General features: G+C 33.6%; 3 protein-coding genes and 1 pseudogene across 3 annotated transcripts; 2 read left to right on the plus strand and 2 right to left on the minus strand.

Moving 5' to 3' along the window:
* Positions 1-18865: 18865 nt before the first annotated feature.
* On the minus strand, positions 18866-63170 carry LOC120067035 (DNA-directed RNA polymerase V subunit 1). The gene is made up of 19 exons (XM_039018409.1): positions 62885-63170; positions 61882-61975; positions 61580-61689; positions 59511-59637; positions 59307-59422; positions 56789-56842; positions 54789-54956; positions 50076-50234; positions 48052-49947; positions 47512-47687; positions 44765-44831; positions 44549-44667; positions 41413-41567; positions 24872-25146; positions 23303-23476; positions 23037-23177; positions 21085-22937; positions 20577-20691; positions 18866-19725 (listed from the first exon to the last, which is right to left on the minus strand). The coding sequence occupies exons 3-19, from the start codon at positions 61661-61663 to the stop codon at positions 19453-19455; spliced, it is 5952 nt and encodes a 1983-aa protein (XP_038874337.1). The 5' UTR covers positions 61664-61689; positions 61882-61975; positions 62885-63170; the 3' UTR covers positions 18866-19452.
* Positions 43222-43405, plus strand: LOC120068691 (annotated as a pseudogene).
* An 11995-nt stretch (positions 63171-75165) lies between the features above and the next one.
* Positions 75166-76437, minus strand: LOC120067804 (two-component response regulator ORR4-like). Its single transcript, XM_039019395.1, has 4 exons — positions 76019-76437; positions 75812-75927; positions 75641-75718; positions 75166-75551 (listed from the first exon to the last, which is right to left on the minus strand). Exons 1-4 carry the CDS (start codon positions 76122-76124, stop codon positions 75375-75377), a joined length of 477 nt encoding a protein of 158 aa, XP_038875323.1. The 5' UTR covers positions 76125-76437; the 3' UTR covers positions 75166-75374.
* Positions 76438-119001: 42564 nt separating this feature from the next.
* On the plus strand, positions 119002-134203 carry LOC120067490. The gene is made up of 7 exons (XM_039019042.1): positions 119002-119006; positions 130995-131065; positions 131181-131322; positions 131407-131576; positions 132644-132926; positions 133047-133213; positions 134019-134203. The coding sequence occupies exons 1-7, from the start codon at positions 119002-119004 to the stop codon at positions 134201-134203; spliced, it is 1023 nt and encodes a 340-aa protein (XP_038874970.1).
* The last annotated feature ends 9976 nt before the right edge of the window (positions 134204-144179 follow it).

Consider the following 144179-nt stretch of genomic DNA (forward strand, 5'->3'; position numbering starts at 1 on the left):
ATTATTAATACTAACCTCCAAACTTATCAAAACCTTGCCAAGATCAGTCTCAAACCTATTTGACGACAACTCAACTCTTTCCAACACTTCAAAAACAATCATTACAGAAGATGTTACAATTCTTCATGGCTACACAACTTTGCTTCCAACAATCCTTTTTCATATGGTTATTTAAATCAAATATTTAATTAAAATATTTTTGATAAGTAGGAGAGGAATCCTACTTTAAAGGAGCCTTAGAATGATATTTGATAAAGAAAATTTAGAGTATACCTAAGCACAAATGGAAAGTTATTTAAGTAAAATATTCCAACACTTCCAACATATGTATTGATACTCAAACAAAATATTGTTTATCAATTAAAATCTATATAATCAATCATATAAAGAAAATCACACATATAAAACATATATAACATAAACATTATCAATCAATTCGCCTGGTTCGAGGGCATTCTGATAGTAAAGCTACTTACATCAAAATTTAGCCCAAATAATTTAATCTCCTTCCTGTCTCAAATGAAATCTTAAACCAATCTCCTAATACAAACCATAATCAAATTCAAATTAAACCTCTAGAACATAATTCCAAACATAATCTCATTCCAAAAAGTCTTTAAAATACTTACCCAACTCTCCCTTGCTTCAAGATTACCTTCGATCTTCCAATAAAGGCTCGAATCTAAGCCTACCACAAAATTAAGAATCAGAATTCCAAATTCTAGCAACCACTAATATTACCAAAGAGACTTCCAAGGTCTTGATACTCACCAAAATCTTTTTCAAACAACCTATAATCTGCTGGACAGTGAGTTAATGATCTCCAAAACCCAAATCTAACATCAATACATTGACAATATATCAAACTTAGTCCAAAATTCAATGGCCATTCAACATCTTTAAAAAAAAACTCAAAAAAGGCCAAAACCACTTACTAGTGCACAAAATGAAAGTCGACAGTACTGGCCGAAAATGCGGAGGTGAGTTGCGAGCAGCAACATACTGAGAATGGCAGGCGGTAGGGTGTGGGTACCTTAAACTACAACGTGAATGAGGGAGATATAGAGAGAGAAAGAGGGAGATTCGGTGGGCTAAGGGAGAGGGAGAGTCGACAGAGGTTGGCTTACGGCTGTCGGCGGCGGGCAGAGGGAGAGGAAAAGTCGTTGCTGCAAAGAGAGGGTTTTGGAGGGGAGAGGGGTTTGCAAGAGAAAAAATGAGGAAGGGGGAAAGTTTTTTTTACTTGTTTAAAATAATAAGTTAATTTTTTTTTAATATTTTATTTGATAATTTTGGTAGGAGTGAAACTAAATTTGAGAGGAAAAAGAAAATGGAGAGGGAGGGAAACAAAAAGTAAAGATTAAAAAAAATATTATTTTTTATATTTTACTTGACACGAAAAAGATGTCAAGTAAGAGCTTTTTATATTTGACATAAAAAATGTGTCAAGCAATGGTTCGCGTGAAAATATCCAAAAAATTCTGTCAATCTCCGCTTTTTTAACCCTTTTACTTGACATTTTCTTTTCTAAAAGGTCATTACTTGATCTTTTTTTCCAAAGAAACATCAAGTAATTAAAAACTACAAGTGTCAAGTAATGTAGATTTTGTAGTAGTATCGGATAACGAGGGACTATATGCTCGTGTATGGAGATAAGGACCTGATCCTTACAGAATTCACGGACTCTGACTTTCAGACTGATAGAGATTCTTGCAAATCAACATCAGGGTCAGTTTTCACTCTGAATGGAGGGAATATAGTCTAGCGAAACATCAAGCAAGAATGTATCACGGACTCCACTATGGAAGCCGAATACATAGCCGCTTGTGAAGCAGCTAAGAAGATTGTTTGACTTAGGAAATTCCTTTCAAATTTGGAAGTTGTTCCAAATATGGATTTGCATATCACTCTGTATTGTGATAACAGCAGGGCTGCGATAAATTCGAAGGAACCTCGGAGTCATCATTGGGGTAAGCACATAGAATAAAAATACCACCTGATCAAGGAGATTGTAAATCGTGGTGATGTGATAGTCACAAAGATCGCGTCGGAGCACAACGTTGTTGATCCCTTTACAAAGGTCCTCACGGCTAAAGTGTTCGAGGGTCACTTGGAGAGCTTGGGTCTGTGGGACATGTGACATCTTGTCTAGGGCAAATGGGAGATGATACTGGGGTATGTTCTGGTTTATTGTATATTCTACATGTTTTATATTGTATTGTACATTTGTCTCCCGAGTCATTAGGACAAGTGGGAGATTGTTGGGATTGGTGTCCTAATTCTTCTGAAGTCTCGCTGTTTGTAATGATACACATTGTTTGATGAATAAAATAATTGTTATTTCATTCTGGCATTTACTCATATCCAATAAACAAAGCTTCATAGTTATCTTATGTAAACTTAAGTATGTATATGTGATATACAAGTGGATCATGCCTTGATAACCTAAATAGATCTGTAGTCTAGAGATTAAGGTGGGATATGTCAAATCCCACCCCAGAGTACCCTCTAAACCTGGATAGAACGGTGACTGCAGTAGTTACCAACCCTTTTGCTGGCACTTACCGCCTAACTATTATGTTATCCTTTACTCAAACCCTGAATACATACATATCAACAATATACCAACATATAATCTCAGAACTTAACACATTTACATTACAGGGTTTCGCAACATTGTTCATACATGAATATTACAACTTAGTGAGCCCCATCTAGTATACTAGTCACTAGACAGACACATGTGTACTAACTAACATAGATCTTTAATTACACTTCCTTCAACCTGTTTCTTTGAGTGGCAGAGCAGCAGCAGAATAGTCTTTTGGGAACTGACTGCTACCTGAAAGAAAACGTTTGAAAACGTGAGCTAGAAGCCTAGTGAGTGACTTAATAAAAATATAAATCTCATGCTCAAAATCGAAAGCTTGAAACCATAATATTGAAACTAAAGTATACCAAGCAAACGTGTACATAAAATCTTTAAACCACCATTAAACATCATTATTCCTTAGTTGAGAACGAGCATACATCGCTCTAGCTCCCAACTCTGTTACCAGCCAAGAGACCCATACTTCAACCTCCCTTTGCTGGTATATAGCCTAGGAGACCCATACTTCGACCTCTCATTCAGAACTACCTACAACACATGGAGTTTTCTATGTACCATCAACACCTTAGATACATTTATTCAAATACCTTCCTTACCTTCAATATCCGACTCACTTAAACTATCAAGTTCTCGAATATAGCATAGAAAACTCTTTAGGATACCTTCCCTACCTTCAGTCTCCCTTTTAGTATATTTAGGAATACTAACGCATGTACTTTGACAATCTTAGGTATTTAAAACATAGTACATCAAGCTTCATTCAACCTTAGCTTTAACCCTAATACATGCTTCATACTTTGTAAAATAAGTTGACTTAAATCATGTTGAACTAGCTTGCAAAAACTATTAACATGCGTTAGATATGGAAAACATACTTGGAAAACGCATACATTAGTAACATCATGCGTTGATAAACATTTATAAGCATTCGCAATTCCACACTATCCTTCTAGCCTAGGAGAAGATATGACTGCCCTTATCCTTAGTTGAGAGTGAACTATTAGATCTAACCCTCAATGTCAACCTTGGTCGGGGAGAACCCTTTTACTCAATCCCTCGACGTCGTATTACCTACGTACACATGGTTATAACTGAGTACCGTCATACCTTAGGTACTTGACTAGGATACCTTCTCATTGCCCTTCAGTATCCTTAGAATACCTTCTCATTGTCCTTCAGTATCCTTAAGATACCTTCTCATTGTCCTTCAGTATCCATCATATAACTAGTCATAACCATTTAGTTGAAAGGATACCTTCTCATTGTCCTTCAGTATCCGTCATATAACTAGTCATAAATATTTAGTTGAAAGGATACCTTCTCATTGTCCTTCAGTATACGTCATAAATATTTAGTTGAACACTAAAGCTTAGTGCTCAAATCATCATACTAGTTCATCCATCATACTGGTTCATCATAAAAATGGAGTTACTTAAACATACTGATAGTATTTGGACAAGATAACATATCTAAATCATGTCAATTCCATGGAAAACATGCTTTACTTAACATGAGAAACAGTTTCACAAATATGTTGCTTGGCAATCCATTTAAACACTTAGCCTGGGAAATATCTTAAAGAAATCCTAGTTTCTAAATCATTAAAACAGTAAGTCATCACATAGTCACTCACAGTTCATTGGCCTCCTAATGGGTTGTACGCCTCTTCTAGCTCTTTTTGGCCTGAAAGGACATAATTTCCGGTTAAACTACTCAGAATTCTTAGCAAAATACCTCAAATAGTTCATTTACTAAAGGAACTAAATCAACAAAGATAGCTTTACTAGCGAGATCCTCCTCATGAGCGAGATCCTCATGAGTGAGATCCTCCTTATAAGCGAGATCAATGAGACCCTCATGAGCGAGATCAAACTTTTCGTAGCAAATTGTCGTCCTAGCGATACTAACCTTACCAGCGAGATTTAGCCCAATTTCTAGCGAGATTCCCTTCTAAAGCGAGATCCTCATCACAAAATTAGCGAGATTTCCTTCATTAGCGAGATCCTCTTTCTCCATATGAGTTGTTTGCTTGTTCTTCCCAAGCAACTGTCTGCTTATGCACAGCTTCTCTATTACAATTTTAAAAATTCATAACTCAAAATCCATCCCTCTTTTGAAAAAACTTCCTTCTACAAACATATTTAGAATTGAGTTAGCAACATTATCTTAAAATTTCAGCTCAAAATTTCTCATCGTTTAATCTGGAGATTCAAAACTTTATCATTGGCCCCAATTCAAGCAGCTGTCTGCTCGTTCAACAATTTCCAGTTCAAACTTCAAAATTATATAACTCGATTTTCAGGCCTCATCTTAAAAAGTTTCATTCTACAAGGTTGTTTACAACTAAATTAAAATATTTTCTCAAATTTTTAGCTCAAAACGCTTCGTAATTCATCCTTGAGCTTCAATTCTTCAATGATGGCCTAGATTCACCCGAGAAACGAACCCTTCGTCTTTATTTTGCCCCTCCGGCCTTATTCCGATGAGTTTTCCTTCCAACAGCCCAGCCACAGAAAATAGACACACAATGCCACTGGAATTACACAAATAACCTAAGTAGTTTGTCCAAACCGACCCAATGAACTCAACCCTCTTACTTATATTACCGCCAAAAATCCAGCATGAACTCTCCTTGTGCCACCTGGCCCACTATTGTTGATGAAGGGCTAGGATTTAGCAAATTTCCTTTTGCTAACTTTACTCACAATATTACTTCAGCACCATACCTCATTAGGTGGCATGGTCTCATTCATATGCTTATTATGCATTCCATCATCAAACATGACCTTCCTTAGCCTAGCCGAGTTTTGTCCTACTTTTACACTTAGCTACCCAAGAGCCTATTTCTTCTTGCTTACATCTTCTACCCTTCCTAAGACATGACTTTATTTAGCTCATTAGAAGACATCACATTACTTACTCTTACTTGAAATATCAGGTTTTACAGGATACCTAATCCTGATGACACTACGAATATGACCCGCTTTGTAGAGGTTTGCAAGTGTTGTAAACTACTACAAATGGTAAATCCTAACCATGTGAGTGGGGGTGTCCTATACAAAGAATTTGTATAAGATCGGACTACGAGATGACGAGTCTATAACGTCATTGATACTAGAGACTTACATCTCACCTAAATTACCATTTCTGATTTTATTTGATAAACCCACAGGAAATTGAGTGAAGAAGAAAACTTAGGGCTGCCAGACGAAGATTTGATCGGGAGATTTGATTTTTGGAAGGAAATTCGAATGCAGTGCAGAAATTCGTTGAAACAGGGGAACCACATGTTGTTGAGTTGATTTGGAATTATTTATGAAATTTAAAAGCTTAAAATCCCTAGGTTAGTTAGTTAAGAGGTTGTTTATGAGTTTTATGCAAGAAATTTGGAAGGGTTTGGTTGGAAATGGATGAATTTGGAGCTGAAATATATGTGTAAAATCTGTGAAAACACAGAGTATCAGCGGAGGGACTTCTCACGCCCAGCTAGATGCCCAAGCACTTGCTGCCCTGCTGCCTTGTGTGGGTTGTGTAGAGTCCATCAGCCATGTTGGTGTTGTTTGTGTGCTGCCAGCTTTGTGCCTATGGGTGTTTTAGGTGCTCAATGGTACTCGTTTGAGTCATTTCAAGTCTATGAATTATCTTTAGGGTCCAATTGATATATTTTTTTATATATATTTTAGTTCTAAAATGCATGAATTTGAGATTTTAAGCTAATTTTATGATATTTTCAAATAGTTTAAGGAACAATGAGTTTAAACTCTAATTAACAAATGTGAATAAATGAAGCCCAAATTGTTCATAATTATGTTTAAGGATTTTGTAAGGGTTAATTTGGGTCTTAGCTAATTCTAAGGCATAATTGAGTAATTTAGGTATAAAAGTGCACTCACCTAAGCTAAAAGAATTTTGGGGTTAATTAAAGTCCGAGAGGATTACGGTTGAAGCCAAGGATTGTTATAAGTTATTTGGGTTGTATAGTTATCTGGGAAGTAATCATGGGTTATTAATCTTATTTTCATGTCAAACAGAAATAGGTGAAGCATATAAGCCTGGAGGAATAAGCCAGCATGTTTTTCTATGATGCGAGCTCATTATCCAAAGACGTGTAAGGTATGATTTCTATATCATGAGTTTTGTGAGTTCGCTTTACCAATGCTTAAGGTAAAGTATGATTTATCCACGAAAGCATGTTTTATTTGCCTTAAACATGTTTCCTTGTCAAGCTTTGATAAGCCATTGCCAAAATGTTATGTTTACAAGGAAGGAAAATATGCTTTATGGTTCATGTTTATAGCAACATAAGGTTTAAGAAGAATAGTTTTAATATCTTTATGTTGTGTACCCCATTTTTAAGACTCCCGATGCTCAAGAAGATGAAGTTGTCTGAAAAGTCTAATATATGAGTATGTTATAAGTCTTTGGGACCACCTTGGTACACATATAGACTTTGGACCATGTGCAAAGGTGCTAGCATTATAGGGAATTTCTACGTGCATGTAAGAGAGTTATCGACACTGATTGTATCGAGCTTACTCTACGTTAATTAAGGATATCGACATTGAGTGTATTGAGCTTGTTCTACCTCAACTAAGGTTGTGGGTACAAAACAGTATGGGAATGATTGATTTGATGGCATTCATTTGTTTTATTATGATATCATGTTTTGCCAAGTTTGATGATTCCTAAGCATGTTTGCAAACTCTTAGTTTAAAAGAAATATATTTCTAGTTCCAAGTTATTATTTGTCGATATTTACAAGCATGACTAATGTTTTAAAACTTTTCACTCACTGCGCATCCCAGCTTACTCTTTTCAAATGTTTTTTCCTCGATAGTAAAAGAGTTCTCAAGGCCTAGTCTATACAAGACTTGTCTGCCACTGCTCCAAGTTATCGGCAAACCCCATCATATAGATTTTGTATGTTTATAGGTTTTGGTCTAGTATGTACATATATAGCATGGTTGTATTTATGAGTTTGTCTTGTAGAGTTTGGAAGTTGGTTTGTAAATATTGTGTTTGGGTTGTAAGTAGTCTTTGAATGTCATTAAAGCAATGTGAATGTGATAAGGATATGAGAATACATTATTGTCTATCAAGTTAAACAGGTTAAGTAGGGAACAGGTGAATGGCGAGTATCATAAGATGGTTGACATTGACCATCTTCACATCTCCTTCTAGGTTAAGAGGGTATTTAGGAAAGGGTGTGACACAGTGTGTTTAAGCCACAATACTCTATCTCTAGGATGCATGCTTGAGTTAATTTAAGACCAAGGATTAACTTTATTTCGAAAGCTACTTCTTTCCTTGTTTAATGAGATCTATAATCACTTACTTTCTCAAGCATATTATTATTTCTTATTTAAATAAATCTCTCAATCTCTCAATCAGATTCAAGTAATATAATGGACATACATTAAACAAGATGAACTTTAACTTATGCAAAATTTAAAGAACATGCCAGTTTGACTGATCAATCCATTAAAGATTTAGTTGCTTATGATAAACGAAAACAAAAACATGAATGGATGGAATATTGTAGAAATCATATCTATATTAAGAAAATGAGTCGTTCATCCCAAATGATTTAATACAATAGCAAATTTTCAAATTTTCAAAATTTGACTTAATTTTTTTAAAATATTAGTAAAAAGTTGATAACAAATATATAAATTTAGAGATAAAAAAAAATGTCTATGGACTTAATTTTCAAAAACAAAAAATAGAAAGTTAAATAGTTATGCAAGAGGAGTCTTTGGAATAATTTTGATTTTTGACTTTTGAAAACTGAGTTTAATAAACAAGTTCCACCATACCCTATGATGAGTCTCTTTGTTTCTTTATTTACTTTTCTTTTTTCAAATATTTTCATAATTCAAGCCAATGCCATAAGGATTAGGGACAAATTGAGAAGAAAGTTCATTATTAAGGATCATACGAAATACGTGCTCTTTCTTAAATTAACTTTTCTTTGTTTTTTCCCCCAACTAATAGCATATTAAAAGAGAATTAAAAAGTTTAAGGTAAATAATTAAATTGAATTATGAATTTTATATAAAACGTTGATGTTCTTTATTTTTGTTATTATAATCTCAGATATCAGTGTCATCAAAGGAGGTCGGGGTGGTGCCAGATTCAACAACAACAACCATGAGCGACATATCAATCTCCAACATGAGGCCACAAAAAGGGACAATCGATCTCTTTTCCGACACGGCAGCGGCGGTGATTCAAATTCCGGCAACTCAACTGAGTCCAATGGACAGAGAAGTCCGTTCGAGAAGACTATTCGATACGAGTAATACTTGAGTGCATCCTAAGATGTACTCATCTCTATTTTTCCCTCTCATCACTCACAACTAAAAAAGTATTTCAAAAAAGAAATAAAAAGAATTCGTCACATAGCAAATTATGATTGGACAACTTAATGGGATGTATAAAGATAAATAATATCCGGGATGCACCAAACTTAGACCTATGCTGAGACCTGGCTCGGAATCAAGGGCCGGTTCGTTAAGGAACCGATGTTGAGGTCCAACTGGACCGGAAATACTCCAACCCCTTGATATCGGATGCTGGCTATGGGATTGTGCCTTCCTTTTGAAGATGGAACAAAAAGTATGAATTTTTCTACTTCTTCTTCTAATTAATAAGTACCAACTATAGTAGATTTTATAAAAGTTGCATTATTGTCCCAATTTATTTCACTTTTGAATGATAACCTTAAGACAAGAGCCCCACTTATGACAATATTTATCAAAAGTCCAAAGAGACCACACTAATTCCGACTCCGAGGCCAAGAAATGAAGGCCCAAAAAATTGCACAAATGATGTCGTTATACAAAATGTGTTTTCAATTGAACTAAGTCAAATTTAAAAGGACTAACAAGAGAAATAACAAATTTTAATATTTCATTCGAAAAAATAGCAACCTAATTTTTCTTCCGTAAAAATTACAATAATAATAAATTCAAAATTATAAAAGTCCAAAATACCTTAATCATACAAATGAGATATTACAAACCTTCATTTAGAAGAATTATTAATTACACTTTAATTAGAACTTAAGAAGCAAACACGGATACAAATATATGATACAAATGCGATAGGATACGGCGAAACGTCAATTTCTAAAAAACTAAGATATAGATATATTGAAGATACATTGTTTTTTTTTTTAATGATAATGCTTAATTAATTGTTATAATACTCATTTAAGTTAGATTAAAGTAGATTCATGAAAAGAGTAAGAAAAAAAATCCAGTAACGTAGAGTAGTGGTTGAGCGACTAGAGCAGGCGATAGAGAAGAAGTAGGAGATGAAGATTGAAGAATGAAGTTAAGGATGAAGGGGAAGGGGGTGTGAAAAAACATGATTTAGATAGTGAAAGAGAAGAGAAGAACGAGGATAATTTAATTACCATTAAGGTTTTTTTATGTTACCTTTTTCTGTATTTATTATTTAATTTTTAATCTACTTTGTTTTGGATTGCTCAATTTAAGTGGAATTTTAAATAAAATAGGTTGTGGGTTTGATTTTTTTAAGTAGTTGAGCTTAAATTTGGAGAAAAAAAAAGACTCACCATATCCCTGGAACGAGGTACGCATATAAAAAAAAATAAAAATAATAAGATACTTCAAATCACATAATGGACACATATCTGTCATGTATGAAGGATGGACACTTTTAGACTAAAATAACAATTTTTTTCTCTTTTTTTTCAACTTACATAAACATAACACGCGCACACACATCAACTCTTAAGTGAGCTTATCTCAATAGTATTGGCATGCACATCGATCCAAGAGGTCGGAGGTTCAATCACTCTTAAGTGAGCTTATCTCATTTAGTACAATTGTTGTACTAAAAAAAAACCTAAACTTGAAGAACTGAGATTTATGCCTACACATTTGCATCGATCAAAACAGGAAGTTAATTCATGTTGAATATTTGAATGAAAATTGATGATGGTTAGAATTGAATATTTGTCCTCTACGATCCTAATAACGTTAGAATTGTTGCAACCATCACGATACATGGTTAAATTGAAAAAATCTGCAGCGACAAGAATTTCAATAGTTCGGAAGTCATGATAGTTGTTCTTTTCATCCCCAGATACCATTGAATAAAATCCTCAATCGTTGATTAGTCATAGCAATAGGAGAGATTAAGAACAATGAAATAGTTCATTGACACTTAATTGAGAGTTGACTATCATTTTGTAATCAAATTTTAATGAAATATGTGGCTGATCTCATTGATAAATACAACAAATTATGAACTAAATATTATATTTCATGTTTAAAACTAAATTATAATAAATATAATGATAAAGCCAAATTTAAAAATAAGAAAAATTGGTTAGAAACAAATAGATCTATCATTCTTCAAAATGATAAAAACAATTTATAAATTGTTTAAAAGAAAATTATAGTAAAGATATTGATATAAAAAAAAAAATCTGATGATTTAGTTAGCATTAACAGAAGAAAGATTTATGAAGAGTAATATAATATGAGATTTCAAAATTTGAATATAGAAAATTCTTTAGATATGAATTTAGAGGGTTTGAAAACTAAAATCAAAATTAATGCCAAAATATTTGTATGGAAAGAGAAAATGCATCAAAAGCAAACTGAAAGAATCAAAATTGTGTAATTAAAAAAATTATTGGATTAATTACAGTGCAATTAAATGAGTTGTAAAGGTATTTTCGGATTAAGTAAATATGGATACACGTGCGTCTCATACATTTAACTATAATTCAAAATAATTTCGTGTTTTGCTACTTTTCCAAATGAAAGTGTAATTAGTGCTAAAGGTCTGAATTCCAAATTAAACAATATTGGGCATGCTTTAGATGGTGGCTCAGGCTTGCTCTTGGTGGAGAGAGGGGAGAGAATTTTATTGTGTAAATTGATAAGTTATTCGTGTTTGAGGTTTAAATTGATGAAATTAAAAGTTGATAGTTAAAATTGATACAATCTCCCAAGTTTGAGATTTACATTGATGAAATTAAAAATTTTAGATTAAAATTGATACAATTTGTAAGTTTAGGATAGAATATGAATGGCTTCCTAAAAGTAAGGTCTAAATTGTAGGTGCTCAATAACTCAATTACCAACATACAATAATCATCCATATCTTAAAACTAAACATTTTCCTCGATGTATACAAGAAAATAAAAGCAAAAATAATTAGCAAGAAAAATGGAGAAAACTACGATCGTTGAAATTGGACGCACATGAAATGGTGCTACAGGCTTCACTGCTACAAAAATAGATTTCCATGACTACAAAAAACAATCATAAGTGTTGATGCCAAATTTTGGAAAAGGAAAAGCGCATCTAACCTTCACGTGACATCAATGGTAAATTTGTAATTTGGGGAAGAAAAGACTTGCAAAACAAAGAAAAATGGTTCTGATGCCTAAGTCAATAAGAGAATTATGAAATTGAGAAGAACTTGGAAGTTTCAGTAACCTCATATCGAGTTATAATGATGTATTTATAGGCTTCGATCCTTCTTCTATTCCTTATCTAATTAGGGTTTCTAGGACGACTGTTCCTGAATTCTCTTTGGGTCGAGGTCGACCAGTCCAACATTCTTACCTAGCGCTTTTACGGTTCCATCCCTTTTTGGCTAAGGTTATGTTAGACTGATCAACCCTAGGCCCTTATTGATGGGCTAACCAAGGCCGACACGGCCCATCTTTCTTTTGGGCTTGCTCTTTTCTTCATTTACTGTTCATTGGTCATTTTACCCTTGATTCCATAAACCACCCACAATATTAGCCCCCACTCCCAAGTTAGGATTCGTGGTTTATCAGGCTTTTTGTTGCAGATTTTAATTCTCCAAACCTATTTGGGTGTAAAATCTCCCCTTCAAACCCCACACCAATTATTGTGAAACTTAATTTGGACTTGTTAGTGGTTGTTGGGCCTATCAAGTCAAATCCTTTTGAGGTCGAACCGATTTTCCAACGTGCTTCTCCATCTCATGAAAAAGTTATGCGCCAAATCGTGTCAAGCCCACCTACAGAATAGGCCCCGACAACAGGTTATTGCTCAATTGATCCTGAGTTGTTCCTGGATCAGGAGTTGGCCTAGAATATTACCCATTTAAATCTTGGCTTCCTAGCAATCTTTTCTTTCTAGTTGTAGCTTGCTAACTGTCATTTCTTTCCTGTCGCTTTTTCCGTCATGTTGTCGCTTCTTGTCTCGATCCGTTATGTGAATTAGCTGCTTTGAAGCGCCCTTTTTTAATATTGATTCCTAGGCCTTCTTTGGTCAGCCATGGGTTGAGGTCAACCATACATCACTATTTTCTTAGACTTTTTTTATTTATTAAAGACAAACTTTTCTCATACATTTTGTTTTTCTTCTTTTCTTTTTCCTTTTTTTAAGCAATTCCCCCTCTTTCTTTTTTCATTCTCTGTATCGATATTCCTTGTTGCTTTACCATTCTGGCTACAACTATTTTGCCGTTGTCGACTAAGTTGCTTCCACTTCTATTACTATTCACAAAATTCATTTTTAATTCTTGTAGCGCCATATGTCACCCTCTCCCTGATCATCTATGAATCGAGGCCGACCAAACTTGGTTGTCTCCAAATTTGCATCTTTAGAATTGAACTATCCTCTCTTTACCTATTGCATTGTCCCACATGATGTTCTTGAACTGTTTGTCATGTCTTCTCTTACCTTCCATGCTCGAGCATTGTCGTATCACATCACTTTAGAAATTAGACTCTTGTGTTATCTTGCTTGGCTCTAGGGAGCATATCATAGACTTTCTCTCCCATTTTTTGTTGGGTTTTATGTCCTAAAACTCGTAGATAGTATATGTTATTAATTGACCATCATCAATAAAGAGTTATAGATGTTAATTCAATAAATGTGATTGTTTGTATTATTGTCTATTTTGTCTTAATAACCCTAAATCTAATAAACTAACATCCAAGACTGTCTTATGAGTCTTGAACTGTATATGGAGACATATAGGCATTAATGTTCAAGATACAGCCTAAAAGGTTTATAATATAGGGAAAGGCTGGGTACCTTATATCGGTAACACTATGGATAAGGTCCACTTTGTATTTGATACAAATGTAATGATCCAACGTGTTCGTATATGTGACACAAGTGGAGGTATCCTATGCAATGAGTTTGCATAAGATTGGACCGCAAAATAGTAACCACTAGATGTAACACCGTTGACTAGTTTGGTTCCTATTTCAATAGGATGACCTAGGCGATTTAGTCTCAATCTTGAATATATTATGAACTCCTGTTCATGAGGAATCATCTTTTGATTTGCATGGGTGAGGGTGGCCAGATTGCCGACCCAATATGCCTACCATTTTGGGGACAAGACTGAGTGGGGAGCTGGAAACATAATAATACAATATGGAATTTACTTCTTCCTTCCTTGAGGGTAAGTAAATGAGTGTTCCCTTAGGTGGTGTCTCCGAGACTTCAACAAAGGGTTCTACCCTCTCATTGGCCCGAGAGGGATTTCTGTTTATTGATTAGACCATTAACAGGTTGTTCATTAGATGAGCACTGATACTTGAGGAGCCATAAGTAACTCAAGGGTAAAACGATAATTTGACCCAATTGGAGTTACGAACACTCGTGAAGGACTAACTTGCTGGTATTGGTCTATATCTATGGACATAGAAATATATCTGTAATGAGAAGAGTGCAGCTGCGAGTCTTTAGTGAAGTTTACCCACAGTTAACAAATATTGATTAATTTGGTTAATGAGTTTAACCAATTAATCTCATATCATTGGAGCTTCTTATATATAGGTCCCCTCGTTAGCTCACTAAAGGATACTTAAAAGGGATAATTTGAATTGTTCAAATTAATTTGAGGAAACTATTTATTAATGTGATTAACATATAATTAGTTATGGATATGATCTATAATCAAATTGGAAAGTAATATTTAAATAAAATTTAAATTAATTAATTCAAGTGAATTAAATTTACAAAGAATTAATTAATAGAGAGGTTTTACACACACATGGGATGTATATGATATTAAATATATATATTAAATTGCATTTAATGTATAAGTAGTTATTTAATTATTGTGCAAATCAAAATTAAATCAGTGTTATTTAATTGTGCAAATTAAATAAGTGTTATTTAATTGGGCTAATTAATTGAATAAGTGTTATTTAATTAAATAAGTTAATTAGTTAAGTAAATGTTATTTAATAAATTATAGAAAAAGAATATATATTGGGAAATATGTTTCGTCCTACCTCCCCATGGCCCTTTAGGACACTGAATACACAATTTCCATTGTAGAGAAACTCTGACAATACATAACTCCTTAGTGTTATTGTGCAGAATTTTTTCTAAGCCATAAATTCGCTCCACTCTCCAAAACTTTATTCTCTTCTTCCTCTCCCAATAGTTGGATACCATATATCCTTCTATTGGAATCCAAAAGAATAACGAGGTAACTCTCGTGGTAGTATTCGAGATCGCTCAAGAAATTGTTCGTGATCAAGACCGTTTGGAACCTTAGAGAGGATTGTTTGTGGCACTTGGGGAATCTATAAAGGTAAGAACTCTTCTAACACTTTCCCTAGTAGCATGTTAGTTTATGTGTTTATTCATTCCATTTAGTATAATGATTTTTTTTTATTGAAAAAATCGAATTATGGAATGCAAGGCGGTCTCACACAAAAGACGTTTCCACTGCGGGATTCGATCCCTTCACTTTTCACGGCTTTAATCTTTCCTTTCTCACATTTTCTTCTTATTTCCTTTTCTTGAGACAAAGTCGTCTTCACTCTCATCCTTGGCGTCGGTCCTAAGGTTGACCCCTCACTTCTTCAACTGTCTATATTACCACCCAAGCCCCCATTCATACATTTCTTATCTCTTCATTTCTCTCGAGTTCTGCTTTCTTAAGGTGGGTCTTCTTTCCTTTGCACTTTCTTCTTTTATGTATCTTGCTATCTGAAATTCTTTTTCCATGGCTAGTGATGATGACTATTGTTTAAGTACCTTTGACGATTTTGATGATTATTATGATGGAAATCAATCAGACTTTTCCTCCAGGGTTTCCTGGCATTGGTTTAACTTACTCCCAACACAAATCATTTCGAGTTGTTGTAAATGGTATCTCCTCTATGAAGAACTAGAGAAAAAAATAGTTTTAGGTCCATGGGAACTGGCTCTCTTTTGGCCCAGAAGGCTCCCATTATGCAGCTCTAACAGGGTTTAGGGAATACAGTAAGTTGTTATCATTCCCTTTGGCAACCTAACTTGATTTCTCATTCTCTAATCTTACTATTTTTTGTGCAGTACCTCGTACCTATAGAAGATCTTCCAACGTAGTTTCTTTTCTGGACTCTGTTTTTCGCCTTGACAAATCTCGTTGCTTCGGTCCTACTCTAGCTCAACAACACATACTAGTTTCTCTTGGACTCGCTTTCCCTCATAATTTCGTCATCTTCTATCTTTTAAGTTCTTCCCTCGGCCTCAATCTCAACCCCCTTTATTTATTTTTTTTTATTTTTTTCGATCGTCCTCGACTTTTGCTAAGGCATGGTCAACCATTTTAGTTTGTTAACTTTGAACGGTCTACTTTGTCTTTCCTTCCTCCATCCTTTTTCCATCTTCAACCATGAGCATGGCTAACCATATCAACTATTTGATGGAATCCCACGTACCTCATGAAGAATTAACCTCGACTCAATCTAATATTTACTCGCCTCGACCATCTTCATTCGGACTCTCAAGTAGATTTTCAATCTTCCAAAGCCCAACATACCAACTCTTCAAGCTAAACTTAAGAGAGTTGAATCTCTTCTTTCTAACACTGACTTTGAATTTTGGATTCTTATGCTTTTCACTCTCCTAATGATGATGTTGTTGCTTGAGTTTCTTCTTGACTGTTATGTTGCTTTGGAGTTGGGATGTGTCTAAGGGGTCATTTGACGCACGATAAAAGCAGAATTGAGTTGAGTTGATAATTATTATCTGGACAGTTAAATTATCTTAAGAGTTACATTGTCTGTGTTTGGTGTGCAAAGTTGAGTTGTTTTGGTAATTATTGTCTCTGTTTGGATATATAGTTGAGTTGAGTTGGAGTATCTGATGCTGTTTTTGTAAATGAAATTGATTTTGTCTTTTTTTTTTTTTAGCTATTTTTTATTTTAATTTTCAACTATACACATATTTTTCTAACTTTTATAAGATAAAAACAAAAAAACTTCCAATTATTCTCCATTATCAAAACATAACAAATTCTCTGCAAAGTATTCATATACAAAATACAAAATTTTGAATTCAATTTTTTAAACACTCAAATGGAATCGATTATTCTATTCAAAAACCCAACTTAATCATTAATTACTGTAAAAATTTAAAAATATAAAATATAAAATTGAAATGATTAATGTCATCAAATGAAACTATTCACGTTGTTTTAGATAGAAGGGATAACACTTAAATGTTAATATTAAAAAAAAAACCAAAATCTTACGATTTAAATCATAAAATCAACTATTAGATAGTCTTTTTTGACCAATTTGTTATGGATTTAACTTTTTCTAAAATCGGTGAAATGATTTTAGAAATAATGATGTCTATTTTTCTTATTATTATTTTGCATCAATATACAAACTATTTTTTTTAAATTAAAAAAAATTAAAAAATTAAAAGAAAAAAGAAAACTTGAGCCATAATTTTAAATTCCACTATTCCACTGTTTCATTAGAATTATGTAATATTTGAAAATATCAAGGGAAAGGTTGTTTAAAACATATTGTTGAACTTTTGTTTAGTGAAACAATAATAAGACATCGTATGTAATATTTTTTAGATCTACGAAAAAAATGAAATAGAAGAAGAATAATTAGATCTGAAAGAATAACTATAGAAAGAAAATTTTTTTTAAAAAAAAGAAGGAATTGAGAAAGAAAAGGAAAAATAAAACTCATACGAGCCAGATAGAAAAAGGAGAGAAAATGAGAAAGACAAACCAAGCGGCAAAAGATAAGAGAAGGAAGTAAATGTGAAGAGAGGCAAAGTAATTGAGGAAGTTGAAAGAGGGATGAAAACGCATTGGAAAACGGGTGAAAATGAGAGTGATAAAATGATGGGTAATTAAACCCACCGTTTTATTTTTATCAACGGTCGTCAAAGTTGGGCACATAAAGGTGGTAGGCAGAATATATTGCCGAAGTTGCTTGTGCAAAGGTAGTCATTGGAGTTAGTCGCTAGAGTTATCGTCAAAGGTGGTTGGTGGGATCCGGAGTTCTTCATCGAAGTTGGTCGTGCGAATGTGGAAGTCGGAGTTTTTTTTATACCAAGGTGGTTGTCAAAATTAGTTGTCGGAGCTCAATGTTAGTCATTGGAGTTGGTCATCCGAAAGTAGTCATCAGAGTATGTCGCCGAAGTGTGGTAGCGGTAATCACCAAAGGAGACCGATGGGTGGAACCATTAAAAACATTGGAGGGAGAGAGAAATGGAGAGAGTTGGTGTGAGTTGGTAAAATAACCAACTCAACCCACCAACATTTAAAGTTGGTCGTCAAACATATACCATCTCAACCCAACTCTCCTTGGTTGTCAAACATCCCCTAAAAGAGTCAATATTCTCTACTTAAGCTTGATACGTGATGTTATATCTTGATATTTCTCGCTTCCAAAGTAGGACTTTTCAAAGTACCAAAATTAAAATAGAATAAATATGAAAGTATATAGACCCAAATAATACTTTAAAAAAGAAAAAGAAAAAAAGAAAAAAAAGGTTCAGAATCTCAATCACTTTCGTTCTCATTCTGATCTTCCTCTAGGATTTATAGTTTCGGTTATGATTTGTCCAAAATCTCCCCAAATGTCATTTCCTATAGCTAAATCTTCTAATTTTCTTCTGCTAACAATTTTCTTGAACAGTGAACACCAACTCCTCTATAACATCCAAGAACTCTTAGCTACTACGAAAAACTATTTTACATCTTATTTTAGTAAGAGCGTGGGATGAGGGATCAAATCACCAACCTCTACGGTAACACGTCATGACAATTACCACTAAGCCAAACTCACTTTAAGATGTATAACTATTTTACATTTAGCCCAGAAAGTTTAACGAAATTGTAGATCAGACTGAAAATTTTAGAATTATAAAGTTCATATCAAAACTAAGCACGGATGGTGATTTAACCTTCTTTTGGCATTCAGCCATTAAAACGACAATAACAAATGAAACCAAACAATATAGATATTTATCGGTGCGCTCAATTCAAAATTAGTCTACTATTGAAATTGATCAGAAAAATCTTGTTTTCAGGCTATGTACAAATCTTGTGGGACTTCCACTATCAATACAGATGGCAACTGTTTTGCAGAGTCAGAATCATTGAATCTTCAACATACACAAACAAGCTTTTCCATAGGAGGCAAGGATTGCAACAAGACAGCAGTATAGCAAGTACAACAGTTGAGCCATTTTCAATTGCTAGTCAAATTCTTAAGGCTTTAGGAGAAGTTGGGATTGAGGGAGCCTAAGAAAATTAGTAATGAACTGATTTTTGGAAGAGCAAGTTAATAAAAAGAAGACAGCCTAACCAACTTCTAATGCAACAGGACAAGTTAAACACCAATGAACTGAGAACTGCTTTTTATATATATGGGGAAAAGGAGCTGAGGCTTGCTACAAAGCTGGAAATTTCTTCCTCTTGTTGACCCCACAAAATACAAAATCATATGCCTCCTATGTACAAGGCAAAATACCAGACAATGTGATCATTTTTTACCTCTATTATAGAAGAGGGGCTGGTTCCTGAGCTATTCAAATGCCAAGACACCATCACTATTATTGACTGCCATTTTGAGATTCTTCTGGAATTGGAGTCAGCTCTCCACCAATGTTTTTATTCTCATTTTCCTCAGATGCAGAGTTCCGGTCTCGGTTTCTATTTGGACGAGGTTTCCTAAAGTACTTGGCCACAAACATTTCGGCCAGGTCAGGATACTTGCCTTTGATGAAATTATCAAGGCATTTACGATATGAAAAGTCCTCTTTATGGCCGTCGGTTGTCACAACGTAAAAACACCTGCTTTCCTGAAAACTGCTGTGCCGACTAACCTGCCAAGTTCAAGCACTAAACAACGTAAGATATCCTCAAATGTCCATTACGTTGCAGAAAATGGTAGGAAGGTCCATAACGAATGAAGATTAAGGTGCAATCAACTTCCAAATAAATCCACCACAGTGCCAGCATCCAGTTGCCAAATTAAAAATACAGAAGTACTGCTTGACTCTTCACATGGCAAGGTCGAAAGGGTTTAAGCATCATCTAAAAGTTACATGATGATGATGATTGCATACAAACTTAGCTTTTAAGAGAAAGTGAATGAATACAAAAAGGGCCCAGAACAAAACCTAATGTGCTAACAATATAAAAAAAGAGCTCCGACTCAAAATTATAAGACCAAGAGAATAGTTACACAAATCATTCGAGTTGAGGCAAACTTCAGTAAGAGACCACACCAACCTCCCAAGACCTCTCAATCCCTCTAAAAATTTTATAAATCATTTCCGATCAAATGCTTCAAAGAATAGGAAAGAAACATTTTTGCCAAAAGGTTCGTCCATTATCTCAAAAAGGCGAATGTGAGTGGAATAGAACCAAACATCATAGAAATATCTTCTATAATGACTACGATGGTGAAATCCAAATAAAAAACTCTGCATAAACGAAGTTGGCCTAAAAGATGCTTAGAAATGTTAAGTACCAAGAATATCCTTTCACCTTGCATTCAAAAAGCTTCAAACAATTGACAAAATAGAGAGATACGACAAAGATTGAATAAACAAAAGGAACAGCATAAAGGTAACAACTGTCAATAGTATTACAGCTCAGATTTTTTTTTTCACATGAGGACAAATATATATATAATAAACTTCAAAAAATAATAACAGTTTGAGAAATATACCATGAAGTGGTCAATTCCAGCGCCCATTTTTGCAGCTTTGTCAGGATGGAAGTTGAATACACTTTGAAGTACGAAGGACTGATCTTCAGCAGACAATGGATCCCCATCATTGTACCTTCGCACAAAATATTCATGAATGAAAATTTAAATAGAATGAAAATGTTCAAGAAATAGTGTCAATTACATATTGGTGGACCACAGTGTCAATGTTAAGGAAAAAAACATAAGAAACACCAAAGTTGTTTTATTCACGAGACAAAAACATTGGTAGACTTTATGAGCAAGTGGACAAACAAAAACTGTTCATCAGAAAATCCCCTTATCTTATTTCCAATTAAATACTAAGGTTTTGCCTCAGCCCTATCATTTTCTCTGGCCACTACAACCAAACTAAGAATGTGTTCATTCATAAGCAGATCCATCCTTTACATCTACTATTTATAATAAAACAAAATTACTAAATGCAACCAATGTGCCTTAGTGAAAAGCATTCAGAGAGAATATGTACCCAGATTGATGCATAACTTTTCTGATAGATTGCATTATGGGTTCAATATCTGCAAGAATATCTTGTTCTTCAGTTGTAAACATATCCAACCGTTGTCCTGATGCAGTAAATATTGCGCGTAAATTAGAATCATCGTTCAAAACTCCAGGAGATTTCGGAGGACGGTTCTTCCTATTTTTCCACTCCCCAGCATTTCCACCCCAACCTTTTGACCCTTGATTCTTCTTATCCCATCCATGTGAACTTGTCTGTTCACTAGACTCTTTATGAGAACCCCAACCATGAGAAACTTCCGGTGATTTTTGTTCCCAACCTAATGAAGTTTCTGGAGGTTTCAGTTGACTAAATTGTGTATTTGAATCATCCTGAGATCCCCGACTAAATTCTTCAGCTGCCCTCTGGGGTTGTCCCCACGAACCCAGTGAGTCATTTTGGGATCCCCAACTTTGTGAAGCCTCCGTAGATTTCTGTGTGTCCCATGGCTTATCCATCTTCTCCTGAGATCCCCAACTTTGTGAAGCCTCTGTAGATTTCTGTTTGTCCCATGGCTTATCCATCTTCTCCTGAGAGTCCCAACCTCCTGTGTCAGAAGATTTATGCTCACTGGTAACTTGATCAAACCCATGACCTGATCCTTCGTTTGACTCAATTTGGGAGCCCCAGCCACGTTGATTTGATTCATTGTTAACATGTGAAGGTTTTATAACTTCCCGTGATTTCTGTTGCCCCCAGACATCATTGCCAAATCCCTGGGAAGCCTCTGGTGATTTATGTTGATCCCAAGAATGATTGAGAACTGCATCACTATGCTCCACGGCTTTGGATGGAAAGCTATCCTTCGAGTCACAAACAGTTTGAGAACCCCAACTAGATGTCCGCTGGCTCTCCATCCTGTCGGTGGCCCTGCTATCCCATCTATCAGACACCTTATCTAGGTCCATTGATGCCTGGCCATCGTTCCAGCCTGCTTCAGATTGATGATCATCTCCAGAATTCTTTCTCCAACTGCCTGCAGAACCCCAGCCATTGGTTTTGGAAGAAACTTCTTGCACCTGAACCTGGAATGATTCAGCTTTATCCTTCACCTGACTAGACCAATTATCTTCTGTTTTAGAACTTCCTCTTGACCAAGCCTTATCTTCCCATCCCCTAGATTTAGAGGTCATCTCAACCTTTTTATGGAAGGCATCTTGTGTTTCAGCTTTCTCGTTCTGCAAACCAGACCACAGATTTGATTTTTCTGGCGCTGTGTCACCTTTAAAGCCATCTACATCTTTTGTTTTTGTCCCCCAAGTAGATGCAGTATCCCAACCTCCAGATTTTGGAGTTTTCTCCATGGAAGTAAAGGAATCCCGTTCAACTTCTTTTGTACCAGAATTTGACCAGTCATTGTCGTTTGAAGTATTAGTAGCTTTATTTCCCCAACTTGGCGTAGTATCCCAAGCAGAGTTTGAAGTATTCTCTTGGGCATTTGTATTGGCCACATCAGGTTCAGCTTTTCTCCCCCATCCAGACCAGTCATTGTCATCGGACGAGTTAGTAGCCTTCCCATTTTCATTATTTTCCCACTGCCCACCACCAGTGGAAACAGCCCCAAGAGATGGAGCTTTTTCCCACTTTGATTCTCCAGGATAATTATCCAAACAGTGTTCAAATTCAGCACTGTCTTCAAAAACTGGCTTCTCAGAAGTCAAAGGCTCTGGGGACAGAGTCAACTCACCATATTCATCTTCTACCATTATATCCTCAATCTCTTCACCTAGGCATGCAGACGTTGGCTCTTCTGATTTACTACTTCTCACCATGTGTAAAAAGTTATAAACATCCACAACATCATCTTGTTTGCATCCTAACTGGAACAGGGAAGAAAAGGTGCGTGAATGAGTTGAACCATAAAAAAGATCTTTGAAGGAACAAAAACAATAATTATAATAATAATAATTGATCAGTACCTCTTTTTGGTCCCAAAGGATGTCAAACCTTGATCCTGTACCAACAGCAACATGTTTACCCCAAGAACAGGAGGCCACTATGCTTGATAAAGAATCCTTATGACATTTCTCAGCAGCTCTCTCGAAACATTTTCTTGGTGTCTGTAAATCCATAGAGCAAGATTATATGACCGGCAGTGTATCAACAATTAATAAAAAAAAGGAAAATAAAGCTCAATCTCGTATTGAGATACAGACAGAGAGAGTAAGAGAGAGAGAGGACTTACAAACAAAGTTGCTTCTGTAAATGGTACTTGGATGTTCAGTGCACGAGATAATGCTTTATATCCACCTGAATTGAAGCCAATCATATTTCCTGTGCATGTCATACTGTTTGCCAGCAGAATGAGATGATCTCCAAGAACACCTTTTGAAACCATTGACACTGACTTTGAAAGCCGCTGTGCATATAAACCATCTTATATATCATTTTCTTCGACATTTGTCATTTACCTATTTATTATCAAGTCACCTACAATGCAGGTATTTACCATTTTTTGGAAGTTTTAGCTAGAACGAAACAAGCACCATAGTTATACACAATTAAAAAAAGCTGACTTCCACTGGAAAATACATGTAAAGCCTACAACCTTAGTATATATCTTTCAATTGGAAGATCTATCCCGTCTAACTTCCAAATGCCATTTCCTTAATGATATCTAGAGAGAAAGAAAGAAAAATAGTCAACCTAAGTAAATGGTTCAATATCATCCCTGAATTAACAAAGAAACAAAGAAAAATAAGACTTTTAGAGGGTGGGAAAAGGACCTTCGTGAGGTTTGGTCTCTTGTTTGCTATCATGTTTCTTTGTGGGCTTCGATTTTGATGACCTTTTGTAACTATTTTATAAGCATTGTTTTGCATAGCTAGAGTCCCTTCTTGTAAAGGAATGTCTCTTTTTGTGGGCTTCGTTTTTTGAATGCCCGTATACGCTTTCATTTTTTTCTAACTAAAAGTTGTTTCTCTAAAAAAAAAAAAAAAAAAAAAAAAAAAAAAAGAAAGAAAGAAAGAAACAAAAAATACCACTCAATCTAGTATCTGAAAACTCTTGTTTCCAATAACTGATTTGGTCATGTTATAATGGTTCAAGTAAAAAGTCCTATAGAAAAAAATGTGTCACCCTTTATGACCAAAGGTTCAAGTAAAAACTTCTATAAAAAAAAGTGTCCCCCTTTAATACACATAAAGGGAGACCCTTTGAGAATTTGGGTTAGAATTTTAAGCACAACTAGTGGGAGGAAAAGAAATAAAAAAATAAAAACATAAGCATTACTAAAATTTATAGAGACAGATTTTGTTGATCCTTCAACACTTCAAAGTAGCCTATTTGTTGGGGTCAATGCAGAAGGTTCCTAAAGATTATATTCCCTTGTCACCTCTTTTGTATTTGGTAATTTATCATTTTGCACAGATTTTATGGGAGATCTTGATTTTGGGCTTTGGGGGATTTTGTGAGTGATTATACTTTAACGTAAGTTATGGGTATTATTTTGGTTGCTGAGAAAATTGGGGTAATAATTCGGTAGATGGAAGGGAATAATGAGAGTATCTATATCACTATATGAGTTGTTTCAAATTGGTCAGTTTCCTACTCGAGATAACATAAAAGGGATTGATTGTTTGGGTATAGAAATTTCTTATGTTTGGGCATACTCTCTTGAGTGTACTAGAGTAGAACAAAGAAATGCGTTCTCCCTTGAGAAAGTTTCATTGGGCTGATCCAAAAATTACACTACAGAAAAAGGTTTCAATTGAATTACTTTATTGGGACAAAAAGGAGCATGTATTCATCATACCTGGATCATTTGATCAAAAGCACATGAAATGCCAAGCAGATCCTGAACTTGTTTGATGGCATAAGGAACTGATCTTCTGGTATCAATCAAGTGAATAACAGGTAGGCAACAGTCCAGCACATTCCTCCAAGCATCACCATTTTGTTTCACTGCCGATTTTTCCAGACAGACATCCAACGCTAGTTCACCATCCTGCCACCTGGAAGGATTTTTTTGCCAGCTGGTTGAATCTGGACTAATCCAGATCACATTTGCAGAACTGATCCGAGGGTCACCTATTGAATTGATGAAAAAGGTTGTCGGAAAAAAGGATGGTTTTCAAGCAAACTTACAAATATTCAGATATGAATAAACTTTACTCATTTAAACTATTTAATGCACTCTCTCTATATTTTGATGCAGATTAATTTTTCTTTTCTTAAAAAAGAAAAGAAGCCTCTTCATTGAATTAATGTAACGAGAATATTAATTTTGTTCTTTTCTGGTTCAACGTTTAAAATTTAGAGGTTAAGCTCCATCTCCTTAGTGATTGAAGTTAATTCAATTAGGAGGTACCGAGCATTTCTCAATAATCTGAGTTCCGAAATGGAAGCAGCATTGGCACTTGTTCGTGGAGTCGAGAAGTTAAGAGATGGACCTACTTAGAATATTGAATCACTGGGTGCTTTGGTTGTTCTCACATGTCTTGTGGAACTCAACAATATTTTTAGACTTCAGACTCAAGGATACAGAATAGATCCTATTCAAGTAAAGTAGTAACTCAAGGATAACTTTCATAGGTGAAACTATGAATTTGGTCTTTTTTTTTTGTCATGGATCTCATAGTTATATACACTGAGATATTAAATTAAATCGTTTCTCTATTATTATTATTAGTAGTAGTAGTTAGGTCTTCATTGAGAAAAAATAAAGAATACAAGTGCGAACAACAAAAAACACCCACAGAAAGAACACACACAATGCCTTGACCTAAATAATAATTACAAAAAAGCTTCGCCACTGAGGTCCATGACGAAGCATTAAACTTCATCACCCCAAACACCCCACAAAACAACACAACCCAGCTCCCACAAAAAACACCCTGTCTCATGAAAGAGGGGTGGAGAAGTAACTCATCAATCACCTCTCTACAACCCATATGCGTAGCCAAAACAAGGCCAATGCCCTAAAAATCATGGGGAGAAAATAGAGATTTTCTTATAGACTAAATCCTTATATATTGATTAATTGTAAAGCATTAAGATGGTATATTCTTTCTCCAGTCATAACCAACTAAATCTTTCAATATCTTTTAAGATTTTAAACGTGTTTTATCTATCGAGAAGTACTAATATATATGTATATATACACATAAATATATGTAAGTATGTGTATATATACACACGCACACACATATATATAGTATCCCAACGTGTTTGTGTCATACGTTTTAGAGATTAATGTATCACAGTGTCCATGTCCAATCGTTTTCATGCTCTTGTTCTCAGAAAAAGAATAAATGTTCAAGAAATAAAAACTCCAAAATCCAAAAGTGGGTGAAAAAGAAAAAGTACGAAACAACAAATACACCCATATAGAAATTTAACCATGAACATAAGAACCTTTTAATATCTTTGTCTAACACTTGAGGAATTTGCAAACAAAAGTTGAAGCTACGAAAAAGACCTTCACCCAACAATTAAAAGGTGGATGGAAAAAGAACTATCTGATCATATCAGTGTCCCTATGACGGGCTAGCAAGAAGCCGAACGTCTGAAAGAATTAATTCCAAATAGATCTCGCAAACTTACGTCTCCAAATAATGTGATTCCAAATAGATCTCGCAAACTTATGTCTCCAAATAATGTGATTCAAGTCTTCTTCTGTCTTCCAATAGAGAATGAAAAAAATAAAAAGAGGAAACTAGCGATGGCAACTTCCTCAAAAGCAAATCCATAGTGTTAACTTGTTCAAATCGGCAGACAAAGAACTTAAGCTTCTTAGGGATCTTCCTAATTCTCTAGAGAGGAGAAAAAACAAATTCACTATCAAGGGAAGGGTCCAATAAGAAACGAAAGAATGACTTACAGGAGTATTCCTCCAAAGGGTTGGAACTCCAAACATCAAGCTCCCTAACTAAACTTGAAAATCAGTTACAAAACAACTTCTTAAGGGAAGATAAATGATTTAGACAGGAAACTGTAGAGTAAAGGGGTCTATCCTCCACCACCGATCTTCCCAAAAATATGTATTATTCCCCTCTCCCAGCACACAATGGACCATGTGGGAGAAAGAAGCGAGCTCATAAGAAATTTCCTTCGACAAGTTCTGATAAGTGCATTTAAACCCACTCCACAGTCACTCAAAAGGATGAGGATCATACTTGTGCCAAAGAGCTCTAGACTGAAGAGGAAAACACCAACGCCATTTAGCCACCGAAGTTGTCCTTTTCTATCCCCCCACGTTCATAGGGTTCCCAAGGACCTCCCACCTAACTAAATGCACCCCTTTTTCCTCGTCCACCCCTTCCCAGAGGAAATTACCCATAAACTTCTCGATATTCTTGCAAACCAAGCATGGGCTCTATAAAGGGAGAAATAATAAATTAGGATACCGCTCACAAAAGAACGAATCAGGGCTACTCCACCAGCTTAGAGAAGAAGCACTTCTTTTACAATTTGGAATCAAATTCCCTTCTGTTGACTGATAAAATTCCATCCATTTACCTTTAATTCCAGATCTCATTTCAAGCTCAAAATAACAAATAAATAAAGGTTTATCAATTTTCAATCTGTCACCAAGAGGCTAGAGGTTTTTTTTTTTCTTTTTTGAAAACGGCAAGAAGTTCTTTTCTTTGCGTTTTTTTTTCTTCATTCTCAACATCCCAAATCATAATAAGAACCATCTTGACGGATAGATTTCTCAACTATTGCCCCACTCTCTTGGAATTATCAAATAAATTGTCCTTTTTTTAAACAAGATATCGAACTTCACATTTAAAAAATGAAAAGAGACCAATGCTCAAATAAAAACTCCACAGGGAGTGAAAAAGTGAAAGTGACAAAAGAAAGCAAGAAAATTTAACGAGAAAAAGTGAAAGTGACAAAAGAAAGCAAGAAAATTTAACGATCAACCACTCAAAATAAATTACAAAGGATATATAAAGGCATTCCAATTGAGGATAATATCTTGTAAAAAGATCCAATCAAAGGGGAATATATGAGTGTCAATGGGAACTATGACGACATGAAAGAAGTCCCAGACAAAGGGTTGCAAAACCCTCACGATGAAGATGCGTACAATTCCTTTAAACCAGGATTGAAAGTACAAAAACATGAAATGATTGTAGGTTGTGTTTCAGAACCCTTGGCGATATCAATAACGTGCAAAGAAGAAGATTGTATCAAAGGTTTGTGTTTCCGTATATATATATATGCCAAAAGACAATAGGAATTAAGGAAAAAAAACCAAAACTCATTACACATAATAAACATTATTTGTAGCCATTACAAATTACGTAAAGACTCAAATTTTTAAAGCATAAAAATATTTACGAAGTACAAAATTGAGCGTAAAAAATACTTGCAAAGCTATGAAGTTAAATTATTTAGGGGAGAGAAATAGATTACTTTTCACGTGTGAAAAAAAAGTTGATGAAAAAAATGGACTCTAGTCAAGAAAGAAAAAGAAAGAATACACAAACCTACCAAAAAAATAATAATAATAATAAATAAAGAAGCCCAAACAAACATGCGAGCTGAAGTTTAGATCTTGGGATTCAACCATTTGGCTTGTTATTTCTTTGTAAATGTTCCTGTTCAGCCTATAAGGGCCGTTTGATAATATTCCCATTTTCTCATTTCCTGTTTTCTAAAAACTAGAAATGGGAATATGTTTGATAACTATTTTTGTTTCTTGTTTCTTGAATAGAATCTTATTTCATAACTTATTAACTATTTCTTGTTTCTTGTATTATTTTTTCTTACTTTTTTTTCTTTACCTTATAGTTTAAATATAATTTAATTATGTAAAATAAAAAATATATATAACAAGCATTAAAATATTATAAAAAATTATATTATTGAATACTAATAATTTCTAACACAAAATTAATACAAAACTAACAACAATGATACGATTATTGTTTCTATCTTTTTCAATATTGCTCAAATTTGAAATGGAATATTATTTTTTACTTCGGTCATTTGTCTTAAATGACGTCGACTCAAATCCAACTCAATTATAATATTATGTAAATGTCGTGGTTGTAAATTATTAACTTGAAGCTAAATGAATGCCTTAGTGAACACAATTTTTGTAAATTCTAACCGGATTCAAATGTACTATAAATATAAAATAATAAATAAACATGCATATTGAAAATTTTAAAATTCAAAATAATATTTAAATATACATATTGAAAATTTTAAATTTGAAAATCAAAATAATATGAGTCATATTGAAAAATTTTAAAATATAAATTTAACTAACATATAAATAGAAAAAATAAATAAATGCAAAATAAGGAAAGAAATATAGCAAAATATTTTTTTTCTTATTTCTCTCGGAAGGAAAGGGTTTTTTAAATAGAAGAAACACCAAATTACAAATAAGGAAAGAATAAATTACAGCAAATATAATACAATGGAGAATTTCACAAAAAAAAAAATATTCAACACTCCCCCTCAAGCTGGTTTGAAAATATCATTCATGGTCGGCTTGTCAATCAACTTGTTGAATTGCCGCACTAGAAGACCTTTAATTAACACATCTACAATTTGCTCTGTTGTCGGAAGGAAGGAAATGCATATTATTCCTGCATCAATCTTCTCTTTTATGAAGTGTTTATCAACTTAAATATGTTTCGTCCTATCATGAAGGATTGGTTTGTAGGCAGTAGACATTGCTAAGTTGTTATCATAATAAATGCGTATGGACATTGTCTAAGAGAATTTCAATTCTTCCAATAGTCTTTTTATCCATATAACCTCACAAATGCCATGGACTAACGCCCTACATTATGCTTTACCACTAATTCTAGTAACCACACTTTGTTTTTTATCAATCGTACTAGATTTAACTAGATTTCCCCCAACAAAAGAGCAATAACCCGAAGTGGATCTTCTATCAGTCGTACTATCTACCTAATCAGCATCAATGTAAACCTCAACATGTAGGTGGTTATGCTTCTTAAATAATATACCTTTTTCCTGAAGTACCTTTCAAATATCTCAAGATTCTATAAACGGCTTCAAATTGAACTAATCTGGGAGCATGCATGAACTGACTTACCATACTAACTGCAAAAGCAATGTAAAGACGTGTGTGAGAGAAGTATATGAGTCTCTCCACAAGTTTCTGATACTTTTCTTTTTCTTTTACCTCTTTTTCAGTTGCAACTACTAATTTTAAATTCTGCTCAATGAGAGTTTCTACTATCTTGCAACCAAGTAAACCTGGCTCATTCAGTAGGTCAAGAATATACTTCCTTTGGTTGACAAGAATACCACTTTTAAACTTGGCGAACTCCATGCCTAGGAAATATTTTAAGGTTCCCAAGTCCTTGATTAGGAAATCACTAGCAAGTTTTTTCTTCAAGATATTCAATCCTGTCTCATCATTACCTATAAGTATGATAGTATCAACAAACACTATCAAAACAACCATCTTGCTATAGAACATAGTATGATCAGCTTGGCTTTGACTGAATTCATAGCTCATGATTGCCTTTCCAAAACATTCAAACCATGCTCTAGGAGATTGTTTAAGGCCGTATAATGATTTCTTTAACTTGTATACTTTGTTAACCCTAAGATTCACCTCAAAACCAGGTGGCAAGTCCATAAATACCTCTTCTTCAAGGTCCCCATTAAGAAAGGCATTCTTAACATCAAGTTGATAAAGAGGTTAACCAAAATTAACTGCAACAGATAACAGAATTCTGATAGAATTAATTTTAGCAACTGGAGTAAATGTTTCTTGATAATCAATTCTATAGGTCTGAGTGAACCCCTTGGCAACCAATCTGGCCTTGTACCTTTCAATATTACCATCAGCTTTACATTTTACAATGAACACTCATTTGCATCCCATTGTTTTCTTATCTTTTGGTAGTTCAACTATGTCCCAGTGCAATTTTGTTTCGATGCATTAATCTCTTCCATTGCTGCTAATTTGTAAGGTTCACACCTTAACTTCTTATATACTAACACAGAAAACAAGCTCTCAGTGAGCCACAAACAACCAAAATAGCAGTCCTCCGACAAGAATACTGGCCAAGAGAGGAAAACTCCTCTTCCAAATACACTGTTCAAAGAAAAGACAAGATAACTATCGAAAAAGTAGCTTGTAACCCTAGGGGCATTTTAGTAATTGTGTGTACCCTAGGGCTTCCCACTAGTCTATTTATTTGGCCTATTCTCTTGTACTTTGTGTATTACAATCAAATAATAAAAATTAGTGTCTATCGTGGTTTTTCTCCCTGTACTAGGGTTTCCATGTAATCTTGTTCTTCTCTTCCCTACTCTTTATTTTTTAACATAGTATCAGAGCCAAGTTACGAAACCCTAGCCGTCATCGATGGAACTCCGAGCATTGACATATAGGCAGCCATTCAGGCGGATATGAAGGAGTATCTCCAAGCCGCCCTACCACAACTGATCTCAGCCACCACCCACGTCCAGTCGCCGCCGGTAAAGGAGAGATTTAACCCTGCAGAGATGTTCCAGCCGCTGCACGAAGGAGGATCGACTGGTTTGTTCCAGATTGAAGCTACCTTCGATGATCAGAAACTCTCGATCGCACCGTCCACATCGTTCCAGACAGAAACAACGTCGATCAGAGACGCTCGATCGGGCTGAGCCGCGCCGGTGGATTGCTGTCGAGCCCTTCGTCCACGCCGGTCGCGCCGCTCGTGCCGATCGTTCAATCTCCTACCCAGCTGGCGGATTGAGTCCAGCTTTCACGTCTGCTTCTGCCTCTGTCCAGCCGTCCGTAGGAACTTTTTTTCCAGTCGCGCCCAATCATAGTAGCTCGACTCAATACCCAGATGAAAACCCGGTAAATTCTTTCCCTATTTTACCCACTACAAATATCCTGCATGGTTTTTCTTCAGTTGACAGTACGACCAGCCTGAGTACAGTTGGAATCAGTACTATCGTCCAGTTAGGAAATATACAGTTTTTTGGTCTTGTTAGTGTGAACGGTAAAAAACCTTGGATTGTTGACTCAGGGGCGACGAATCATCTTACTAGTACCTCTGATCAATTTCTCTCATATTATCCAAGTGCTAGTAACGAACGAATTAGGATTACAGATGGGTCGTTCGCACCTGTTGTAGGAAAAGGGGATTTATCTCCGTTTGAGGGTTTGGTTCTGCGGGACGTTTTGCATGTTCCTAAAATTTCATATAATTTATTATCCATCAGTAAGATTACAAGAGATTTGAATTGTCAGGCAGTTTTTTCACCCGACTCTGTTTTATTTCAGGATCTAAGCTCGGGGACGACAATTGGCACTGCCCGGAACGATGGGGGACTCTACTTCCTAACTGATGATGTTTCCTCTAGGAATGATTATAGGACTAGCCTTGTCTCCTTAAATTTTTCTACCTCTGAGAATGATTTTCTGTTATGGCATTACCGCTTAGGGCATCCGAACATTCAGTACATGAAACACTTATTTCCGCATTGATTTCGCAATATTAATGTGTCTCTTTTAAAGTGTGAAGTGTGTATTTGTGCCAAACAGAGTCGTGTCTCCTTCCACTCCTAGCCCTATAAACCATCCAAACCCTTCACCTTAGTCCACAGTGATGCTTGGAGTCCCTCACCAACCACAACCTCCACAGGGAAACGCTGGTTTGTCACTTTTATAGACGACCACACTCGGCTTACTTGGGTCTTTCTTCTCACTGATAAGTCCAAGGTGTTATCTGTATTCCAGCAATTTTATGCCACTGTGGAAACACAATTTAATGCCAGGATTGGTATTTTGAGAAGTGACAATAGGCGGGAATTCTTTAACACTTCCTTCCAAGAGTTTCTTGCTTCCAAAGGGATTATCCATCAGAGTTCGTGTGCCTACACTCCCCAACAAAATGGGGTAGCAGAGAGGGAAAATCGTCATTTGGTGGAAGTTGCTAGGTCCTTAATGCTATCCACATCACTCCCGTCTTACCTATAGGGTGATGTCATCCTTACTGCTGCTCACTTAATCAACCGAATGCCTTCCCGGGTCCTCAATTTTCAAAACCCCTTAGACTGTTTAAAAGAGTCCTACCCTACGACTCATTTAGTCTCCGATGTACCACTTCGAGTTTTTGGCTGTGTTGCCTTTGTTCACTCCTATGGTCCAAACCGCACAAAATTTATCCCTCGTGCTCAAAAGTGCGTCTTTGTTGGGTATCCACTCCATCAACGCGGGTATAAATGTTACCACCCATCCTCTAGCAAATATTTTGTTTCCATGGATATCACCTTCCTTGAGGATCAACCCTTCTTCCCTGTTAGCCATCTTCAGGGGGAGACCTCTAGTGAAGAGACTAACTGGTCCACATATACAATTCCCTTGGGAGTCTGCCCCTATTCCCGAACATGTTGGTCCTGTCCTTCCTACCAATCAAGTCTCATGGATAACATACTATAGGAAGAATCTCAGGAAGGAAGCAGCGTCACCTGTTGCATCTCCGGCTCCGATCCATGAGTCAAACCCGACATCAGGTACATATATTCCTGAAATTAATGAGATTGATACTTGTACTAACGAGTGCAGAGAGGAAAAAGGAGGGAAAGGTGCCGACAGCACCACTATAGCAGATGGGAAGACAACAGTGAATGACGATTCATACACAGCTCTAGAAAATGTGAGTGATACTAAAGATAATAGTGAAAAATGTATGATTTCTAAAGATGAGAAACAAGAAGAGGAGACTAATGATCACAATGGATATTCTGATAGTTTGAAGGAATATGATGCTTCTCTTGATCTTCCAATAGCCCTGAAGAAAGGTATTCGGTCATGTACAAGGTACCCCATGCATAGTTACATGACATACAGTAACCTGTCATCTGAATTCAGGGCCTTTACCACTAGTTTAGATGCAGGGGTGATACCGAGTAACATACAGGAAGCAATGGGAACTGAAGTTTGGAAGGCTGCTGTTATGGAGTAGATGAAAGCTCTGGAGAAAAATGGAACGTGGGATTAGGTTATCCTACCTAAAGGACACAAGACAGTTGGGTGCAAATGGGTTTTCACTATAAAGTACAAGTCAGATGGGATTGTTGATCGGTACAAAGTCAGGTTAGTTGCCAAAGGGTTTACTCAAACCTTTGGGGGAGATTACTCCGAGACATTCTCTCCCGTAGCTAAACTCAATACTATCCGAGTATTGCTATCAGTTGCAGTTAACAAAGATTGGCCTTTGCATCAACTGGATGTAAAGAATGCCTTTCTTAATGGAGAACTTGAGGAGGAAGTCTACATGAATCCTCCTCCTGGATTTGAAGATCAGTTCAAACAGCGAGTCTGCCGACTGAGAAAGTCGCTATATGGGTTGAAACAGTCTCCAAGAGCCTGGTTTGACAGATTTGCCACCTTTGTCAAAGAACAAGAGTATACCCAAGAGCACTCAGATCATACACTTTTTACAAAGAAGTCAACTTTAGGGAAGGTAGCAGTTCTCATTGTGTACGTTGACGATATTGTGCTCTCTGGTGATGATGATGTTGAAATTGTGAAACTCAAAGCAAAGATGGCTAAAGAGTCTAAAATTAAAGACCTTGGGAAGTTAAGATACTTTCTCGAAATGGAAGTAGCCCGGTCTAGGGACGGAATCTCAGTGTCCCAACGGAAATACACGATTGATCTTCTAATGGAAACAGAAATGACTAGGTGCAAACCTGCTGATACCCCAGTTGAATATAATTCAAAGCTCAGAAATACTAGTAACAATGTTCCGGTCAATAAAGAAAGGTATCAGCGGTTAGTTGGGAAATTGATATACTTATCTCATACAAGACCTGATATTTCATATGCAGTGAGTGTCGTCAGTCAGTTTATGCAGGCTCCTTGTGAAGAACACATGATAGCAGTTGAAAGCATCCTTTGATATCTGAAAGGTACACCAGGTAAGGGGTTAATGTTCAAAAAGTCTGATAAACGCTTCATTGAAGCCTACACTGATTCTAATTGAGCAGGGTCTGTTGTTGATAGAAAATCAACATCAGGGTATTGCACATTTGTTTGGGGTAATCTTGTGACCTAGAGGAGCAAGAAACAGGGAGTTGTGGCCAGAAGTAGTGCAGAAGCTGAGTATCAAGCCATGAGTTTAGGGATATGTGAAGAGATATGGTTGATAAAAGTGTTGTCAGATCTTCATCAAGACAATGAGCTCCTAATGAAACTGTTTTGTGACAATAAGGCAGCAATAAGTATTGCAAATAATCCTGTTCAGCATGATAGAACAAAACACATTGAGATCAACCGGCACTTCATCAAGGAAAGACTTGACAACGGAAGTATATGCATTCCTTATGTTCCCTCAAATCAGCAAATTGCAGATGTGCTCACAAAAGGATTACTGAGACAAAGTTTTGATTACTGTGTCAGCAAGTTGGGTCTTATTGATATTTACACCCCAACTTGAGGGGGAGTGTCGAAAAAGCAGCTTGTAACCCTAGGGCCATTTTAGTAATTGTGTGTACCCTAGGGCTTCCCACTAGTCTATTTATTTGGCCTATTCTCTTGTACTTTGTGTATTAGAATCAAATAATAAAAATTAGTGTCTATCGTGGTTTTTCTCCCTATACTAGGGTTTCCACGTAATCTTGTTGTTCTTCTCTTACCTATTCTTTATTTTTTAACAATAACTAACCCTAATCCCAACAAAAAAGATTTTATACCGCTCCCCAAAAGTTGGGTCGTCCAGCCACATCAATCCTATCCTCCACAAGTTGGGTCGCATCCATCATCTCCTCCAGGCCCACAGATCTCATTGCAAAAACCTCCGTACGGATCATGGATCCAATCCATTTGTGAACATGTTGATCAGCACCTCCTCTGGCAAATATGACAATGGAGCAGACAGCTCTTCGAAGCGTTGGAGGTACTCCACAACCGATCCTCTTGTTTGATGGCCAAAAACCGGGTGCACGGTGTCCCTCGCTCCCTTGACCATAAACGTATGAAAATCCCCTCCTTAAGCTCCTTCCACAATTTAAATTTCCTCCGATTCCCTGCCCACCAGTACCAGTTCAATGCCTTGCCTTCCATACGACGGCTATTTTCAGCTTCTCTTTCTCAGTCAGCAAATGCAACTGAAAATAGTGCTCTGCCCTAAAGAACTATCCATCAAGGTCTTCTCTATTGAAAACCGGCATTTCCAGTTTTTTTAACTTAATCTGCTCCGGCCCCTCACTGTTTTCTTTCCTCTGAGCCGATTCCCCTTCTCCATCTTCTCTAACCCCCTCCTATTCTTCTTCTGGCCTCATTTTCCTTTTTCCCATGGACGTACCGGTCACCTCCGACGCTTCCTGGGCGGATTGGTGCTTCGCATACATCTCTGTTAACATAACTTGGATTTTTTCCACCGATTTCTCCAAGACCGGCGGCAGGCTGTAGTTCCTGCTTGATAAGCCCAATGTCGTTCTCTGTCGCCTTCAAGCGTTCCTCCATCTGCTTCTGCATCATTTTCTTCCACTTCCCCAGGTTTTTCGGTGGCTCTAATACCACTTGTAAGGTTCACACCTTAACATCTTATATATTAACACAGAAAACAAGCTCTCAGTGAGCTACAAACAACCAAAATAGTAGTCCTCCGGCAAGAATACCGACCAAGAGAGGAAAACTCTTCTTCCAAATACACTATTCAAAGAATAGACAAGATAACTAACCCTAATCCCAACAAAAAGATTTTATACCCCTCCCCAAAATACCACAACCCTTTCAGCCAAAAAGAACCCATGGTCCTCCCCTAACAGTCAGCTGATGTAATTCCTCTTTTGCCATTCCTCTTGTACACATGCTTGATAGGAGGTCTAACATGATTTCCAATTCAAATCATTTTGGGCCTCCTATATATTCCTTGGAACAAATAGGTTAGTTTAAATGTGAAGGCTTTATGATAGTCAGACAATCTATTTAAAGAAAGATAGTTTGCAATGGTATATTTGGTACATTTACGAGTACCTTTCCTATGGGCAATTGGAATATCAAGATCAAAGACATTAAAGGATTGTGAGAAGATGAAGAACTAGGAGAAATAGGAGTAGAGTGTCTAATATTTGGATCTTCAGGATCATTCATCAAAGCATTAGATTGGTCCTGTGATAAGTCAACTGTCTGACCTCGATCTCTTTGAGTCAAGTTTAACCTGAAGTTCAGGATTTTTACTAGTTGAGTCAGTTTCTAGTGTCTCTTCCTAAAGAAAAACTCTCTACACTTGGCATCGAAGAACTAGAACTCATAATTTCGTGACCACTGATGTTCAGGAGAGGTAAAGTGTCCCAAAAATTATCTTCAAGGTTAGATGTCTCCCTTGGAAGAGAATTTAGGCTAAAAAATGGTTGATTTTCCAAAAAAGACACATCCATACTCTCAAAATACTTGTGGGTCAAAAGACCAAAACATTTGTAAGACTTCTTATGAGAGACAGAGCCTACCAAAATGCATTTAATGGCTCGAGGATCAAGTTTAGTTCGAGAAAGGATAGGAGTATGAACATAAGCAGTAAACCCAAATAATTTAATTGGTAAATCAGAGAACAATCGGTTATTAGGAAAAAAAACTCTTTGAAGTGACTCAGATGAGTTTTAAAATTCAAAAGACGACATTCGATCGATCAGATAAACAACTGAAAAGATTGCATCACCCCAAAATATTTTGGAACATTCATAGAAAACATAAGGGCACGAGCAACTTCAAGTGTCGATTTTTTAGCTCAGCAATGTCATTCTGCTGAGGCGTGTCACAACACGTAATTGATGAAAAATAGCCTTATCTTGCAAAAACTTGGTTAATTGTTCATTAAAATATTCAGTGTCATTATCAAAGTAAAGAATGTGAATTTCAGTTTGAAATTGAGTCCCAATCATATTGTAAAATCGAACAAAGATCTCTTTTACCTCTGACTTTTGTGTTAACAAATAAAGCCAAGTTAAACGAGTGGGAACATCTACGAAGGTAACAAACCAATGCTTACCACTATAAGTCAAAACTTCTGGTGGACCCCAAACATTAGTATGAAGTAAGGAAAAAGGTGATGAAGCCTTGTAAGGTTTAGGCAAATAAGTGGATCGATGATGTTTAGCAAGAAAGCAACTTTCACATTGAAAAACTGAACAAACAAATCCTTTAAATAAATTGGGAAATGGATACTTTAAGTAGAAGAAATTTGGATGTCTTAATCTACGATGCCAAAGCATTATAGTTTCTTTAACAGAAGGAGAATAGACACTACTTAAGCCCTGGACTTCTTTATGACTAGCTGAAACTTCATCAAAGTAATAGAGACCATCAATCATCCTAGCACGTCCAATCGTCCCCCCAAGTCCTAATCCTAAAAGATACAACGAGTTTCATAAAAATAACAAGACAGTTAGCACCCTTAGAGATTTTACTGGATAACAAATTGCAAGCTAATTTTGGAACATGAAGGACAGAAAGTAATATAAGTTTTGTAGTCAAAGAATAGTTCCTTTTTCTGCAATAGAGGTGAAGCTACCATCGACAATGCGAATTTTTTCATTGCAATACACAAGAGAGTATGATTCAAAAAACAAGAGGAACTAGTCATATGATTAGAGGCTCCAAAATCTATAATCCACGAAGATGAATTGAGGCAAGAGAGAGCTTGAGGACAAGTACCTCATTGTGCCAAGGATACACGAGGATTACCAGATGATAAATTGGTCTTTAGCAACTTTAGAATTTGATCAATTTGCTCTTTGGTAAACGGGTTGGAGTCAACAACATTAGCATTAGAGGTATGCTAATGGGAATTTCTCTCACCTTACTTAGAACTTTTCTAATTTGCAGGTTTTCCATGAAGTTCCCAACAAATTTCATGCGTATATCGAGGTTTATTGCAATAGTCACACCAGACACAAGGATTATGTGATTTGTTGGATTGATCAAAAGCATTCATTGCAGTATTTTCAATCACCAACGCAGAGCATTCAATTGAATCAATAGTTTTTTTGCCAATCATAACATTCTTTCGGCTTTCTTCCATGTGAACTTTAAAAAAAAAACATCATTAATAGTTAGAAGAGTAGTTTTTCCAAGTATTCTACCTCTAACTTCACCAAATTCAACATTGAGGCCAGCAAGGAATTTGTAAATACGACCATCTTCAACAGTTTTCCTAAAGTACTCTTAGTCCTTTGTAGACCTCCACTCATACATATCAAAGAGGTCAAGGTCTTGCCACCTTTTTAGGGAGTGAGAGTATTGTGTAATTAAGTTAACTCCTTGTCGTATATCACCCAATTTAAGATTTAAATCAAACACTTGTGATTGATTGCCCAAATCAGAATACATCTGAGTTACAGTATCCCATAATTCTTTGGTAGTAGAGTTACAGTTGACGTCTTCAACCATGAAATTTACGAGCCAAGTCATAACCATGGGGTTTTCAGTGTCCCACCCGACGAATTAAAGGTCATCTGGGCTAGGGGCTGTTTTTTCTCCCGTGATGTAACCAATCCTCCCTTGTCCACAAATATACATCCGAACACCCAATTACAATTAAGGAAAGAATAAAATATAGCAAATATAATATAATAAATACAATGGAGAATTTCACAAAAATGGAAATAATCAACACAATTAATATAGAAAAGAAATAAATATAAATGAAATATTAAAAAACAAACCGAAATTAACTAGAAAATTGAACCGACAATCTTGAAGTAAGAGTGCCTAGTGCACTTGTCTACCAATAGGCCAGAGCTAGTTTTTTATTTCTATTGTGAAACAGTTATGTATAAAAAAGAAACGGAACAATGAGAAACTACTGTTTGTAGTTTCTCAAATTTGGCACAATTTTTAGAAACATTTCTTAAATTGTAGAAATAAAAAATGTGAATGGTTATCAGACAAGTCAGTTTCTTTTTTTTTATAAGAAACAATTTCACAAGTCAGTTTCTTAAAAAATGAGAAACAGAAACAGCAAACGGGAACGTTATTAAACCGGCCTTAAATATGTGTATTTCCCAAACTGTTTTGACTAGTATAGCATTGAATGGGGAAGTTACTACGAGGTTCCAAAGCGTCACAGTGCAAAAGCAAGGAATTTTTCAAATTTGGATCATAAACAATGGAGGTGAAAGCTTCTTCAAGTACTCACCAAGCTTACTATCAGGCATTAGATTCACTGTTTCTCGTTGGGTGACGATGTCCAACAAATGACTAAACATTGTTGAACTGACTATATGTTAAAACTAAGAGCCTTATTAAAGTATTAAACAATTCTATTTTCAATGTTATTCTATTAGCAATAACATTGAAGGAAGAGTAGTTTGGTGCCACGCAATCATTTAATGCTACTAGAAATAGCAAATGGCATCCCATCTATTCTTCTTTACATCCAACACTTCCTCTTCTTCTATCTATTCCATGCCAACTCACCTTCCAGGCTTCTAGTCTGTGCTCAACTAGAGCATGTAAGATATTTTTCTTTGTCTTTTTGTTTCTCTTTCTTTCTTTTTTTTTTTCCTTCATCTTTTATTATTCTGCTCTTCCCTTCTAACTCATTTTTTTTCTCGTTCTTCTCTCTTCCCTTCATACTCATCTTATTTTTCTTATTGTTCAAACATGAGTGTGCCTTGAAAACAAAGTGAAATATTTGTTTGAATCTTATTTTCTCTATGAAAATTTTAATACGGATTGCTCTATTTCATTATGTCCCTTACAATACACACATTTGGAGATTGACAATACTGGTTAATCCCAATTCATGTGCATGTGTTAAATCGTGGGACATACGAGCAATTTTTACTCGTATAATACACATCACATCATACATGTTTAATAACATTGCCACATCCAAGCCCATATTTGCAACATGGATTTTTCAATTGGGAATTCCGCAGGTTCTGATGGGTTTGTGGGTTACTTTGTTAACGGTAATGTTCCGACGATGAAGAAGGGAACATTTTCTGTGGGCAACTTTTCAAATCATAAAAAAATGACCTTATTTCTTCATTTTTTTGATAAACTTGAGGACGAGTTTTTTTTTGGAAGGGATAGAATTGAGGGATAGATTAGATAATATTTTGAGTTTTCTTCCTTTAAGAAATATGTCGTCTTTTTAATACTAGTCTAACTTGGTTTATTCTTAATTCTCAACATGGATGATTCCTTCCTTTACTTCCATGACTTCCCATTCATAAAAAAGATTTGATTTTCATTGGCTCTTGAAAAAAAATCCTCTTAGGCTTCACCATGTGTACTAGCGGAATTAGAATTACCCATATTTTAAAATATAATACAGGATTATAAAATTTACATGCACCTCAGTCAAATAGACAAATATATAATGGATAAAGAAAGTGATAGACCTTTGATGATTGTTTCTGAAAGCAGGGGAAAGACTACGTCAGCAAGGATGTGTGCAGTTCTCTCCAAATGAACATCTCTTGTCTCGTGCCAGAATATTAGACATGGCATATCAGTGCTCTCTTCTCCATTCCATTGATGGAAAGAGCATTGTTCACTGCCAAAATGCATCACAAATAAGATATACTTCTAACTTCTTTAATTTTTAGATATGCTACACATCATTTTGAGTGTATGTGAAACATGAACACTAAAACCCAACAGACAACGTCTACCAAGATCATTACTAAAAAGTACACAGAAAATATGCAAAAAAAAAAAAACATAAAATAAAAAATTTAAAAATAATAATAATAACTCTGCAGTCTGGACTAAAATTGATATTTAAAACAGCCATAAATCTCACACATGATACGGAGATGGTAGGTTGCAATCGGTCTTGCTATGAAATTTAAAGAATAATGGATTACTAAAATGGAAACAACTTTCCTTAAGAAAAAATGAACGAATACAAGGACATACAACAAGCCTATAAAAAGAGTAGCTCCCTATACAAAAAAGGACTTCATCTATGTAAAATAATGTCTATAGAATAGTTACAAAAGGTCTTCGAAATCAAAGTCCATAAGAAACATGGAAGCGAACAAGCACCAAAAAATAATAGATTACTTGGATCAAACAAACTATGCTTACTAGCAACTGGATTCACTCAAATCCATGGGAAAAGCTATCATATATCATTCAGCCCAAGTTGAAAATAATTCAAGTACTGCTCTCATGGCCCGATACAGAATACCTCAGATGTAAACTTCATCTTCTTCCACATTCATCAGATTGATATGAGGGTTGAGACTAGCAAGCCAGTGAGAGAGATTTGAGTGAGGGACAGGGCGATCAGGCATCGTTTGTTCACTGTTTACTTTCTTGTTTTCTCTCTTTTGTGTAAAATTAAAAAAGCGAAAGGCTTGGACTGGTGGACCTCAGAGGGAAAAACTGGGATAGGATATTCAAGTGGTTGGGTAGAGGGAGGCGCACTTCGGTTCAATTTAGGTCAATTCATCTTAGCTGGACCTAGTGTTTTCCAAAGCTCAAGGTCCAATAAAACGCACCCAAAGTCTCCTAGGCTTTAAGCGTAAGATGCAAAGCAAAAGTGCGGGCTTCATTTTATGAGGTGCACTAAATATTAAAGTACTATATAACGAAAAGAGAGCATATTTGAAGTGGAAATATAAAAAAATAATAATAATAATAACCTTAAACACAAGAAGTTTTGTATTTCGGTCTAGTAAATTTGATTTTTTTGGTTAAAGAAGGAAAAGCCCTAATTATTATTATTTTTAAAAATAATGAAAAACCCCAAAACCTTGGGGCTTCACAAAAGGTCCGCCTTTTTTGTGAGCCTCACCTAGGCACGCACCTAGGAACGCTTTCTAGGCGCACCTTTTTTGTGAGCCTCACCTAAGCACGTCAGACCTGCATCTGAAGCCTAGGCATGCACCCAGGAAGGCTTTCTAAAACACTGACCGGACCAAAGTGAAAAAATCAGTTGTTTTATTTGAATAAACAGAGAAGCTGAAGGATTTACAGACTGATCCAAACTGGCTTGATTCAGTTTCTCAGTTTTTGCAATTTCTTGCACACCCCTTACCATCTTCTACAACTCTCTAGGGTTCAATGAGAATCCAATTCTCACCCACCAACTGCTTAGCAAATTTTGTTGCAAACGAGAATCCAATTTCATCTGCCTTATTTCTTTTGCACATGAAATATCCAACGGATTGCAAAACTAATTTTTGTTTTTAAAAGGAAATACAACTTCTCGTTCATTTTAAAGAGACTAATGTTCAAAAATACATGGGCCATCGGTACGTGGGCCATCGGCCCACATGATATTAAATTAATTTTTTAAGGGGGAAGGCCCACCACAGTAACTTGCTATTGGGGCCTTCGGCGTCTCCTTTGCGTTGCACTACTGCATCGGCTGGCGAACCCCTCTCAAAAAAAACAGAGAGACTAATGCTCAAAAATACATCAACCTTCTAGAGAATAGATAAATAGAGAAAAACAAAAGAATATGAAGAGAAACTGTTGAGATACAAAGATGAGAAGACATAAAAAGGCAAACAATTATTGAAAAACCTAACAAACCACATCCAGAAAGGAAACCCAAGCTAGAATTTGAAGTCATGATGTTATAAAATTTTCGTCTAGAAGAAAATCCATAGCCAACTGAAGGAGAAATTTGGCCCATGACATCTCCAGGAATGAAGTAAGGGAATAGCCTAGAGGCGGGGCCAGGGGTAGAGGGACATGAACACAAACACAACAGCACACCAATTTCTAAAAATGTAGGACAATGACACAAAGGGGACACGTTATTTAAGAAAAAAATAGATAATACTAAAATATCAAATCCAACTTTAGTTTTTTTTTATTAACTACTAATTTTAAATTAAAAAAAAAAAGGAATGAAAATTTAATTAAAATTGAATTTAGTTTAAATTGTAAATGTTGCATAAAGTTCAATAAGTTATTGCCCACTAGACGAAAGCCCAGCCCATTAAAAGAAGGCACACCAGCCCATTTTAGAAGGAAAAAAACTCTAACCCTAAAAGCTGTTACTCCTTTCACCGCACCCCGTGATTTTGCTCTCCTCTCTCCACAACAGCCACCCCACGATTGTTCGATTTCCCTTTCTTCACTGTCACCATTCTAATCAATGTCGCCACCGATTGCCACTCTGCAACGTCATTGTGGATTTGAAAGGTTTGGGTTTTTTATATATCTTTGAGGTGTGACCATCATGTGTCCGAAATTGTTATTTAAGAAAAGGGGGCACAGGAGCATGTCCAAATGTAACCATCCATGCTTCCCAGCCCACGCCCAAAGAACTATGCAAAAGGAGTCTTCCAGTTGGGAAACCAAAAGGACAGGGTTTTAAAGCTATCTCCATCATAAAAATATAAATCATTTTAAAAAATGTTGGCAATTCGTTTAAGAATTTGTTCAAGAACACTTAAAAGCCTGGTTTGACAAAATTGGGAACTTCAGTTCAACTGAGTCATGGGATCCGAAGTTGAATCAAATGAATTTTCAATTTAAACGTGGCATACACATTAAATATGTACATAACCAAACCTGATAGAGAATCGTAAAGCATGAGCAATTTTCTTCTTCTTCTTCCTGAAAGAACTGATAGTCTCTTGGCATCTTCGTAAAACTTCAGTCATGTCTATCTTCAATTCTTTAAGGAGCATCTATTAAAGAAAACTCTATTAACCAAGCAACAGGTACAAAATAAAAATAAAAACTCGGCAATGAGAAAACAGTGGTAAAGAAAATATAAACTCGAACCTTGTTAAGATGCACATGACCAACAAGCCCAGGACCAAGCCCTGAGGGAGTCGGTTGTCTGTTATATCTGCAAATCAGGAGCATGCAGGCAGGAATGTTTACTTGAGGCATTATAGATGATTGAATTATCTTCATTTTTTTTCTAATAAGAAACCAAGCTTTCTTGAGATGGATGAAAGGATATACAAAGGCATAAAAATAAATAGGCCCAAAAGGAACAGCCCTCCCGCTCAGTTACATAAAGGGACTCGGGCTCCCATCCAAATGAATAATGCTAAACTTGACCTACATTCTCTCTCTCTCATAATTTTTACATGGGGCAAGAGACAGAGATAGATAAAAACATAACAGAAGTGTATTGCCAAATTTCCTCCACCCAATGTTATTAAAGTTGTTGAGTTCAGAAAAAAAGTCAAAAAAAGATCTTACCCTCCACCTAGAAACTTACAAAACATAGAATACCACAGACGGAAATGATCCATTACCAAATTTTAATTTCATCGAACACCCAGAAATTCAACTTATTCCACAAGCAGGCTTTTCAGACCTTTCCTAAAATTAATACAATTTGTTGTAGACCTGTAGTCACATAGAGCTGCTATTTTCCATTAAATTAGAAGTTCGCAAAATCTCCATCAATCTTTATCAAGGCCTTGTCATCCATAAACGGATTAATGGAATTTTGAAATTGGAAATAATCTTCCAAAGCATACTGAATTTCCTTCCAAGAATAATAACTTTCTTCCATTTTAAGTCCTTTAAGTGTTAATATAATTTGAACAAACAATATCTGGTAGGAAGTTGAAAACTCATGCATGCAACAATTTCAATATTGGTATCAACATTTCACTTTCACGAATATATTGATAGATGTGTCAATAAAATATCAATACTAACGGATATTTTTGTAAATTTAAAAAAAATTATAAAAATTATTTTCATCAGTATTTATCTTGGGATTAATGAACTACAATTTTCTAAGTTCTATGGTATTAATAAAAGATATGGATATATCACTTGAAGATGACAACTCTCATTAAGAAAAATGAAAGAATACATAGGCATAAAAAAAATAATAATAATAAATTTTTAAAATATAAAAATTTAAAAAATTTAAAAAATAATAATAATAATAATAACCCATAGAAAAGAGTGCTCCTTTTACAAGGGACTCCAACTATGCAAAATAGTGGCTATTAGTCACAAAAAGTCTTAAAAATTGAAGCCTGTCGAGAAACATGATAACGAATGAGGGACCAGACTTCCGAAGGATCCCTATCAACTCCCCAAAACACTATCATTACGCTCACCCCACAAAACCTATAAGATCACACACACCCCAACACACCATAGAAAACGACCTTTCTCCCAAAAGTCAATCATATCACTAACATCCCAGTGACAAGCATGCATCAACCCAAACGTCTGGAAAAAAGAATCCCAAACACCTAAAGCACGGACACTCCTAAAATGACCAAGTGTCAGTGTCAAACACATGACTAACACTGACATGTCATAATTTTTTATTATATTTTTTTTTATTTCCAACACGGTTGGACACAACTGGAGACACCTCCAGGACATAGCAAGCTGAAAAAAAAATAAAAAATAAAAACTAAAATCGGGAATTTTAAGCTCAAGCCTAACCCATCATTATTCAAACCTATGTTAGGGTTTTCTTTTTTTTGGTTGACTAGCCTAATTTTCGTATGACTACTGAACTCTCACACCCACATCAATTTTTCCTCCTTCCTCAAACAAAGCCACTTGAAGACCTCCACGCAGGAATCGATCTTTTTCCTTTTCCTAAATCTATTTCTGTTTTTATTTTTTTCTCTCCTGTTTTTTGAATTTTCTCTAATCTTTCTTTTTTTTCTTTACATTTCTTTAATTAAAAATTTGAAGCTTTTTTCGAAGGCTTTTTATTTGAAATATGTAGAAGGCTTGTTTGACTCTAATTTGTAGTTTTGTTGTGCTAAACTAATTAATAACGTATTAGAACTCGAATATTGTTATGACTTAGGACATTAGACCGTTGGTCATCTTATCTATTGTCTTTTTCATGAATTGTATGGTTGTTATTTTGATATTTCTAAAGGTAATATTTCACAACATTTTATATGCACAGCATATATTTATTTTTGTAAAAGAAAATATAATGTAAGTCCGACGTGTCATGTCCTACTTTTTTTTTTAAAATTGGCACGTCGCCGAGTCAATATCGTGTCATGTCATATCACGTGTCAATGTCTATGCTTCATAGAAAAACACAACTCGCATAATCACAACCCCAAAAAAATGGTCCAGATATTCCTCCGCCTTCCAAAAAAGAATACAACAAAAAGTCCCAACCAGCGAAGGAATTTCCTCACGAGCCTATCCAACGTGTTAGCAAGACCGTGGAGAATCTGCCAAGTAAAGAACCTAACCTTCCTAAGTATCCTAATCCTCAAAAGAAGAAAGAACCATAAAGATTTGACATCCTTAAGGGAGAAGGATCAACCCTGAATATCACTTAACCCCTTAAGTGATATCAGATTTCACTTAGCCATTAATATCAATGACGGACCCTCCAACTATGGATACATCCATGTAGATATCAACGTATTGACAGATATATTTAATCCTTGAGGTATGCTAAACAATTACTTTGAAATATAATACAATTGCTCTGAATATAACAAAGAAAACATGCAATCATATATTAAGGAAAAATGGGAATAACAAGGTGTAAGAGGGGAACATACTCGATCATGAAATCCACTGCCGCATCTTTAAGGGTGACTTTCTTCAGGTGACTCTTAACCACATACGCTGCATTTTCATTGCAATATTTTCTACCACAAGCACAATTATTCAGATATAATATCACCCGACGATCAATAGGCTCATTCTTAAAACTGACCTTGCAAAGAAGAATCTCCTGCCACAAGAAATGGAAAAATTCACCGACCATACAGCATGTAAAGGATTCAAAAGTGCTACAGTAAGTACTTGATTCATGAGACCACACAAATAGTATGAAAATTTGGGGCAGTAAAAGATAACACACTGTAGAATAGTATAGTTGCATTTTGATTAAAATTTTAGTCATTTATCTCTTCATTGCATTTTGTTATTCTTTCCTTTTATAATCAGTTTCCTTCGTTGGTTTTTTTCTCTTGTATAATATTTACTCATTGGATCATTTTCTGAAATAACAAAAATATATCTCCAAAAATAACTCAATTTTTATTTAAATGGAGCAAAAAAAAATAATAATCGACCGTATAGAAAATGATAATCACCTTCATCATGTCCCATGATGAATTGCTGCTAGGAGTAGAATCAAGAACTGCCTTATAAGCAGGATTCGACATGGCGGTAGCTGCTAGAACACCAACCGGTTCACCAGGAGGAAATAAACTATAAGGCTTCATCATTCCAGCCTTCATTCCATATTCAAGTTGAATGATGGAATTGCTACAAACATTCCTCACAGTACCATCATAACAAATAACAACATCTCGAAGGATGGCCATCAAGTTTTTGAAAAGAGTTCCAGGTTCAGTAAGCCCTCTCGATGAACGAACCATTACCTCTCTTGTGGAAATTGAATGGACCATTTCCTCATATGGATCCAAACCATGGAAAAAACATCCTTTGACCAATCCAAATTCAGCAGAAGGATAGTCAATTTTATCAGAAGAATATCTATTGTGAAACAGAGAGGCCACATCCTCGATCAATGTCTTGGAATAAAATTTTCCCTTGTCAGAAAGCTGCAATCCAAGAAACCCAATTTGTTGAACCACCTTGTTAACAGCTGAATCACTTTTGGAGTCAAATAATTTCCCTAATGAAGATAATTTTAAGATAAAGTTTGTAAATGGAACTTTAACTGCTCGAATGTGATTCTCTAACTGCAACTCCACCAGCTCGTTGAATGTTGACCTTAACTGATACAGCAAAGGTGATATAACTTGAATATTCTTTTGAAGAGCTTGTAAAAATGCCATGGGCATGGAATAATCATCCAAGCCAACACTGAAACCTTCTGAAAATATATGTTCCATCAATAACGGCTGTAAAGAATCAAAAAATCTCAGAACCTCTTCAGGACCCTTCTGAAAAAAAATTGACGTCAAAATTTCATTAATTAATGATGGCATAGCATCTCTGTCAAAGTCAAATTTAAGAAAATCGCTATTCTTTATCAAGTAACTATCCCCATGGCAGTCAAAACATGCAGGCAACACAGTTTGTAGTATCTGCAAAGCAGTCCAATGAAGACTTCCAGAACGAACTCCCAATAAGGCAGGAGGTGGCAGATACGAAGAAACAAACATGGCCAGTTGCTGTGCAGCAGCTTTGTCCAAGAAATATTTCCTGAACATCATCTTGAGAGACAACAATGAATCATTAGCCAACTGCAAATTCAGATTCCCACTGTGAGAGCTAAGCAGCTGTTTTTCCACAGAGAAAAGTCCCAACACCTCAGCTTTTGCTGCAATGGACTGGGGATAAAATAGATGAATACAATCACCATCAAAATCTGCACTCAAGGGTCCACATATTAGAGGGTTGATCTTGACTGTGTGGTCATCGTGCAGATACACCCTCAGAGCTTGCAAAGAATGTTTATGAGTAGTTGGAGGTCGATTGATGAAAACAATGTCTCCATCCATGATCCGCCGATGAACTATTTGACCAGGTTTCAGATAAGTATGGCCCATTGAACCTTCACGAAGTGAATAGGCAGAAGAACCATCTCTGTAGGTTAAACATAACTTCTTGTCCACCAGTTCCTGTAAATACTTTATGTTATGCACACTAACCCTCTCCTCGAATGTGATCCTTTGTGCTACTTCAAAAGGTACGCCAATTTCATTAACTAGTTTGTAAGCATCTCCAGTAATCACACTGCGAGAAGAGAAACCAGAGCCCTTTCGAATAAACAAAGTTCTCATTTTCTCAAGCCATGCTTTAGTGGAAGGATCATTTAACTCTTTATTAACACCATATCGTGCATCTATGCCACGAGATGCCTTAACAGTTCCTCTAACTTGGAGATATTGATCAACGGCCAATTGCAAGTCATTAGCTTCTACTTCATGGGATTCAAAATTTGGAGCACCAGACCTAGAACCTCTAATGATTTCCACTTGCTTAAGAATTTTCTTCAGCATTGAAACAGCTGGATCCTAGGTAACAACACAAAGTAAATTATTAAAAAGATCTAGTAATAGAACTATCAACAACATGTTTGAAAAATTGAAAAGGAAATCCTCCTGTAGCCAATCTGCCCCCGTATGTGAGCCTGAGGTCTTACCGAAGACATGACAGTAACACCATCAGAAATTTCTGGTACCGACAAGCAGTTGGGAGGGACTGGTAAATATTGCAAGATATATCCGTCCTGAGGACAATAACCTCTGCCAGCAAGCTTTTTTCTGGTCTCATTGGGAATTTTTTTCAGCATTTCCTTCACCTGTCAATTTGTGCCAAAGCCCGCAATTACTAACATATCAGTGACAATAGAAAGCAAACACAACCACATTTGAAAGTTCAGGGACTATAATTGAACAAAACCCAAATTTCAGAGATGATGGTATTTTAACCTTAAAAAACAAAAAGAATACCCTACAGGTCAGGGAGCCGAGGGTCTTCCCTCCCAAAGAAAAGTTAGTAATGCTTTCCAGTTTCTAATACTCATGGAAACACTATAATTACAAAAGAAGTCTTTGTGATTTGAACTCTACTACCAAGAGCCCATATGTATACCATTTATTAATAAAAATAAAAAAAATAAAAAATAAAACTTATGATTATCCGATATCTGTTAACAAGCAATTATTGTTCCACAAAGTACCTCACTAGTTATAGAACACGATGGCATAGGTTGCATCTTTGCACCTAACATCACCAAGGATCTTCACCAAAAAAAGGTCCTTGAGTTGCCCTCTCTATCTGGAAACCATTTTCCCTATATGACGTAGCATGATTCTCATGTTTTTGGCTCTTTCTTTTAAGTTTCTTTGAAAGATCTTGCATCTTCTTTAAGTTTCTTTAAGTTTTCGATATCTTACATATTATAGGTTATCATTCACTTACCCTTTGACAAAGTTGGGTAATCTTCAAGAGTAGTCTGTTAGTTGGCCAATTGATGGCCTTATAAATACTAGGGCTTAGGTTGTAATTTAGGATTGAACTACAGAATGTAGAGGTTTGATTCAAACAGTAGTTTTTACTACATTAATTGGTATCAGAGTCCAAGTACCCTCATGGCTGCCAAAAAGCAAACACTCCGGCTGGTGGATAAAACACCACCAGCAGCAGAAACGAAGCAGACCATTCCACTGCCCTCTCTCCACCATCTATCGCCAGTTTTTTTTTCTTTTTTGAAAATGACCAACACTTTTCATTAAACAAATGAAAAGAAACTAATACTCAAAATACACCACAATAATAAAAATAAAAACAAAATAAAATCCTCCAGACAAAACTAGTAAGGTAAAAGAAAACCAAGACAAATAAGACTTGTTAAAAAGGGGAAAAATGAGACCATCCCAACTTCGAGAGATATCTTGAACGGAAAAACCACCAAAGAACTTTGATAACAACCAATAAGAAGCTTTGAGAAGTGCTGAATCAAAACAATGAAATTGAGAAAGAGAAGAATTCTGAAATATTCTTTCTTTCTTTCCAACCAAAGTTTCTGAGAAGGGCTTTAATAGCATTAATCCTAAGCAGGTTCTACCTTGGAGCCAATTGAGAACCCAACGTAAGTTGTAAAACATTAGCTTTCAAAGTGTTTGGCACCCATTGGAAGCTGAAAATTCTGCGAAGCTTGATCCAACATGACAACGCATAGAGGCATTAAAAAAATTTGATTGAGAGATTCACCCGCCTTATAATAAAAGAAGCAAACTGAGGGGCAAAGACATTGCTTAGGACACTTTTGCCGTTAAAATTTCTGCTAAATTTAGATTACCATTAAGCATAATCCAAATCAAATATTAGTCCTCTTAGGACACCTTGACTTCCCCAGAGCTACAAATAGGAAGCTATCCGAAGGAGAAGAAGATTTCAAATAACCTGTCAAAGACTAGATTGAAAAAAGAAAGAAAGAAAGAAAAGAAAAGAGAGGGAAAAAAAAAGAAAAAGAAAACCCAAAGGTTCAAGGGACCATTTACAAGAATCATCATTTAAAGAAACTTTGTAAGCAGGATGATCATTAATAAATTCTAGAAATCCACTATTTCTTCATCTTTTAAAAAAAATGAAAAAAAAATTAAAAGAATGAAATGAAAAGAGACTAATGTTTACAAATGAAACGATATTTTTCATTATTGTATCCCCTATGGGGTCCTCGTACTTTCGAGCGTTAGTTCCTTTTTATTTCATCAATGAAAAGTGTCATTTGTTTCCTTTTAAAAAATCCTGAAGGAAGAAAAGAAAAAGAACACCAGGAGAACTCTAATAAAAGAAAAAAAGCATCCCAAAAGTACAAGGAGGTGAACAAAGTAGCCAGAATGATGGAAAAGGGGGCAATGTGATGAGACTTTGAGGCGCACCGATTCAGACAAGCAAACCACATAAAACCATGAGAAGGCTTCTAGAATATCAAGACCAAGGCCTTTCAAACCAAAAAACCAAGAACGTAATAAAAGCCAAAATGAAACCCCATGATCAAGTCAAAAAAATCCCAGAAAGAGGAAACCGAAGCTTCTTGATTTAGTGAAAGAGCAAATAAACGAGGAAAGCACACCTTGAGAGAAGAATGATTGATCCAAGGATCAGTCCAAATATGAATTCTTTCATCATTCCCCAGACTACCAAAGCCTGCATTTTCCTCCAAGTTTTAGAAATATTCACCCAAGGACTTCTAAGGCTCAAATTATTTCTTCAAAGTGTATGCTAATTAAACTCTCGACGGGCCGACGGCCATCAATACTAGCAATGATTTGTCCCCAAAAGGAATTTGGTTCTTGAATGAAGCGCCATCCCCATTTAGAGATAAGAGCCAATGGTCAGTTGCTTGCAGACGATTGAAGAGCATTGTGATAGTTTACAGAAACTAAAATTGTTGGCGAGATACATCAAATGATGGTCTCAATGACTCGACAAATAGTACAACTGATGATCAACCAAGATCAAGCGTGAAATAGGGAAAATAGAGAAGGCCCACGACATCAATAAAGAGCTAACAATGCTCTAAGAATTCAAGAAAGGACGCGAACAGCCACCCCAATAAACGTTCAAGTTGGCCTCCAATTGTTCAAAAGAACAATAGAGAGAAGAACTATATCCAAGGCAGCCCAACTGTGAGATGGATTGCTCCTAACAAGAATACAAAGAACGCAAAGGGAGCATTTGGGGCAAGGGGTGAAGTTGTGAACTCCATGGAGTTATGAAATCTGAGGAGTTGTAAACTCTTGTAAACTCTTGGGGCTCACAATGTCGGGAGTTAAGAAGGTATAACAGTGATTTTTTTTAGTAGTGGAACCCACAAACTCCATGGGCAATCAAGAAGTGAAGTTCACAACTCCTTAGTTCCCAACTCCCTATTTCTCAACTCTTTAGCCCAAACACCCTATAGAAGATAGATTTATATTGCAATATCAATGAAGAAACTACGATATATTGTAACCTTTCGAGAGGGCTACTCTCTCCCTAATTCCCCACTAGAAATTGCTACTCAAATAATTCACACTTTTCTCCCAATCGCACTCCCTCTCTTTATAACGAAAAGCCCTAACAAACTTACTAGCTATTTACTTATACACCCCTTGCTAATAACCATACTAATATTCTACTAATAATCCTATTAATCTCTAACTAGGGCTCTCACATCGAGTAACGAAGAAAAAGCAAGCAATCTTGACAAAGAAAAAAGAATAACTTATAATAAGTACATAAAGAAACTTCACATACCCAATTTCAGTGATAAAATGAATATTCTAACCTTCTTGGATTAGATCAAAAATGTCGAAAGTTTTGCTAGGTATGTAAGCATGCTTGGGAGAAAGAAAGTACAGCTTGTGGAACTCAAACTAAAGGGTGAAGACTCAATTGAAGCCAATAAGGTTGAATTTGGAACATCTGGAGGTTCTCCAAGAAAATTCTCTCAAGAACATAATTCTGACTTTTTACATGATAGTACTATGCTTAATTTGCAATTATTGGATTTGGAACATCAGGATGTGGGAAGACAAATTGGTATGCTTTACAGGTGTTTTAATACATTCAAGAAGACAGTTTCAGTTGGGGTATTCCAAAACCATAGGAAGAAGCCAATTTCAACTTCAGAAGTTTGTGTGCTTCCTCATATCTTCTGACTCAAGGACGAGTATTTTTTAAGAGGGAGGGAATTGATGTAGCATTATTCTCATGTTTCTTACTCTTTCTTTTAAGTTTCTTTGGAAAATCCTATATTTTCCTTTAAATTTCTGTAAATTCTTGGTTTCTTGTTCTTTAGTTTACAGTAAATTATCTTGTTCTTGGTTTCTTGACAAGGCTAGAGCCAGAGGAAGATTTGGGACTTCCCTTATTTCTTGGGGTCTAGAAAGTCCACTTGTCAAAAGTTTTTCTAAAATTAGAATACTTATGTAAGTATCTTATCTAACTTTCTGTAACCCTCAGTTCTGTGAGAAGTGAATACTCTGTGTTAATTTCTTTTCTCCTTTTTTCTATTTTTTGGTGTGCATGTGTGTGTGTCGGGGAGTCTTAAGAATATGGGGAAAAAAAAAAAAAAAAAAAAAAAAAAAAAAAAAAAAAAAAAAAAAACAACAACAACAACAACATTTGGGAGGAAACTGAAAGCACAAAATACAAATCACACGAGTGTATACATACTCAACAACCTAGGAAGAATTACTTAAATGGACACGGAAGAAAATCAGTTCACACTACCATACATAACCACAACTCCGAATTGTAGGAAATCAAACTGGGTTCGTATAACAGAACTGGTAAATAACTCTCTACCAAACAAAGAGATGAAAGAGAACTTAAAAGGATTGGAGGGCAGTGAGCATTAAACCTCGCAAGGGAGCAAGGTTCGAGTGAGATTATCACCATAACGGAAACCATATCTTTCTAAAAAATCCCAAAATCCTTCTCGTAGTGAAGTCCTAGATGGTACTTTTAGTTGCAAGTAACTAGCACCGTCTGCTTTTTTTGCCTCTCGAATAGAAACTTGTGAAGCATCCTGCCAAGAAGAAAATGAAAATGATTAGTAGCTGAAATGAAGAGAAATCAAACTAAAATTTTAAACAGCCAGTTAAAATCAATTGCTATTATCAGATAAACATATCAAATTATAACGTAGGCTAGAGTACAAGAACAGTCTGAGAAATTCTAGACCTGGTTGGACATTTCATTTCTTTTTTAACAAGGGACAGAAATTTTCATTGAAAAGATGAAAAACAGACTAATGCTTAAAGATATACAGACTCCAAAAAAATTAAAAAGAAAATATGAAGAGAGAAATATAAAGATACCACAAACCATAACAAATGATATATTTTCATTAAATAATTCCTACTGGTAAACTTCCTTGCCCTTTCTTTTTGGGGGGTGTGTGTGTGGGGTAAAGATACATATGACAACCCCACAACTCGAGGTTACAAAAGACTACTTCAAATAGAATTAATCGCAAGAGATATGAACAGTAAGCAATCTTGAGAACTAAAGGACACAATTGTACAACATATAGAACAAATCCTCTTCAAGTAAGGTCGTACCAACCGTAAGCAATCTGTGACGTAGATATTGATCTAGAAGTCACACAGACGGTTCACAGAGTTCAAATACAAAGAACTTATCATGACTATGGGTGAAAGCTCCTGTTAATAAAACAAAATTCCAGGTGAAAGTGAATCCTATATGTTGAAGATGAGAGGAAGATAGTCTTTTTATATATCTGAGAGTCCGGGCCAACTTACATGCATCTCAAATAGTCTCACGTGACAACCAACCTGACCCTACAACATTTGAGTATCAAGGAAACTTGTAGGATATCAAATTCTAGGTAATTGGTCACCATGGATTGAATCTATGACCCCTTAGCCCTTCATCAGGGGATGTTCCCTTATGAGAGCAAGATAGCCTACAAATACTCGTAGATAAAGATCAAACACTCGATCCATAGGAATGCGAAGCACAGGGGATACATTACATAGGAAATTCCAAAATAAACAAGTTGCAAAACATTTTGCAAATGTCGGCACTCTTTCTAGGTTGTGACCTATGATGTTTTAAATAATTTACATAAATATATAAATCCTTGATAAAATAAAAAATAATAATAATAATAATGAAAAACCACCAACCAACTCTTTAAACAAGGATTTGACCCAGAATCCAGCCACACAAGTATTCAAATGCCCTTATCCAATTGACCTCTCTTCAACTTAGTGAGAAGCCTTCAATTAAATGTACTTGTTCGAGATAACAATAGTTTTCCACCTTCTCATCGTTCAAGTTCTTGGTTACAGAAACTTCCTGCAACAATAGTCTGCCGCCTCTCTTCTTTCAACACAACACACCCCCCCCCCCCCCCCCCCCCCCCCCCCCCACCACACCCACAAAAAAAAAAAAAACAAATCTTCTCATTAATGTACTAATGCTCCAGAGTTACAACCTCCAAAAAGGAGCAAAGAGAATTGCCTTCTCTTTTTAGTAGCTTTTTTTTGTATGCTCAAGTACATTCCTTCATTTTTTGCAAATGAAAGTTCGGTTTCTTACTAAAAAGCTTGCCGCAAACAAACTTTCCTCCCATGCCTCGAGTACTGATAAATCTAAAATACTAGTCATCACTATAGAACCCAAAAAGGAAGGGGCAGTATGCTACAATGAAACAAACTTGCGAGTACCCATACTAGAGTGACACATATAACAGAACCAAAACAAGAAAAGACGTCAAAAGCTGATAAAGATATCTTGAGAACGGCATTTCCTGTTTCTTTTCATTACATTAATGAATGGTATTGTTTCTTGTTTCGAAAATAAGAGAAATAAAATTGAGAATAGTGCCTTTACCTCACAACATGCGGATAACAATCTTTCTGCAAAACCAATATTCTTCGAAGGAAACTGAAGAGAGAAAACAAATATCCAATAAAAGTCCAGGCATAAAATTCAAGAATAAAAGCATGGCATGACAAAATTATTATTTCTGGAAGGAGACTGCAAAAATTATTAAAGAACAGACAACTCAGAGGAGAAAACCCATCAAATAGTGGTTCATTGGCAGTAAAAATATATGATCACTCTTCCTAATCCTTGAGTTTAGTTGATTGTTCATTCCTCTTGTATTTTGAGCTTTATCTTAATGAAGAGACTGTTTCCTTTTCCAAAATAATATATATATATATATATATATATGATCATTCTTGAACATACCACCATAGTTGAACAGGAAATAAGGGAACCCAGTTAATGAAGTACAGTGAAGTCAAACTGAACGGTGGGAAAGCAACAAGGATATTCGCACTAGGATAAAATTGTAGGTTATCACAACCTCTAAACACTCGAGGGTTGTTTGGGCACTACTTCCAAATCAGAAATTCTAGAAATCTGATTTACCATGGGCTTTGTTGTCTACAATCAGAAACATGGGAACGTTGAAGTCTATGTTTGGAGTGCAAGGTTTGGTTGGTTAAATTTCTGATGCATATGTGCATGGATGGGTTTGGCTGAGTTTGGCTAGTCTGATTTTTCAACATGAAAAAAAAAAAAAAAAAAAAAAAGGGTTCCCATTTTTTTAATCTGATAGTTTATATTTTGTCCAATTCTGTATGAAACAACTGTACCAACCATATTCAAATTGGAATTATAAGTTTGTTTATGTTTGATTTCTTTTTATATCATTATAATTATAATAAAATTCATACTGACAATCTTTTTTTAAACTTACTTTTAATTAATTTCTTTTTATCATTACTTATTTTTCAAATAAATTTATAAACTCTTCAACTCTTTAACTCTAGAGATTCATAGATAAGATTCAATTTTACAGATCAAAATGAAGATCATATTTTAAGATTAAAAATCTAAAACTATAATCTCATTACAAATAAAATTCATAGATAAGAGACTTGTTTCCTTTTCAAAAAAAAACATTACAAATAAAATGCATTGTACAAGCATGATATCAGAGATTAAGTAGGAACATAACTGACAAAGCACGGTCTTAAACAAATATTACAAAGAAAACTGTAGTCGTTTAGACAAAATAGATTCACAATAAAAGTAGATGAACGTGAGCAAAGCCTAGATTTTTCAATGGAAGGTGTCAACTCACAGTGCTCTCCCGAGAACATGTATGCANACCCTTTTTAATATATCTAATTTACATCGAATATTATTCATTTTATTTTAATAGAATCAAAATAAAATGCAATTTATTTTTGAAACATTGAATATTGTTAATTTGAAAATAAAATATATTTTGACGTTTGAATATCTTGACTTAAAATTCAATGTTATCTTTTAAAAATATTAATATGAGTAATGTGTCATAAATATACTTTTCTGGTGCTAAATAAGAAAACTATACATATTTTGAACTAATCTAAATTGAATTAAATATAAAGGAAAATTATTTTAAATGACAAAACTACTGAAAATACTTACAAATAATAGCAAAATATCACAAATACCGTGATAGACTACTATCTGTGTCTAACATGACACAAATAGATATAGATAGCAGTTTGTCGCATAGACAATGAAATTTTGATATATTTGAAAATATTTTGGTTCATTTTCCTATATTTGAAAACAGCCCATAAATAAATGATCCTTTTCAAAAAAAAAATAAATGAAAAGAATATTTCTTTCATAAAGATAAAGTAACTCTACATTTTAATTAAAAAAATTATATAATTGTAATAAAAAAAAATCATTAAGAAACGTGATAAAAAAAATAAGAGATGGAGAGAAAAATGGTAGGAGCCAAGTACCCAACATAATTCTTTTTCAGTACCATAGGGGTTGGGGAGATTTTTGAACCACAGACTTCGACACATTATAATGCCAATTGAGCAAAATGGAGAGAGAAGTGATGGGCCCATAATTGAAATAAAAGCAGTAGGCACTTCCAAATTTTTGTAATTTCAAAAAAAAAATGGTTTTAAAGAGGGTATCCCATGGGTTTGGAGGCAGTTTGCTATTTGAACCCTTATTAAGCTCCATAATAAATGGATCTCTACAGCGACGAACAACAATAGTTACATAGAACAACATAAACCCCACAATAGTTGTTGAACTCTTCAACTTCATACCAAGAGGTATGTTAGTCTAATTAGAATACTTGTTGCTTTTATGTCCAGTTTTAGAACTTTTATTCTTTACTACAGGTATATATAAGGTTCGAACTGCTTGTGTTTTTACCATACCAATTAAACAAATGATCTAAACTATATTCATATGCCATATAAATACATTAGCTGGTCTGCTCATCAGTTTGCACAAAGACGAAGTCAAAACTTAGACATGTACGCACTAATCTTCAATTAAACGAATGTACAGATCCATGTTAGAAAGTTCTACATACCTTGGTTTTTTTCATTTTTAAGCACTTCAAACACAGCAAACTTAACATTTTCTTCAATTCAGTTATGTGATTGGGATGATAAATGGGAATTGGTAATTCAATATATCCAAAATGGCCTGAAAAGTGGAAGATAAATAAAATCTGTCAAGTTGTCTTCATGAATAGCACCATCTCTTATCAATAAGTAGAGATAATAAAAAATACCTTCACACTTCCCAGGTTCAGAAGTACCACATGATTCACATTTTCCAAATTCAATTGGCAGACCAAGAAATGGATTTGAGAGCTGACTAGCATGGGTAATAGGGCAATCACTGATAGCTGCAATACACTACCAAAAATAAAAATAAATAAATAAATGGACACAGCAGATACTAATGAAAAAGGGAAGGGGGGAAAGCACTACATAAGGAATTTTCTTTTGAGAAACTTAATATACCTATTCTATGACAAGTGACGCAGATAAATTTTGTAAACTCATCTATTAATGCAAAAAGGACGAGGGAGAGAGAGAGCAGCCCATCACAAAAGAAGTCGAACAAAATAACTACAAGAAAGGGCTCCATCTATCAAGAATAAGAAACAAAGAAAAATTACAAAACTCTTCAGTAACTACATCCAAAGGGAGGCATTGGGACCTAGCTATGGACCAAATCTCCCCCAAGAACTCGCCAGTCCAGTCTTTTTTGTTTATGTGCCTCATCATCTTCAATCGTGGTTAAAATGTTGAAATTGATTATAAAGGAGCGTTCATGGTTAATAGGCAAGAAACATCTTTTTATTCGCCTCAACACTTTTGGCCAACTCTATATAGGTCTCCTCCCATATAATCTTCAATTTGATTGAAGTTGATCCTACCACGTCAAAACTCCACTTCTTAGTTTAAAAGAAACTAATTTTACCTTGCAATCCTCAAGTGTTCCCACGTAATTGAAAAAACTTTCTACATTTTTCACCCAATCCAGAAATGTCTCGATATTCATACAGCCATTGTATGTATGTCAATTTTCATCTTATAGTCTAAATCTTGTCTCCAAATCCTCCTTCATATTATTGTCCATAATTCCAATCTTGATAGATGTCATAACCATTTTGTCCATAATATCTATGTTCTTGGTGTAGTTCTTGGATGGGCAGAGATTATCTTGGTATAATGGATTAGGTGGATATCTTAAAAATAATTTTGATGAAATTGTGGGAAATCATCTTCGCTTGAAGATCTGAGCCATAACCCAACATATTATGAGGGATGGGTCTTTTTTGCTGCTCATAACACAACATATTTTGGGGATTGGGCAGCCTTAGGATCTCCCTTGTTAGAAGTTCCATTGTTCGCTGCATACTAGCCATCATGGTTTGAATTCCAGCCATCTGCTCATGGATTCCCGCAACACTTACGTTTAATTCACCCAGGTAAGTCTCTACTGAAAGCCGCCGACAACTAAAGGTTCTTGGGGAAGTAGAACATGCTTCGGCATCTGGGTATGGGTGAAGACCAATTCTTGGAGAAATCTTGAAGCCGAAGTTTTATTGAAGTTCTACCAAAATAACATAATACAAGCCTATTTATAGGCTAACTACCCAACGGTCAGAACAAACAAAATTTCAGCCAATAAATCTTTAAAGAATAGAAATACCACCTAAAAACACAACTAAATACAAGTCGAGCAAATAAAACATGAAGAGAAATGTAAAGTGCTACTTCATGTATTAACTAGAACTGAAAGTTCTACTTCATTGGATATGGAAATGTAAAGTGCAGAGTCAGTTGTCAAACTGAAGAGGTGCTACTTAATTTTTTTTTTTTTTTTTATCGAAACAACTGCCTGTATTGAGAAATAATTAAAGAATACAAGGGCATACAGAAAAACGAAGCTCAAAGCGAAATATGGAACCTCACCAAGGACTAAACAAACTGAAGAAGTGCTACTTAATTGGATGGTAATGCAAAGTTAGGCTATAGGTTTGGGGGATGAATTGAATAGCTAAATTATTATAAGCAAAGAAGCAATCTTCAATGCAAAGGTTTAGCAGAAGGATAGAAGAAGAACAAGTGGTACCTATTCAACAATTGTAGTTTTTTCAACTACAAAGACTGAGAATGTTGCAATTATGGTGGGGGGAGCAAAGAAATTGTAATATTAAGCATGTTGAAGGTCAATGAAGGTAATTTTTTTTTTTTTCTTTTTAAAGTGAAACGGCCTTTAATATCAGTGATGTTACTAATATTAAGCATCAATTTGAAGGTCAATGAAGATTAAGCTTCTACTTACAATTTCTTGACCATTGGCCAATGAAAATCTTATTCCCACTATTTCCCCATCTAAAATAGATGAGCAAGAGGGTGCCTCCTCCATCCCTCTAACGGTAACTTTTTATAATGCTGCGAAGTAAAACAAAACGGAAAAAAATACAATGTTAGATCCGAATGGTTGCAGCCTAATGGAAATCAAAAGAATAAAAATTGCAAGAATTTGTCCATCCACACTAGTAAAACGAAAGAAGAAATGAAGAAAGCAACCAGATTAAAGAAAAAGCAACGGAAGTCATGTATACAAGAAATGAAGGTTACTACATATTTGTTTTCAGTATAGATACAAGCTGAGATGGTCTTCTTCTTCTTCTTCTTCTTCTTCGTTTTTTTATTTTTCTTTTCTGTTTTCTTTTTCCTGGAAAAAAAAAAAACATCGATGAAACAAAAATGCCATATATTAGTACTGTGAACGAGAATTTTTAATAAAAGTTAGAACGGTCATTGTCATGATACATAGTTTTTAGCATCTGCAGGAAGTGCAGGGTGAATTGAAACACAATGACTAACAAGAGCCCAATGAAAGAAGCTTTAAGACACTTATAGCTGAGTTCATAATCAAAGACATTTCAAAAATTAAAATGATACTGTCTGTTAATGTACTAGAAACCTTTGGTAGAGTTTGTCTCTCTCATTTCATGCGTGGTTGCACACATGCATGCATTTGAAAGAATGTAGCAATCATGAGCAGAATAAGAACCTAACACTTTGAGCATTATAATTGTTACATACAAAAGACAAACGAAGCCAACAAAGAATGAGACAGACAGAGACAAAGTCCATTTTCTCTCTTTCTTCAATCATTTTATCCCTTTTCTTTTCCTCTTGCCAAAGGTCAAGTCCAATTCCTGTTCTTCTACTTTCGAAGCAACAAAAAACCAACGAAATAAACATGCAAAGGCGCAGGGTAAGTATACTAAGAGCAACAATCATAAACCCAAAACCCCTCGAAGATGTGAGAATTGTATCTTTAAACTACTTTTTGGTAAGAAAAACAAAAACCCAGCTCGAATTCCAAGCAAAAATGAGAAAAACAAAAACGAAGAAAGCAAACGAGTTGTCCAACATTATGAACCCTGAAACCCCTCGGGACAAACAATTCAAATAATCACATACAACAAGAGTTGACTCGTCCAGTTTACGAAAACAGACCCAACAGAAAACTTAATCGCCCCATGTTTTTCTCCCTCCTCCGCTCCAAATTCGCTGACACCCACAAAAATCAAACACCCAGAAACGAAAATGAAACGAAGAAGGGAAAATGTACCTGAATGGAAGAACTCGAAGGAGTTCAAAACCCTACAAGTAAACCCCCAGGTGCGAAATGAAAACCTTGTAGCAGTTACAGAAGGAGCTACAGAAAGCTATGGCTTTTAGTGAGAGCTGTGTACCTTTACGAGGACTACAATGGCGTTTGAGAACACCCAGTACCTAGCTTTGCTCGCTTGCTCCTTTCTATTTCAGTCTCTTCTCTTCTCTTCTCTCCCCAGCACAGTGATGGGGGCTCTTCTCACATTTCCTATTTGCTCTCTCTTTTAACAATTCGTTCCGCCATAGCCCACTATGAAATTAATTGCCTTTTTTATTTTTATTTCTATTTTATTTTTTTACTTTTTGTCACTTTTATACTTCAGCTCCAATTAATTTTTAAACGTAGACGGTTCTCTTTTGCGGTAGGTTTCCATATTTGTGTTTTTGCAGTAATAGATGATATGTGAAATATTTGAAAATTTTCACCCCTAGGGTTTGATGTGATGTCAAAATAAGCATAATTCATTTAGTATAAATTTTATACTATTAAATTCAAAGTTATATGTTTATTTCTTCCATCCCATATTTTTTAAAAAGAAAAAAAGTTGAAGTATATCTGTCGTCGGTTTAGAGATAATAGATTCAATCCATAATAATTACCTACTTATTAGGTGCTTGCAAGTGAGTTCAACACTAATAAATATTGTAAGATAGATAAATCAAATCAAATAATCAAGTTCGAAATTTCTTAAAATATCTCAATCCTCAATAACATCTCTACTTTGATATTTTAAATGATAATAAATATATTTAATAATCTCATTTAACATTCTAGGTCTTTCTAATTTTGTTCATAGATGTCTCAATTTTATCCCAAATGTATTCAATATCTTGCAACTAGGTTTAAAAAAACACGGCTGAATTTCTTAACCAAAAATTGTCATTCAATTTTTATCTTAGCTATTTATTTTGAGATATCGACATATTCTACTTGAACATCAATTTAGAAGAAGTATGTTGATGGACAACTCGAAGTTTGTTGATGGATGTGTTGGTTTTGTACATTTAATTTTATGCATCAGGTAGCATCAAAGTACATGTTGATTGTGTTGTCTATCTAAATAATATTAATCATCTCAAATATTTAAAACTTAGACATTTTAATCTTATATATTTGATGTTCATACACGTGAAATAATATATGGTATCTAAATAGGCCCTAGGGGTTTTCTTTTTTCCCTTCATTTTGTCATTGAAGCTCCCTTACTCCATCAATCTTTTTGGGGTTGGACACTATCTATATCTATCGAGTAAAAGTGCTTGTGTGGCTCAATATTTAGAATTCCATAATAAAACAACTGTATTTTGGTATAGATACAATTTGTACTCATCTGTAGGTATATTGTATCTACATTGTTGTTTAAAAGAATAACAATCACTACATCGTTGAATAGTTCGATCACAAAATTTAGGAAGCTCAACACTATGAAACCTCAAATATGTATGGATTATAAAATAACGTTCACTTTCTATTGCATTTATAAACCCCCCATTGTCCCACTTTGGTTTTTTTTAAAGAAAAAAAATCAATATACTTACTCTTTTCTTTTTTAGTCTTTGTGTTACCTTTTAATACATTTAGGGGAGCCCACGATTTATTTTAGTTCAACTTGAGAATATTGAAAAAACAAAATAAAGACGAATTGGGAAAAAAAAAATAGCTTTAACTTAAAAAAAAAAAAAAAAACATCAACTTTCAATTTCGTTGATACTTCCTTTGAACCAAAAAAAAAATGCAAAAATTATTATTTAAATTTAATTTGGATGGTTCCATGAGTCCGGAAGCTAAGGATCCCATAATGTCAATGCATTGTTTATATTAGTATAAAACGAAGTCATTTTAGTTATGAAAGTCGCTATACAGCACAAAAGTAGAATGCTTCATCCCCTCAATAAGCTTTGCAAACAAAAATCTAGGATCCATCACTAGTTAATTTTTTTTGTTATTTTTGTTTTTGTATTTTGTATTTTTTTTTTTATCTTGTCATGTGTCTGATCGACTACATTCATGAGAATGATAAATATGCAATTTTGATGTGGTCTAATTGCAAGCATATATCATTAATAATTACTAATTCAGGAGTATTTTAAGTATCGTTGCCCACCAGACTAGATTTAATTTAGATGTGTTAAAACAATGCAAACAATAAAACTAACGTTAACTAGTTAAATAAATGATGATTGATTTTAGTGTTGAATAGGAACAATAAACAATAGTCGACAAAGAGGGATACAGTCTAGTTTCAACCAAAAGGTAATTATGTCTTGGACTATATTAGTGCACTAGGTCGACGACGACTCAACATGCATAGAAAGCTCCTCCTATTTAGTCTCGTTGGGATCGTATAATAACACTAGAAGGGTAAATATGGTTGCTTAAAAAATTAGAACTTTCTCTGTAAATTGAAAATAAATTAATTCCATCCAAAATAAACAATATGCAGCCAATATTTAATGAATCATATCAAATTATTAAGCATATAGTTTCTCATAAAATAATAGTTAAGTACATAAAATAAAAGGAGATTGGGAAAATGAAGACATCGAGATTTATATTGGTTTAGCAACATCACTACATTCACTCTCCAAGACTCCTGGATTATTTTAGTAAGAAAAGTTAACTTGTAGGTGAGAAGATAACCTACACCTTATTTTTTCTCTTAGACTAAAGAGAAACCTTAATACTTTTCATTACTTCAAGATCTAACCAATTTTTTTTTCTCGCAACTAAATTTACACCCACATCTTAATACAAAACCCAATTAAAAATTAAAGTAAAAAAGACTACTAAAATAAAAAAGATTATCTCTATATAGTTAAAATATACAAGTTTATCTCTATGATACTCCAACAATCTTCTTTCAATTACTCTGGTAAAAAATTGAAGAGAATGAGAGAAATATGAGCTTTTTGAGTACTCGGGGATGAAAAAAGGATGATTAGTTTGCTGAAATTTTTCTTTTAGTTTTTTCTTTCTTTCTTTTTTTCAAGAAGGTAGCTAAGAGGATGAATGATGATTGATTGTAAATTTTGAAGGATTTAGCTTCGACCCTTAGATCTAGGGAAAAGAAATGGATGGTTGAGATTAAATGGAGAAAGATAATAAATAATAATATATTTAGGAAGGCAAAAATATGAGAATGAGATTTTGGAAGAAAATAATCTCTTTCCCATGTTTTCTTTTTGTTACATGTTGCAATCTCATTTGGCTGTGAATGATCTCACCTTATTCTTTTTCCTTGTTTCTTTTCATCTCTCTTCGGTAATTTGCCACATATCATCTTAGAGTTAATTCACGCTTGACACATACCACCACGTCATCATCCCCATCGAATTTTTCTTTCAAATCTTCTTTTAATCACAACTTCTTCGTTTGATGTCCAATTCAAGTGATTCAAAGTACTTTGAATCATCTCTCCGAGTTCTATTATGGACACTTTAAAACGCAGTGAATAAACATTTGTTATCATCAAAGCATATGATATGGTTGAAGCTCATAAAGCTAACACTTATACCAAGTTCCTTTAGGAGCCTAACTAGCTAATCCTATATCTCTATGGTTAGCTAAACCTTAGAATATTTTCATGCAATTTTTTAGGTCTCGTTTGGTAACTATTTGGTTTTTTATTTTTGTTTTTGAAAATTTAGCCTATTTCATTTACATTTCTTACGATTATTTGCATCTTTATTGAATATAATAGTTGAATTAGCCAAATTTAAAAACTAAAAACTACTTTTTGGAAGCTACTTTTTTAAGTTATCAAAATTTGACTTGGTTTTTTAAACTTTTGGTGAAAAGTAGATAACAAATGAAGAAATTTGAAGGTGAGAGTAATATCCATATGTTTAATTTTAAAAAATAAAAACAAAAACAAAAAACAAAATAGTTACCAAATAAGACCTTAATTACTCCTATCTTCAGGCTCTTGGTCCCATATTCATTTGTTAAATCAGTTTTTATCTCAACCTTCTCAACCTCAAGACTCCACTAGTATGTTAAATTAAGTGACCGGTATAACTTAATAAATTAAAGTTAAACTCAACAAAGAAGATGTAGGAGTCAATAACAAGAAGAGTTAGCATTTGCAAGCCATAAAATCTTAGGATCACACGACCAAATCTCTTAGAAATTTAGCTCATAACTAAGAAAGAATGAATAGATTCTATTAATTCAAAAGTCATGATTTCAATATATCTAACTATGATTTCAATATATCTAACTTCTTCGCGCTAAAATAAGTATCAAACATTAACAAATTTGTTTTTTCTTCATCAATTGTTGTTGATTTTTAAACAAACACGTTGAAATAAGTATCAAATATCGGTCAATTTGTGTTTTGTTCTTCGACTTTTGCAATGACTATTTTTCTTCAAAGTTTTATTTGTGACCTATTCATTACTCGCCTCGTTATTTATAACATCCTCCCCATCTTCTTTACTTGTGGCTTCATCTCGTCATGTTGCTACTTCATTAGATCAAACTATATTTTTATGCAAATACATTGTATTTGCTAATATGTATTAACATTTTGTATATATTCATATCTCATTATCCCCAAGCTCTTCTTAGGTAATATTTTTCTTATTACAAATTTATGACAAAGAGCCTCCTTTCCATGTGCTGCCAAATTTTGGTAATCCAAAAATGCTCTGAAGAGTAAATCTCATATATTCTGTAACTATATGCCTACTTTTTTTTAGTTTTAGATATAAATCTATCGTCTTTTTTACCATTTGTTCAATCTTTTCAAAATTTCACATTTTCATTAATCTATCATCTTTTCTATCGTTTATTTAAAATTTTCAAAACTTCACATCTCTATTAATATATTATATTTTCTATTCGTTTGTTTAAAATTTTCAAATTTTCACAAATCTATTAATCTATTATCTTTTCTATCCGCTTGTTTAAAAACTTCAAAATTTCATATCTTTGTTAATCTATTATCTTTTATATTCGGATTTTTTTTTTCAAAATTTCATATCTTTATTTCATTCATATTTACCTTTTAGAACTATATAATTTTCAAATTTTCGTATCTTCATTTTTATTCCTATTTACTTTTTAAAACATATAGGGAGTGTTTAGCAAGTTAGATTATATGTGGAATTAGATTGTTCGTGCTTGGAGTTTTTGGGTTAAGTAAAGTTGAAACGTCTGTATTTGGGGTGTTGAGTTAAGTTGAGTAGAATCAGAAAGTGTGTTGAGTTGAGTTTGGGTATGTGGTGCAGTTTTTTAAACAAAATTTATTTTGTCTTGGAATTTTTCCCAATTTTTTTTTTTTAATTTCCAACTACACATATTTTCCTAAACTCTTAACACTAAAAATGTTTAATTATTTTCTCTCTCTTAATATATAACGAATACATACAAAGTAAATACATACTAAACATAAAATATGATTTCAATTTTTGAACACTCAATTACATAAAATATATATTTGTTTCCATTCCTAAATACTAAACATATTCAAAATAAATGCAAACTTTTCACAACTACTTAGCACTCAATCGTGAACATTGAAGAAACTTGAAAATTGTTTTTTCTTATTGAAAAATGTAACATACTTTCACCACATAACTTAACACTCAATTATATTAGAATAAAGCTAAATGCAAATAAAATTAAAATCAAACATACTATATTATACCTAATAAAATGAACATTTTATCTAATCCTTAACCCTTACTTTTTAACCCTCAATTAATTTTAATTCAACCATAATGTTAATTAAAACAAAGCAAAACAAATTTTTATCTTGTTTCTTGCCTATTTTGAAATATGAATTTCAATTTTGATGGTTAATTGTTTTGTTTTGTTTTGTTTTTTTTTTTTGTTGTTGTTGTTTTTTTTTTTTTTTTTTTTTTTTTTGTGTGTGTAAATGTTTGATTCTTTATATTTTACACTAATACAATGAAATGATTTTTTTTTTTTTTTGTGCAAGCTCGTTTTTTGCAAACATTTTTTATAGTTAGTTTTTATGGTTAAGCCTAATTTGCCGGTTACAAGTGAAATAATAGTATCCACAAAAATGTCTATGTTATGTAGAAAAACGCATAAAAATAAATAGCACTCGATACATCACAAATTATTCCCAACTTTTAAACGAAATTTATACTATAAAAAGTAGACTCTAAATGTAAAACTAATGAACCTCGAGCTAATTATTGAAATAATTGTGCAAATAATTTAGGTTCTACGAATATGATAACAAACTATAATTATATTAGAATAAAGCTAAATGCAAATAAAATTAAAATCAAACATACTATATTATACCTTCAATGATTAGAAATGAATTATATCAAAACACCAAGATTAAATAGGGTTGTCATTAAGGATCTTGTTAGAGGTGGTCTTCGTTGAAGTTGGTTGTCTGAGGTGAATGTTATTGTTGGTTGACAAAGGTAATGTTCATCAGGACCGATAATCAAAGATGCTATTTGTTGAAGTTGTCGTCGAAGGTGGTTGCCAGAGTCCGGAGTTGGTAATCGGAAATCTGCAAGCAAAGGTGGTTGTTGGATCAGTATGTCGTCGGAGTTGTTTGTGTGAAGATGGTCATCGGAGTTGGTCGATAGAGTTCTCATCAAAAGTGGTTGCCAGAGCTCGAAGTTGGTTGACGAAGGTGTCATCAGAGTGTGATAGTAGTAGTCGTCGACAGTGGCTAATGGGTAGAACCATTGAACACATTAGAGGGGAATGAGAGAGTTTGGGTGAGTTGATGGGAGAGTTGGGTTAAGTTTAAGTGTATTGGTAAAAAACAAAACAAAACAAAAAGAACTCAACTCCACCAATATTTAAATTTGGTGGGGGTAAATACTGAGTTGGTAATTTTTACCAACTCAACTCAATCCATGTTGGTGTACCAAACACCCTGTTGATATTGTTTGTTTTTAATATGTTTCTTTAAATTTAATTATATGTAGATCGTATTTTTGTTTTGTTTTCTTTTAATTTTAAATATATTATGCAAATACTATCTTAGACATTCTAAATCCTTTTTCTTAATGGTTTGAAGGAAATCAAACACGAGGATTCCATGAGCAGCGGAATGATCGTTTCAAATTCCATTTGAAATTGAACACTAACAATTACAGTCAACAAACGGAAACTAATTGGTCATGCAATATATGAAATTACAGCATGATTTACAATGAGATCAAGGGAAAGAATATCATACCTTTGAAGACTCATCTTCAAACACCTTCGATCACAAATGCTCGTCTAGTCTCCAAGATAGCAATCACGAACGCTCGAACACAACGACTCAATACAACACGATTAACCGGTAAAGTCAAACACACTGATCTCCAAGATCACGAACCCAATGAACGACCTCCAAAACCTCGACTCAGTCGAGTTAAGTTAGACAACACCACAATGGCTACCTTGGTATTCTCAATGTGATAAATCCATAAGTGTGGACTTGGTTAGAGGAAGAGATCGGAGGAATAACAATCGTGTAAACGATTGAGCAAGTGGGAGATGACAATAATCTATCGTATAAACGAATGCCCAATCGTTTATAATAAAGCAAGCTATCGTATAGAAAAAGCTCCGCGATCATTTAGAAGATGACCAACTGAGTGAACTATTGTGTAGTATCACTCCACGATCGTCTAGTCTCTTTTCAGCTATCGTTTAGTGAATCATATTCACTTGATAGCCTTTCCGTGAGTGATTTCCGAGAATGACAACTCTTACAACTACTTCTAAATTTAGGAAAACATTTTTTCTTTTATCTCAAGGTTACCATGAAACCGCCAATAACGTCTCACTCAATTGATTATTAGAAAAAATATATATAATTATCAAATAATCAATATTATTATAAATATATATGATAATCAACTTACCATACTATATTTATAATCTACAGCTTTAATATTTCATCTCATAAAACATATAAACTATAGTTCTTTTTTTATTTCATGGTACTTAATGTAAATTTCATTTACATTAATCTTCCATTTGATGTATCTCATACATCACACCGATCATATCATATATAATCGTATTTTCTCTTGTCAATTTGAACATTTCAAATCAACATCAATAACTGATTCTCAACTTGAATCCATTGAGTTACCAAGGGACCTTATGGATCTGTAGCTTGAAGCTCTACCGGTACGTGAATAACTGACTAAACTCTTTAATCACGGGATCCACCATCTTTTAATTGCCAGACGCTCCACTAAAGATCGACAACTGCACTCTTCTTACTACAAATATATTTTGTGTCCATATCAACCATTCAACAATATGATAACCCTTCATATATCGCTCGTAAATACAACTGGACCAATAACCATTATGTCCCTGTAGTTACATCTAACTCCTAAGTACCACTGATCTCTCTAACGAACATAAGTCATAGTCCTACTATGACCGAGTCCTCTCTCTTCCAAAGAGAAGTTGTGGCCGCTATGTTCAAGACCTGGAATCAGCCCTTTAGGGAGCAATCTATCTACTTACCCCTATTTTGGGAATGAGTGAATTTCATCTTGTGTAACTGAGTTTCTAGCTCCAAAATCAGACAAAACCCCCAAAAGGTAGGCATGTTGAGTTGACAATCTGGCCACTCTCACCCATACTAATCATCAGAGGACGCTCCTCAAAGGCAGAAGTTCCTAAAATACTAAGGATTGAGGAGATGTTACCTATGGTCGTTTAGGTGAGATGTAAGTCTCAAGTATCAACGGTGTTATATAAAGAGACTAGTCATCTCGTGGTCCGGTCTCATACAAACTCTTTGTACAGGACATCCCTGCTCACATGTCTCCACATGAATGGTCAGAATCTACCATCTATAATAGTTCGCAACACTTGCAAACCTCTACAAAAAGAACCATATCCGTAGTGTCATCAGGACCAGGTATCCCTTTATAATCCATATACTACAAACCTTTTTAGGTTATCACTTAAGGCATGATCCACTTGTATATCTCATATACCTGCTTGAGATTTCATACAATAACCATAGAGCTTTGTTTATTGTATACGAGTAAATGCTAAATAAAATAACTCTTATTTTATTCATAACAATGTGTACAGTTTACAAACTACAAGACCCCGGGAGAATTAGGACACCAATCCCAACAGTTTTGGTTTGTTTTGTTTTTATTATTTTCAATATATCCAAGTTTTCTTCTTCAAGCTGAAGTGAGACTAGTCCATTTGCATTTTGTTTCTCAATTTTGTAGTCTAATCATTATTCTAATTTTTTTCATCGCTCTACCCTTATAAATTTATTCTTCTACCTCTTGTATTTATTCTTCCGTCTCCTCATTATTTACGATTTCTTCCCTATCCTATTTACTTGCAACTTCATCTTTGTCACATTCTACTTCCTTAAATCCAACCAGTTTTTCTATACCAATATATTATATTTACTACTATGTATGAACATTTGTATACGATCATACCTTACTCTCCCAAAGCTCTTCTTTAGGTTGGTTGTGGTCAATTATCCTTTCCTTTTTCTTAATTTATGCTACAATTTTTACGTTATGTCGTGTTGCTACTTTGTTAGATCAACCAAATTTCTACACTAAGTATTTCTATCTAGTAATCTCATTGGTCATTTTTCTTTAGGACTTTTTTGGGGCAAGAAAGTTTTGTTATTCGAATCATATTTTTGTTTGTATTTTCAAATTTTAAGAAATTTTCATTTTTTTTTTTCAAAAAACCAAAAATAAAAGGTTGGCTTTATTCGAAAAGTTAAAAAATAAGGCATATCAACCCATTTGAATACTAAGTAAATCTTGTTTGTTACGATTTTAAGCCTTTATTTTTCAGATTAATCAGTTATTTGTGTCCATAGGCATTTTGGTCATTTAATATTTATTAATTAATAACCCTAAAAATTATTTTGTCATTCTTCTAATTTTTTCTTTTATATTTTCCGAAATGAAACCTCATATTCTGTTATTCCCTATCTCCCCTCTTCCATCCTCTATAATTATTGACTTGGGCTAATTTTTGCTTTGGGCCCAACCTCTTTAGTGGGTTTGTGGCATGAGCTCGAGGCTAATTTGGACTTTAGACTAATTGGGCTTTGAACCCAATTACCACTAAATGGGCTTTGGGCTTGTTTGACCTTGAATCCGATTGTTATATGACTCTAAAGATACGCATGGTATCATTTGCTTAGTCAAATTTATCATCCAATATAGCTTTTTTAAATTTGAGATTAAATTTATACTAAACTCATCATCTAATTTTAACAAAAAGCAAGTTTAAATCTGTCCAAACTCATTTAGAAACAAAAAAAAAAAAAGAAAAAAGAAAAAAGAAAATGAAGTTTCAGAAAGAACTCGACTTCAATGCATGCTCGTTGACCATTGGAACTGTTAAACATGTCTCAAAAAATCACAAAATTAGATTAAAAAAAATTTATATAACATTTTCCTTCGAGGTCCCATCAATTTATTCTAGACACGTGTCTAAGAACTCATTAAACACGTGTATAAAGAAATACTTGGTTGCATGTTTTCAGTAGAAATTACATTTGAGAGTAAAAGCGTTTCGAAAATTATAACACTTATCAAATCTTTTGAGTTTCATTTTATTGAAAATAAAAGCGAGTTGATATGATTTACCAAACAAACATGAAATTTCTTTATTATTTACTTTCACTTATTGAGTCTATTTTTTGTTTCTCTCACTAACTTGAGCATAATTCAACGGGTAAAATATATTTGATTAAAAGCTTGAGATTCGAATCTATACTCCTAAATGTTATTAAACTAAACAAACACTTCTCTTGTTTTCCAAGTGTATTCATATAAATTATTAGCACGATGAGATTAGTGGTAGATTTTTTTTTGTTGGCCAAAAATTATAGATACTCTCATATAAAGTTCTAAACTTTTATTTTTCTCTCATATTGCTCCCTCACTTTTAGACAATAAATCAAGGTTAGAGGTATGGATCCTATATCATTGAATTCTTTCGAGTTAATAACTATTAGTTTATTTGAGAAGTTTGATATTTAGTTTACAGTTGTCTTGCATGTAAATGACTGACACGATATACTTCACAATTCAAACTTCTTTTATCGTATTCGTCATACTAAAAAGGAAAAATCTAAAACAAAACAAGACCTCTAAATTCATCTCATCCCACATTTATATTCACAAATCGCATTCGCGTTTCTCATCTAAACTTGTTTTTATATTCTTAACTTTCTAGAAAGGGTAAATAAGTAAATATACATGAGTGTGAGCAATAATTTGTACCCAAAAGAAAAAAAAGGGTGAGTAATAATTATTTGTTGACTGTAGACATATTTTCTAACTTAATGTAAGAAATGGACATAAAGTATCAAGTCCAAAAAAAAAAAAAAAAAGAAAGAGAGAGGACTTTATCAATTAGCTTCTCAAATGGGCATCTAATGTAATTTTCTTTAATTTGTGTTTTCAAAAACAAGAATTTTATTCAAATTATGATTATTTAACAAAATTTGGAATCATATCTGCTTTCCAAATCTCCATTCAAATTTGATTCTTATTTTTTTAATAAAATCAAATCACCTCTCCAACCAAATAAGGAAAATATGGGGAAAAAAGTGAGAGAGAAGAATATATGCATTATCTTTTTATAAAATAATTGCATATGAATTTGAAAAAAACAACTCATCATTGACAATTTATTCTATTTCCATGTGATGGAAGAATAAGGAAAAAAAAAAAAAAAAAAACAAAAGTATTATGTATTATTATTATTTTTTTTAAATCTCAGGGTACAACAAAATTTGTAAATATTCTCAGAAACAGGTCACCAATCAGGAATTTTATTTTCAAAATTATTTGAATTAACTTAAATATATGTTTAATTCTACCTTCCATTTATATTGTTAAAATAATTAATTAGCTTGTACTTAACAAAAATTAAGTGAATTTGCAAAAATAGAAAAATAAGAAAAAACATTTATACAAAATAACACAACTTAATCTTTAATGGAGGTTGATAGAGGCTATAGAAATTTATTGGTATTTGTGAAAATTTCTAAAAAATTAATCACCCATTTCAAAGAAAAATCACCATTTATTTTGATTACTTATTTTCAAATTTTCAATATGTAATCAATGCACTGATTTATATGAATTAATTTGAACAAATTTTTTATTATTTCTCCCTGTCCTCACAATGATTCTTAATAATTTTTGGTTTCATCTTCAACAAAAATTAAAATAAAGAGTACATCAAGGTGAAAAATAGAAAATCAAATTATATATATAAAAAAAGACTCCATTAAAATTAGCAGGCAAAATTGAACAGTAATAGATCTATACATTTCTGTTAGTTTCCCAAGAAAAATCTATGTTTAGTTATGAAATTGAAATATAGAAGTCAGTTTGGGATCTAATTCTTCACAGAATTTCTAAAATAAAAAATAAAAATTAGTCGTTGAAGAATTTCTTCATCTTCATCATCATCATCATCAATTCCTTGTGGATTTTTCTTTAATCAAATGTGGTCTCAACTTCCTCACATCAGATAATTGAACTGGTTTGAGGAAGAATTCTTCCGCTCCTTCTTCCAAGCATCTGTTGATTCTTGAAGGAACATTCTCAGATGACATAATCACAACTGGTATGTCTTTAAATGATTTCGATTCCTGCAAAATTACACGGAATCAAATTAATGAGTGGTTGATTGTCAGTGGATTCGGAATGGAGAAAGAGGAGATTGGAAATTAGGGCAAACCTTGATCTTTCTAAGGAGTTCGTAGCCACTCATTCCAGGCATACTGTAATCCGTGATGATCAAATTTACATCCACGTCCTATATAATCGAGTAGATACAAGTTAGAGAAGGAAAGAAAGAAGAGTGAATCCTGAGAAATAGAGTAAACAGAGAGAGAATTAGGGCTCGTACTTGATGATGTTGATTTGAGGGAGCGATTTTGGAGGAGTTTGTTTCTTCATCATGATTATGATCTTCAGCAAGACCGAGAAATTCCAAGGCCTTAGTACCGGAATCAACAGCAGTAACTAAAAACAGGAAATCAAAGAAAGTCGATTAGCCCTAAATCGAAGAAGAAAGCCGAATAATGAAAGTAAAAGAAAAGAAATGGTGAAATACCGTGATAGGAAGAGGTCTTGAGGAGGCGTTCGATCAATTTTCGATCGATGAAGCTATCATCAACAGCAAGAACATGGAAACGGGTGGTTTCAACAGCAACAACCATAGCTACGAAACGGAGAGGAAGAGAAGAAAGAAGAAGGAGATTGAATTTGAATTTGAAGAAGGAAAAGGGATTGAGGGAGTTATATATCTATGGATTGAATCCATAAAGGGGGAAGATCTTGAAATGCAACAGTTGGAAAGTGAGATCCGACAGATTTGATTCGGAATCGAGAGGATCTTGAAGGTTGATTTGGTTTAGATGGGGAGAGAGTCTTGGCCAATACTTTTAATTGATTTGGGAATTGAAAATGTTCGTTGATTTTCGAGCAGCCGTGGGCGCAGGCGCGCCCTGTTGTTTGTGATTGTGACCTTTTCGTAAAGGCTAAAGGCTGTGTAGTGGGTGGTGGTTGTTGTTGGTTGACTCTTGTGTGTGGTATACAATACCTTTTTTTTAATCATTCTATTTTGACATCTCAATTTTTATTTTTTTAGGGAAAAAGATAAATTTCTATTTAGTTTATAATTTTTAAAATGTATACTTATAATTTTAGTTTTTGAATTCCAAAATTTTGAATTTTATTTCAATTTAATCCCTAAAATTTCAAAAAAATTTTCAATAAATACTCATTTCAATATTTGACGTTAATGTTTGTTAATTAATTTAAGGTTTAAATATTAATTTGGTCTCTATAATTTTGCTTTTTATTCATTTTAATACTTATACTTTTAAAATGTCCATTTTGGTTCATGTATTTTCAACTTTGATTCATTTTGGTTCTTGAACTTTTGAAAATGCCACTTTTTAAAAAACCAAAATGAACATATGAAAATATAAAAACCAAAATGAATCAAAGCAAAAACCACATGGACCAAAATAGTATTTAAACCTTAATTCAAAATAATTGTGAAGTGAAAATTTAAAAGTGATGGAAAAAGGATATGAAACTTAATTAATTATATTTCTTACATTCTTTTAAATTAATTAATAGACATAAACACTAAAAACTAAAAATGGGTATTTAATTAAAAATTGAGGTTAGAAGTGTATATTTTGGAGCTTAGGAATTAAATTAATTATATTTCTTACATTCTTTTAAATTAATTAATAGACATAAACACTAAAAACTAAAAATGGGTATTTAATTAAAAATTGAGGTTAGAAGTGTATATTTTGGAACTTAGGAATTAAATTGAAACAAAACTCAAACTTCAGGAGGTAAAATTATAACATTTTAAAATTTAAAGACTAAATTGAAATTAAATTCAAAACTTAAGAACTAAAACTGTGACATTTTAAAACCTAGAAACTAAATGAAAAATAGGCTCAAAACCTAAGCGCAATGAATGTATTTATCTTTTTAAAAATATTTTTGTTTACTTTTAGCAAGAGGATGTAGTTCAACTAATTTAGATATGTTGATGCCAAAATTTGAACGGAAAAAAATGCACCTGACCTCATGTCACTAAAGGAACCTACGAAGATCCTGAGCGAAAACGTGGAGATCCTCCCAATTTTATTTTCACATAATCACACAAATTTTATAGAATACTTATGCATAATACAAAATTTATAGCATGCATTAATAAGAAAGATAGAAAAGGAAATTAGAGTTTAGAAACTCTTACCTTTGAAGAACCAATTTCCTCATGTAATTCCTCCTATGCAAAATGGCCACGAATAAATCACGAACAATCTTCGATGGTCATCACATATAACCTACTGTATTCTCTTTAGGAATGAGGATGACAAGAGTGATGGACTTTGTGAATTTTGGTAGAGGGAAAGGATTGAGAGGAAGAGAATGAGAGCAAAGAAAAAATTTTGGGAGATTTTTTTTTTCAACCAACCACACATACACAGACATTTTGTGTTGAAGAAAAAACGTGAACAAACTGCAAGCCCACTCTTCAGGTTCTCTTAAAGAGAATTAAAGGGAGGGAAGTTATTTCTCTAATTGAATTTAAAACAAAATAAAATAAAAAATAAATTTAATTTAACTTATAGTTTTTATACGGTACAAATACAATATACTTTATAGTTTTAATTCTCTCATTAATGCATGATATTTAATATAAATTTCATTTATACTAAATCTAATCATATAAATCCAATTAATATAATTAATATTTGAATCATATTCAAATATTTATTTCCTCTCAAATAAACTTTACATTATAATGTATCAAATACATTATATTAATTATATCATATATAATTAAATTATATTAATCATATCACATATAATTAATTCTCTTGATTAATTACAACAATTCAAATTAATCCAATTTTGATTCTCATTTAATCCCAGCTACGGAGGAGACCTTATGAACCTATAGCTCAAAGCTCGAATGGTATTTGAATAATTAATTAAACTTATTTAATTAAATTATTCCATATCCATTAACTGTCGGACACTCCACTAAAGACTGACAACTGCACTCTTTGCACTATAGATATATTTCTATATCCATTAGATATAACCAGTCAACAGTGGGATGATTTTTCACAAATTACTCGTAAGTACAGCTAGGCCAAAACTATTGTTTTGCCCATATAGTTACATCTAGTGCAACCGATCCCTCTAATGAACAATAAATCATAGTCTAATCATGACCAAACCCCTCTCGGCCCAGGAAGGGTGTGATGCCACATTGTTCAAGCCCTAAAATCATCCCTTAAGGGAGCAGTTTAACTACTTACCTTGACGTCGGGGAATGAGTGAATTCCGTCTTGCGTAGCTGTGTTCCCAGCTCCCTATAAGACGAATCCCCAAAATGGTAAACTTATCGAGTCACAATTTGGCATTTTCACCCATACAAATCAAAGAACCGCATTCATAGGCAGGAGTTCACAACTCACTTAGGATTTGGGTCATGTCACATGTGGTCATCCTGGTGAAATGTAAGTCTCTATTATAAACGATGTTATATAATGAGACTAGTCATTTCATGGTCTGGTCTTAAACAAACTCCTTTGTATAGAATATCCCCACTCATATGTTTCCACATAAATGACGGGATCAGATCATGTGTAGCACTTTACAACAATTGTAACATTTATAAAATGGACCATATTCGTAGTGTCACAAGGATAAAGTATGCAACTTTATCCATCTATTACATACCATTTAGGTTATCACTTAAACATGATTCATCTGTATGTCTCTACATACATGTTTAAGCTACAGATGATAACCTCGGATGTTTGCTTATTGGTTTGTGGGTTTAATGCTACTAAATGTCAAATAAAACATCTCATATTTTTATTAAATAAATAAAATATTTGTACAATACAATTACAAACTGCAAGACCCTACGAGATTTAGGGCATCAACCCAACATTCACAACAACCAATAAATTTATAATTCGGGGAAGAGGGGACATGCAAAATAAAGAAAATGGAGAATAATAGAATGGAGAAGAAGTTAGAAGTTTAAGTTACTTCATATGGAGTTATAATGATGTATGTATTTATAAGGGAATTTTAATCCTTTCGGGATTAGGATATAGTTTTTCCTATTCCCAGACAAGTTAAGATTAAACTTAATTTGATCAATGTGTTGACACTTGGACTTATTTGAAACCAGGTTGACTTTATTTTGTAATTATTTTCCCTTTTATATATATATATATACATATATATATATATATATATATACACACACACATATATATATATATATATATACACACACATATATATTATATATTATATAACACACTATATATATATTCTACCTACTTATTCATCGAATCCAAATTCACCCTTACACATTAATCCCTACTCCAAAGTTGTTCATGGTTAACTTTTGGTTTGTTATTAAACCGGATGTTGGAGTCCAATTTGGGAGTACTATATTCGTGTTACAGCATCTGTTGTACTTTTGTACGTGTTTGGTTTACGTCGTACTCACCCTTAACTACGAGTATAAGCAATTGAACTTAGCCCTTATATTGATTTAAGGTGGTCATCTAATCATACATTGTGTTGGGAGTGTTTAACCAAACCCTCTATCAAGTTCAAGTAGGTTCTAGCCAAACATAATTTATGTCTACATTTTTTTTTGTTTTTTTTGTGACGTTATAAACATACGAACTTAGCTTTTTTATGGTTTGGGTTTAACCCCTTACCAAGAGCTCAAATGAGGAATATTGACCAAATTGTCATTGTATTTAGTTAGTTCATTAGTTTTCTTCCCTTACACTTAAACGGGGTTAACTTGCCAATATTTTGCAACGGATTGGGACATGTGTCATTAATTCAACTCGAGGTGGTCTCCATATTTTGGTATTTGAATTTGGTTAGTTGGTTGTAGGGTCACTAGCCTACAAATTTTTACCAAATATTTTCATTCAAAAATTGTTTTGAGTCCTAATTGGGATTTTCATAACAATTTTCTTCTATTGTGAATAATTAAATCTCCAGAGTTGAAAAAGATTTTATATAATCTCTTACATCTAAGTAATTTACTATATAAATAGTTTCATATTGTCCAAGGTATAACCAATTTTTCTGCAAATATTCACGACACTTAAGTTAATCATTAACTTAAGAATATATATATATATATATATATATAATAATTATAGTGGCGTGAGAGAAACTAATCTTGCCTTTTGCGATTTTGGTAGAGATCTTTGAAGTTGAGGCTTCAAAATTTTCTCCAATTGTGTTTATTTGACAGTTTATAGCTTATTTTATTTTATTTTTTTTAAATCTTCATCGTCTTCAAACAACGTTTTGATCATTGTCTTGTTTATAAGTGAGGTCTCCCAATTTGATTGTTCAAATCTTTGATTTTTCATGTTACAACTTTCAAGATCATAGTTTGTTTTCTCTTAAAATCTTTCACTTGACGACAAATTTTTTATCTTTACATCATAGTTGGTTGGTGCTCCATCTGAGCTATAACCCAAGTTCAAATTATCTTGCTTCATTGCTTCATCTAAGTTTCTTGCACAATCAATTCAAATTGTAATGGAAGCATAAGTTAATTCCGTGAATAAAATTAAACTTCGAGGATGATGGATTTTTGAATTGTTCGTCGGTGATGATTCTTTCAGCCCACTACAGCTTGAGTAACACTGGTGAAGACTTTTTCAATCTTGTGTTTTCGACGTTGGGTTGGACAATTGTTGCATAGCCGTCACATCGCTAGTGTGTTGGGTATCACATCCACAATAAAGAGAATCATGGTGACAATGGTTGAACAAATGTCATCAACATGATCTCAGTTGTCAAGCTTCTATTGATGCGAAACTGGGATCAAAGTACTCGGTCGTCGAACCTTACCTTATTGGTTTCATCTTCTTATTGCCCTTGTCGTGGAACTCATGGGTGAGCAATCATCGGTGTTGTGCGTCATACGATGTTGTAGAATGACAGGGGGTCATGCTAATGTTTGCACCAAGTTTCGTTGGAGAAGAAAATACTATGCTCACCATTGCAAAATTGTTGAACACTGCTATTGGTGGGTCACGATCACCCTGTCAGAGGAAGGTTTATGTGGATTCTTTATGCCACAGACGTCGGAGAAGATGACTGCACATTGTACTTTCTGGAGCGGAATCGTCATCGGAATCTTCGCGCAGGGGTGACTCTTTTGTCGGTGGTATTTGACATGGGTTTCGTGCATTTATTAGAGAGGTTTCGAGATGGGATGCTTTGTTTGCTCTAGAGGTCACCGAATCTTTGTTGGACTGTTGCTGGAGGCGTCAGATAAGTGCTAAAGTTGAGAATGATGAGAGAGAGAGAGTCCGATCTGATATCTTCGTTGGACTGCTGCAACACACGATGGTATGTGGCAAGCGATGGATGGAAACAACGTTTGGCAGCGCGATTGCAGTCAACTGACAGAAAGAGAGATCGCATGAAAGAGAGGGAATAATCGTGAGTGACATGGGGTCTAGTTCGAGAGACAGTGAGGTATGCTATCTTCATTGTGAAAGAAGAGAGAGAAAGAGAGAAAAATGTCATATTTTCTTTTTCGTCATCAGAAATCTTCCTTAATGGGATAAACCATGTCATTGTAGTCTTGATTTTCTGAATTTTGCAAAATCCTTATATTGCAAAAGTCGATAAACACTTTCGTCTCTACGAAGATGTCAAAATTTGGACAAAAAAAAACGTGTCTGACCTCATATGACAACGACGATGAATCTATATTTTGAGAGAAAGGACCCGAAAAATAAATTAAAAAAAGTTCAAATATCAAAGTTATAGATAGAGAACTATAGAATGAAGAAGAAATAAAAAAATTAAATTACTTCATATATGTGTATTTATAAGAGAATTGACCTATGGTTCATCTTAATCCTTTCGGGATTAAGATATAATTTTTCCTAATTCTAAATAAGTTAGGATTAAATTTGATTTGATCAATGATTAGTTAGCACACGGACTTATTTGAAATCAAGTCCACTTTTTCGTAGTTATCTTCCTTTATGATCTTTTCTTAAATTTTGACTTATTTCGTTTAGTCTAAATTCATCTATAACAAAATATATACTTTCCATAGAGAGATTAGAGGTTTGGATGTCTCCAATCTTACTTACTTTTTAAACATTTATGATTGAACTACAATTTGTCGTAGCTTTCAATTTGTATCTTGCCATTAAACTCTTACTACATCTCATTTACTATATATATACACATCTATTAGTCAATAACGTTTGATAGTTCTTGAATTTTTTTAAATTTTATGTTGAACTAAAGTATAATTATTTTAAAAAAACTCGGATTAATAACACATCTATTAGATCCAAAAATTAAAAGTTTATGGACATAAAAAATTTGAAAAATCATTTAGATACAACATGTACATGTTTTAAAGTTCAACGTCTTATTAAATATAACTAAGTTTAAGATCAAACTCGTAATGTAATCCATCAACTTCATAGATTAATATTGTAGTTAAAAATTATTTATTTTAGTTATTGAACTCTTCAGTGTAACTCTCATTGTTGTATCCTCATCAATTGTTTAATATGGGATAAAATGTCTTAAATAATGTATAATGATATGCTCAAATGAGTATGTATTAAAACCACAAATCTTAATTTGCATGGGTATTAAATCTAAGGTTTTTCACAAATGAAGTCCAATAAATTAATTTACAAGTCCGACTAAGGGAATAAAACCCCCACAACTCACAAATTTTCAACATGATAATAGTTCAATGATCATAAATTTGTGTCAAAATGAGTTGAGCTTAGTGGTAATTGACATGACTTTTTTTTCTCTTCGTAGAAGGTTTGATCTCCCCTACTTACAATTATTGTACTTAAACAAATTGTCATAATTTTGTACCATCAACTTTGATATGATAAAAAATATTTTCACTTTCGAATAAATTGTGTTTTTTTTTTGAAAAGTAGATTTGTTGCATTTATTTTGTGTAGTTTCTTACTATTTTACCTATATGTGTTGTTTATCTCTCTTCAATTGATTACAGATGCATTTTATTTTTATTTTCCAAATGAAACGTTATTCTTATATGGTAACTAAAATAAATATTCAGGATCAAAGCAGCAATTTAAAATTTTATTTCCATTTCATTTCTAATTTTATTCCCTTCATGATTTTAGAAATTTATTATCATCGAGACTATTATTTTAAATTTTAAATATTAGCCCATCCATGATTTTAGCAACATCTTTTCCATCCCAACTTCTTCACCACTTTCTCCATTTTTTTTTCTCCAATCAAATATTCCATCTCCCGCCATTTTACATAATGTTTCATATTATTTATATTTTTTGTATCAATATTTTTATGCCTTTAAATATATATAATATATTAATATATATATATATATTATATATATATATATATATATATAATATATATATTATATATATATATATATAGTTCATTCTTGATTATAAGTTGTTCAATTATATTTAAAACTAAACCATAACGTCAAAGCGAGCATAATTCAACTGACATACGAGAGTGTATTGATCAAAATTTTGTAGTTCGAATCTCCCTAATTCTATGTGCTTAAAAAAAAAATTTAAATCATACACAATAATTAATATATACTATGAATATATTAGTATATATCTACCAATATACTTATAAATATATATATTGCATACATACTAATGTATAGATAAACATGTATTCCTAATATATTTTACCTTGTTACTATCCATAGAAACGTAGGCATATATTTTCAGTCATCCTTGAACTCAATAATTATAACAAAAAATTGCTACCATCATAAGAAAAATCTAAAAGTTTAAAATTAAAATTACTCACTTTGTTTACCAAGTTGATGAGTAAAAATTGAGTTTTTCTCTTCTTTAAATTAATTATACTTATATGTAAAAAAAAGTAGGTAAAAAATCATGTTTAGTTTATATACTGAGTTTTATATGTTTTAGTCATGATATTTTCATACTCAAATTTAATATTTATAATTTAAATTTTTAAAATAGACATTTGAAGTTAATTTGATAGGTTAAATAATAAAAATTATATCGTGATTTATTTTCATTTTTGTATAAGAGAGATCATAGTTTTTTTTTTTTTTTTTTTTTTTTTTTTTTTTTTTTTTTTTGGAAAAGTTAACAATAATAAATCTATCTATTTATTTTTTAATATTATGTGGCTAATTAAAAAATATAAAGATGTAGAACAAGCTTTGATACAAAATTCAATAAATTTTAACCAAAATATATTTAGACTTCAGATAATTACTAACAAATGACACTCAAATTCCTCAATCATTAAGGACTTTTCCATTCTCTATGTTCAAACCTTATCAAATATTTGAAAACACATAGAACATAATTATTCTATTTGATTTGATTTTTTTGAGTGCAAAGAAGTGATGATGTAGATGATAACATATTTTACTAGTCAAAATCTTCTTAAGTAGTATAATATATATCAATTATAATATTTTTTTTTAAAAAAAAGAGAAATAATCATAGTAATAGGACCTTGAGGGACTTTAAGGGCTAGTTTGAAGAATCTAATTATTTAATATATATTTTTAAATTCCAACAAAGCACAGTTGAGTTTGCAACCATGTCTTCCTAACATGAAAATCTCTATCCCACCCCCACATGATTGTGGTGTTTAAAGGGCCCAATCAAAGTATCATAAATATCATATCAAATCTTCATAAAAAGAAGACATAGCATTGAAGTGCTTGTCAATTGCCTCCTTCCACACCATTATTCATGTTCCCACATGGATCTTGATTTGTTTAAAAAAACGTTGAATATTCTTATGTTCTTTTATTTATATACATTTTGAAGAAAATCTTTACCCTTTTGGATTCGATTAATCTATTGTCATATATATTATATATATATAATATATATATATATATATTATATATACATGAAGAGTGATTATTTTTCCTTAAAATATGATAAGTGGGTTTAAACTTTAAAGTCACGTGAATGAAAAAGAGAGGTATATATATTTAAGAAGTTGTTATTTTATGACCCATTCTACCCTGACAAATCAGGTTACAATCATCTTCTTCAAAATGTCTGAATTAATAGATAAAATATTGTTATGTATTATTTGCAAATTAGAAAGGAGAAAAAAATCTAATATATATATATATCCAAAACTATGTTTTTTAGAATTATTCCACGTGGAGATAATCAATCTAAATGAACAAATTCATTAATCTGAATCCTTGCATAGAAATATCAATATTTGATTAATCTAATTAAGTTCATGTAATTTATTATTTTTTTTTCTTTTGTTCAATTGTTGCTGGAGTAGAAAAAGATATTTTGCTCTTTCCTTTTTTTACTATTCCATAATATTGTAATCTTTTTTTAATCTATTACTCCCTAAATAATATATATCTTTCTTAGTTTTAGATTATTTGTATATTTATATTCTCTAAATAGATTATCATGAGTCATATATACATTGCTTTGGTCCAATCTAAAAGAAAATATATTTAAAAAACTAATCAATGAGGGCTCTTTATATATATATATATATATATATATAAGTTAATCTATGTAAAGGTCAACTATGGACAAGGACAAGGATAAAACAAATAGTGTTATAAAGGCATAAATCAATCTTTTTGCAAATATGGGCGACCTTAATGATTTGTGACTTTAAATTTTAAATACAGAGCCGTATAAGTTGAATTAGATCAAATACAAAAAACAATTATTGTATTATATATTTATTGCTTATAATTCTTAGGGTACCTTTGTGCTTTTTGTCGTAAAAAATTCTATCACTTTATTTGTGATATTTGAACTTCTAATATTTTAACCAATGACATGTATCTTAATGAATTAAATTATGTTCAAATTTATACATCATGTAGTTGATTTGATCGTCAAAGTTGGCCATCAGAAGTGGTAGTTATGTGGAGTTAGACGTCAGAGGTGGTCGATGAAGTTCATTGTCAGAGGTAGTTGAAGAGGGTAATTGCCGTTGAAGTTTGGCCATCAAAGATGATCGTCAAAGAATGTTCTCGGAGTGAGATAATGGAAGTCGCTGACGGTAGGTTGTCGATAAATGATTTGTCACCAGATTTGATCATCAGAAATGGTTGGCAAGTGGAGTCATTGTGGAAACACTGGAGGGAGGGAGAGCGAAATAGGGTGAAATTGAGTTCCCTGATAAATGTGCAAACTTCAGTAGTAAACATTGATTAAGTTGGTGGAGGAGAGATATTTAACACTGACTTGTGAAGTTGATGGATTAAATATTGAGTTTTTTTTAAAACACAACTAAATTCAACCAAAATCAATGCTTTAAACACCCCTAAAAGATAATTACTATTTTAATTTTTAAAATTGTATACTTTTAATTAATTTAAGTATTAGTTTCAAAATTATAAAATTTGAATATGTAAATAAAAATGATAATATGAGTATTTCAATTCTTATAACATATTAACTTAGGGTGTGTTTGATTGACTTTCTAAGTGTTTAAATAAGTGTTTGTAAATGTTTTTTTTTTTTAATAAACACTTGGAAAGTTAATCCAAACTTTCCTTTAGTTACCACATTTTAATCAATTAGAAATACAAGAGGGCAGTATAGTAATCATCAGTATTTTATTACGTTCCCAATTGAAAGTAAACAATATACCAATGAAATTCTTATTATAATTACAATCTGTTTGTAGTAAACACGATTACAGGAATTTCGTTCCCTTCAAATTGATTCAATTACGGTTGATTTTCATTACGATTGAACCAAATTTTCATTACGGGTGCACAAACATAGTCTTAGTTAGATGTTGAAAATAGATTTTGAAGCTTCTATATATTTACACATACAATCTGCCAATGAGTAGGGCAAGTACAAATGGCCAGCCTAAAAATTGAGTTAAAAAAGTTGTGAGGTAGGGTATTCGTGAACAAACAACTTTTACCCTATCTCACAAACTTTTGGGATTGTCATTGTACATATATGTATATATGTGTGTGCGTACACATTAAGGTATGTATAAATAATAAAACATTCTCATTATAAAGATATATGCAATATAATGGTATCTACAATAGCACTAATGTGTTGTCTTGAACAATTGACCTATTTATATGAGTGGACATTTTCAAACACACTAACACTAACTCTTTAAAGCAATTACTTGGTATCTATAATTCCAGAGAATTGAAGATTCTCGTTATCTAGGCTTCAATATATATATAATTCCCTTTACCTAGACTTTAAAATATATATATATATACATATACGTATATATACAAATAAATTTGTGTATATATATGGACCATTTTTAACAAATCAATATCATTCTTAGAGGTGTATATGGATTGGGTTGGGAGAATTTTTTAGACCAACTCAAAAATTCATATTGGTCGGGTTAGCAACCTAAATGACCCGAATAACGTCTCCAACCCAATCCTTGAAATTCAGGTTGAGTTGGTTTGGGTTGTTGGGTTATTTATTCTTTTTCTTTTCTTCGTTATTACATCTTTTTTATTAATTTAAAATACTTAAATTTATGTACAATACATACTAATAATTAAAATTCCATAAAACTCAAATGTTAAATATCAAAATTCAAGATATCTATTAAAAACTTCACACAAACATCATAAAAATATATATGAGTTATAATATTTATAAGTTATAATATATATGATGGAGTGAACACATACGCAGCAGAAGAAAAACAAATATAAAGTACTCTAATTAGGTTAATCACAAAGGATAAGTATTCAATCGAAACAAATAAAAGGGGAAAAAGAATACAACTTTTGTCTTCAAATTAGCTCCAATCTCCTCATGAACAGTTCGTAGACCATCACGAGAGTCTTTCCGACTATTCTCCAATCTTAGAACGGGATGGTGGAATCAGGTGAGTGACTAATTTGACGAGGAAAAGGTTAAGTCTTTGAAAGAAGATGATAACATAATCTCATCAAAATCCACTATGGCCAAGAGGTTTAAAATTCAAGAAACTCTTTCTTTGAAAGTTCATTACATGCAAAATACGAAACTTTGAGTTTGATGATAATTTGACACTAAAAAACCAACTAACTCAAAGTGGGATTTAGTGGGACAAGTGTCTTCAAACGAAGACAACACTTAGCCATACAAAAGTTGGCATTTTTCACTCACAAATGTTGGATTTTTCCATCCTTGGTCAAAGTTTGACTCAAAGTCTAAAGTCAACAAATTTGACTTTTTTACTTCAAAGTCAAAAATCATCAATTTGACTTTCATTGCATTTTTTACCTAGTCAACAATTTGACTTTTAATGCAATTTTAACCAATTCGATTTAATTTCAAAATTAATTCTAATAATCAATTTTTAAAATTAAATTAGTATTAAATAATTAATTAAACAATGTAATTAATTTAATTTAATATTAAATCCAACACTAATCCCAATCAATATGAATCACTATTCATAATCTTGATATTTAAATCTTATTCAAATATCTCCTATTTTCTCTCTCTTTAGATTTAATTCACAACTAAACATTAGGTTAAATATAACCCTTTGCTCCAAAAATCGAATTTGAACACTTCAAATTCATTCTTCACACTGTTCTAATGTTTAGTCCGATACAAGCCATTAGGGGGACCTCATGGACATACAGATCATGAGCTCTAACGATGTGTGATTAACCGGCTAAACTCTTTAACCTAATTAACCATCATTTGTTAACTATCAGGCCACTCCACTAAAACCCAATAGTTGCACTCCTTTCACTGTAAATATATTATGTCCACTCGATATAACAATGATTAGTAAGTCAACTCTTCATAGATTGTTCGTAATAACCGCTGGGTCAAAGGCTGTTTTACCCCCAAGATTACATCTAGCTCCTTATGTCCCATTGATCCTATAATGAACAATTGGGTTGTGATCCAATCACTAAATCGAGTCCCTCTAGGGCTAATGAGAGAGTGAGGCCCCTTGTTCAAGATTCAGAGTTAGCACTTAAGAGAACAACCTCTTTATTATCCCTAAAAGTGGGTAGGAGTGAATTCCCTCTTGCACTCTATGTCTCCAACTATCTACCCGGTCTTACCCTTGAAATGACAGGTTTATTGAGCCGGCATCTTTGAGCCAACCCTCACCCATGCAAATCTAATGATAATCCCAAATAAATAGGAGTTCATAGTTAGCTCAGGATTAAAGTCAAGTTACCTAAGCCATCGCTTTGAAATAGTCAGTTTCAAACAGTAAACAACATTATAAAGTAAGAGTGACTTAATTCTTAGACCGATCTTATGCAAACTCATTGCATAGGACGTACCCGCTCCTCATGTCAATACATGAACGAATCAAGATCACTTCGTTTGTAGCACTTTACAACAAATTGTAACAATTACAGAGTGGGTCACATCCGATAGTGTTACCAGAATAAGATACCCAACCTTATTCATATACTATAGACCGTTTTGGCTATTTACTGAACTTGATCCACTCTTATGTTTGCACATGAAGTTCATGTATTCAAATAATAGTCATGGATCTTTAGTTTATTGGGTTTAGATTTTACAAGTGTAATTCACATATTCAATAACAGTTTTATTGAATAAACGTCAATAACATCTTTATTGATAATAGAACATGTTTAACAGGACATACAACCCAACAATATATATTTTTAATAATATTGGAAATTCGGGTTGGGTTGGTCAACCCAAATTTTAAAAAGTGCAGAACCCAACCCAACCCGAAAAAACATAAAAAATTCAGCCCAACACAACACAAAATTAAAATTAACCCAATTACTCCTTACAATTTGGTTTGGGTAGTCTGGATTGTTCGGGTTGTTGGGTCATTTGACATTCTCTAAAAAAAAAAAAAAAAATCCATTTTTATTGAATTTTTTAAAATACCATTTTTGATGATCTATAAAGATATTATCCACTAAAAAATGCCGTCCACTAAAATATTTATTATTTTAAAATAAATGTTTGTTTTCAAATATAGAAAAATGAACAAAAAAATATTTACAAATATAGCAATTTTCAACTATTTATCTGCGATAGATTGCGATAGACTACTATCTATGTCTAGTTGTATCATGATATACACAGATAGTAGTTTATCGTAGTCTATCGCATATAAATTGTGATATTTTATTATTCTTGTAAATATTTTTAGTAGTTTATCTTTTAAAATAACTTTTCTAAAATAAATCCAAATATTTCAAGTTAAAAATGAAACCAATACATTCAATACCAAATAATTTATAAAAATATCAAAGCAATATAAAATAAATTCTTTTACAAAATAATATTTAAAATTATTATAAACAAAATTGACAAAACTAAATTATTAACATTGTCCGACGAGATTTACGAAGAAATTTAATTCGTAGAATATTAATTTTGTATTTGTATTACTTTATGTATAGTATAGTGAGTATAATCTCTAATACATAATTATTTGTTTCTTTCTCTCGAAAAAATAAACTTTAATCTTTTAGCTTGTTGATCTTCTTGGATGATTGGCCTTTAGACTTGATCTTCTTGGAGGATCGATCTTTGAACTTGTTAACCTGATTGATCTTTGGACTTGATGATCTTCTTAGAGAGTCGGCCTTTGGGCTGGATGATCTTCTTAGATGATCGGCCTTTGGGGTTGTTGATCTTCTTGGAGGATCGATCTTTGGACTTGTTGATCAGTTTGGGCAGGTGTCTGGCTTGTTGATCTGCTTAGATCGACCTTTGGAGCTTTAGGAAAGTTGTATTCTTTATATCTTTAAAGTCTGAGAGGAATTGTATTCTTCAGGTCTTCAGAGCTTGCAGGAGTTGTATCCTTTAGATCTTAAAAGTTTGAGAAGAGTTGTATTCTTTAGATCTTTTAAAGTTTGCAAGGAGTTATATTCTTAAGATCTTCTAAATTTTAGAGCTTTAATCTTTAGAATTTGAAAGCTTTAGTGCTTTAGTCTTCAGAGCTTGAGAGAAACTATATTCTTCAGATATTCAGGGCTTCAATCTTCGGAACTTCAGAGAGTTTTGGTCTTCAGTTCTTGCAACCTCTATCAAAATTAGGGGGAAGACTTCTACTTATAGAGTATGTTTGTTTCATAAATATTGTTATGAGATTTCAGACTGACATTTAATATTTGTGTTTGTTTCACAAGATTTTACTTTTTAAAATCTAGGATATTATTATCCGGAAACTTTAAAACCCATCTGACATGAATATTTTAATACCCTCCATACTTTTCGGATTTTTATATCTAAGAGATGGATATAACATGATTAATTAATAAATTAATATCAATTAACTATTACTATTAATTTTAATTAATTATAAAAATATAAATATGTTATTTAAACTTAATAAATTTCAACTAATACATTTACCATTGATATTTTATATTTTTTTAATTATTTATAAAATTTTATATATAAATAATTTATATATTGTTTTAAAATATTCCTTTCAAGATATTTTAATTGATTAAATAATTAATCAATATAACGATATATCAAATAGTTAAATTTAATTATGACTCTATTATTCTTTTTTTTACATTTGATCAAATAATTATTTAATTTTGGTTTCTATATACAAAATTGGTAAATCAAACACATTCATTTAACTTTCCGACATTAATTATCCTGCATATCTAAACACATACATTAACTATTCCAGACATTTAAAACTTAAACATTTGATATCCACAGCCATGAAATAATATCTACGATCCAAACGACCCCATAGAAGTTTCCTATTGACTTTATATGGGCTTGGGTCCAGTTGTTTGTTGGGCCCAAATATTGGACTTGAGTATAGTCTTTAATCTGGCCCAAAATTTTAACATGGGCTTGAATTGGGTTGGGCCCGAGCAATTTTTATTACTCGACCCGATCCAATTTATAATTTTCACAATGGACATGAGCTTTCATTTGATGATGTGGCAACTTGAGATTAGTCGAAGTTTCTCATTCAACAAACATATTACACACTAAAATGTTATATAAATATAAAAAATAAAAAATAAATATACAAATTATCTAAATATAGATGCAAATATTGGAATTATTTTGTTAATATTTTTTTCTAAACGTATTAAAACTATATAGTTTTTTTTTTGGGAAAAATACATTTTCAATCCCTAGGTTTTGGGTCTAGATTCTATTTAGTCCATAGGTTTAAAATATTACATATTTAGTTTTTAAGTTTCAAAATGTTACAATTTTCCCTTTGAAATTTGACTCTTGCTTCAATTTGGTCCCTATGTTACAGGATTCACATTTTTAACCTTAGTTATTCCTTAGATACTCATTTTACATCTTTAGTATTCATTTATGTTAATAAATTAAAAATCATTAAATGAATTATAATTAATTAAGTTTCATTATGTTTTATCACTTTTAAAGTTAAATTATAATTTCACTTCATAATTATTTTTAATTAATTATATAAATTGACGCCAATGATTGAAAGAAGTATGACCAAATTGAAACAAAACTCAAATCTCAAGGATAAAACTATAACATTTTAAAACTTAGGGTCTAACTTGAAACAAAACTAAAAAATTAAGGACCAAATGTGTAAAATTTGAAAACTTAGAGACCAAATAGAAACTATGCCTAAAGTCCAGGGACAAAAAATGTATTTTTCTCTAGTTTTCTTTAGAAACTTATTATAAGAAATATTTTAGTTTTAACCATCATTTTTAAAAAGACCCGGAGCAATTTAAACACGAAGATGATTAGGAGTATTTAAAAAATTATGAAAAAATCAATCAACCCAACCCAACCTGTGTGGTTTTGGTTGACTTATCAACTTATTTGAGTTGGATTTAGGTTCAAATAAATGAAAATTGTATGGATTGAGTTGGTTCATGGATTCATCTAACATAATCTAAACTAACCCAAACCAACCAGAATTTATTATTATCTCTAAAATATATATTTTTTTGTTACTTATAATACAATTATTTATACATATATTGATTTTAGTTTTATTTAATTCCATTATTTTTTGAATAATTTATTCTCTAATAACTCTTAAAAATAGTTTCTTAGTACTTTGAAAAGAAAATTTTCATTATATAAATTAAAATTGAGTTGTTAATCTTAATTCAATATATGAAAAAAATTAAATTAGATTTTTACATATTTACATATTACTTATTTTTAGAACAAAATTTTAAACAAATGATACGACTAACCCGAACCAATACAACCAAAATATTTCATGGTCGAGTTCATTTTTTAATAAGGATTGTTTGGATTGAAGAAATTTACAACCTAATAATTGAGTTGGGTCTAAAAATACTCAACTGAACCCAACCCAACCCACAGATACTCCTAAAGATGATTATATCTGTTAAAAAAAAATTGGAGCATCACTGTCTTCTAAAAAAGACGAGGATGCATAAAGGTACTATGGTAATAGAAAATATTATATCGCTAGTTATTTTTATATAGAAATTTAATTTAATTATGTATTAATTATGGTTATTCAAAATGAAAAAGTATTAATTATGCTTATTTTGTTTTATTTATTTTTGCATTTTATAATTATAAAATATTTAAATTGGAAAGTGAAAATATTTAAATGGGTAGTTTGTTAATTAGAAACTCACATTACTAAAAAAAACAACAATAATTATAAGAAAATACAAAAGAATCAAAACCAAAGTTAAAAAAAAAAAAAAAATCAAAATGCAATATTTATACTGAAGAAATAAATATATTTAAATTACAAGTGAAATAGAAAGGAATCCAAAAAAAAAAAAAAAAAAAAATCAAATTTATACTAACAATATGGTTTTAGTTTGACTCTAAATACCCTTCACAAATCGCTCGTAAGTACATATGAGCTAATTAGCCGTTTTGTCCCTGTAGTTACATCTAACTTCTTAAGTACTATTGATTCATCTAATAAACAATAGATCATAGTCCCACTATGACTAAACCCTTTTCGGGCCAAGAGAAGGTGTGGCAGCACATTGTCCAAGCCCTGGAATCAACCCTTAAGGGAGCAATTTATCAACTTACTCCTAAAAAAATCTCATATCGAGAGTTCCATGAGTAGGTTTAGATCGCTCCGATTTCACAGTGACCGAAACACAAACGACATACATTCAACACATACAGTTATGCATATAATCTAATTATCGACATGCTCAGAATACAATAAAAATCATAGAAAAGGTTCATATCAGATGAAGACACTCTTCGAACGTCTGAACCCTAAGCAGTGGAAACCTCCAACGGATCTACCAGCACTCGACGAGTATGTCAACTGCAACAGCACGATCAGAATGCACACAAACACTGTAGTGGGGATGACACCACTACAAGAGAAACCTTGGTATCCTCGGCGTAAAAAACCCAAAGAGTGGGCTTTGGTGAGTTTGGTAGAGGACAGAGGAGAATGTGTCGTGTAGACGATAAACAAGTGGGAGATGAAACTCTGCTATCGTATAGCGAACATGCTTATCATATAGTAAAGCTACACGGTCGTGTATGAAAGACTGAACGATCGTTTAGGAAAAACGTATACGATCGTTTAGAGAAAACGTGAGGCAGACGATCGTTTAGCGGACGAGTTTCTATCGTATAGGCTCTCACGATCACTTTCATGGATTCTTTTGGGGGGGCGATAATACGAATGCACGAATGATCAAAATGAAAACGATTTTCATTATTTTAATCCGCTGGTTACCATAACTATCGCAGCCCCACTTCCCATGTCCGAATGTGGATAAATCTGTTAATTATCAAATAATTAATCAATTAATTTAATTAATAAATATAATCATATTATATTTATATCCTATAGTTTGATCTCATATAGTCTTATTATATTATTTTCTCCTCTACTTTGATATAAATCATATTTTATATCTAATTTCCTCCAAATAATGTATCTCATACATTTAGCCAATTATATAATATATAATTAACCAGTCCAATTATATCATATAAAATTGAACTTCCTCTTGTCATATTAAACATTTACAATTAACCCAAACCACTAGTTCTCGACTTTATCCAAGCTACCCAAGTGACCTAATAGACTTGTGGCTCGAAGCTTCAACGTATGTGAATAGTTGACTAAACTCTTTAGCCACGAGATCCACCATCCGTTAACTGTCAGTGATTCCACTAAAGACCAACAACTGAATTCTTCTTACCACAAAATATATTTTTGTGTCTATCCGATATAACCCATCATGTGTACGATGGGCCTTTACAGATGCTCGTAAGTACAGTTGGGCCAATTTACCGTTTTGCTCCTGTAGTTACATCTCACTCCTTAAATACCACTGATTCCTCTAATGAACAATATAACATAGTCCAACTATGTGTTAACAACCTCTCGGGCCAAGAGAAGGTGTGTGGTGACACTTGTTCAAGCCTTAGAATCAGCCCTAAGGGAACCATCTATCTACTTACCCCTACCTCGAGGAATGAGTGAATTCCATCTTGTGTAGCTGAGTTCTCAGCTCTCAAATCAGACGAATCCAAAAATGGTAGGTTTGAATCGGCGACCTGGCCACTCGCACCCATACAAAATCAGAGGACCACCTTCAATGGCAGGAGTTCCCAACTCACTAGGATTAAGGATCATGTTACCTATGGTCATCCTAGTGAAGTGAAGTCTCTATCATGAACGATGTTATATAACGAGACGTTAACACTTCGTGGTCAGGTATTATACAAACTCTTTGTATAGGACGCCCCCACTTGCATGTCTCCAATACGAATGATCAGGATCAGACCATCTGTGGCAAGTCACAACACTTGTGACCATTCCATAAAGCGAGCCATGTCCATAGCATTACCAGGAGGTTTCCCTCCTATATCCATATACTACAGACCATTTTGGTTATCACTCAAGACATGATCCACTTGTATGTCACCACATACATGCTTGAGTCACATACAGATAACCAGGGATTTTATGTTTATTGGTTTATGGTAAATAACCGAGCAAAACAACAAGATGTGAAGTAAATATCATATAATTAACAATCAGAGGTGTTTGTATATACTGTTTACAAACTACAGGACACGAGGCTTTAGGGCATCAACCCCAACAACCCCTACCTCGGGAAAGAAGTGAATACCATCTTGTGTAGCTGAGTTCTTAACTCCCCAATCAGACGAATCCTCGAAGTAGTAGGTTTCAGTCGGCGATCTAGCCACTTTCACCCATGAAAATCAAAGGACCACCCTTATAGGTAGGAGTTCACAACTCACTCAGGATTAAGGTCATGTTACCTATGGTCATCATAGTGAAATGAAAGTCTCAATTATGAACAACGTTATATAACGAGACTAAACATTTCATGGTTCAGTCTTATACAAACTCCTTTGTATAGAGTATCTCTGCTCGCATGTTTAATACACGAATGATCGGGATTAGATCATTTATAGCACTTTACAACATTTGTAATACCTATAAAGTGGGCCACACTCGTAGTGTCACTAGGATAAGGTATCCCTCATTTATCTATATACTACATACCATTTAGGGTATCATTTAAAGCATGATCTACTTGTATGTCTCCACATACATGCTTAAGTTACAACGATAACCATGGATCTTAGTTTATTGGTTTGTGGTTAATGCAACTAAAATATCTCATATTTCATAGACTGAAGTGAATAAAATATCTCATATTATAAAGTACCAAGTATTTGTTCATACATATGTTTACAAACTATAGGACTATACGAGATTTAAGACATCAACTCCAAAAAATTGGACTATAACTAATTGTTCATTAGAGGGATCAGTGGTACTTAAGGAGTTAGATATAACTACAGGGGTAAAATGGTAATTTTGATCCAACTGTACTTATGAGCAATTTGTGAAGGGTCAAGCACTATTGTTAGTTATATCCAATGGACACAGAAATATATCTGTAGTGCAAAGAGTGTAGCTATCGGTCTTTAGTAGAGTGACCGACAGTTAATGGAAGTTGATTATTTTAATTAAAAAGTTTAATTGATTAATCAAGTACCATTGGAGCTTTAATCTATAGGTCCATAAAGTCTTCTTATTAGCTCATTTGGGGTTTATGAGAATTTGACTAATTTTGGATTAATTTGAATTGTTAAGGGAATTAATTAAATAAGATATAATTAATATAATGTATATGATACATTATAATACAAACTTAATTATATGTTATATAATTAATATAATGTATGTGATGCATTTTAATATAAAGTTTTATTTGAAAGAAATAAATATTTGAATATGATTCAAATGTCGATTGTATGAATGTGATTCATATTTAAAATTATAGTTTAAAATTAATATGAATGTAAGTCATATTAAATACTATAGGTTATATTATATGTGATATAATATAAACTATAGGTCATGTGTTATATTAGATATAATATATGGTATAATATATGATATATATAATAAATTAGTGTATATAGATATAGGGTTTGTAAAATTTCCCGCGGGGTCGNTAAAATTATTTTTTAATTTAATTAATACAATTATCAGGAGGGAGATATGGGATAACTCCCCCCCTCTCTCGTTTAGCGTGGGTTGAGGCAGAGGATTATTTATCTTATTCTTCCTGCAATTTCTCTGAAAAAAAACACAGAGAATTCTCAGTCCAAAAATTATTATTCTCAAGAATAACTATCCTTCTCCATTCCAAAAATTAATTACTGAAGTCCACAAAACTCTCAATCGATTCTCAACCTTGAGAGTATCGAGGACTCCCCGTGGTAGTGTCCGAATTTTAGTTTTTGTGTTGTTGTGTTCATCAGTTCGAAGGGAAATTCGAAGAGTTCAATTTGTTCGTGACGTGGAGAGGAACATAAATTTTGATCTTCAAGGGTAAGTACTCATAATCCCTTCTTCCTCTATAAATTTCTAAGAATTGCATGTTTATTTAGATTTGTGAATCCTAGTTTTCGTCCATTGTTTAGTTAGATGTTTTGTAAAACCAAAATTGAGAAATCGACATTTCCGCTGCTAGTATTTACCTACTCTTTCAACTTCTATTTATCATTCTTTGGTAATGTTAATTTTAACTTATTTGCCTTGGAAGCCTCAAACTTTTTGTCAGATTTGAAGTGTCTGATGAAAATAATTTGATGCTTTCCTTAAAGATCTTGTTCAATAAGGAAGTACATTCCCTGTAACTATTGGTTTTTATTTGATAGGCTAACATATCTCTTGTAACACCTGTTTTTTGTTTCATAGGGAAGCATATCCCCAGTAAATTTACTTTTTGTTTAATAGAGAAGCATATCCCCTATGTATTCTCCTACTCAAGGAACATTTTACTTAAAGAAACTGTTTAATTGGGTATGAAGTTCGATATTGTGAAGAAAACGAATTTGCTCCTAAATGGAAACAATATGTTCTAAATTAAGAACAATCATTCTACAAAAAAAAAAAAAACAAAAAGAAAAGTACTATAGGAAGGGTTGGTTGACTCGACCTCGACCTTGGAAGGTCAGCCTTGACCTCGACCGAGTTAGTCAATCTTAGCTGGTGGCTTTCCTTCGATCAAGCTTCACATGTTTGTCTTCAGTTGTCTCCTCATTTTTTGAGGTTCTAATTGATTTTTGGTCTCTGGTGGTACTCATCGGACTCGACCTCAACCTCAACCTTGGACTATCTTAACTTTGAATCACTTTTAAATGATTGAGCTTCATTTTCTTTTAGCTTCATGAGCACTTTGATGTGAATATGTAGTTAAAACTTGTGTTTGCATTTGAATGAGCAACTTAGCTTTCCATCAATAAGACTGAGCCTCAGACTTGGCCTTGTCTACTTTCCACGGTGTGCATGGTGTGTTTGGATTCATATGGATGGTAAAAATATTTTATCTTGATGCGCGGTCTAGGCTAACCTCTATGAAATTTTGATCGCAAATTTACGTTCCATTAACAATTTTGAGCCTAAGCCTTTAACTCGATAGCCTCTACTTCTACTATTCGCTCCAACTTGGTCTTTTTGGCCTCAACATTGGTCGCCCTAGCTTTAGCTCTTCGTTTCTACTCGGTCCCCTTGGTGTCAACATTGGTTGCCTCGACTTTTGCTATTTGCTTCTATTTGGTCTCCTCGACCTTGGCATTGGTCGCCTCGACCTCGGTCTGAGTTATCTTGGGTCAAGTTTTGTTCTCGTCCCTTTTACTCATGCTTTGTTAAGGTATGCAGATTATTAGTAGAACACTTTCTTCCCTAAAAATGACGGCAACTGTTGATGCTAAATTTTGGAGAGAAAAAAACGCATTTGAGCTTCACGTGACACCAATAGTGAATTTTTCAGAAAGAGAGAATAACGTGGCTTGCAAAAGAAAAACCTACACACTGGTGTGGTGCTTGCCACACACACTCCGATGCTTAAGTCAGATAGTGAAAGAGTGTGGAAGCTTGAGAGTTTGAGAATAGGGCTCAGCTTCCCTCATATGAAGTTATAATGATGTATTTATAGAGAAAGTTTACCTAGAGGTATTTTCTAGGGTTTTCGAATCGCCTTAGGATAATTAAATAACCATTCGAGCCAAAGAGGTGTGTTCAATTTTGTGTTTGGCTAGGCCGAGGCCGAGCGTCTTCCTTAGGGTACATCTTGGACTTAAAATGTTACTTTGGACCAGAGTATGCATAAAACTTGTCCCGTTAGGTATTTGGCAAGTGTCGACCTCAACCTTGATCGAGGCTGAGGCTGTTGGCTTGGGCCAACCCTCTTTTCCTAGGCCCATTTTAGGCTTTAGTTGCCATTTTCGACCCTTTTCACACTTCTTCTTGACTTTGTCGTTTCTAAATATAAATTAGACCATTCAGTTCAAAATCACCCATAACAATAATAATAAAAAAGACTATCAATAAAATGAAGGGGACTGAGGTGAAACTGAATTATGAGTTCAGGTTATAAACCAATATGTTCTCATGGTATTTATACAAATAATTGGGAAGTAATATTGTGAGATACACTATTACATGATAAAGAAGAAAACTTAAATTTTCTTTTAAGATTGTAACTAAGGAGACGTTTAGGGCAAAGACTATTATAAGATTATAATAACCACATCCTACTATAGTAAATACTATTTTGTAGTCCCCAATTAGCTACACTGAACATTATTTCAAAACTCTCATTTGCTACAGTTTTTATTATTTTATATTAATCATTTTTTTTATTATTTGCTATAGTGTTTACTATTTCATTCTTAACCTAAAATAGTTTGCACTTTAAACACATACTATTGTAACCTAAACTATACATCCCAAACACAAACTATTATAACCCATCTATAATAATCTATGACTATAATAATCAATTCTTTACCCCAAACGTCTTCCTAAGGATTTGTTTGGAATGATTGAGAAACAAAGTGTTTTTTTAAAAAAATCATATTTATTTAAATTCTTTTGATAAAATTTGTTTAAATGTACTTTAAAATGTTTCAAAAGTTATTTTGAGAGATTGCCATATAGTTCATTTTCTTAAATAATTTATTTTCAAAATTAAACAAAATACACCCTAAGTTAATTAAAACCTTTTTAATTTTATTATGTTGCTATGCATGCAATTTGTTCAATATTGTTCCAGCTCAGCAGACCTGGATTATATGGGCTTCAGGAAGGAGGTGATCCAAAATCCTTCCATGGACTCAAGCAACATCGAAGCCCAATTGAAGCGGCCCATAAACTGTACAAGAAGAATAATAACAGGCCCAAAGACTCTCTTGGACCAAGCATAAAAACATATCAGACAAGCAATCATACAACATATTAATTTAGATCCCGTTTGGTAACTATTTCATTTTTTATTTTTAGTTTTTGAAAATTAAGTTTACTTATTATCTATTTCTTACAATGATGTACATCTTTTTTTTAGTAAATAGTTGAATTCTTAGCCAAATTTTAAAAACAAAAATAAATTTTTAAAAGCTACATTTTTTTAGTTTTCAAAATCTCGCTTGTTTTCTTAAACTATTGGTAAAAAGTGGATAACAAAGGAAGGTTTAATTTTCATAAACAAAAAACCAAAAACTAAAGGGCGATTTTCAAAAATAGAAAAATATAGTAAAATCTTTACATAAAATAACAAAATTTTAATCTTTTTGATGTTGATAGAAGTCTATCAAAGATGGACATTGATTGAAATCTATCACTGATAGATGCTGATAGTGTGAAAATTTTCCCATACTTTTAACTTTTTTTAATTTTTTTTTCATTTCACTCTTCTGTCAACCACAAGTCCTGCGAACTTGTACTTGACAACAAGTCTATTACTCATAGAAATCTACAATCAAGCTTACGTTGTAATAAAATCAAGTTTTTGTATTAGGTAAAGCATGATAGATGAATAAAAAAGGAAACTGAAGAGAAGCTTTTATGATATTATTAATTGGCGATGGGAGAAGTCTCACAAAATGCAACCATTGTTGTCGTGCTAGTGGCAACCATACGACTGGTAAATTTCACCATTTATACCATGATGAAACATTGACTTTTTTACCAATCATTTATACAATAAAGAACATTTTTCACTCCAACAATTTTGGATTTCCATATGTATGAAAAATCAAGGTAAGAGAGAGAAAAAACTGTTATAAAAATAAAAAAAAATAACATTTATATGGGAAAAAAACGCTATTTTCCGAATAGCAAATTTTTTGTGACAAATTTTCCATGTCACAAATTCATGATACTTATTAATTGTCATTAAATGACTTTAATTATTTATTAAAAATGTATTGTTTAATAAAATATTATTTATTCATAAAATATATTTTGATGTTATATCAAATATAACATATAGTCTATAGTTTTATATTGTATCAAATACAACATAATCTATAGTTTTATTTTCTCTCAATAATACATGATATTCAATATAAATCACATTTATATTAAATTCACTTATATGAATCTCATTCATATAATTGATTCATATAATTGATATTTGAATCATATCAAATATTTAATTCCTCTAAATTTATTTATGGTATTTAATATAAATCATACTTATATTAAATTTAATTACATGAATCTCATTCATATAATTCGATTTGAAGCATATTCAAATTTCTCTCATATTACCTTATATTATAATGTATGAAATACTTTATATTAATTATATCACATATATAAATAATTTAATTAATTATATCATATATAATTAATTCCCTTAATTAATTTGAACACTTCAGATTAATCCAAAATTAATTCTCAATTAAATCCATGTTGAGCTACAGAGGAGACCTAATGGACCTATAGATTGAAGTTCCAAGGGTATTTGGATAATTAACTAAACTCTTTAATTAAATTACACAATATCCATTAACTGCTGACCATTCCATTAAAGACTAATAGTTGCATTCTTCGCGCTACAGATAAATTTATGTGTCCACTGGATATAACCAGTCAATAGTGCGTTGACCTTTCACAAATTGCTCGTAAGTACAGCTGGGCCAAAATTACCATTTTGCCCATGTAGTTACATATAACTCTTTAAGTACCACTGATTCTTCTAATGAACAATAAGTCATAGTCCAACTATGACTAAGTCCCTCTCGGGTTAGGAGAGGGTGTGGCCACTATTTTCATGCCTCAGAATCAGCCCTTAAGGGAGCAATTTATCTACTTGCCCTAATATCGGGGAAGGAGTGAATTTCATCTTGTGTAGCTGCGTTCCTAGCTCCTCAGTCAGACGAATCTCAAAACGGTAGGCTTTATTGAGTTGGCAATCTGGCCACTCTCACCCATATAAAAAGGACTGCCTTCATGAGCAAGAGTTCACAACTCACTCAGAATTCTGGTCATATCACCTATGGTCATCCTAGTGAAATGTAAGTCTCTATTATTAACGACATTATATAATAAGATTTCATGGTCCGGTCTTATACAAACTCTTTGTATAGGATACCTCCACTCACATGTCTCCACATGAATGATCAGGATCAGATCATTTGTAGCACTATATAACACTTGTAACACCTACAAACTGGGTCGTATCCGTAGTGTCACCAAAATAAGGTACCCAGCCTTATCCATCTATTATAGACCGTTTAGGTTATTATTTAAACAAGATCCACTTGTATGTCTCTACTTACTTGTTTAAATTACATAAAATAATCTAGGATCTTAGTTTATTGGATTGAATATATGCTTATAAAATAACACTTATTTTATTAACAACAATATGTTTATACAAAGTTTACAAACTACGAGATTATAATAGATTTAAGACACCAATCCCAACAATCTCCCACTTGTCCTAAAGCTTAGGGGGCCTAATGTACAATACAAATAAAGTACAAAATCACAATAAACTAAGGCATACACTATACCCCAGTAACAGAAATGATGATTTTACCCTTAAAAAAAGTTCACTTTTCCCTTAATTCAATTTTCCCCTCTTTAATTCTTTTTCTTTCAATTTACCTTAATTTATTTACTTTGTTTTATTCAAGGAAAACAAGGTGGATTATTACATAATGGGTCAAAGTCATGGATCTTGAAATAAAGTCTACGTAATTCAATTCGATATGAGAACTTGCAGATCTACCTGAAGGGGTTAAACCCATAGGGTGTAAATGGATCTATAAAAGAAAGAGAGATATAGCTAGAAAGGTACAAATCTTCAAAGCTAGGCTCGTAGCAAAGGGTTATACCCAGAGAGTAGGGGTTGACTATGAGGAAACTTTTTCTCCTGTTGCTATGCTTAATTCTATAAGAATTCTCTTGTCAATAGCACATCTCTTGCTGTCACTAAAAAAAGGTGTTGCTGAAAATGAATTTTCTTGCAGTGTTCCCAACTTTAGGGTAAGTAGATGATTATTCCCTTAAGTGGTGTCTCTGAGACTTGAATAAAGGGTTCTACCTTTTCACTGGCCCGAAAGGGGTTTCTATTTAATGGTTGGACATAAATAGGTTGTTCACTAAAAGAACATTGATACTTAAGGATACAAAGGTAACCTAGGGGTGAAATGGTAATCTGACCTAGTTGGTGTTACGAACACTCATGAAGGACTAACTTACTGTTATTGATCTATATCCATAGACAAAAAAATATATCTGCAGTGAGAAGAGTGCAGCTGTGGAACTTTAGTGAAGTGTATCCATAGTTAACAAATATTTTATTAATGTGGTTAATGAGTTTAGCCAATTAATCTCATATCATTGGAGCTTTTAATCTGTAGGTCCGTGTTGTTCCCTTCCTAGCTCGTAAAGGGAATTGAGGTAATTATGTCTTGAATTGAGTTAGAAATGTTCAGATTCACTTAGGAAAATAGTATAATGTATAATGATACATTATAATATAAAGATTATATTTTAATTAAATTTTATATTATAAATATAATTTTGGATATGATTCAAAATTAATTTATGGGAGAATTAAATATTTGAAGGAGTTCAAATATTAATTGAATATTGATTTTATCCATATTAAAACTATAGGTTAAAATTAATGCGTATTAGATGCACATTAAAACTATAGGTTATGAGAGAAATACAATTGAATATGATTCAATTGTAGGCCAAATTAAATATTTGATATTTAATTTCGAAATTATTTAATTGGAGAATTAAATAAATTTAGTTTAATTTAATTTAATTGAATGAAAACTATAGGTTATGTGAGAGATGTTTCATTTAAATATGATTTAAATGAAATCATTAATTAAATTAGATTAATTTAATTTAATTTAATTAATTAAATCAAATAAGTCCCACGTAGGAGAGTTATCCGAAACTAGGCTCTCTCACTTTCCCACACTCTTTCCCTAATTTGGTTGACAAAACCTGCAAAACATATGTTGGTCTTATACAGAATTGTTCTGTACAAAACCTGCAAGAAAGCGTGAATCTTCACAGAATTGTTCTATACATAAAAGAAACTCTCTCAAAATTCTTCCATCCTTTCCCATTCAATTCTCAGAGAATATAAGAGTTTCTATATTGGTGGTGTTCAAGAAATCCCAAGGAGAATTGGCGATTTTCATTTGAGTGATCTACAAAAGTAAGTTTGTTTCATTTTCTCTGTAGGATTGATTTCCTATTTTTAAATGCATGCTTAACTTAGAATTTTACAATAGGTTTAATTTTGTTAAATCTTCGTGTTTTTCTGGCTTTTCCCAGTGTTCTGGTATTTCAAGTTTTCTAAATTAATTTTCGAGAAAATGTCTTGATATTTTCCGCTGCACTAGGGCTTTGATCCCTAAAGTTCCATCATCATAGTGTCGAACCATCAACTATCTAGCATAAGTGAAGTAAGGCTTCAAATCTTTATGCTTCACGTTATACTGGACTAAGAACTGGTTGATTACTAACTTTGAACCGCCATAAATCTCTATGTATGATACTCGAATTTCTAATGCCATTTGAAGGCCAATTATCAAGGCCTAATATTCAACGACATTGTTCGAGCATAATTCACCCTACCTAAAACTATAGGGTAGCATATGTTTCTCAAGTGAGACGAGGACAATGTCTGCCCCCGTATCGCTCCTTTGTGTTGCACCATCAAAGTACATGGTCTAGGGCTCTGTGATCTCCACGAAGAAAACTTCATCATCAAGTAAGTCCTCGCATCACTTCCAATCTAATGGAACTGGGTGATCTACTAAGAAGTTTGCCAATGATTGTCCTTTGACCACCTTCTGTGATACATACATAATGTCATATTGTTGGAGCATGATCGCGCATTTAGCTAGCGTTCAGAGATGATCGACCTAGATAGAATGTACTTGATAGGGTTGACTTTTGCAATTAGGCGAATTGTGAAGGCTTGCATGTGTCTCAGCTTATTGACAACGAAGAAGAGTGCGAGACACGTTTTCTTGATAGAAGAGTAATTGATTTCAGCTCCAATTAACGTTGTGAAACCCGAATTTCCATTTTTCTTACTTAAGCAGGTGATAAAAGGAGTTAACTAAGTATGAGTTAAATCCTATGTTGGAGAGAAGGAAATTCTAAGTGTTGAATAGATTTTCCTTGAGTAGTTTTGAGTTAAGTCTTAATTGGAAAAATTGGCTAAGTATAAGCCATGCGTTGGAAGCTAGAAAATTGGCTAAGTGTTGTTCCATGCGTTGGCCTTGCTCATTTTAGACATTGAAGGAAGCCAAAGTGTGGCCAAGAGAAATGAATGCGGTAGCCAATATCTTGAGAAAGCATGCGGCAGTCTCAAGTTTGCACGGGCATGGGCGCTGAACGATCGTGTAGCAAAGGAATGGCACTACACGATGAGGTAGACGATCGTATAGTAAGTAAGCAGCGCTACACGATGAGGTAGGCGATCGTGTTAGCGGGCGCTGGACGATCGTGTAGCAATGCGGGGAGCTAAGCGATGCGGTATGTGATCGTGCGACACTAGACGATGCGGAGAGTCATACTAAACGATAATGCTATCCGATGGGCGTGTGCGCTAGACGATAGCTGTGCTTCGCTAGACGATGGGCATTAGCGCTACACGATGAGCAAGAGCTGTGCAGTAGACTAGTGCTATGCGGCAACACTATGCGATGGTGCTACGCAGCAACGCTATGCGATGGAGCTATGTGGCAGCAGTACTAGACGAGGAGCTAGGCGATGAGACAAGCCATCGTGGACACATGGTGAAACGTCTTGCATTGCTAAGGCTTGCGATACATAAGGTTGTTATGCATTGGTGATGTGCTATATGCGTTGGACATCCAAGGGCATGTGGGCACATAGGACAAGGCTAATAGTATGCATTGGAAGATTGTTGGTCATTATCCTTGTTGAACGCATAGGGCAAAGGTAAGCCATGTGAAAGAGAAGGATATGCGGCCAAAGATGAGCCTTACGAGCATCTAGCATATGTGACCAAGTTGCGTCAATTGGATGCACAAGGTAAGATTGGATGGACGCATTGAGGTAGGATGGGTGCATATGAGATTGGATGGACGCATTCAAGGTCGTCATCCGGACATGTGGCTTGTTGGGAAGAAATCTTAAGCCTTAAGCAAATGAGGTGGATGCACAAGAAAACAAGCTAACTTAAGCATTATGTGTTGGCTAAGGAAGAGGAAGACACCTTAGATTGCGATGGCATGAAAGTTGCGTTGATAGTGTGGGGAAAAGACACTTGGACATGCAGCCAAGTAGAAGATGCAGCCTTAGAGAGATTTTGGACGCCTATAAATAGGGCCAAGGACTTCTCTTCAAATCATAACTCAAAGGATAATAAGAAGAGTGTATGAAGGCTGATTGTGAGGAAACTATGCGTTGATGAAATAATGCATGTGTTGGTAGCAAAACCATGCGTCGGTCATAAAGCTTCAAGAGGAGACGTAGTTGGACAGTGAAGTCTGGAAATAGCATCAACTTGGGACGAGGATATCTCCTAGAATACTCGTGCGATTGAGGTGATTCAAAAGTCACCTGGCTATGAGAGTCTAGTTTTGATGGTAGGGCTACAGGAGAAGAAGCTCAAAGGAATCGGGCTGAAGAATGAGAAAACCCCAGAAGGGTTGAGCTGTCGGGTAAGCTGGGCCAGTCTTGATGTTTTGAAGATTCCAGCCAAACCACGAAGAGTTCTCAGTTAATATTTTGAGGTAAGTTTTCTGAGACATTTTAGAGCATGTTTGTAGAAGGAAGTATCTCGAGATAAAGATTCGAACTATGAGTAATCTGAGTTTTAAGTTGAATCTGGAATTTAGGGTTCAAAAGAGGAGTCCGAGAAGATCAAGAAACTTCTAAAGAAGAAGATTCCTACCTTACCAAGGTAGCAAAAGATGAGGAGTTCCAGGGTGCTACTAAGTTCAATGTTTTCCACAAGCCACAGTTACACTTCCGAAGGGTTTTAAGAGTAGTGGTTGTAAACTTTGTAGTTAAGTCTTGGAGTTGTATAAACATTACATGGTTGTAATAAAATGGGCCTACTAAATCAATTGTTGTTATCTTCTTGACTTAAAGTTGGCCTACTAAATCAATTGTTGTTATCTTCTTGACTTAAAGTTTACTCAGTATATTAAAAAGGTTCAGATGGGCAGTAGGTATCACAAAAGGGTGATATCTGCGGTCCCTCATGCCTCTCCTCGGGCTCAGGAGTTCGGGTTCGGGGCGGGGTGTGACAAACGTCATACTTAGATAATAGAGAGCATGTTTCTTTCCTTTCTCCCTTTCCTGTGCCAATAATGGCCCCAATGATCTTTCTCGTGCAACGATGTACAAAACCAATGGCTTGCTTGCTATAGAAGCGCCTAAGATAGATTAAGTAGATATTTCTTTATACTGTCAAAAGCATTATGACAGGCCTTGTCCCACTGTAATTTTTCTCCTTTTCTCATTAGTCTTTGACTTTGAAAAGGTTGACATCGATCAGCCAAGTTGGAAATAAGCCTTCGAATATAAGCTAGACAACCCTGAAGACTTCTTAACTCATGTAAATTCTTTGGCCTTGGCCTCTTCTGAATAGCATCGATATTGGATTGGTCTATCTCGATCCCTCAATGTTTCACAACAAAACCGAGAAACCTTCCTGAGGTCACGCCTAATGTGCACTTGAGAGGGTTCATCTTTAGCTGATATTTTTGCAGGCAATCAAACAAAACTCTTAAATCCCTTAGGTGATCTTGTCTTTTCTTGGACTTGACCAAGAGATCGTCAACATAGCATTCGACATGTTTGTGCAGCATATCATCAAACATTTTTTGCATGACACGTTAGTATGTAGCACAAACATTCTTTAACCCAAAGGGCATCACCTTGTAACAATATATTCCTTTCAGAGTCTGGAAAGCCATCATTTCCTCATCTGTGAGAGCCATTCATATTTGGTTATATCCAGACGATCCATCCATAAGGGATAAGGACTTATGCCCTATAGTCACATCAACAATGATTTATGTGATGGGCAATGGAAAATCATCTTCTGGGCATGTGTTATTTAGATCATGAAAGTCTATGCAGTCGTGAAGTTGTCCATTCTTCTTTCTAACAGGGACAATGTTGGCTATACATGTTGGGTATTTGACCTCGCGGATAAATCTTGCTTCAATCAACTTATTGACTTTGACTTCAATTTGGGGAATAAGCTCAGGTCAAAAGCATCGTTGAGCTCGTTTAACTAGTCGATACCCTTGTTTGATCGCGAGATGATGGACTGCTACTTTTGGATCAAGCCCCAAGATCTCTTTGTATAACCAAACAAATATGTCCTGTACTCAGTGAGTAAACTCATGTATTCACCCTTCTCCTTCTTAGAGAGATATGCATTAACGAAAATTGGGCGCTCTTCCTATACTGTATTAAGGTTCACTTCTTTAAGTTCATCCATAGTGGATTGACCACCATCCTCAAGTGTCTGTGGGGCATCCTCCACATCTCCTTCAGACATTTCATTTTCCGAGTCTTCGATGGCCAAAATGTAGTGACATGAAGTTTCACCTTCCTCATATTCTAGGGTTTCATTTTTAGAATTAGTGAAGATGACGTCACAACTTTTTACCTTTAATGAACCTTCGCTCTTGTTGAGAGGAAGGAAGGTCTTTCTTTTCATTGTCGAAGGCACAACACTATGAATTTCCCTGTCGCCCTTTGTTTCAGTAGATGACTTCTCATTTGATTGACTTTCGTTGTCTTTATGCTTAAGGAGGCACCAAATTAATGCGCGAGATATCAGTTCCTTCTTCTTTATAGTTACATTAGGAACATTGCTGTGAATTTCTCCTTTTCCTTTTGTCCCTTTAGACCATTTCTTGCCAGAGTAACTTCATGTTTGAGACAATTGAAAATTGACACCCGAGGCATCCTCCCATTTTTCTTTGTAGCCGTGCTTAATCTTTCGAAGGATGATGGCTGTATTCCCCATGGCGTTTGAAGACTGACCTCTTCTATTTCTGAAGGGATGGTCAACCTTTGAAAGGCCGAACGTCGATTAAGGCTAGGCATCAGACGCTGACTTCCTTTCTTTTCTGCCATCATACTTAATCTTTCAAAGACCAAAGCACGTGCGATAGGTGGTCTAATGCGATCGAAGGCTGAGGTTCTTAGATTATCATTTTCCTTTTCTTTTACATCATCGAGCTTCTTTGCAGTTATATGATTGCTTTCGACTGCCTTTCCCCTTAACCTTCTGGTTATACGAATTGGCTATGATGACTTATATCCAAGTCCTTTTTTTGATGTAGGTATTGTTGTGGTTGATGCCCTAAATCTCATAGGGTTCTATAGTTTATAAACCTTGTATCAAAAAACTTGTAAGTGACTAATAATATTTGATATTTTATTCACTTTGTCAATGAAATATGTGATATTTTAGTTGCATTAACCACAAACCAATAAACTAACATCCAAGGTTATCGTTGTAACTTAAACATGTATGTGGAGACATACAGGCGGATCATGTTTAAGTGATAACCTAAATGGTCTATAGTATATGGATAAGGCTGGGTACCTTAGTCTTGTGACACTATGAGTATGACCCACTTTGTAGATGTTAAAAATGTTGTAAAGTGCTACAAATGATCTGATCCTGATCATTCATGTATTAAACATGCGAGCGGGGATATTATGCAAAGGAGTTATTATAAGACCAGACAACGAAATGCTTAGTTTCATTATATAACGCTGTTCATAATAGAGACTTTCATTTCAGTAGGATGACCATAGGTAACATGACCTTAATCCTGAGTGAGTTGTGAACTTATGCCTATGAGGGCGATCATTTGATTTGTATGGGTGAGAGTGGCCAGATCGCCGACTCAATAAGCCTACCATTTTGGAGATTCGTCTGATTGGGGAGCTGGGAACTCAACTACACAAGATGGAATTCACTTCTTCCTCGATGCAGGGGTAATTAGATGAATTGCTTCCTTAAGAGTTGATTTCGGGTTTTGAACAATGTGGCGTTGCACCCTCTCCTAGCCTGGGAGAGGTTTAGTTATAGTGGGACTATGATCTATTGTTCATTAGAGGGATTAGTTGTACTTAAGGAGTTAGATGTAACTATAGAGGCAAAACGGTAATTTGGCCCAACTATACTTATGAGCGATTTGTGAAGGGTCATCGTACTGTTGATTTGTTATATCCAATGGACACAGAAATATATTTGTAGTGCGAAGAGTGCAGCTGTCGGTATTTAGTTGAGTGCTTGACAGTTAACAGATGGTGGATAATGTAATTAAAGAGTCTAATTAATTATTCACGTACCATTGGAGCTTCAAGCTACAAGTCCATAAGGTCCCTTTGGTAGCTCAAAAGGATTTAGTTGGGAATCAATTTTTGGGTAATTTGAATTGTTCAAATTAATAAGAGAGAATTTAATTATATATGATATAATTAAATTGATTCAATTATGTATGATATAATTGACATAATATATTTGATACATTGTTGATAATTGGAGGAATAAATATTTAAATATGATTCAAATATAATTTCTATGAATGAGATTCAAAGTTGTTAAATTTAATATAAATATGTGTAACGCCCGGATCCTTACATATTATGGTCCGACCGCTACGACATGCATACTTAGACTTTTCTATCATGAGATGAGTTTTGGCAAAAATCTCAAAAGAACATATCTAAGATTTTATTAATTAGGTAGAAAACTATATAAAAAGTTTATTTTACAAAACACCAGGATCCATAAAACATTAGCATAGTGATACAAAAATACATATGCCTATAATAGTGAGTTTGATGGTTGGCCATTTGAGCGACGTCTAGTTCTGCCACCTACGCTGTGTCCTTACCTACAAAGTCTGTAAAAATAGGATGAATATATAGTATACCCAGTAAGTAGTTCTCACATAGGGTAGCGACCAAATGCACAATCACGTGCAACATGTCCTGAAAACATATGATTGGGACCTTAAACATATAATAACATGTGGTGGTCGGTTATGTCTCTAACGTAAATTTCTCTGCCCTGATAGGAAGATGAGGACTTAGGCGGAAACTAACCCATCTGATGATTAGCGGGAGATGCAGTTAGTAGGGCCAGAGTCGCTTCCAACATTAACCATTAACATAAACGTAAGATTGGACTAGAGGGGTGCAACCATACATGCCCTACTAGCCCTAGAAGCATAACCTTTATCTAATTAAAATTTAATCTTATGAACAAACATAATGCATGGAGTCCCTTGTCGATAAAGGTATTTTAAACATGTAATGCAACATAACAATAACATAATTATGCAACAGAAATTAAAGGTACACTACCATGAAACACTTAAGAGAGGGGTAAGATAAACTACTTACCTTGACTGCGATCCTAGTTATTCCTATCATTCCTTATGGTTTAATCTGTAGAGGCTTTCCCTCTTAAATCAGAAGGAAATTTGGGCAGCACTTCCATCGCGTTTTCTCCTTCTAACTAACAGAATTACTTTCACCCTTCTCACACGATTTTACTACTGAGTTTTGTTTGAGAATCCATTTAACTTCCAGCCTAAAGCCTCCTATTTATAGTCGTTTCCAGCTCTTCTTTGTGTGTGGACAACTCTATCCTACAAATGCTTCTTTAAAATTACTTAGTTTTAAGAATTTCTCCTTAATAAGGACACCTAATTTTGTTCTAACGTTTGCCCTTACGTCATCAACCTTTGTTGTATTCCATTTTTAGGGTTCTCCATATATAATCTATAAGATCGTGGACAAATTCAACGCATAATCCACGCTTCTGTCCAAATCTCGCTCTTTCTGTTCTCAGAATCTCGCTCTCTCCAGCTTTCTTGCTGGTTTAGCTCTCGTGACTCTCGCTCTCGCTGGTTTGCTCTCGTGGCTCTCGTTCTCTCCACTCTCGCTCTCTCCAATTTTCTCTCCAAGCTCGTTGTCTCCACTCTCGCTCTCTTCACTCTCTCTCTCTCGAATTTTCTCTCCAATCTCGCTAGTTTTCACGCGTGGGTTGCCTTCACTGCTTGTGGATTCCACTTCTCCTTTTTAACTCTATCAAATTTTAAGAGTATATGGGAAATTAATTCACCTCCAATTCTTCCAATGAGTAGTGCCCAAACAAAAAGTTATCTACTGCCCTTTGTCTCCTGAATTAGCTAGCATCCAACTTCTAATTAATCCTCCCTGATTCTGCCCCCTTATTCATTATTTTTGGATAATTAATAAATTTCTTATTTTTTCCAATTCTAAATTTCCACTCGATTTTCCTATTAAATTTATATATTTTTCATTCTTAATTATATATTTTATTTGTTTTCCTGCTTTCTAAATTAGGGTTAGGGTATTACATTTACCACCCCTTAAATAAAATTTCGTCCTGCTTAACATTTGACATTTAACTTCCTGTAGTGTATGCGTACAAATTTGGGTTGTTACAATATGATTTATATTAAGTGCCATAAAATAGAGAAAAAGAATTATAGTTTATATTGTATATGATGCAATATTAAAACTATAGATTATAAATATAATATGATAAGTTGGTTATCATATTTATTTATTGTTGGGAATGTCCTAGAACTCGCAGTTCGTGTTAACCTTCTATTTATCAATAAAATTGTTGATTTTGCATCCTATTATGAAAATCTAATACACATATAGTATGAATACTTTAACTTTATGTGGTGATATAAACAGGATCAAGTTAATAGTATATAGCTTAAATGGTCTATAAGTATATGGATGAAATTGGGTATCTCATCCTGGTAATACTATTGGATGCGGTCCATTTTGTATAGGTAATACAAATGATGTGATCCACAGATCATTCATGTAGAGACATGTGAGTGGAGGCATCCTATGCAATGAGTTTGCAATAGGTTGGACCACGAAATAGTCATTTTTCTTTATAACGACCGTTTATTGTTAAAACTGACTATTTCATACTTAAGTAACCTAGGATAACTCGATCTTAATCCTGAGTTAGCTATGAACTCCTCTTTATTCATGATTATCCTTTGATCTGCATGGGTGAGAGTAGTTCAACAACACTACTCAATAAGCCTTCAATTTTAGGGATAAGACCGGATGAATAGCTGAAGACATAGTCTTGTAAGATGAAATTCACTCCTACCCATTTTAGGGTTAGTAGAAAGGTTGTTCACTTAAGTACTGATTCTAGGTCTTGGACAATCAGGGTCCCATCTTCTCATGATAGAGAAAGGACATGATTCACAAGTAGTATTATGAATCGAATTATTCATTAGAGGGTTAGTGGGAACTTAAGGAACAAGATGTATTTACAGGGGTAAAACGATAATTTTGACCTAGCTGTAATTACGAACAACCTGTGAAGGATCGATTTATTGATTATGGTTTATATGGACATAAATATATCTACAGTGAGAAGAGTGCAACTATCGAGCTATAGTAGTGTATCTTGATGGTTAACGAATAGTAATTAATTCGATTAAAGAGTATTAACGAATTAATTACAGATCGTTGGAGCTCATGATCTATAGGTCCATTAGGTCCCTCTTCTAGCTCATTAAATTGGAATAAAAAATTGAGTATTGATGTATGAAATTCGGGTTAAGAATTTGAAATGTCCAAATTTAGTTTTAGGGTTTTCGATTGATTGTATGTAATACAATTAAAAATGTTTAATTTAGTTGAAATTAAATAAAATTAGAAAATTAATTAATATTTAAATATAAAATTTATTTATTGGTGATATTGATATTTTACTAATTTAATATTTAGATATTAAATTAATATTATTTTCATTAAAAAGTTTAATTAAAAATTAATTTAAAAATTAGTTTTATATAAATTAATTATTTTGAATTAACTTAAATACAATGATTTTTTTTACATTCTTTTAGGTTAATGGGTTTTTCCAATTTTAGGAAAAACCCACTAACATGTTTGATGGAGAATTACCAAACATATATTTCTAGTCTTCAAGCTGGAGCTGCCCAACATGCAACCCTATACATTTGCATGATTTTTACCTATATATTGAAGCTCCATGCATGAAGATCAGCTAGATTGCTGAAATAAATTTTATGAATTGCTAACCTGAAAACCCTACTCTTGTTCTTCATCAATTCAACTTGTTCAAGTGATTCCGCCACACATTCTGGCTTGAGCATAATAAAGAAGATCTCAGTGGTAGTCCTCTCGGTGATTCAAGCTTTATCTTGATATTTTTCAGCTAAATTCGTGGAAAAATCTTCAAAGGTAATATATGTTACAAACCCTCTTATGAATATCATATGAACAACATGCTTAAAACTCAAATTAAATGTAGTTTAAGTGCTTATTGATTATGTAGTCTTCCGTTGCATGATATTTCAATCCTTCATTTATATTATTAATTATTTGGATAATTAATCCCTTTTTCTCTCTAACCACCTTAGTGGGAGGTTAGTTGGTTTTTTATGGCAAATGGAATAAATAAGATATTATTTTTTTTCCATAACAACATTATACGATTTGCAGAACCTATATGATAGGACTCTTTACACTACACGATTGAAGATCTAGCTATACAATAGAGAGCTTCCTCAATCGTATTCCTCCTCCAAACTCAAAAACTCCCTCCTAACCAAAATAGTAAGAGCCCACCACTTCTGAGTTCTCACCCTGAGAATACCGAGGATACCGAGTGGTAGTGTCTTCCCCTTTTGGTTTGAGTTTTGTTGCTGTTCGAAGGGTTCGTGATTGTTCGAGGAGTTCGTGATAATTTGAGAGATTGTACAAGGAGTGTTCTTCAAAGGTATAATCACTTGAACCCTTTTTCTTGTTCAAAAGCATGCTGTAATCTTTATTAAGATGCATAATCTCTATGTTTACTGTAAATGTTTGTTTTGAATCTAAATGGAATTTGGACGATCCGCTTCTGCTTGTGGATCTCCTTGTAAACGAGTTCCTTCAGGTATAGTATGCCCTTCCTGGAAAGGCCTCTTCTGGGCCGGAGAAAGCTCAGGCTGCTCATAGATCTTCAAGCTCTTGAGCTTAGTATGAGTTGCAAAATCATAACCTGCTTTTACTAGCAGCTTGTAAGCCTTAGATTCGAACCCATCTTTCCTCCATTTTTCAGATAGGTTTACTTTTGTCAAATCTACCTTTGGTTTGTGGATCTTTTGTTGCATTATCTTTGTGAGTGGTGCAACAAAATTTTCTTTTAAGATTTCGATATTACCGACCTCAGCCTCTTCGAGCCTTCCACAAACGACGACTCCCTTTATCGACGTCTCGACAAAGGAACATAACGCGAGATTTTAGGGCTCGAAAATGAACATAACGCGAGATTTTAGGGCTCGAAAATTTTTCATCTTCATATTTTAATATTGTAATATTTTTTGTGCTAGTGGATGCCACACTCTATAGAGTTAGAGATAGTTTCCCTGTTGCTTGTTTGTTTCCTTTCATTTGCTTGTGATCCTAGCTTGGGTTCATCTCCATCTGCTATCAAAGGGGTCTCCATAGGCATTGCTTTGTTGATGCCATCATTCTTGAAGTAAAACTTCGCGTCTGCAAAATGAGATTCAACTTCTGAGAATGGATTGGAGTCTACTTCAACTTTCTTAATGACATCTTGGTAAAAGTTGAAACGTTGGTGCAGTGTTGAAGATATCACTCCATTTCTGTGAATCCAGGAACGACCCAACAATAACTTATATGTGGTCTTCGAATCTATGACATGGCATAATGTATGAGCCTTTACGTTTCTAATGATAAGTTTTAAGCATATCATGCCTACTGCCCTTTAGTTGCCTTGATTGAAGCATTAAATTACTAGCTTGTTGTTTGATAATTCTTCCATCAAGATGCCTAATTGCATCATAGTTGACTTAGACATTATATTGATGGTTGATCCATTATTGATGAGAATTCGACCAACCCTTTGTTCTCGAACATATCCTAAGACATAAATGCCTATTATGAAGTTTTGATCCTAATAGCAGATCTTCTTCTGAGAAGCTTAAAGACTTACAGTAAGAGGCGCATGTGCGCATCATAGAGGTCAGGGCACTAGATGCATTTTAACCTATCAATGCGTCGATGAGAACCATCTTAGTTACTGGAGGAAGTGACAACAAGTCATTTACATTGAAAGATGGTAAATCTTTTAGTTCTTCTACCATCTCCAAGAACTCAGAGGAGTATTCTTAATTTCTACCGTACTGACAACATGACACACTACGACTTCTAGTGCTTTCTTTGAATAGTCGTTATAGAAGTTCTCTGGAAAGAAATCTGCTATCACTTGTCGTCTAGGTCGAGAAAAGTCCTCATCTTTCTCCTCAACAAGCTTAGGCTTCTAAGCCTTCGTTTCCCTCTTCTTTCTCTGAGTTTTTTTTCTCTTTTCTATACCTTCGATAGGGGCACGACTCTTTCTAGGTAGAACTCGACTTCCTTTTCTTTCGGCGAGTTATAAGGATCCATCTCTCGTTGTCATCATCATCAACATTATCATCTTTGTTGTTAGAATCTATCATTGGGATTGCTTGCTGAAATCGAATAACTATAGGTTCGAGGGTCCCAAACTGAACCAAGCTTTCTCTTTCATCATAAAGCGTACTTGATGTTGGAATACTTGGAGTCACTATGACCTTAGCTTGATTTGCTTAGGTTACTTCATCCAGATCTAGCTCAATCTTCTTCTCACGAGCTAACCTTAGAATCAACCCCTTTAATATAAAGCAACTTTTGACTGGATTCCAGTCAACTTTTCCTGCTTATTCCGGTCGTTTGCATTCCGCCAGCTAAATAAGTTTCCTTTCCAACAGCTGCTCAAGCATATCTGCAACATCAAAATTAGGAAATAGATAAAACTTCTCCTTCCTTTCTTTCAAAGTTAAGCGACGCCTTTCACCTCTGTCATCCCTCTTCTCAAATTTGTTCTCCTTTCCTTTGGAGGAAAATTTCAAAAAGGTCGTATTAACGACCATTGATTCCTTTGTGACACTCTTCACAAACTTTTCGGTGCCTTTTACTTCCTTCTTATCTTTCTTCACTTTAGGAACTAGGAAATCCTTAGTTATTGTCCTGGTGATGCTCAACTCCATATCGTGAGTGCGAGTCGCCAACTCTTCAAATGTTCTGGGTTTTATCCCCTGTAGAATGTAGAGGAGTCTCAAGTGTATGTCTTAGGTGCATATCTCCACAACGGACAATTCAGTGAGTCTGTCTTTGCAGTAAAGACTTAGTGCTTTTTATTAGTTGATATAGTCGATGACTAGCTCTCCCTTTCACTTCTTGGTGTTCGTCAACTTCATCATGCTAACAGTACGCCTAATGCTGTAAAAGCAATTCAGGAACTCTCTTTTAAGATGCTCCTAACTGTCGATCACTTTGAGCTCTAGATTAGTGTACTAGTTAAAAGCGAATTCCTTTAGAGTTCGGACAAACTATTTGACTAGAAGATCTCTTCTAGTTCCCGAGTTCTCACATATTTTAATAAAGTGGGCAATGTGTTTGTTCAGGTTGTCCTTTCCATCGAATTATTTGAAGTTTGGGGGTTGGTACCCACCAGACATCCTCAAGTTGTCAATTCTCTTAGTGTACGACTTGGAGCACATAAAAGAAGTCTAAGAAGGGCCTCCATACTGAGCTGTGATGGAGTTTGTGATCATATCCTATAGTTGTGGACCGATAATGAGGTAATAGAAGTTGATTACTGCGACATATTTTCCTACAACACGGTCTTTCCTTTGTCATTGGCTTTGACAACAGGAGTTTGGCTTGACTCGACGGTTTCACGAACTTGCATCTATTCTTTTAAGGCAATGATTTTGTGATCTCGCTTCTCTACATCTTTCATCAGGAAATTTATCTTTCTTTCCATCCCTGCCATGGCTGCCTCGACTGTTACATCTGCCATCATGACAGACATTACATCTGGGTGTGATTCCCTCTTTGTCTTGCTTGAGACAGAAGTAGAGTTGTCAAACAAAGGATTTTCCTTGAGACAATCTCGCCGTTAGGGGATTCTGTCATCTGTTTCAAGATGTTATATGCGACGACGAAACCTTTCTCTTGCTCCTGCTTCTGCATAACCTCCTTTGAACGAATGTGGGTGATAGGTCCCGTGTAGGAGTTGCTTGTATCAATTATCTTGGATGCAACTTTCTTTGGTATCATTGATTTGTTTGAACATTGAGAGAGAGATAAGAGGTAGAGAGGTCTCGCCGGACGTGCCAATTTATTCACACGAGATATCTTGAGAAATTTATTTCGTGGAGTTGAATTTATTTTTGTGTTGATTTAATGCGATGTGGTTCAATCTCTAGTACTTGATCCTCTGAATCTCTTTTAGTTGAATGCATATGCTTAACTTGAGGAAGCGGAGCGTGTAGTGTTCTTGAAGTTTGAAGTCCTGGAAGAATCTTTGTATTCAGTCTTCAGGAGTCAAAGAGTCTTCTGATTGTAGAGAATTTTCTTTAGGCTCTCTAGAGTGGAGAATTACTGACTCCCCACAAATGAAGAGAACTCCTTTATTTATAGAGTTCTCAGGTGGGCTTTATGGGCTTAGGCTTGGATGGTCCATGGACCTGGCCCTTGGGCCCAACTAATTGGACTTGGGTCTTATTTGACATTTGGGTCAAATTAAGCTTATTTTTTTTTTTTTACTCAATTGGGCCCAAATAATGATATCAAATTTAACCAAATTACTTTATTCAATCCAACAGTCATGATGAAAACATGTGGCGTCATCAGGATTTGCCAACTTATGTCTTGACCTCAATTTAGGACACATGTCAAGTCAACCTTTAATAGTCTCAAATTTGATGATTTATAATTTTGTAATTAATTTGGTAAACGACGTGACAATTTGTGATTAGTCCAAAATTTCTCATTCAGCAAAGAGAACAAACCAACTATTAATACTTTGATTTATAATAAGAAAACTTTAAAATAAAACCTAATCACTTTTATTAGAAATGAAAACCTTTTTTTTAATATAGTTATAGTTTTTGTTTAACTTTCTTTAGAAAAGAGAAATATCTCTTAATTAAAAAAAGAGACTATTCAAAGTTTTAAAAAAATCACAATTCACGTTAAATGATAAGAAAAAGAAATTGAAAAAGATAACATAACTTAAACAAATAAAAATTGGAGGTGTGATACTTAGTTCATGAAAAAATGTTGAAAAAAGAAGAGATAGTTGAAGTAGAAAAATTGTAGGTGATGCCTAGGGTTGATAAGCAGTTAGAATGTTAAATAATAAGGAAAAAAGCACAATGCTATATTCTTTTTTTAAAATATTTGAATGCTCAAAAAAAAAAAAAAAGAAAAAAGAAAAAAAAAGAAGAGCTGATTAACAAAATTAAAATCAAAATGAAAAAGAAAAAGAGAGATATTTGATGGAGACTAAATGTTTAACTCAATTATTTATAGAGAAAATTTAGATTTAACATTCTAATTCGAATTTACACAAATAATTTAGATATATTTCATTTGAATGTGAATGATGTTTTTTCTTTTAAAAAAAACATTTCTCATTTGACTTGAATATAATATAATGAGATTATTTAAAAATTTAATGTAAATTAGATAAAACAAAAATTTTGAAATCGAAATGATTAGATAAAATTATACATGTATTTATTTCTTTTTTCTCCCTTCCGTTTTGAAAATCCACGGTAAGGTCGAGATTAATTAGAGATAAAATGAGTTTTCTTTTAGTTAGAAATAAAATTTGATTTCTTAACATTTGAATTATATTTTTTTCTTTTAATGTATGAATGCCAAAAATAGGGCAAATTGTGAGGTTTTTTTTTTTTTTTTTTTTAATATATATATATATATATTATTTTCTTTTTATGTGTAACACTTCAAATATATGGGGAAGAATGATTGTTTTTATCTATGAAGCACAATATATTTTCATGTGAGGTAAAGAATCAATATCAGATACCGATACTATACTTCCCAGATACGTATTGACACGTGATTTGACGTATCTGTACTTTCGGATACTTTCTAGATACGTATCTGACACACGCGATTTGACGTATTTATTTCTATGTATACTTTTTTTTAAAGAAAAAAGACAAGTAACTCATCTAATCTTTTCCAATCTAAAATTAGGCAACCTATTTGACAAGCTCGCTACTCGAGTCCAAAACTAAAAAAATAAAAATAAAAATAACGGACCAAACCCTAGACTATAATCATCTAATCTTCATCTTCACATTTGAGTCCCTATGAAGTCCACCAAAATATAAACCATTTGGATATTTTCAACAATAAAGTTCTTCATTTATCTTCATACTTTTCCCTCTAATCTTCTTCTTCTTCTTTGCAATATAAGTCACTTTTCTATTGTATTTTATTAACTATTGTACTTCAACATCTTGGATGTTGCTTTTTTTGTATTGTATTTCAGTGTTTGTATTCATTTTGTGCTATTTTATTAACTTGTATGCTAAATTTATCTATATCCTATATTTTTTAAAAGAAAAAAAAATGTATCTTCAACGGTTTCAGTATCCTTATTTTTTAGAAATATATATATTTAAAAAAATATATAAAAAAATGACGCAACCTTAAACGTATCTGTATCTTTATTTTTTAGAAATTGATGAATCGCTGTATCCAATCGTATCCGTATCGTGTAGCCGTATCTGTGTCTGTGTTTCATAGGTTTTTATTTTTTCCCATTTATATGTGAGGCTCAAAAATAGAGGGAAAAAAAGTTTATTTAATGATTTTAAATATAAAATTACCTAAGATATCCTTATAGTTATCTATTAAAAGGGCGAAAGGGAAAATTTAAAATTTCCTCTATGACCCCTATTAGTTAGTATATATAGAATATATATAATAGATATAAATCTTTCATACGATTTTAAATATGATAAAAATAATTTGAATAGGTAGTCATGGAAAAAAAAAAGCATTTATTACCTATTTTTTCTATCTCAAACTTTTCTTTTCAGACAATTTTTTGTGGTTTCATGTAGGAATGGTATAAGAGATCTTAAAGAAAGAGCATGGAGGTTAATTTGTAATGATACTTTAGTGGTTGAACTAAAGATTAAAAGTGTGTTTGATTTAACTTTTCAAGTATTTAATTTAGAAAACAAGTGATTTTGAAAAAAATTGAAGTGTTTCATTTTGAAAAAAGTTGAAGTGTTTGACAACTACTCAAAATAACTTTTAGAACACTTTTAAAGTTTATTATAGACCACATTTATCCAAAGAATTTAAATAAAAATTATTTTTTTTGATAAATCCAAACATGCTCTAAAACTGTCTCTACCTTAAAAAATATATACAAAGGGAAATTATGTAGTTTGAGATCATAATATTCGTCTTGATTCAATACATGATTTTGAAAATTTCAATGATTCTGAAATGGCTAGAATCACATTTGAAAATTTCAAAATAACTCTTTTTGTAAGAGAATTTCAAAATAAATCCTAAATTTACTTTTACTTGTTCAAAACTAATTTTTATGATATGAAAATTACATTTAATAGTGTAATATTAAATATAAATGAATTTTGAATTGTTAAAAATGCGTTTCAAAGTAATTTTGAACTTGACAAAAGTAAGTTTAACAATTTCAAAATCACTATCGAACATGCTCCTAATATATACTAACCATGAAACATGGCTAACAATCTTTAGAACATCACCTCTTTTGGTGAATTTTTAATAATAAATGAATATAGATTAAGTTTAAATAATGAATTAGAAATAATAAAATAATTAATGGTCCAAACTACATATATCTTATTTTAGGTTAATTTACAACAATATAAAATGATTTGCACGTTTTTTTAGGAAATTTGGAATACTTGAAACCTAAATTTTGATGATTATCGGTTTTGTTAGTAGGATTTATTTTTCTCGTACAAAAATAGCACAACTCTTATTATTAGAGTAAATTTGAGAATAGATCAAAATAAAACATTAGGGATATATATGATAATAATACATTTGTCTTGAACTTTAAACTCAAATTAATTTAATGTTTAATTTAAGACTTTTAAATGTAATTTTCATATTATAACGTGATTAAAATCCTTCCATAATTACACCGAAGCTTGTCTTAATTTTTTTTAATGATACATTTTTTATTTCATAAAATTATGTTTTCACTATACTTAATACTTCTGAAAAATTTTGGTTGAAAACCTTTTTAAAAAAAGACATGCACAATAATTAACTAAATGAATGAACAAATTTGACAAACAACCCATTTTAACCATTTATCTTAAAGAAGACTCTACCCTTTACAATTATGACTTAACAAATTTGGACAAACAACCTATTTTAACAATTTATCATAGTTAACTCAAAATAAAACTCATAACTTACATGATAATTTTTTTTAAAACAATACACAGATAACACCAAGAAATAAATTTTATGAATATTCTATTTCATTAATTTTTAAAAATATAATCAGAGTTCACGAATGTATCTTTATTAATTGAATATAGTAATTGAATCACCACTAGGATTTTGAAAAAGAACTAACATGAACTCTCTCTATTTTCTTATTTGCAGAAGATATATTGAATTTGCCGGAAATGTATGTTTTTATCGAATGTAGTTTTTCCACAAGTTTCAAAATGGAGGGCTATTAGGAAAAAAATTGTATTCATTAACATTTTCCCCATAAAATAATGTAAAATTAAACTAAAAAAGAAAATTGTTAAATACATTTATATATAATATTTACCTAAAATTTGAAATTGTATCTCCCTCCCCTTCACATTAATTAATTCTATACGACTGTGGCAATTGGATTAGATCGACGACAACACGACAACGAAAGAGAGGAGACTGGTGCGATGGCGTTAAAAGACCTATACTGCGCCTGGTGGGGATGCTCCAGAAAACAAAGAGAAGAAACAAAAGTTTTGAGGAAAAAGAAATAAAGAGAAAAATTAGGAAAGATTTGGAAAACTTCCTAACCAAATACGGTATATTTCGTAGATATGCAACCCATATATTTAGTAAAATATATTTATTGTGACAAAAAATATATATATATATAAACATCATATCAAAGTGGCAAAGGAAATCTCAAGGCAAATCTACCATAATTGATCCATAAAATACTTCATTTTGCGAGCTTTGAGGGTTGTTGACAATAGAAACTTGTTGAAAAAACCATATATATGAAGGAGAATCGAGACCATCTTGAAATGGAGAACTAAAACTACATTCTAAAATTCTTTCCGTCACATTCTATAATTGAAGAGATGGGGCCAAAGAAGAGTAGAAAAGTTTGTATTTATTATTTGAAAAATTGGTAGTTATAATGTAAAAGAATGCGTTTGTATGAAGTGATGTAATTTTGTAAAGGGGTTGTCTATATGAAATGATGTATCAAGAGAATTCAAAAGATGTGATATTGTACGGATAAGTGTGGTGGCAAAATAGAAAATATTGAAGGAAGACAATATAGAAATTTTAAAAATATTTAATGACGATGAAAATTATCTTCTTATTGTCCTTTTAATATAGTATAAATTTTGATATATAATTAGGTTCGTGCCATTTGAAGATGTGTACAATTTTATATATCTCCTTTTATGCTATTTTAGTATAGGAAAGTTACATTGAGATTTCAGAACATTTGATTTATTTATTTGTTATTTTTTGCTACTGGTTTTGGGATTTCTTTTCCAGTGTTGCTGAATAGTCACCAAAGATAAAAGAAATGAAAAAAGGAAAAAAAAAAAAAAAGAAGAAGAAGATGTGTTTAGAATGTTTTCCATCTTCTAAAAATAAACAAACATAAAAAAAAAAAAAAAATCTCTTTTTGCCGTCTGTTAATTTTTTTGATCCACCACATACACCTCACGTATTGTGTTTGGGATTTTTTTAAACTATAACTAATAATAGATTCTTAAAGTAGAATTTCAAAAATAGAAAAATAATGAAAACTATTTATATAAAATATTAAAATATTAATATTTTTTGATAGAAATTGATAGAAATCTATCAGTAATAGAAACCGACAGAAGTTTATCACTGATAGACACTGATAGATATAAAAGTCTATCAGTGTTTTTTTGTTAATTCTGTAAATAATTTGATATTTTTTCTATCGGTGAAAATTTTCCAATTTTTAAAAATATTCAATTTTTTTCTCCTCCCATTGTTATATAATCAACTTTATTTTTTTTTTCCAACTTTAGCTTTTCTTTTTCATCTTTGTTTGTTTTTCTTTTTTTTATTTATTCATTGTCTTTCATTTTATTTATAATTTTTGGATCAACTTATCTAGGGTTAAGTTAAAAAATAATGTATTTTTTTTAAAGTAGTGACAAAAATAGGGTGCATAGGAAAGAAATTACAAAAGTAAGGTGGAAGAGAAAAATATTGACAAAAATATGATAACAAAATCGTGTACCCGGTAGATGATTATTATTAAACCAAGTCGCGGCCTTCATGTTAGTGTATGACTTGGTCAATTTGTGGATGAGATCCACGATTTTCATATTTTTATTTAAAAAAACCATTAAATTTGAACAAAAGAATTGACTAGATGGCTGATGTGGCAAACCCCTCTCTTCTTTCTCTCTCCCCTTCGTCCACTCTCTTTCACTTTCTCCTTAAAATGCCAACCTTTGTAATATGCCTGCCACCTCAAACCCTAACAGAAGCATCGATAGCCAAAGGAAAACCTTAATAAACAAATAGAACTCAAGTGAGTTGTTTGAAATTTTTGCCTCATCCCTTGTCTTGAGCTCGACCTGGTGGCGTCTCGATGCTGATGATGAAGTCATCATTGGAAGGACTTTCAACTTTGACTATTGACCAGTTGATTACAAGAGGGTAATTGTAACGATTCCATAGTTCAGGGGTGGTTTTTGCAAATTTCCCTCATTTCTATTTTTTGTCCGATGAAGTTACTTCACAAGACAAATTTACAACATTATGAAAAAATAAATACGTCTCATAAAGATGAATAGATTGTCCAATGAAGTAACTTCATGAGACAAACTTACAACATTTATGAAAAAATAAATACGTCTCGTGAAGACGAATAGATTGTCCCATGAAGTAACTTCACAAGACGTCCTGTGAAGTAACTTCACACTACAACAATTTTGGGCTTCAATATCAGTTGAAAATAGTAGTCTCGGATGCATAATGTCGGTTAAAAAAACAGATCTTTAATGTGGGTTTTAAACTGACATTTAAGATGGCCTAAAATGTCGGTTTAAAACCACATTAAAGGCCTTCCATTATTTTTATTTTTATAAAAAATTCATTTCCCTCGTCTTCTCTTAGCTCACACCGTCTAAAAATTTACCAAAATTACAAACCCTCGACCAGCACTTTACCCAAACATAACTCTCTCCTCTCTCAGCTACTCGACGTTGCCTTCAGTTCGGGTTGTCATCATCGGTGCTCTCAGCTTGGCCGTGACTCGGCGTTGCCTTCAGTTCGGGTTGTCATCATCGGTGCTCTCAGCTTGGCCGTGCACATCAGTTCGTAGGTTGTCGTCACTGGTATTCATGGGTTTTCGGTTGGTTTTCGTGGGTTCAGTTCGGGTTGTCGTCACCGGTTTTCCTTAGATCTCTATCGTTGTGGGCTTCTTCTGGTGGTGGGGTCATTGTCGTGGGTGTTCTTTGGTCATTTTCAGTTGGTTTTCATTGGCGCGTGGGCTTTCTCGGAGTGTTCTTTGCCGGCATGTGGGTTGTCCGGTTGGTCGCGTGGGGTTTCGTGGGGTTTGTTCGCATGGTTGTTCGGTCGTTCGAGTGTGTCCGATTGCTTTCGTAGGTTGTCTGGTGGGTTTCGTGGGGTTTGTCAATTGCTTTCGTGGGGTTTCAATTGGTGGGCTTTCGGTTGGTTTCGTATGGTTTGTCTGGTTGTCCGGTTGGTTTCGTGTGGGTTATCCGGTTGTCTGGTTGCTTTCGTGTGGTTTGATGTCGGCGTGTGGGCTTTCGGTGGTTCCGGTGTAGAGGTGGGTCACCGACGTTGTGGTCAGCTCGCCGTTTGTCAGATCTACCATCTCAACTCTGTAAAGGTCCGGTGCTCATCGGCGTTCCAATCTTCGAACTCCGGTTCAGATCTTTTCAAGTTTGTGAGTTGTTTAAGTTGTTTGCTTGGAAAGGTATAGTTTTATTTTCATATGAATTTTCAATTTAGTAATTTAAATTTATTTATTCATTTTATTTTTATTTTAATGATTAAGCTTATTAATATTTAGAAATGCTGGAATTAAATTAGTTGAAGAATATATACTTGATTGGTAGTCTTGAAATTTGTTGATTATTGATTGGTGTGGTTCAAGTGTTACTTAGGAGTTATTTGAAATATTTTTTGTTATGTTTGAGAGAAAAGGTGGTGAAGAAAATCGAGTACAATGGTGTTGTGTAGTGGAGAGCTTGTAAATGATATTTGAAGAATAAAGAAACATAAAGTACATGAATAAATATAAGATAAAAACAAAAATGACACTACTTAATGGGCTAAATTAATTTTATGTTTTGTTCCAATGATTAAGCTTCTTTAAATTTGTTGATGTTGCATATTTTACAATCATAATTTTATGCTTTTCAGTTTTCCCTTGTTATTGTTTTTCTTTTTTGTAGATTAAGTTGCATATTTTACAATTATGGATAAATCATAGATGAAAATGAATAGAATGTCAGCTGAGTATGGTTTAGGGGTTGAGATGTTTATTAAAAATAGTCTACAACATTCAAATATACCGAATGTCGTGAGCTGTCCATTAAGAGCTTCAGCCAGTCCTCCACATATACTGACGCCAATGGTATTATCAAACTCTTGAACAGACATGCCATGCATAACATGAACGATGTAGACATGATCCGTATCACTTTGGACGAGCATATATTTGGAAGAGACAAATTTATTTATTTAGGCCGCGATGATCTGATCTAATATTGCAATATGGTTGAAATAGGCTACATGTGTATTTTGATATACGTTGCGTAAGTATTACTCATCTAGATTCACTCATGTATACTTTGTTTCATGTTTAAATAATAATTTTTACTTTGTTTAGGTATCTATGGGATGAATGTGGTCATGATATTACGAAGAAGTTTTTTTATAATTGATTAAGCAAGAATATCGCCACACGTGAAGTCTCAAGATATTCGATTCAGAAATTTAACCAATCAACTAGAATTGGCTAATTTAGACCAATTAGTCCTTATTCCATATAACACAGGATGTAAATACAAGTTTTAAGTTATTTTTAATTTGCATTATACACGTACTAATATTTCAAAATTGTTGCTTATTATAGTTATCATGGGATATTGATTGTAATCAATCTACAAGAAAATTGTGTTTATGTTTTGGACTCTCTTCGAAGTAAGGTTCAAGAGGATTTTCATGGAGTTATAAATATGTAAGTGTAATTGAACTTTCTTAGCTCTTAATTGAAGTAATGTTTAACTAATGTTTTCAAACTATTTAGTGGATTGAAAATATGGCAAGCTAAGCATGATCTCCAACACCATCAGTCTTCTCCAAAATGGAAACCTGTAAAGATAAATTTGCATTCATTTTTTTTTTTTAACAATTTATGTTCATTCGAACATAAGAATAATTGTTTTCAACTTCTTTATATATAGTGCCCCCGTCAATTAGATTCTGTAGGATGCGGGTACTATGTGCAAAAGTATATACACGAAATAGTGCATAATCCTACTACTCCCATTACTAGTCTCGTACGTAAATTATTTATTTTTTATATACTAGCTTTAATTTAATAAATGGACGTAAACTTATGTTGAATTTATCTTTTTTTTTTCCTCTTTGTAGTTCAATACAAAAAATGCATATACCCAAGGAGAGATTGACATAATTCGAACCCAATGGACAAGTTTTATTGGCCAATTTGTGTAAGGATGTAATTCTTGTTTTTTGTCTCAATAGAATGTAAATGCTAGCTTAGAATGAATGCAAATTTTTCTAACCATGATCTATTTATTGGAAGATTTATGTATAATATTTTTGTGTTCATAAGATATTTGGTGTTAAGTATTCATAGAATTAGTACTAATTGATATTTGTGAATGAGAGAAATGATGGCTTGGTGTAAGTATTCTATGAAAGTCTATTATTGTTATGGAAATGTTGGTGATTAGTGTGTTTATTTCATATTTTGATGAGTATATATAATGGATTGAAAATATTGATTCTTGTTTGTGGATAAATTCATAGGTGGAAGAAAAATATTGATGGCTTGTCATGTAATTTTTTTATACTTTTTAATAAAAACAATGACGGACATTTTCTGACCCAATACGAGACATATAATGTTGTTTTTAACTTCTTGATCGAAAAAATTGATTTGGCAACAGAATTTAAAAAAAATAGACAACAATTGATAAAACGGACAGATTCTAGGCTTCAATGTCAGTTTAGAGGGTTTCATTTAATTCTTGGTCTTTAGTTGCAACCGACATTGAAGCCCTTTAATCAACCGACATTAAAGCCCTTTAATGTCGGTTGGAAATTTCATTAAAGGTTTTTAATGTCGGTTGCAACCGACATTGAAGACTATGTTATTAAAGCAAAACCCACATTAAATGCAACTGACATTAAAAGACTTTAATAACACTATCTTTAATGTCAGTTTAAAACCGACATTAAAGCCCAAAATTCTTCTAGTGTCATGAGACAAACTTACGACATTATGAAAAAATAAATACGTATCGTGTTGATGAATAGATTGTCCTGTGAAGTAACTTCACGAGACAAACTCGTGAAGTTACTTTTCAACATATCGATGACATGTGGCTAGGAAATCGTGGACCCTATCCACGATTAAACCTTAAATCTCGGGTACATGATTTATCTGCTGATTATCTATGGACCCTGTCCACGATTTCACAACTCTATATTTGTCAATACTTTCAAACCAACCCTATTTTTGTCAATAAATATTAAAATAACATTATTTTTTTTTTTTTTAAAAATCATTTATCTAATATTATTCATCAAATATTTTTCTCTTTCAATATATTTTTAATTTTTTCGACTAAGTTGGTTGAGATGAGCTGCAAAAAGTTAGGCGCACGATAGCTACGTATTACTCAATTAAAAAAGATTAAAGCTTTTTTCTCTCTCCAATATTTATTTAAATTTTTGTGAACTTTTTCTAAACTTCATATTTTTAAATTCGTTTATAAATTTGGAAAGAAATATTTACAAATTTGGTTGTGTAAGAGAAGATCAAAATTCAAAATATTAGCAAAAATTATGGCAATATCTATCAATCAGTCCAACCATATTGATTGCAAGGAAAATAACTCTCGCTTATTGCAATAAATATAGATTTTAAATAATATTACTTCCTCTTTGGGTTTAAAGATTGTTTATATAGATATATATATAATGTATAGTAATAATATATATATATATATATATATATATATATATATTAAAGGTTTCTAACTTTAAAATAATATAAATTGAAATACAATAGAAAGAAAAACTCTTCTATTTTCTTCTAGCTTCATATTCTCTTTATTTCTTGATCTGATCGTGAAACTATTTTCAGGTTCTTATTTATAAATTTCTCTTCTATTTTTCTTATTTCTAAATTTAAAAAATTAAAAAAAGATCAGAAATATCTAAACAAAATCCAAGAACAAAAATTGGGATTTAAATGAGGTTTTATATTGTTGCAGATTTCTGAGGAAATTAAAGGCAAATATGGGAAACAAGAACTCCATCTTCAATAATGAAAATTCTTCTTTGGGTATAAACAAATATATATTTCAATCTTTTTTTCCCTATTTTGGTAAAGTTCTTATTCATATTATTAAGGATTATTTTATAATTGTATGGTTATTTAATTTAATATAATTTTGCAGTTATAAGGACCAGCAGAGATGAAAAACCACTCCATTATACATTAAAAATCCAATCTTTTTCACTGCTGAAGGCTGCAGTTGCTGCTAGTTCCATTCGTAATAGATATGAATCCCAGATCTTCAAGGCAGGAGGTTATAAATGGTGGGTTCATCATAAATTATAATTATGTCTTGGGATATTAATTTAAATGGTTAATTTGTTATATTAATTTTAATTAATTTGCAGGAAATTAGCTTTGTATCCCAATGGAGATTTCAAAAGAAATGTAGCAAATCATATCTCTTTGTATTTGGTATCAGCTGAAGATGAGATTTCATCAAGTGGTTTAGAGATCAAAGTTATGATTAAATTTCTTGTTTATGATAATCTCAAAGACAGGTATTGGACCATACAAGGTAATTAATCCAATTCTGAAATTAGCTTTTGTTTGACATATAGTCATCAATATAGGTTTAAATCATAGTTTTAATTTTGATGTTAACGTTAAGTTTAACTGATATGCACTCTATTTTGTTGAGATCGAATATTTAAATAATTGGCCATATTAAATTATGAGTTCAATTTTGTTCATTTTAGTCTGTAAATTGGGGTGCTTTTGATAATTTTTCTTTTTTTTAGGTTCTTCCTTTTTTTTATTCTCATCTTGTATAAGAATTTTGCAAACAAATACTAAGATTGTTACCTTTTTAAGATAATTAAGAACGGATGACGACCATAATGCAGAAGCTATATCAAAAGATATTCAATTTAAACATTGATAAAATAATTAGAGAAACTTACCCTTTTCGTCCCTAGCTCTTTGAGTCTTTGTTTGGTTTGTTTTTAGGTTTCAAAATATTATAAATTTACATGGTTCTTATTTGGTTTTAAGTTTCAAAATATTACTTTTTTTTATCATTTAAATCCTGTTTGGCAACCATTTCGTTTTTGGTTTTGATAATTAAGCCTATATTCTTTCTATTTCTTACAATATTGCATATTTTTTTAAGTACAATGATTGAATTCTTAGTTAATTTTTTTTTTAAAAAACAAGTTTGTAAAAGCTACGTTCTTAGTTATCAAATTTTGGTTTAGTTTTTTAAACCATTGATAAAAAATAGATAACAAAAAAAGAAATTTGGAGGTGGAAGTAGTGTCTTTAGACTTAATTTTAAGAAACAAAAATCAAATGTCAAATGGTTACCAAATAACGAAAGTGAGCTTCACTTAATGGTATTGGCATGACATCCGTTCATAGAGGTTGAAGGTTCAATTCTCACTTGCAATTGTTGTAAAATATACTAAGATTGAGAGTGAGTATTTAATGAATTGTCAAGATTAAACATGTAAATATTGAAGTTTTAGAGCACCAATTTAATTCACAACTAACCTTTTAAAACCTAAGGACGGAATAGAAATTAAATCAAAGTTTCAAAAACAAAAATGGTATTAATTTTGCCTAACAATTATTATATGATAGCAGATGGAAAAGTTAGATGTTTTCATGCAATTAAAAAGGAGTGGGGGTTTGAAAAATTGGTGTCACTTGACACTTTTAATGACACTTCGAATGGATTGTTGGTGGATGATTGTTGTGCATTTGGAGTTGATGTTATTGTCATGAAATCGTATGATGGGAACAACGAGATCCTTTCCTTGATTAAGCAACTAAAAAATTACAAATATACATGGAAAATCAACAATTTTTCACAACTAAGTAAGAATGTTTATGAATCTGATCCTTTTACAGTGGATAACTACACTTGGTATGTACAATTAATTTTCTTTTCTTTTTAAATTATAGATACTTGCTTTTATTTAGGAACATGAGTTATTTGAAGTATAGTATATTTACATATATATATATATATATATCAATGTTTTAGGAAAATAGAACTATATCCTAGAGGAGACTCTTTGGCCATGACTGGCTATATGTCCATGTTCTTGAGGTTTGATAGTTTCGAGAAGCTTCCACAAGGTTCTAGAGTTTACGTTGAATATGATATAGCTGTACTGAGTCAACTTGGAGGTGCGTACACAAATTATCCAGGTATTTATCTCTTTTTTCTAACCATAATTTGCAAATTAAAAGCATTCCTTAAATCATAAAAACAAGCTTAAATTTCAAAATTATAAAATAATTAATAAAAATGAAATTGTTATCAAGGGCCGTAAAAAAGTAATTAGCGGGAGCTAGGAGTACTCAAAAAATCCGTTGATGACCTAAAAAAAATCAATCAACTCAATCCAATAGGTGCGATTTGGGTTGAGTTAAGTTCAAATAAAGGAAAATTTTATGATTTGAGTTGGTTCATGAATTGACTTAATATAACCCAAACCAACTCGAACTAATCCGAACTTATTATTAACTTTAAAATTTATATTTCTTTTGTTACTTATAATACAATTATTTATACATATATTGATTTTAGTTTTAATCAATTTCATTATTTTTTAAATAATTTATTCTCAATAATTCTTAAAAATAATTTCTTAGCATTTTGAAAAGAAGGTTTGATTATATAAATTGAGATTGAGTTGTTAATCTTAATTCAATATATGAAAATAATTAAATTAAATTTTTACATATTTACTTTTTACATTTTTTTAGAACAAAATTTTAAATTTTAATAAGGATTATTTGAATTGAAAAAAATTATAATCCGAACAACTGGATCGGATCTAGGGTTGACAAGGGGGTCGGGGCGGGGGACTCCCGATTCCATCTCCGCGGGGTATTTCCCCCATCCTCGCCTCCGTCTCTGCCTTCAATTGGCGGGGACGGGGATATGGATTCCCCATAGGGACCCATCCTTAATTTTTTTTATTATAAACTTTTTTTTTTCCTGTTGCAGTTAAACATTGGTTTGATGGTGAAACAAAGAGCTGGGGTTTTGGAAATTTCATGTCATTGAGTAATGTCAAGGAACCAATGAAGGGATTTCTCTGCGACGATACTTTGATGGTTGAAGTGAAAATTAATGTTATCTCTATCTTGAAAAGTTTTTATAGGAAGGGAAATGGTGGTGGCAGATCATAATTAGAAAAAAAGGTTTATGTTTGGTCTAAGATGGAACTTTATATATGTTAACTGTGGTGTCTAGAAGATGATTGAAGCTTTATATTGATAACTAATAATATTCCATTTTAATTAATTGCTATATATATACATGATTTTATATCAAACAGCTATAGTTGTGATCTCATTCTGGTAATTGATTGAGTTGGTTATATGAAATAGTAGTTTTAGAGGAATACAGAAATGCAACAATTTTTTTATTATTTTATTTTTATTTTTTTAATTTTAACATAAAAACATTGTATTTACCAATCAAATGAATCCAAAAAATAATAGGATCAATAGGAACATTGGAACTTGCAATAATAGATAATTTGTTTCACGATCTCCACCGCCGGACGTCCGCCTGAAAGTCGCGAGTTTCCGAACGTTCTGTATCTTCGAACGCTGTTTGAGTCGCATTTTTTGGTCGCCATTTTGCAGTTTTCCATCCGACGAACATGTCTGCGCCACTAACCGTCGTTTTCGTTGCTGACCGGTTGCCGCTATCCGTCAGCTATAATTTTCCTAGTTGTTGGATCGTTTAAGCCTCTGTGTTGTTTTTTTAGATCTACTGATTTTGTATTTTGGGTTTCCATTTTTTCAACGATATGTCGGACACTGAGGAATTCATCACTTGAGTTTGCGACAATCGTGGCCATTCAACCGGTCCCACTGTCCAAATAACTATCATTCGACTCAAATGGAAAAATTTTCTTCGTTGGTCCCAAAGTGTTCAGATGTATATTCATGGACAAGGAAAGATTGGTTACATCACAGGAGAAAAAACCATTCCACAGAAAACTCCATGGTTATGACTTGGCTTGTCAATTCCATGGTTGAAGACATTGGTTGTAACTACATGTGCTACTCTACTGCCAAGGAATTATGGGATAGTGTAGCTCGGATGTATTCTAATTTGGGCAACTAGTCACAAGTATTTGAGTTGAACTTGAAATTGGGTGATATACGATAAGAAACTAACTCCGTTACTATCACACCCCACCCCAGATCACCCTCTTAGCCTAGAGAAGGGCGTGACTGCAGCAGTTATCAACCCTTAGGCTGACACTTACTGCCTAAAAACTCTTGCGGAATAACTCTGATACCAAATACAAATTATATGCAACGGGACGGTTATAGGCCCACAATTTATTAACTTAGAAACTTAATATGTTTAGAGTATTTACAACATTAGATTTACAAGTCCCAAAACCCACAAACCCTAGTCCCTATATGAACAATAGTAACATGTGTACAATATTAACAGTAACCACCTAGCAAACGGTTACAAGTCTTTTGGTCCTTTAGTGGCAGAGCAGATACTGAGCTGTCTTCAGAGAATTTGACCGCTACCTGGGGGAGGGGGGAACAAAAACATTTGAAAACGGGGTGAGCTTATGCCCAGTGAGTGACCGAGAAAACATAGTAAATTCTCATGCATAATTTCAGAAAATAGTTTTATCTGAAATATAAACTTTTGCAGCATAAATATTTTCCAAGCGTAAATTATATAAAACTGTTTTAAACATAAAACAGTAAAATCATTTCTCAAATCAAAGTACTGTATATCTGGTAAAATAATCCCAACACCAACTACTAGTCCAGAGAGAACCCTTTTGCTCAATCTCTGACTTTATTCACCTATGGCCACACTAAGTACCTTTACACATTAGGTACTACTGCTCAGATACCTTCTCCTTGTACTTCAGTATCGAGCTATTAGGATACCTTCTCCAACATACTTCAGTATCCCATTGACTTGGTACCTTCTCAAACGTACTTCAGTACCAATAGATACCTTCTCCTTGTACTTCAGTATCTAGTTGGGTGGATGCTTTCTCCTTGTACTTCGACATCTCATTTTACCAAAACTATTTATAAACAACTTTTCTCTTTAAAGCATGCACAGTATAACACATATACAAGATAGCTTTAAAGATGGTAACACATGTTGGATAAAATCAGTACATATACATATGTAAATAGTTTTTCAACAATATGCATGCGTTCAAATCACAATTCAAACTTGCTTGGAAACCACTTTATAAAACTAGTAGGCATGAGAATTATTTTCGCAAACATGCTTTCTGTAAAACGTTTGAAATCAAAACAGTTTAAAAACTTTTTAGTTCGAAAACATTTTAGCCACTCACCTCGAACTCTTAGGAACTTTTCACTCTAGTAGCTCCTCGGGTCCCTTTTTCACCCCTAGAATCCTGATTCAATTTGCAACTTAGATTACTCATAGTTCCGAATCTTATTTGAAAATACTTCCTTCTACAAACTTATTCTAAAATGTCTTAGAAATCTTACCCTAAAGTTTCAGCTCAGAATTTTTCGTGGTTTGGCTGAAATCTCAAAATCTTCAAGACTGGCCCATATTGATCCGACAGTCTGACCCTTCTACCTTCTTCTCAAACATTTTAGTCTTGCTCTCTCCAATTTCGCTCTCCCTCTCGCTCTCTCCAGCTTTAACTTTTCTCTCCACTCTCGCTCTCTCCAGCTTTCTCGCTGGTCTCGCTGGTCTCGCTCTCTCCACTCTCGCTTTCTTCAGCTTTCTCGCTGGTCTCGATCTCAATGATCTCGCTCTCTCCATCTTTCTCTCCAAGTTTTCTCTCCAATCTTTAGCTACTGTGACAAATTTTTCCCGTATATATTTTTTTACCCGTTTACTCACCACTTAATGATATTTTTACACGGATCTTCTAGGATAATTTCAAAATAATATTTTCTATATTTTTCCTTAATTCCTTACTCCGTACTTCACCTAATTTTTCATACTTAGCCGTATTCTTCCTCGAATTTTTCAAACTCAATCTTCATATTATTCCACATTAATTCCATGTACTTAATTTCTATATTTATTCCCACTTAATAATTTTCCCCACTTAATAGAGACACACAATTAAGTGGAAAATTAAGACAATTTAAATAAGAAAACACACTTAATGTAAAATTGGGATTCGGGGTTCACAGTTACACAATACTTTCGCTCCTTAAAAAGGATTTGGCAAGACCTTGACCTCTTTGATACATATGAGTGGAAGTCTACAGAGGACCAAAAACACTATAGGAAAATTGTTGAAGATGGTCGTATTTACAAATTCCTTGTCGGCCTCAATGTTGAGTTCAAGGAATTTAGAGGTAGAATACTTGGAAAAACTACTCTTCCAACTATTAATGATGTTTTTTTTGAAGTTCGTAGGGAAGAAAGCAGCAGGAATGTTCTGATTTGCAAAAAACCTATTGACTCAGTTGAATGCTCTGCGTTGGTGACTGAAAACACTACAATGAAGGCTTCTTATCAATCCAATAAGCCACATGAAAAGCCTCGTGCTGGTGCGACCATTGCAATAAACCTCGACATACACATGAAACTTGTTGGAAACTTCATGAAAAACCTGTAAATTGGAAAAGTTCTAAGCGACATGCCTCTAATGCTAATGTTGTTGACTCTAACTCGTTTAATAAAGAGCAAATTGATAAAATTCTGAAGCTACTACAGACCAATTCATCATCTGGTAAACCTAGTGTTTCCTTGGCACAAGCAGGTACTTGTCCTCAAGCTCTCTCTTGCCTTAATTCATCTCCATGGATTATAGACTATAGAGCTTCTGATCATATGACTAGTTCCTCTTGTTTATTTGAATAATATTCTCCTGTGTACTGTAATGAAAAATTTTGCATTGCCGATGACAGTTTTGAAGGAAATCGATCACGAGGATTTCCATGAGCAATGGAATAGATCATTCCAAATTACAATCATGTATGTGAAAGAGTTAAACAACATGTAGCGGAAGTATCAAGTATCAAGGATTCACTAATTATAGCAAAAACTAAAGCATGCTCTTCTCAAAAAGTGGGTTTTCAGAACATACCTTTGATGAACTCCCAAGAAAACGTTTGTTCAGCTGTTGTCTTCACTTGTTATCAACGTAAACCACCTCAAAACCTTCCCTACTATGCTCTTGGAGCTTTAGGCAGAGTTGTGGGACTCAAGAACAGCTTGAAGATGTGAAGAAACAAAAAAAAACTCACAGCAGCCTGACTGAAGAAGACAACTTCTTCTTTAGAAAAATTTCTCTCGAAATTCTGTATCCTCCCCTCTCCAACAACTCCACTCTTCTTTATATATAATAGATGAACATGCAAAGAGATGGAGTGCATGGCTTGCAGCTCATACTTGGAAAATCAAAGTAGAGAAGATAATGCATTTTGTGTGAGTATAAAGATGATGGTAATGGAGAAAACTCTTTTTCCATTTTGTGAACCATGCAAACGATTTCCATTTTCTTTTTTTTTAAAAAAATGATTTAAAATCATTTTAATATTCAAATTTTGATTTTCTTAAATTAATTTAAAAAATTAATTAATTTAATATCAAATATTAAATTAATTTTTTCACAATAATCATCTTTATATATTTAAATCATATTTAAATATTTATTCTCTTGTTCTGTTTAATTTGAACGTTTCAAATTAATTTTTCAAGCTACCATAAAACTTATCCATTTATGAGCTAGTAGGGAGACCTTGCGGACCTACAGATCATGGACTCCAACGATTCGAGATTAATCGGCTAAACTCATTAGTCCGATCTAACCCCCATTCGTTAACTAATGGGACACTCCACTATAGCCCATAGTTGAAATCCCCTCACTGTAGATATATTATGTCCATTTAATAACCATAATTAGTAAGTCGATCCTTCACAGGTTATTCGTAATCATAGCTAGGTTAAAAATACCGTTTTACCCCTGTGACTACATCTTGTTCCTTAAGTTCCTACTGATCGTCTAATGAACAATTTTGATTCATATACTTTCTCTATCATGAGAAGGCGGGGCCCCAAATTTTCAAGACCTAGAGTCAGTACTTAAGAGAACAATCTATCTGCTAACCCTAAATAGGGTAGGAGTGAATTCCATCTTGCAAGGCTATATCCCCAACTATTCATCCGGTCTTATCTCCAAAATAAGCTTATTGAGTAGTGCTGTTGGACTACTCTCACCGTTTGAAGATCAAAGGATAATCCCGAACAAAACAGGAGTTCATAGCTAGCTCAGGATTAAGATCGAGTTAACCTAGGTTATATAATAAATGAAATAGTCAGTTTTAAACAGTAAACGACCGTTATAAAGAAAAGTGACTATTTTCGTGGTCCAGTCTATATGCAAACTCATTGCATAGGATGCCCCTACTCTCATGTCTCAACATGAACGATTTGTGGATCACATCGTTTGTACCATCTTAGAACATCTTGTAAACAACTACATAGTGGGCCGCATCCAATAGTGTTACCAGGATGAGATACCCAATTTCATCCATATACTTATTAGACCATTTAGGCTATATACTGTCAACTTGATCCTATTTATGTCACTACATGAAGTTACAACATTCAGAATATAGCCAAGGATGCGTTTATTGGATTTTCATAATAAGATGCAAAATCAACAAGTCATTGTTATTGATAGAATGTTTAACACGAACTGCGAGTTCTAGGACATTCCCAACAGTATGAACATTACAAATTACAGTCATATGTAGAAACAAATGGTTATGCAACTAATATAGAAATTACAGCATGAAACAACAATCGAAAAAGGAGAAAAGCTATGAACGTTTGTCGACTCGTCTCCACGCTTCTTGCTCACGAATGCTCGAACACAGCAACCTCGAACTCTCGAACAACATGACTACTACACAGCACGAACACTGCGCACTCGTCCTCTGCGATCGCCTCGGTCATGAACACCCCAACAACACGAACAACCTCCACAGAACCTCGATGACGTCGAGTTGAGTATGACACCACCAAAAAGGGTGTGAAACCCGAATTTCCATTTTCCTTATTTAAACAGGTGAAAAAAGGAATTAACTAAGTGTAAGTTAAATCCTATGTTAAAGAGAAGGAAAATTCTAAGTGTTTAAATAGATTTGTTAAGTAGCTTTGAGATAAGTTTTAACTAGTAAAAATTTGGTGAAGTATAACCCATGCGTTGGAAGCTAGAAAAATGGCTAAGTATTTGATAATTTGTTGGCCATGAACATTTGAGAGGTTATTTGGGCATTGAAAGAGGCTAAAGTGTGGTTGAGAGGAAAGGCTATGCGGGAACAAGCATGCGGCAGCCAATGTCTAAAGAGGTTAGCAAGCATACGACAGATGTCTTGAGAGGTTAACAAAGGATACGACAGCCTCAAGTTGCACAGACATGGGTGTTGAGCGTTGGAGGTGCGCGTGCTGACCGATCCTGTAGTAAATGAGCAGTGCTACACGATGAGGAGGATGATTGTGTAGCAAATGAGCAGCGCCACACGATAGGATAGGCGATCGTGTAGGTAGGAGCTGGACGATCGTGTAGCAATGCGGGGAGCTAAACGATGAGGTAGGCGATTGAATAGCAGATACGCGGAGATAAGCGATGTACTAGACGATTGTGAAGATGTGCACGACATTAAATGATGAGAAGTGATGCGCTAGACGATTGGGCTATACGATAGGCTAAGTACTACATGATTAGTGTAAGCGCTAGACGTTAAGTGTAGAAGCTGGACGATAGCACTAGATGATAGGGTTAAGCATTAAGCGATGCGCGGGCGCTAAGCGATGGACTACACGATGGCACTACGCGATGGGCGTAGGCACTAGATGATAGCCGTGCTATGCTAGGCGATAAGCAGATGCACTACACGATAGGTGGAATACTAAATGATGGGCGTTGGGTGATAGACGTAGGCACTGGGCGATGACACTAAGCGATAGGTGGATGCGTTAGACGATAAGGCATCAACGCTAAACGATGGAGGTAAACAATGGGCACGGTAGCTAAACGATAGGCTATGCGCGAGATCATTGAGTGCGAGATCGTTTACTTAACTATTGACCTACAGGATGGGCCGCTGGAGCTAAGTGATAGATGCAGGAACTAAGCGATGGATAGGTGCTGAGGCTTGCGTTATGTAAGGTTGATGAACTCATCTGGACAAATGGCTGTACCGAGAGATGGGTAGATTTGAGTTAGTTGGAGTTGGACGAATTAAGGTTCATGCAAAGAAGGTCTTATGCATGAGGGAGACAACTCAAGCAGGTGTATGGCATGAGAGTAGGTGAATGTCAAGGAAGTAGGTGGTGGCAAAACACGGTGCAAAGACCCCAAAGTAGAAGGTGTTTTGCATTGAAGGCTTGGTAAAGATGAGAAGGATCATTTCTTTAAGCCTATAAATACCACCACAAGCCTTCTTTTGATTACATAATCCGAAATCCCCTTGAAATACAGTAGGAAGAGTGTTTAAGAGCAGTTTCGGAGATATCTATGCATTGGTCATGAAGTTCCAAGAGGAGGAGATGCTGTCAGATAGTCATCTGGAAGTAGCATCAAATTGAGACGAGGATTTCTCTCAGAATACTCGTGCGTTTGGAGTGATTCAAAAGCCACCTGAAAGCTCTGAGAGTCTAGTTTTCAGGGTAGGGCTTCTGGAGAAGAAGCTCGAAGGAATCAGGCTAGAGAATGAGGAAAAGACAGAAGGGTCGAGCTCTTGGGTAAGCTTGGGTCAGTCTTGATGTTTTGATGATTCCAGCCAAATCATGAGACGTTCTAAGCTAAGATTTTAAGGATTCAAAAGAGGAGCGCAAAAAGATCAAGGAACTTCTAAAGAGGAAGATTCCTACCTTACCAAGGTGAGTGGTACTTTCCTTTAAGTCTTAAAGCATATTTTTTTAGAGTAAATTGTATATGCTTATGTTATGAATTAGTAAATAGCATGAAAATGAGATTATGTGATCGGGATGGTCAGGGGGTCAATAGATCTAGTTCCTAAGCCTGAAAGCAAAACCTCACGGGATGGTTAGGGGATCGAGAGGTCTAGTTCCTGATCCTGTGGGAGGATCCTCGTATGGGATGGTCAGAGGGCTGACGGGCCTAGTTTCTGAGCCTATGAGTGGGGAGCTATGTGCCCATAGCGACATAGGGAACAAAGAGAACGCAAAAGAGTAAGCGTTTATGTTTAGTATCAGTTAACTATCTACCGTGTGAGTAGATAGAAAACATACTCATTCTAAGTAGTTATCTGTTTAGATATCTACCGTGCGTGTAGATAGAGTTGAGAACAGACTCATTCAGGTTGAGGTTTGAGTACTAACCTCGTATATATATGATATGCTTGTTTTAATGTGTTGAAATAGACTCTAGAAGTTGCTTACCTCTCACTGAGCTTTGTGAAGCTCATTCTATTATTTCATGTTTTTCTTCCCAGGTAGTGAAAGGTGAGGAGTTCTAGAGTGCTGCTAAGGTCAAGGTCTGCCACAAGCCATAGTTACACTTCCGGAGGGTTTGGAGAGTGGTTGTTGTAAATTTTGTTTTTTAAGTCTTGGAATTGTATAAACATTACTATATTGGAATAAAATGGGCCTACTTAGTCAGTAGTTGTTATCTCCTTGACATAAAGTTTACTGAGTATAGTAAAGACGTTCAGTTGTATAGTAGGTATCACAAAAGATGGTATTTGCGGTCCCTCACACCTCTCCTTGGGCCAGAGTGCGGGCTCGGGGGGGGGGGGTATGAAAATTTGGTATCAGAGCATAAGTTTTTGAGAAAGTTGAAGAATTAGTTGATACCAATTTGGTGTCAAAGCATAAGTTCTTGGAAACCGAAGGGTTAAGTCTAGAAAACCTGAGGTTTGAGTTCAGTAAAACCAGAGGGAAGTGTGGTATAGTAAAGGTTTAAAGAGAAACCTAAGAATTAGTTAAAGTGAGACTAAGAGGAATCGCGGAAGTGGCAGGACCTAGCAGGAAATCGGAGCTGGAACTCACAACGCTACCTGAAGATCTATCGAGGAAGGTAAGTATGAGTCTAAGTTATTTTCATTTAATATTTGAGATAGAAAAGTTATTTTGAAGAAAGTTTGGTTCAATGACTAGCTAAGAGATGGCTAGGAGAGGTATCGTTGACAAACTAAGAAAGTTGATATCAGAGTAGCACAGTGGAAGCATGGTAATAGACAAGGTTATAAGAGTTTGCAACAGAGGGTGTTGTGAAATCTTAAACCAGAGTTAGTTCAAGTAAATTTTGAGGACGAAATTTTCTTAAGGGGAAGTAAATGTGAAACCGATTTTCCATTTTCCCTACTTAAGCAGGTGATAAAAGGAATAACTAAGTGTAAGTTAAATTCTATGTTAAGGAGAAGGAAAATTCTAAGTGTTTAAATAGATTTGTTAAGTAGCTTTGAGATAAGCTTTAACTAGTAAAAATTTGGTTAAGTACAACCCATGCGTTGGAAGCTAGAAAAATGGCTAAGTATTTGACAATGCGTTGGCCATAAACATTTGAGAGATTATTTGGGCATTGAAAGAGGCTAAAGTGTGGCCGAGAGGAAAGGTTATGCGGGGACAAGCATGCAACAACCAATGTCTAGAGAGGTTAGCAAGCATACAACAGTCAATGTCTTGAGAGGTTAGCAAAGCATGCGACAGCCTCAAGTTGCACGAACATGGGCGTTAGAGGTGCATGCACTGACCGATCGTGTAGTAAATGAGCAGTGCTACACGATGAGGAAGACGATCGTGTAGCAAATGAGCGGCGCACACAATGGGATAGGTGATCATGTAGGTGGGCGCTGGATGATTGTGTAGCAATGAGGGGAGCTAAACGATGAGGTAGGCGATCGTATAGCAGATGCACGAAGATAAGCGATGCGCTAGACGATCGTGAAGATATGCACGACGTTAAACAATGAGAAGTGATGCGCTAGACGATAAGCGTAAAAGCTGGACGATAACGCTAGACGATAGCACTAGACGATAACGTTAAGCGTTAAGCGATGCGCAGGCGCTAAGCGATGGACTATACGATGGCGCTACACGATGGGCGTTTCTGTAGGCTATGTTTCTCATAAGAAAGCTTACAAATGTTTTGATACTTAGACCCACAAGTATTTTGAGAGTATGGATGTGTCT

Source organism: Benincasa hispida, chromosome 12 (assembly GCF_009727055.1).
Source record: "Benincasa hispida cultivar B227 chromosome 12, ASM972705v1, whole genome shotgun sequence".
Classification (NCBI taxonomy): Eukaryota; Viridiplantae; Streptophyta; class Magnoliopsida; order Cucurbitales; family Cucurbitaceae; genus Benincasa; species Benincasa hispida.

Excerpts from the sequence above, each read along its gene's own strand:
- LOC120067490 (XM_039019042.1), top strand. Across the intron at positions 131,066-131,180 it reads TAATGAAAATTCTTCTTTGG|TTATAAGGACCAGCAGAGAT; the intron begins GTATAAACAAAT and ends ATAATTTTGCAG. Across the intron at positions 133,214-134,018 it reads TGCGTACACAAATTATCCAG|TTAAACATTGGTTTGATGGT; the intron begins GTATTTATCTCT and ends TTCCTGTTGCAG.
- LOC120067804 (XM_039019395.1), bottom strand. The coding sequence starts at position 76,124 with ATGGTTGTTGCTGTTGAAACCACCCGTTTCCATGTTCTTGCTGTTGAT. Across the intron at positions 75,928-76,018 it reads CAAGACCTCTTCCTATCACG|TTACTGCTGTTGATTCCGGT; the intron begins GTATTTCACCAT and ends TCCTGTTTTTAG. Across the intron at positions 75,719-75,811 it reads CCTCAAATCAACATCATCAA|GACGTGGATGTAAATTTGAT; the intron begins GTACGAGCCCTA and ends TCGATTATATAG.
- LOC120067035 (XM_039018409.1), bottom strand. The coding sequence starts at position 61,663 with ATGGAGGAGGCACCCTCTTGCTCATCTATTTTAGATGGGGAAATAGTG. Across the intron at positions 59,423-59,510 it reads TGAACCTGGGAAGTGTGAAG|GCCATTTTGGATATATTGAA; the intron begins GTATTTTTTATT and ends TCCACTTTTCAG. Across the intron at positions 23,477-24,871 it reads CTTTTGATCAAATGATCCAG|CGGCTTTCAAAGTCAGTGTC; the intron begins GTATGATGAATA and ends TTATATGCACAG.